At 38.3% G+C, this 125,346-nt stretch overlaps 2 protein-coding genes and 2 long non-coding RNA genes across 4 annotated transcripts in view; 2 read left to right on the top strand and 2 right to left on the bottom strand.

The window, feature by feature from the left end:
- Window positions 1-3,751: 3,751 nt before the first annotated feature.
- Window positions 3,752-18,611, bottom strand: LOC112957999. Its single transcript, XR_003251313.1, has 3 exons — window positions 18,497-18,611; window positions 5,846-5,919; window positions 3,752-4,152 (listed from the first exon to the last, which is right to left on the bottom strand). It is a non-coding gene; the product is annotated as an uncharacterized LOC112957999 (long non-coding RNA).
- Window positions 18,612-23,566: 4,955 nt separating this feature from the next.
- NUBPL (nucleotide binding protein like) lies at window positions 23,567-95,621 on the bottom strand. Its single transcript, XM_026051846.1, has 11 exons — window positions 95,535-95,621; window positions 94,907-95,054; window positions 92,664-92,698; window positions 83,375-83,465; window positions 74,078-74,117; window positions 73,895-73,985; window positions 56,184-56,277; window positions 44,617-44,702; window positions 40,955-41,075; window positions 38,067-38,149; window positions 23,567-26,443 (listed from the first exon to the last, which is right to left on the bottom strand). The coding sequence occupies exons 1-11, from the start codon at window positions 95,619-95,621 to the stop codon at window positions 26,381-26,383; spliced, it is 939 nt and encodes a 312-aa protein (XP_025907631.1). The 3' UTR covers window positions 23,567-26,380.
- Window positions 95,622-113,375: 17,754 nt separating this feature from the next.
- On the top strand, window positions 113,376-120,670 carry DTD2 (D-tyrosyl-tRNA deacylase 2 (putative)). The gene is made up of 3 exons (XM_026051887.1): window positions 113,376-113,483; window positions 118,333-118,402; window positions 120,336-120,670. The coding sequence occupies exons 1-3, from the start codon at window positions 113,376-113,378 to the stop codon at window positions 120,659-120,661; spliced, it is 504 nt and encodes a 167-aa protein (XP_025907672.1). The 3' UTR covers window positions 120,662-120,670.
- A 4,220-nt stretch (window positions 120,671-124,890) lies between these two features.
- The window catches only part of LOC112957936, a 1,793-nt gene continuing 1,337 nt past the window's right edge, over window positions 124,891-125,346 (top strand). Inside the window, exon 1 of the long non-coding RNA XR_003251301.1 lies at window positions 124,891-124,970. This is a non-coding gene — a long non-coding RNA (uncharacterized LOC112957936). The remainder of the gene's footprint in view (window positions 124,971-125,346) is intronic.

Genomic DNA, 125,346 nt, shown 5'->3' with positions numbered 1-125,346 from the left:
GAAAAAGAAAAAGAAAAAGAAAAAGAAAAAGAAAATCTGCTTGTAAATTCCTTAGAAGGCAATTAAGAGTAGATAGGTTAAGTAAATCAAAGCAAACTGCCTGAAGAGTTGAGAGATATGAAGGAAATAATAAGAACGTGCGTTTACAATTGGACAGCTGTGGACCTAACTGTCATGAGGCCTCCCAGAGCTGAGGATCCCACAGAGGTTCCTACGGTGCCCAGGTGCCCTAAGGTGCCTTTAAAGTGCCCAGGATGATTTAGCAGAAGGGCAGCATTCCTGATCAGAGGAATGAAATCAGGTAGTCATCTCTGTAAGAATCAGAGCTAGTAAAATCAACTACTGACAATAACACATGATATGATCAAAAACGCGCTGATATAAGTGAGCAAGAAAATCTCAGAATCCCCTCCTGGCCCCCAGTCACTGGTTGCCACTTGGCACATGCACACAGACAGGTACCRAAGCAAATACTGAAGAATGCTTTAAAGCAGAGTTGGGCTTTGAACTCCTTAACGTATTATTCCCCACTCTAAGTCCAATCTGGTGCTTTCTTTGTAGAGTGAACTCTTCACTATCATTCCTAGTTGTAACTTGCCTGGTACATAAAGAGTGCTGCCATAAGTAAACACAGAAAAGCAATTTTAATCCCCATTCTTATTGCTGAAGTCTTTGTTTATGCAAATTTTTACTGAATTTAATGGGGCTTTTCCCTGGATAAGAGATTGCAAATCCACTTAATACCACGTTATCATTCCTCTGTTATTTTACTGATGCCTATTCACCTCTAGAATTTGGATGGAAAAATGTGCGTGAAAGCCCAAAGACGTGCTCTCCTGTGAAACTCACACCTTCAGCACCCCAACTSTCAGCTGGAACAGCCCAGGAACAAAAGTTGAGGAACTACTGCAAAACTAGAGATTATATCCTCTACCATGTTGTATTATCAGCTCAACTGCTATAGCTGCAGCTGCACAAAAAGATGCCCAGACTTCACTCCCATGAGTATTCCCTGACTCAAAGGTAAAGGCTTTTGAGGTTTGCAGCTGATCATATCCACCCTCTCTGCAAAGAGGAAACCAAGGGCCCTTGCTCTGCAGAACTGCTGCATTCTTGAGGTGAATAGATGCTCCCTGTGGTGCTTCAGCACAACCACTAGCCAGGGTGTTAGCAGTGTCGCTCCACCAACAGCTGGTTATCAGAAGGGGAAATGGAGGAAGATTGAGCCTGGCTCCATCTACAAACTGCAGTAAAGCCTTAGCACAGCGAAGGCCAGGAACAACCTGCCAGGAACAAGACTGGGCACAGGGAGGAGGCTCTGGTCTTGAAGAGCATTCGTTCAGCTGTGTGCCCTGCACAAGGTGCAGGCTCAGTGTGTGCTGCACAGAGGGAAAAACCTCCAGTGGGGAGCACTGCCTGGTGCCTCAAGATGTAGCGTGGATAATACCTGCTGCGTGTGGAGTTCTCCATTGCTCATGCAGCTTTAAAACATTGAACATAGGCAGAGGAAGTCCCAGGGTATTGGCAAATTGTTACATCCACACTTCTTTTAAATCATCCTGTGTATTTTTAGAGATATAAAGAAATGAAACCGTCAAACAGCAGGAAGTGTGAAAAGAACTTTCTATGCAATATGATGCCATTCTACGCCATTGATTTTGGCAAAGCAGATATATGCAAAGAAATAAATAGATAGGTAGGACAAATTGTCCATGTTTTTTTTTTCCAAGTTTCTCCACGTGTACTATTATCTAACTCAGCCATAGGAAATTCTTCTATCTATATTATTCTTTTCTACAATGCCTTTTCAATATTTCCTGATCTATTGATTTAGAACCAGGGACAAAAAAAACACACACATTTGTTTGTTTTCTAGAATTCCATAATCTTTCCATTCTGATACCCAACCTTACAGGCTTTCATATCAAGTAGACAGAAAAGGAGATACAGGATACACTGTGAACAGTGAACGTCTCAAAAGATAATTGATATCACTGGGAATTAAACAAGCACAGGTGCCCAAGGGAGATACAGTATATTTGGGAAGGCTGGACCCTCACAGAGATTTTTTGAGTAGCATTAATGTAATGTAAACATAATGTAATACTATCTGCGAACTAAGTCAGGTATATGAATGTTTTCATTCTTTTTTAACCTGATCAAAGATGCCTGGAATCTCAACAGGCATTTTTAAACCATCATCAATATCCTAAATAACTAGAATTATAGCTGCAAACCTCACTGTGTGCAACAGCTGGGTGTTGCTGTTGAGAGAGGATGCTTACACAGCACATCACTGGCTAAGGCTAGAGCATGCAAAATTTGGCCGATCACAGGCTTTTATATGTAACTTAGCACTGGGTAAGGATTTAAATGATAAGATCTCAGTCTGCTTTTATATTGGGTAGCATTCACTTTTACAGTTATGCCGTTATAGTAGCATTTTTTGGTAGATTAAAAAACATTCTTCAATTTTGAAAAAATTGACTATAGCTGATAGAAGTGACAGAATATTAATGCTGACATCTGATGAATACAAAGCGCAGGGGGAACTGCTTGTTGCTGAAATACATTAGATCACAGCAGCAAAATGTAACAGTGAGACGCCACCATCATCATTTCAACGTCTGTTCCATATAATTGCAGAGTGACTGCAAGCTCACAGGGAAAGCTATCTGTCTTCGGGATTCTTGTAATGAGATCCTATTTAAAATAAAGCATCGAGACTACCAGCGACATTTAGAGGCTTTTCAGCATCTTTTGAAATGTGTACAGTCTTCATGGAACATCATAAATGCAGTTCTCAAGAGGAAGTAAATAGTTGTCTGAAGACACATTCCTACCGCTGCCATTAACACAACTCATCAGCTAACAAGAACATACTCATCTGTCTAGACACAGATTATATTAGAAAAGTAATCACCACAGATCACATCCATGTTCCAGTCCTGAAGGAGCTTTATGTGATTTGATCCTGTACCTGACCCTCAGTGCTGAATTCAGCAGTCCTCATTGCAGGCAGCATGGGTTATCCTAGCTCTGCGTAGTCCTGCTGCCYGCACCGCATGAAGTATTGGTCCGATGCAGATAAACACGGAGCTCATTGCAGGACAAGAGCCTTAAAATGACAAGAAAATTTCTCTCTCTCTCTCTCTTTTTATTCCCCTTTCCTCTTAAGTACTACAGAGAATGTTTAGAAGATCAGTTTGGATTAAACCCTTAGGATTTTGGCAAGTTAAAGAAAAAAGGACATGATGTCACCCAAAGTGATGGTCTAAACAAAGTCACTGGTCTAAACATAGAAGCACAAAGATTTGACAGTATTTATAAGGACTGAATGTCCTATCTTTTATAAGCATTATAGTAACTTTGTCCCACAGTAAGACTGCACTTTTGGGAAAAAAGAGCATTTCTTCTGACGATTCTTTAACTTACGACTATTTTCCTCCCTGTCTCCACTGTTATTCTCATGCAAATGTAATTTGTATTTAATGATATCTGGCCAGGTTTGTTATACATGGGATACCATCAATACAGAACATATTTGTCTAGCTTTGCCATTTAATGTAGCAGTCACAGGTGGCAACAGACCAAGTTTTCACTTGAACTTCAAGTTCTATCTTGTCAGTAGGAAACTATCTTAGTTTTCATTAAATACATGTTAGTGAAACAACAAATGACTAAAAATTCTATTCAAATTTATTGAGTTAAATAATGTAGCTATATAAGTAAACATAACAAAATCCAATAATGCTTTTGTAATAAGGCTGGAGAAAACAGCAAAAGTAGATAATGATTTGACATCCACACTTTTAACATCTGCAGGATGAACATTTCTAATGAAAGTTACCAGAGAGAATGACAGACAGCGACAAGGGTAACAGAAGTTCTTAACTAATTTCTGCTTCTTTATTTCAAGTCTGGTAGAATAACCCTATAGTTTAAACAGGCTATAGTCAGACTGGGTCATTTTGTATCTACTGAGTCACCACAAAACAAAGGAAAACAAGAGAATATTTTTGGAAAAAATAAAACAGACTAGCTCCTCAGCAAAGTTCTCCACACACAGCTGTTGCCAGATATCCATGGTCTGCTCACAACTGAGATTCAGAGATATAGGTGGAAGAGATGTATTTTCTTAAGTGTCCACATCTTAAAAAAGAAAGGAAAGAGATTAATATTTATAATAAATAAATCCAAAAGAAATTACACTTGACAGTAACAAAGCCTGCCCCCCAAACCGATCACATTAGCAAGCTAACAAATCTTCACTGAGGTCTGGTTCAACATCCTCCCAAACTGCACAACACATCTGATAAGATACTTAGAGAGGAAACCATAACAAGCAATGCCATATTTACATTCTCATCAGACATCAGATTTCAGTATCACAGATAAAGCTGTTCAATTACATTTTACTTAGTTCACAGTAGAAATCAGAACTGAAATATATGTAAGAGTAAAGAAAGTCCCTCATCCTTTTTGCAATAGTCCCACCAAACCTGTCCCACTTGTACATATAAATTTCTAAATGTTTCCTAGATATTTATTCATCTATGTATTAAGTATTTAGAATACTTAACTACAAAGGACTGTTCATTTCCCCAAATCTGTCCGTATAAGAGAGCATAAGTGCTTCATTGCTCTCAAATACAAGGAGGAAGCATAAAGAATGTAGAAATTAAATCAGAAAAAAATAATATAAAAGCAGGGACAAAATCAGAAAAGCATGGAAAGAGTTATGAAAACATCTATRCAACAAAAAGGCATATTTCTTTAAATAGGTTATAGAAAAACAAACAAAAAAATGACCAAAGAATTGTCTCGTTATCCATAGAAGTAAATCGCCAGAGGAAGATCCTAAAAACATCAAAACAACTAACTCCTTTAACTGTAGTCAGTTAATTAACACTATTGGTGTCAACAGCACAGGGGTTAATATCTCTCCTGAGAAGAGGGATAAAGGCATTAGTTGGCTGTTTTGTATGCACTTGGTCAATGTGATTTCTTTGTGAGATACTTGAAGAAATAAATGAAATGATATTAGCTCCTGATATTATCGCTCAGAGCTCCCAGATGGCAAGTTAGGAGGTCCAGGAAAAGAAAAACAAGAGCAATACCATGCTTTTGTTTAAAGGAGGCAAATGGAGGAACTAGGAAATTTCAGACCAGTCAGCAAAATTTCAACTTACTGAGAAATATCATAGGAGGAGGAGAATCTTGTAGCTATTATAGTATAGTGTTATAAGGAAGTATTAGTAGGAAAAGCTGATGCATTAACTAACTGTAAAAAAAAATCAGAGCAAGTTTCAGCAGCAAAAAAAAAAAACTTTATAGAAGTTAGACAAATATTTGGAAAATAAACAAATAACTACTTAGAGAAAAAAATTAGACAAGTAGAAGTCAGTATGAATTTGTCAAGAGCAAGTCATGTCAAATTATTGTAATTTCCTTCTTTGATGAAGAAACAGACATGGTAGGTAGAAAGGAGTAAGTGCATGTCATATATTCCAACTTATTAAGGCTCTTCATGCTSTCTTGCATGACATTTTCACAAGCAGTCTAGGGAAATACAGGCTAGATGAAATTATTAAAAGATGGGTGCAGAATTGGCTGGAAAAAATATATACTTAAACCCTCAATACCTCACTGTCAAAGTGGAAGGAGATAAGAGACTGGGTAGTGAGGTCTGTAGGGGTCTGCGTCTACTGAATATTTTCATTAACAACCTGAATGATGGGATATAAAATATATTTATTACACCTGCAGATGACAGGAAGCTATCAAGCTACAGGCAATGTGGAATACTGAAGAACTGAAAGCACCCAAACCACAACCAACCTACCTTGCCCACAAAAGTCATGCACCACTCTAAAAATACTGGTATCTTCAGCAGCATCCCTTGGACTTTGCATATCACTGTGGCAGAGAGGGAGAAGAGAAATTTTTTAGAGTRGAGTTACAGATTTTAAGTTAATTGAGATTCAGAGGTACCTGTRTTTGGAGCACTGTTGGAGACAGGGAAACAATAAACATTGTGCCGCTGCACATTGGAAGACAGATGTGAACCAGGTGAGTGTCTGAGTTTGGCTGGATTGGGCCCAGACCATGACACTGAGCAGGGCAGAGCATAAGACTGGGTGGTCACCAGGCCAGATCCAGCTACAGSTAGTAAGTCCCCATGTCCATAGTTAATCGCACCATCCCATAGAGTTGCCTAGGAATGTACCAGTGTGGCTACAGCAGGAGATGAGCAGGACATATGAATCATGTGCCTCAGGCTCAGACCAACTTAGAACCTTCACCTCCTCTCCTTAATATTTTAAATAATCCTAAGAAAATGTTCCTGTTTTCTGATTGACCAAAGTACCTGTCTTTAYAGTCACCAGTGAGGGAGACCGGTGGGGTGGAGAGCTATTGCAAAAAGCCACTGAGAAGCTACATGTTGACATCCTAACAACCTGCATTAGCTTCTGAAAACACATATTCCGCACAGTAAAAATTATCAGTGCAGAAATTATTACCATAGTTGAAAGGCAATYCCCCCAAAACACTATTAATTTTAATGGTAGACTACTGGGCAAATCTCAAAGCAGGACCATGAATTGCTGTAGTTCACACCACTCGTGTATAAAGTGACACATTTATAACCCACAGGATGAGAAATTGCGTATCCTACACAGATCAAGTCCTGTTAGGTATAATTTGGCTTTGACTCACCTCTTGGCCAAGGAAAAATAGCTTGTGGCTCTATTCTGACAACAAAAACCACTGGAAAGGGAAATGGTAAATGAAAAAATAAACAAGCAGAAGAATCAAATATCTATATATTTATAGTGATCACTTTTAATGTCCTGCCACATTGCACGGTGGAGCACTTTGTTAGAATCTGAACAGCAAAGACTATACCACAAAACAAACACAGCTCATGTGCCCTTATATATGCAAAAACAGAAAGAAACAGAGAAAATATTTGTACACTTTAAAATATTTATTCATCCACTGCAAGTGCAAGTTATAATCCAACCTCTGTTAACACCCAAGATGGCTTTGCTCACCAATATTTCAGCTGAATTTAAAAGAGCAACAATACACAAGAAGAGTTAACCTCTGTTAAACTCCTTCCCTGGATGGAGAAGCTTAAGCTGTACATCATTTTGATTACTGAACTTGTGCATTCTTCAGCACTTACTGCCCAGAATTCTCCTGCTCACCACAAATGAGCCGTGAACATCAGTAACATGGACGTGTGCATTTCACACYAGATTTGGAGCAACGGAGCAAATGAATGAAGCTAATTAAGCTGCCTGTCTTATGATTGTTTTTACAGCTCACATCCAGCTGAGTTTACAGTGCAACAGCAAGTACAGGCTATAACAACACATTTCACAAAGCCAATTTAAAAATGTAATCCTTGTTGATGCCAACAGGGGCACAAGTTTATAGGGCAATTGGTAACAGGGCACATATATTGCTTGTATGGAAACCACTGTCCATTTAACTTCATGGAAATTAGTACGTAGTGGCAGGATAACAACACATTGAGTACCATATCATTACAAGATTACAGCCTGCTGAACCACAAGGCAAGAATACAGGTTATATGCTAATGAGTTTTGGATCTGCTAAAGGTAATTACACAGTAATCTCTACATAGTTACATGGTGTTTAATAGGAAACCCTATTAACTAATCATATAATTAAAGAATAATTGCATGATACTCCTGCCCTGGGATGTCTGTGGTTGCCAGTTAAACTAAAACTGCCGGAATTTGGGAGCACAGACTGCTCCCCTCACCAGACGCTGGGGTGGTATCAAGCCTCACAAGATGGCAAAATAGACAGACAAAAGTACCAAAAGTCACAGTGCTTAGCACTTTCTCAACACACCCCCTGAAATACATCATGCCATACTGAGAACTGCTGCTCAGTTGCGATAAAACTATTAAGAAAGGTGTCTCAGCTACATTGCTTRGCTTTGTCCTCACTTGGTATTTCTTTCCATTTTCTTTCATGCTTTTCTCTAAAATTTTGGGTTCTATAGCCTCTTGACCATCTTGTCCTCTTTTTTTCCCAGCATACTTTAGCCAACACTGAGTCACCTGTACCTCCCTTCTCCATCTTTACTTGTTCAGAATTTATTTTTCTTTTTCTCACCTCAAAATTCTCAGTAATTTCAAACTTTTTTTTGGTTGTTGTTGTAAAACCTTTATAGATTTTTTTTTCTTTATTTTCTCTTTTCCCCTTTCCTGCTGTTTCTAATGGCTCTCTTACTGCCTGTCCTTTCTGCAGAGGCCACTGCCACACAAGTGATAAATAATAAGATCTCTTATTATTTGAGGGAAACTCTCCCCTCAAACTTTCCAAAGCCAGGCCCAAAGCCAGGGCTTTTCATTAGCCAGGCATCCTCTCTTCAGCAGAAGCCTCTMGCTGCTGCCACACTTGCCTCCATGCTGAGATACTTAGTCAACATTTCTAATGATTCATAACAGGTAACACTGCTACTGACTACAGCCAAAGTTGCAGAGCCCAASCAGTTGAAAAGAAGCAGCCAAGAAAGGCAGGGCAGGGCAGGACACAATGCTGGTCAGAATTCAAAATGTTAACATCTCTATTGCAAAAAAATGCTTCATTCCCAAATGGAAGAAAAAAAAAAAGAGACTTTCTCACTAAACAGCTTTAAAATCCATTGAATCAAAATGTTTTTCTTGTTTTCCAGTTTGATTGTTTGTTTTGTTCTTCATTCTATTTTATACCAGCTCAGATTAGGGTTGTAATAGCCTATAGCAAAAAGTCCACCCCTCTCCACCTCAAAATTGATGTCTCCCACACAACTTAGCCTCAGGAAATTATGATTTATCAAAAGAAGAAGGTCTCCCCAAGTTTCAAGCTGTATTCAGCTTTGAGTCACATGCCAGCTTCTAGGGCTTGCCTAGCCTGCTGACTACGCAGACATCTCCATGCAAAAATGCAAKAGCAAATGAAATATCAGACTAATAAATTGCTAAGAGAACAATCTGCCATCATCCATGACACCATGAACCACGAAACAAATGTGCATTCTGCCTGGTTTTAAAGTCCTATTTGTTGCCCTACTGAGGCCCAGGTCCCCCAGGACAGACAGAAATTGGGCACTACTCCATCCTTGGCAAGTGAAAACTAAATGAAGAGATGGAGAGCGCTGAAAGGAAGGCTGAAGATCCTGCAGGCTTCACTGCAGTAGAATCTACACCAAAAAAAAAAAAAAAAAAAAAAAAAAAAAAACCCCACACCCTAGGCCATTGTAACACTATAGGAAGATATAGATGTGGGTATATTTAGCTTATAATATCATCCATAAAAATGTGCCAGACAAAAGACAGTAAAGGTGATGAACAACAGGATGATTCAATACGACTAATGATAATATCATGCCCCATTCTCACCTCTTGCATTGTTATTTCATAGCTGCTCATAYTCTGCTGCTTATAGAGATACAGGGCTGGATTTGTTCAGCAATAACCAAGGCCCTTCATGTGCCCACTATAGTTTTAAGCGGGAGCTGCTGGGAGCCCAGCTGAGGGCCTGGAAAATGTATTAATTTGGTGCTTCTAGTCTGCTGGATTCCCCTGGTGAAAGATACAGCTGCTTCTGCCCTGCCACCTGAGGAAGTTCAAGGAAGCACGACAGGCTGGATCCATCCCACTGTGACAGCCAGCTAGGAGATAACACTCCTTTCAGAAAAGTCGGCCTGTGTCTTGTAATTGTGCAGCACGAGAGTGCTATACCTGCAAAGTTTAAAAGTAGAGGTGGAGTCTTTTGCCAGACCTATTGGTGCAGATGGAAAGGTTGGACAAGTTTTTGGGTTTTTTCARTTCTACAACAACATTGTAACGCTGGTACATTGAAGGTCCATTTTGAAGCTTCTGTTTCCAACCTACAGGCAAGTTCATGGGCTTGAGAGTTTGAGGAGGGGAAGGAAGTGATGTCTTTTGTTTTTTCCTCCAGTACCACTGGTTGATCTCATGAAAGATGTTCTCTCCACCTGTAAACCTCATCATGGTTACAGTAYTAGACCATCACCTGCCACAAGACACTACCGGTAGCACAAAGAGCCTCAAAACATTTCATCCTAAATCTTGATACAGCATCTGCAGTCTGGTACCTGCCAGGGCTGAAGCTCCTTGGCCCACCCCACTGGGGGTTCTGGGAGCAGGGCATCTGCACATTAGGGCATCCCTGTCACAGGATCATACTGTTAGCACCCCAGAAGGCACCATACTACCCCCTAACAAAAGAATTGAGGGGGATGGGTCTTCATTTCTATTTTTAACTTACTTTATGTGCATCTCACTGCCACAGCTCCCACTATAACCCTCTGCAATGCAAGTTCAGAGGCCATGGTGAAGCTAAAGGGAAGGTGGAAAGTGACAATTAATTGCTTTCATGGCCCTTTGCACCTCAGAAGGGGAAGGCAAGGGAGGCTGTGTGTAAGCCATGCAAAGGAACTCCCAATCTTGGGTTGCGGGTTGCACTTCCTGGATCTCCGAGCACCTGATGATGGTTGGGAGCGAAGGAGACAAAGCGAGTTCCCTGTCTGGAGAACTCCCTGAAAGGGGATGTGACACTGAACAATTGCGTCTGATTGTGAAGCGCTTTGGCACCGAAACAAGTCTGCTGGGCCAGCACATTCACACTCCCGAGCAGCTCGCACGTGTTCAGAATTAAACGGGCAGCTTGCTAACTAATAGTCCCCCTAAGAGCAGGGGAGCATATTTGCATATGGACTTGGCATGCAGGTTAGTCATTGCTGACTCAAATGGCTGGAGAATTAAGTAAAACTAAGCAGCAAGCACAAGTAGTTTGCAATATGACTTCATTTTAGAGATAATAATAAAGACTTATTAATTATCACCAGAAATTATTGCAGTAAAAGAGGTTATGAACTTCTCTTTCCTTTAAATGCTAAAAATCTGTGATACTGAGAGTTTTCAGGAATTCAGTTTCACTTATTAGCATACAGAAATACACTTGCAAAGAACATTCTTGGACCAGAGTAACCCATTCCCTGAATGCCCAGAACAGCTCTTCAGTATTCCACAAAGTTCATCTGTCTGCTTGTCTGCCTGCCAATCCCAAAAGGAAGAGTACCAATAAAGTTCTCAGAAGCCAGAAAAACCCAGTCAAAGGGAAGAAGATGAAGGAGATGATTCTCTCCATCATTTCTTTTCTCTCCACGACTAGAGCTTCACCACCCACTGCCATGACACCTGTGACTGCCCCGGAGCAGTTGCAGCAGGACCTCTTTTCTCCTCAGTAGTTGCAGCTCCAGGTCACTACTTAGGTGGAGCTCTTTGAAAAAGCCTTGGGCCAATTACCTGCACGGAGATGTGTAAGTGAGCTGAGGAGGAAGCACTGCTCCTCACAGATACGGAGCCAGCGGTTCCCCTAGCTCCCAAAACAACTTTTACTCACTGATCTGATAGTATCTCAAACACCCATTATCTCACATGTTATTAAAGGATTTCAAAATCCCCAGAAACCCTGGGGGTACTGCAACTAAGGAATAATGGGGGATTACTGCTATGGAACCAGTATGGTCACAACTAAACACACCAAAGCCCAATGAAAATGGAAACAACTGGTCGTTTCAAAGAAGAACTTGAAATCCAATTGTGCGAACAGTCAGTGACCCTGGGAATTAAAGGCAGAAGAGCTTTATAACTATGTGAATAGTATAAGAATCTAAAGGTAAACCTTAAGAACTGTCATTTACCACCAGGAGTTTTTTGGGTCAGATCACTAAATTTATATAGCAAACATGCTGACCAGTCTAGGCAGCTGTGATCAGCTCACCTGACTTGGCCAAGAACACCAACCTTTAAGTGTCGAGTAGGCACTAGATACRGATGCTCATGCTGTGAATACGCTTCCTTGTGTGTCCTGCTTTTCATCTCTGTCTCCATCCTCAATGGTGCATCTCACCTCTCTGCCCTTCACCACAAAGGCTGCTGTTGCTGAGGAGCCCTTTGTGCTAGCCCTCTTTACCAGAGCAAGGAACAAGAAAGTGAGCAGAAGTATATATAGCAAAGCACTCTGTGTGCAGAAGAACCCTGGAAATTCATAAGAAGCACATTCATATAAATCACTCACCCCTTCACCTCTTGAGATGCTTATGCACATCTGAGAGTGTCTGAATCTGGGTATAAGAGCATTGTCAAGATGAATGATTCTAAAAGAAAGTATAAAGATCAGCAGAAATGCTTAATTTTTTTGTTATGTTTTGTTTTACTTTAAAAAAAAATGTATAAATCCAGCAGAAGCAGGACCCAGGGCTAGGGAAACAAAGGCAGAGGGCCAGTGGATAGAGGGGATCTAGTCTAGCAGGAAGCAGGATTTTCAGTACAAGGCACTGCAGGCATGGGAAGAATGCAACAGTGGGGATTCAATGAGCAAAGAGGGAATAGGAGGTAGGATTAGCCCTATTTACAATCTCATTCAGCCACTGGCTGCAGCAGTTGTCCTAAAATAGGGCTATAAAAGGCTTATCCTTTACATCAGTACCTAAGCAATAAATTAACAGCAGCGGATTTTAACACTATATCTCTGCTATCCAAAACTTTGCCAACTTTCACAATTTCATTAGCATACTCATTTTTATCCTTGTACTGATGGTTCAGGAGTTTAACACACTGTATTTTACTAAAACAAAATAGCACAGTTCTGTTCTCCACAGTCGCAGACATAAGCTTGTGACTATACACAAAAACACGAGGAAAATAAAATCTTTTTTTTTTTCCATTTTCCTTCTCCCTTAACAGGTCATGAGTTTTGTGCAGGTCAATGGTTTGCAAATTCAGGTTTGGCAATACCRCACTTGGAATCACTCAGCGTCAATATTAGTTCTTGGCTTTCTGTTCCCACCTCCGCTTTTGTTTCCCTGGAACTGGACGTCTTATTATGAAATATAAAGCAAGTGTTTTAAAATATTAACCTTTATGGAAACCCGCGTTCACTTTATTTTAGCAATTCTGACCCCTTTTTAGAATTTTTTTTTCCTATTAAAAAAAGCCACGAAAGGCCAGCAGTGAATGAATTCTAACTACGATATCAGCTGGTGCCAGTTGATGTCTGTGGTGGTTATTTGCAAGCTGTGACAGCAGGGGAACTTTTTGGTTCCCAAAGCCGTCTGTACGGTTTCAAGTTGGATAAAAGTCTTTTGCACTTTCCCGTAATTTCTCATTTCTCTCTTAGCTTCAGCTGCTCCGGCTCGCGCAGCAACCCCAAGCACCCGCACAGCCCGGTCCTTTGTCAGCCTCTCACATCCCCAGTTTGAGAGCGGCCTCTCTACAATGCCAGTTAAAAGAGTACATCTGAGAAGAGACTTCAGGATTTTAAATTCTCCATTAACTCACATTGTGTGGAAAAATTAACACTCCACAAATGTCCAGAGGCCCTGACAGGCCACATACAGATTGTACCAGCCTGGTAATTATTATAATTTCTCTAGGAGAAATGCCAGTATATCACACATTGAAGAAAAGAGGTTTTAACTACTTCATCAAAGCTCTAAGCCACAAGGGAGCCACCCTGAAACAGAAATCCAAATACCAAAAAAGTAACCTCTAATTAACCACATTTTAGTACAAAAGAGATTCAAAAACGTTCACCAGAAAAAATCTCGAGTATGGGACAGTTGCAGAGTAAGGCCATCTTCATTCTCATGTGAAATCATGAAGTAAAATTGGGTACTATTTTTGCTTCTTTAAAATATTCACAGTCTTTTTGGCCTCCCATGCATGAGTTCCCTGTTCAGTGGGATTCGCTGTCTCTCTGTATTGAAAGTATATTTATCTTTGGAAAGTTTCTCCTTTTGTGTGATACCTGATACCTTGATAGGTAATATAGATGTCTACTGCTGATACAAAGGGGGAGGGCGGGGGGGAAGCAACACCAAAAATTATTTTCTCACTTCTCAAAAGTGAAAAACTCTTCTCTCACAAACATAAATTCTTAATACTTTCTTCAAAAAAGATAATAATTTATTAAGCAGAGTGTGCTTATTAATAAATTACCATGCAAACAGATGTAAAGTCACTTTCAATGTGTTGTTGAAGTTGTTTATGCTAACGAGCAAGAACAGAAGCCTGTTTGCATGGGGAAAATACCAGACTACTACAGGTGTCCCAAGCATCTTTGAAACAGAGGTGATGGATAGCTACTAGTGCTCTTAAAGAGTATCTAACAGTATTTGTCTATGTACCCGGAAGATGACTTTCCTCTTCAGAAGCTATTTCCACACTTTCTCTTCCAAACTAGTTGCTTATGAGCTCCCTGGTCTACAACACAACCAGCATTTTCATAAAAGCCACTTCTAGGCAGTTTAATCAGATATTAAAAAAAAAAGTATTAAAACAGAAACAGTATTTGAATTGATGTGTGAAAAAACAATTTGCAAATTTAATTTTAAATCACAAACATTTTTATTGTGATCATTTCAAGAGCCTTAACTATCTCTAGTGTAACAGAAAGAGTAAATGAGCATCAGACAAGAAGTTGCCATCATAACAGCAATGCCAAGAAGAGAAGAGCCAAGTGCCACAGGAGCACTCAGAGATGCCAAGCACTCCTACCTGCAGGACAGGGAAATCTCGATCTTCAAAAATGCTGAGCAAGGGCCTTCATTTAGTTATTTTAGCATAACGGCCACAGGAGATAACACTTATCTTACCACTCTGGAAATGCATTTTGTTCCACAAAACAAACCTAGGTTTACCTAAGAAGATTGTGAGGTACTCGCACTTACCTCAGAGAAGTGTGAGCAGGAACTTCTACCGCAAGCAGGTGAAGGCAGTGGCTTGAGCAGGATTTAATTGCTGGCAGTCTAAATGAATATTTAGAGTSAGGTGTATACGCAAGGTAAATGCAAAACTATCCAGGTTTTAGGTGGAATATTACTAGGCACAGGAGAAAAATAAATGTAGCAAGTGATGCCTCCTCATACAGAAGTAACTACATAAACCCCTTATTGTCTTACGCTGACAATATTGCTTTATTCCTATGATATAGCCCCATACGAACCTACAGGGTAAAAGCTTCCAAGTATTTTTGATATCAGGTTTTACATTTCTTCATAACGRAAGGTTTACCTCTCTTCCTAGGCACCCAGTTAGTTCAGACGTTTTTGCTCCTCAAGCAGGCTTTCTTTCCTATGCCAGGTTTGAGTAGGTGACTATTTTCTGTAGAAATATTGTACCTCCAAGGTACGCAGACATCAAGTATTTGGAATACGAATTAAAATGATATATTTGTACAAACTGTAGCTTAGCGTAGTTGTGTTGGAGGCTGAAATCATTCTGTTGCTTCTGTATGTTTTTGTTACAGCACAAAATTGGGCTAAAGCCCACTTTTTTTTTTTTTCCAGCTGGTGACAGTTACCTAATTCCAAGCAGYGATCTATGCCATATCCTTGTTTTTTATTTTAGCAATATAACATAGACTGCATTTCTCATATGACATGTCTCCCAAGGCATAGAGGGATGTTTCATTGTCTCTTCTGTGAACAGTTAGGATAATTATTTGTTCTAAAGTTTTCATGGGAAGACTCCAGGGAAGCCTCCTGATCAATCTATCCCCCAACAGGACGAAAGAACAGACGTTGCACAGCAGGTTTCTTATTCAGTACATATTGTGTTACTTTATCTCACCACTCTAAGTGTGCTATAAAAAGGAGGAGGAGGAATGTTCCTTTTCTTTTTAAAAAACAAATATTCTATAATATTCAAATATAATAAAATAATAGAATAACATTGATAGAAATTTTAAACTGCAGCAGATCTTTAAATTTAAATTATATGCTTTTAAAAGGAATCATTGAAAAAATAGTCACAATTATGCTTTCTTTTAGAAGTAATTATATCTGGCATACAACCTATTATTTTATATTTAACAATATCTAAAGCAATTGGAAACATAKTTGTTTTTATTCATAGCATTTCAAATTCCCAGATATACTAAMATTTAGCATGGGAATCAGTATGAAATGGAGTTGTAATTAACTCCATTTTGAATTAAAGCCTTAATATTAGTGATTCTGCTAGGTAAGGTAAATAAAGACATGTATACCTTTCAGAAGAATAAATAAATGCCTTTAAAATAAAAGCTTCTCGCATATTCTATGGGCAGTCTTAAATATGAAATCAACAAGAAACATATGTTTCTTCATATGTGTCAAAGACATAGCCAAGAAATATGTATGCTTTCTTAAAGAAATAAATAATGCCATCTACCTCAAATTAATACATTGCTTCAGTCAGTGCATTCTGCAAGTCGTTGCCCAAACGCTGCTTCCAGCTTGAGAACCTCCTGCTCTCTGAAATGGGGAGGTAAGAACTTCCTCCAAATGTTCTCCTTTGGGTAATGACTCATTTAAAGGAAGAGGAAGAAGAATCAGGTTTTATTTTTAAAATGATAAAAGAAAATGCAATGAAAAGAAAGTTATTGACTTCTGCAGGGTGCTTTTGTGCAAAAGAGGCAAATAAAAATAGTGTTTATTTTTCTCATATCTGCTTCTTTGCAGATATGCTGTATATGCTTTGTGTGATAAATTGCAAAGAAATGGTTCAGCAGATTTCTAACAAATACAACGTGAGCCCTTAATCCTATTAATTCAAAGATAACTAGATAATCACGAGATAAAACTGCTATATGTTGTTTCATTCTTCTATAAGCATTTAAAGAAACAATCTTGCTGACAAACCACAAGGATTATGGAAATGATGGAATAAGAAAAAATTGTGCAGAGCTGCTGAAGAGTTAGCTCTGAGACTTCACTGAGACATCCAAAAAGGTGAATCTACATGACACAATAGCTAAAAAATGTGTGATCTGTAATGCAGAATGAACCACAGGAGGGAAAACTGTCCTCAAGCCACCTGTTCTCTTTTAGACTAATGAAGGCTGCTATTTCACACTTCTGCAGGATATTCTTCTTGAAACAAAACCTGCAATTAGTCTGTAAACACACAGACTCACACACCTACCTGTAACTCCCTGTAATCTCACACGGACCCAGTACTTGGCTCAGCTTTGTATGATGGACTTTATCTATTGCTGAAAAACTGTCACCTGCTTCCCTTTCCTTGGTGGCAATAGTTCAGTTGGCTGTGGTCTAATACCCCCTTTCCTAAATAATCCCAAGGGACAAGCTGCTAGTGCAGGACAGGATGTAAAGAGGTTCAGCAACAGTCCGTCCTGATTTAGGAGACCGCAATGGAGTAAACAGTGAAATTTAGGAGCAAGGGAGAAGATTGGACCAAGATTTATATCATGAACACCAGCATTTGCAAAATGTTTTGCAGTTCATAGGAGTATCCCTTTAGCAGGGCAGCTGTCAGAGTTATTTGTCAGACTACAATAAGCCAGCAAGTCGTTGGGCCCAAAGCAGAACAGCACTATGCCACACTCATTTTGCACAAGGCTGAAGTCACAGGCAGCCTGGCTACCACAACCAACAGCATCATGCCAAAATCTGGGTCCTTTTCCAGCATGGGCATTCCCAGAAAGGGGACGACTGGCAGCTAACAGGGTGCCCAAAGTACCTCTGAACTGCYGACAGCAGCACCACTTACTGCTGTTCTCAGATCACTTGACATTGCTTACACCAAAACAGCAGCTGAAAAAAATAACCACAAACACGGGTAGCTAACAATTAACACAAGCTCCAGGATGGAGGAGCTTTGACAGTATTCCTGTTCTTATTGGAATCACTGCTCTACGAGAGCCTCTTCTCCTATTAGGGCGCTCAAAGAGCACAAATACCGAAACTTCTTCATGGGAAGCTGGGCTGGAAGGGAACTTGGCAGAGATTTCTGGGGAACAGAGGTGAATCTGTGCAATTGTGAGGCAGGCTTTCCCTACACATAAGCAAAGCTGTGTACCTGACCAGACAGTAGGTTTATCAATAATTCCACACCACCCACCCAGTCAGTCGTCTCAAGGAACAAAACCCCTGGAGTCAATATTCTCCCCCCCAAGAAAAAGCTTTTTAGGGACTTTCAAAGATTGGATCAATTTGCTTATGTACAGTAATAACAAACTGATCTTGATCAAAACATGACAGTTTTACTGAACATAGAGACATGTGCTGCTAGCAAAATTAAGGGCTGCCCGTCTTGTCAAGAAGTAACTGGCCATCCACAAAGATAATCACCTGCRTCTCCACAACACATCACAGGAGTGAAATGACTCATTTACAGCCAGGGAAGCAGGAGTCATGAAATCTTTAATTTGTTCYGAGATCATTACAGCTTAGCTGTGAGAAGCAGTTATCACCTCGCTGCCACAATGCAAACAGTAAAATCACCCTCTTCACACGCTATATTGCCACTTCTCCTCCTCCTCTCCACCCAGTTATTCATGTACCCAGCACTGACGTTTCACATTTCAGTGGCATTAGTGGGGTGAAAAGTTATGCATAGAGAGCATAGGAGTTAGAGAAAAYGTACGCTTCACATACCTCATCAGAAAGTTTGTCACCAATGTTCCGATTTTTCTTTCTTATTTGAACTTCCAAAATATTGCCACTTYTTTGAAAGAACAATTTAAACATTATGGATAACACACCACCTTTCACAGGAATCTGGAAAACAGTAAAAGCATGTTGCTCAGAAATGTCTTCATGTTTTATTATGGCATTGCTTTACTAGGACATTCTAGAAGTAAAGCTTATTTAAAAAAACAATTAGCTAAAATTAAAACAATCACATATTCCATCCCAAATTTTTGATGCAGAGCCCCACAGAAGGCAGGAGACACTTTATTCATGAAAGCACAGTGACATCTTTTCTTCTTATATACGCAGGGAAACAATTATCTAACCTAGAAAGTSTGGTAGTTAGTAATAACTAGTATCATCAATGACTAGTGTGCAGTAGGCAAATAGGATGGTAAAATTAAACATTAAAGATATAATAATGAATTCAGGATAAGGAAATAATATAAGAACATAAATGGGGGGAAAAGGAAAAACTTCTCCTTTCATAGCTGCAATACTACAAATAACAACCATAGGGTTTAAAGCTATGTGTCTTGAAACTAATTTCCAGTGCTGGAGGACGGGGGGAAAAAAAAAGTCTTCCTTTTGAAAAGGATACAAAAAGGAAAAAAGAAGGAAGGTTCCAGATTTCCTTCAGGTTTCATTTCTTACTAGTTCCGTATTCAAAYATGACATGGAAGATGCCTCCTTATCACATTGCCATCTCAAACATGTCAGTGTCCCAACAGGTCCCAATAACATGGACAGGGAACGGTTCCCAACTCCACTTTTGCTCCCAGTGCCCACACAGCGCTCTTCCCAAAAGATAAAATTTTATTGCTAATAAGTCATTCCCAGTTCAGTACTTTTCTGTAGTTCTTGTAAATGGTAACAGAAAATATGGGGCCACCCACTGCCTCCAAATCACACATTACTCAAAGGGCACTTAAAGTAAACATCACAGGACTATGATAATGGATATATGATAATACAGTCAGGTGAAATTTAAGTCCGTGATACCCAAGTATTACACATAGGTACTGTCCCTTTACAAAACAAAATACCAGCTACTAATAAATATTGTCCAGTACCAATCCCAATCAGATACTGCAGTMTGATAAGAAGCACTGATAACTTATACAGTAAACAGATTATTATTTTCTTGGTGACATTGGACCACAATGTGAAGAATAAACACTTCAGTGAGTCACTTCCTGTGTTGTGAGCATACAGTGTATGTGAGCATACAATTTAAAGGCTTAAGGCTCTATTTTAGGGTGTGACTTTTGTCAATCTCAAACCACAGTATTCATTTCGAATTCACCTTGGAGATGACAGCTCTCTAGCAATACTTCAATGCTGCTGGCTCTTCTAATACCTGTACATGCACATGCTGCATTGAGAATCTGCATTCAACAGTATTCCTGCTATACATAACTGCAATAATTAATTCACGTGCTCTCAAGTGTCCTTCAAGTTTTATCTTGCTACAGTTTGTTATTCCTCCTGTACCTATCCTATGAAGATAAGGTTAATGAAGACTTTCATACAGGAAAAATGGAATGTCACATGGGTTGTGCATTCACAAGATATGTCTAGTTATTGCTTAGGAGAGTTCCATCAAACTACCTGAAATGATAGCCAAATRATATTTTATGTTATAGTGACTGTAATTCCTGAACACAAAACAGCAAATAAATAAGATCTCTATTGTTCCTGGTTTTGTTTTGAAGATGATAATATAATCTCACTTCAAAGCATGAAATCCCCTCCAGGAGCTCCCACACATAAATGTATTTAAATCTTTATTTGATGATCCAAATGCAGTATTAAAGTGCTGAAAAAGGAAATGTGAAACATTTTATATAATGCTGACTGCAAAAACTGACTGGAATAAGATGAAACTTCACCTTAATTGAAGATGTGGTACAATAATTCAGTCAGTTATTCAAAACACCTCCCTGATTCTTGCTGTTACCCAAGTGCAAGTAAAGGCACTTTGCGCTGATTATGCATCTCCCTCTTGTATGAGGTTCAATTCCTAAAGTAAAGGCAACTAAAATACTTCGATAAACTGCCCTGTAGTGACATGTGGTGCAACAGAACGCAGACTGGCTTAAATAAGAGAGCGAAGTCAGTCCAGTTTCTCAAAAAAACATCTTATGATAAATATTTTCAACTATTTCCTTGTAAATAGATGTTTCTATAGCTTCCTAACAAAAAAAAAAAAAAAAAAAAAAAAAAAAAGATTGTGTCATAAATTAGGAGTTCTGAAGATGTGCAGTGATCTAATTATTCTGTCCCAATGTATTTCTGACAGTGCCACAATCAATACCTCCCTGGGCTGCCAGGCACTCCAGGTCACGTATTCTCTATTTGTGCCTTTCTATCAGAAGTTGGAGAGACACCTCCCCAGTTGTATTTGTGACAGCATAAGTATTTTATTTCCTTTAATATGTCAGTCACATTTGCAGACTAGTAAGATCCCTTCCTGCTTTGCCCTGGCCCATCTGCCTCTACTTAAAATAGAATTCTACCTGCATTTTGCTTTTCCAAATAAATCACCACTGCTTCCTGGCATGAGGTCATTCCAGACAAATATGAATACAGCTTCTCCTTCCTTGTCACCTCTCAGACTGCCACAGCAGATTCACATCGGACTCTCTACACAGATATTGATGTTGAGYACTACTTAACTTCTGTGAGTCATATTCGCAGATGTTTTCAGCCAGTGGAAAACAGTCCATTTCAACAGCAAAAGAGTTTTTCCGAGTGTCTTTAGGCAATATCACACTTCTTGAAAACTGTGCTTAAAAATCATAAAAGACAGGAATATTTTAAATGAATTACTCTGAATATATGTACTGTTTTCAATGCTCACGAAATACACACTCTTGATGATTAAAAGGCATTTTATCAGCAGTTCCATTTCAAATCAGTGAAGTTACATTTCCCATCAGGACAACAAAATGAAAAAAAAAAGACCATTCAGAGAGACAGTGATTACAATTTCCTATATTAACCCAACAGGGAACCTGACATTCAGCATCAAACAATGCTATTGCTTCTTTCTCCAGAGGAATAACTTTCTAGATGTGTCAACAATAGTCAAGGAAAACCACTTCAGAGAAAGAGCTCTATTTACAGCACAGAGAAAGTAAGCCAAAAGTGAAGTAGCAGCATCTATGTTAATAAGAAATGCATTTGTAAAACATGCATTTATAAAATGTGCAAACAAGCAACAAATTCACAGGCTTTCTAAAAGCTTAGGATATTAAGGTATTACAAAAGAGATGTCAGTAGTGCTGGCACTCACAAATAAAAGTGGGCTTTATTAAATGGAGTAGTCAAAGCCTAGATGCTTATGAGGCACATTTTCCCAGCCTTTTAACACTGGTTTTAAAAAGTAACTCACCAAAACAGCTATTGGGTCCTATTATTCAGCAACAGGATGTGGTTAGAGTGAACCTGAATTCTCTCTGATTCAGTGTAAAGTGTAATTAATTAGAGGCCTCAAGGTATCAGAGACAAAAGCCTGTTTATATGGAAATCCCTCTTCTGGAAAAAGCCATGTAGAAACTTCCTGAATCAGCAGATAGAGCAACATGTAAAATCATCCTGGCCTGTCTGACCCTCCTACAAACAAATCTYACACCGTCCTCCAAAATCTTACTGGTGAACAGGGAAATGTTCAGGCTCCTGAACTTTTATTCATTTTAATAGTTTTACTTAATGAAATGTAAAAATATTTATAACATTCACACACCAGAGGAGTGCTCCAAAATTAAATTTACTAGAACTAGCATACGGGCTTGACTTTAAAAACAGCTTCTCACATTTTTAGTTCTCCTGAATATGGAGGCAAGGCATTAAAATTAAAACATAGCTTTTCTTCAAAATTAGTTTTGAAAAAAAAAAGATCCCAGAAAGGAAAAACAATAGAAATGTATTCTGATACCATAAAAAAGTTTTTATATCAAAATTGTTTATTTATAAGGTGACCAAAGTTTGTTTTCTTAAAGCAGACTTTGCTTAGCGAGAAAAAGCATACAAGACCGAGGCAAGAGTATGAGGGAGTTTCTTTTCTCTTGTTTATAGGCAAGACAAAACAATCTCTGGACAACGGGAAGTAACACAATTTTTAGAAAATCCCAGTGGCAGGAATGAAAACACTTCAAATAAATCTTCAAATAAAATCTAAAACCCTCAAAATGATGTTGAAGGACAACAGATGTTCTCTGAACTAGTCTGTTCAAAGACTCATGTACTCCCTAGGAGAAATTATTTATTTGCATTGATTAAAGTGAATATTCAAATCCAGACTCTTACAAACAGAAATCGAGAATAGTTGCATAAGGAAAGACAAGCTGTGTCTGTCCCTCTGCCTTCTGAAAAGAAGCTGAAATCCTCACTGAATATATGAAAATAATGGAAATATACAGACTACTGGATTTACATTTTTTGCCAGTCTAATATCTTTACTGTGTAAAAMAGAACACAAAAAGCTCAGTCCGAAATCTAGGCTGCAAGTTATTTCCTGAATGAATCTTTTATCTTWTATACTTTTGTGATATGTGCTCGACACACTGGAACCTTGGCTGATATGCTGCCAAAATATATTWAAAAAGTCATTATAAGAAATAACTTCTGTCATTTTAAGTTAATTCTGAAATTAAATCAACAATAAGATGAATCTGCATTGYTATGAGTCCCCAAGCAGGAATCCATCCAGCCATCCAGCTCCATTAGGTAGCTTTCCTATTAAGGAGGTTAACGCTGGCCCAGATATGGCCAGATAAGTCTCAAGTGACACACAGATAACAACATCCAAAAGCAGAAGCCTCAAAACCTTTTCCTACCTCTGTAAACAGCTCAGATGCCAGACCTTATCCAAAGAACCAATTAATGATTTTAATCACAGACTCCTTAAGGAAAGTTCATCAATAATGCTGCAATCAAGGACCAGAATACAAGTGACCAATTAAAAAAAAATCTGTAATTAGGACTATACTCGTTATAACTTGCATAAGCAATGCAACTTCCTCAGCAGTGACAACACTCCCTGGTACTCCTTAGCAAGGTCTAGGCCTTAGCAAGGTCTAGGCCAGGTCCTCCAGTTAAGGAGGAGGTGAGTTAGGAGTTAAGGATTTGAATCTTTTCAAGTGAAGTGAAACACAGAACAAGTCTCTTGAAACCCGTGCAAGCACTGCAGTCTTTGTGGAAAAGCCAGCACGGAGATGCTTCCCACATCAATGATAAATGGAAGTGCCCACAGTAATGATGCCACACTCCCTTTGTTAAAGGAAAAACTTAGGTATGGGACTATAGAGTTTATATGTCAATCTCAARGTTGCATATCCTATTATCTGCACTGCCAGAGCACCTAAAACCCCTTACCTTGGAACACAGTGCCCTAGGTGCCTTACCTTTTGCAATGCTAAAGCTATTTGCAACTGCGTAGCCCACCTTTCACTTGCAGCTCTCTTATCTTTCACCTAAACTGCCCTGTATTTTTCCTTATTACTGTTCATCTGCTGTTACTCTACAGGCCTACCACCCACAAGCCAAATATCGTTGTTACAGCAAGGTCTTCTAGGAGGCAAGGTCTTCTCTCACAGTCATGAGCATCATCCCTTCTGCCCTCGCTGTCTTTACATTGGGAGGCTCAGCAGTACAGGTGAGCAAGGCCTCCCAAGTATGCAGCGCCTGCCCAAGATCAAAGCCTGCTCCTATCAGGGCTAACAGTATCATAAGCAGGCACAGGCCCTGATGAAAACACATAGTTATTATGGGAAAGGAAGGAAGAGGAATCTACCTGGAGCACTGGAGAGGCCACACCATGCAGAAGGGTTCATCTGGAGACCCTCGTTGCTTCTCTCCCCTGCCAGCTGCTGGGGAGATTTCCCTTTTCTCTTTCTGTCCACAAATAGTAACTTGACCATTCAGAACTCAGGTGTGTCAGCAGATACAGATCTTGCTAAAAATATTAATGTATTTGAACATGTCAACATTCCTCATGTGACCATCTCTATGGGCATTTTTTTAAATCCCACTGAAAGTCAGCTTTTCCACTGTTTTCAGTGGAAGCTTTAAGGGACCACATGGCAGCTCTGTGCAAATGGAATGAACAGTTGGGGTACCAAAACTTGTGTGGAAAAAAACCAAAAACCCTCCAAAAACACCGAAATAAATGCAGGTGATACCAATCAATAGCTGCTAATTCATCTTTAAATATATTGCAGACTGGGAAAAACAAATAGATATTTGTTAAAATATTTCTACAAAGCTTTCTTTCCTGCAAGGATCATATACAACATTAATAAACTAACTCCCCCTCTAAAGTACACTCTAAAGTGTATCTGTTTTAGGCATTTAACCATTTAATACAGGCAGCTTCCTCTGACACTATCAGAAAAAGGAACTCAGTTTCTCTGTACACTTGATAGAGAACAAATTCAGTGGTTTGCCTCCAATCTCCTTCTAAAAATGCTCACTATGCTCAGTAAAAGAGATAATTTGAGTATATTGAAGCAAAATAAATTTCATCCCAACTTTCAAATATTTAAAACATTCATGTTGGCACCATACTCAGTAGGTAACATTTAAAACAGAGATGTTAGCAGAAATCTAAAGTTTCCCAGCAGTAATTAGCATAGAGAAAGCTAGAACCAGTATGTTCTGCCAAATGAGTCTATCTAATTTGAAGAGAAGTTCACACTTAAGGGTTTTTTTTGGTTAATACACCAAAGATGAGCTACTTCTCCTGTTTCCCCACCACCACACACACCCCTRTTCACTGATGTACCAGAGAAACTAACATGGCTAAGGATTTAAGCCTAAATGGAATTAGAAGGAATTACTAGAGAAAATCTGATTTGTAAAGTATTTTTCTTTAACAATTTCAAGCAACAACTTAACCTTTTGTTATTACGATGAGAAATTTAAGGCCTAAAGAAATCCACAAACCAGAGTATTAGTGGCTAAAAAAAATCACTTTTGATGGGTGTGGCAKTTCAAGTACATGCATAGATACTGACCAAAAGTAAAAGAGCAATTTTGGACTAATTTACATTTTACATGTCTGCCTTTCCAATGCAAACTCCATTTGTGCATGATTTAAATGTTCCTAATAGAATATTAACTTTTTATGTTCCAGAACTCCAATAGGAAAAACAACTAATTCAGAATTTACACATTCTTATTTGTAGTGCAGGAAAAAATGTTGATCTCACTGTGGTCAATAACAAAACTCCCAGATTTCAGTATGGATAAGATCTTATGGTTAGTATGTTTATACTTTATAAACGAGTGAGCCTAAATGTCAACTGAAACATTTAATTGCACATGGAAAGTCATTCTCTGAAGGTATTTTCTTTACTTCCACATTCTAGTACAAAGATCACAGAATACCAGACAATAAAACAAAAAAACACCCMAAACCCAAAAAACAGAAGGTCATGCAGTCTGAAGATCAAATCTTTCTTTCTTTCYGTGTTGTAGCTCTATACTCAATGTTGAAGTTGCTGCATTGTACTAAAAATATGCAATTATAAATAATTTATCATGATCATTTGCATCTGCTGGCAAAGTGATCTCAGGTGCAACATCTGGCTTTCAGTGATGACTTTGTGTAGAAGACATCCAAAATCCGTACTTTATTCCTTCTTGTTCATAGATCTTTTCAACCAGCATTTGGACACGGCCATGTTTTTCATAACTTGAAAAACAGTAAACACCACAATCGTATTTTAAACTCTGGGAAACGAGTTTTTGAAAAGTTTTTATAAATCAAATATGAAGTCCATATAATTAAGTATCASGTCTCTTCTTCCACTGCTTTATTGGTAAGTTTTAGTGGTAAACACTTCAAGCAGGAGGCACTGGCAGTCGTTTTACTATTTCCATAGCTATCCTGAGATAGGCTTTRGCCTGTAAAAACAGAAATATATATTTAGCACTTTTCATTTTCTACATGAAGGTACAAATGTTCTTGTTAGGTATAGTCTTTCACACACTTTCAAATAAAATGAAAAATGTTACAATAAATGGGCTGTACTTTACTGTTTTTGTGTTAATAAAAATATTAAATACATAAAATAACTGCAAGCATTAATTAAAACATTGAAGGGAAAAGTGAAATCTAACTTCACTTATTTTTAAAACTCTGGTGTCTACTCGACTGGACTAGTTGGTTTAAATAGCAAATAATCAATACTCTTCTAGAAAAGGAAGCTGCAGGTACCGCTGCACTACTATTAATTACAAACTTCTCCCACCCTACAGCTTGAGATGTGCCGTGCACGGGATTCAGACAGAATCAGAGGAAACAACTACATTCCCCCAAATTCAAGTCMATTAATTCATTATAGACAAGACCGCACTACAGAAATTCCAACACAGGCATTAAAAACATAAGGGTTTGGAAAAACAAACATCCTCCCAGGAGTGTGAAGGTGGTATGAAAAGAACAAATTTCACCATATGAGGATCCATGTGGGACAAGTCCCCTGCCACAACCACCTGTGACATTTGGTACTAGGCTGAAGGTGGATGGGGTAAGCCCACAGAACCCTAAGGCTGCCAGGAGCGGCCTGATCCGTCTACCATCCAGAATTCATAGATTTAACATCAAGAGACACGTATRAAAACACTGCCTAAGCTCCAGCACAGTACAAACCATAAAACGAAGCCTGGTAATTTCTGTATCGAGCTCAACAAATTGTAGTTGATATTGAACAGACCTTTTAGAAAGGTTGCCAATCTTTATATCAAGATTTTCAAGTAACAGTRTATCTGCTATCTCTCTTCTATGTTGTTTCAGGGATCGATTAGTTCTATTATTAAAAACATACACTTTATCTCCAATTCCAATTTGTCGCACTTCAATTTCCAGCCTGTGCATCATGTTCTGCGTTTGCCTAGTACAATAAAACGCTCTTCTGCCATTCAGCTTTCTTCTGCTCTGTTACAGAGCTACCACGGTATTTCTTGTCTTCTCAAATGAGCCTGCATTTGGAGCCCACACTGATAATCCCCTCTACTTTACTGGAAGAAGTCACAAAAATACCCCACTGCACTTACCTCCCCCTGCCTCCTCAAGCATCCCTAGGTGGGTGTAACTGTGCAGGAAAACTTATAACTCTGATGAGTCTTTAATGTAATAAGCTGACAAACATCCGAGGACGGAGCTAAGAGGCAGGAAGCAGGGAGGGAGGCCAGTGCATCACTCAGGCTATTAGCATTAGTTGTCATTAGCAGAAAACATTCAGGTCTGAACCAGGTGTCAGCCTTTTACAGGGCCAGCACATGTTTTCTATTGCTTGCTCCTCACACTCGGGTTTACTTTTTCTTTCTTTTTTCCCCCCCACCCCCTCAGCATTTGTTATAAGCTTAGATAATTATTTCTTTTTCATTTTAAGTGCAAAAGGAATGGAGACACAATCTCTTCACAAATAATTGAACACAGCAAATGTATTATGACCACAGCTGACTCACCAYGGGGCTTAATCCTAAAATGATCTGCACATGCAAGCTACTCCTGCAAGCAGTTGCTTCAAAATCAATTGAATGATCCATTTAAATTACCACAATTAAGTCTGTGGTCAACTTCAAATCTTGTACCTGTATACCGACAAAGCGAAGACTTGTTTAAAAAACAAATTATAACATATTCTGGCACATTACATTACAGTCAAAAAACAGTATTTCCTATTCTGCAGTTCAAGTTGAGGGCATTTTTTTTTTTTTTTTTTTGTCCACTAAAGAGGACCAAAATACAGTTCTGCTAGCAGGGTAATCATGGTTAAAATTCCTTCAGAAGACTGACATCATTTAATGTGTATTTTCGCCATATGATTGTTCAATGACCTATTATCCAGGACGTACAGAAACTATATGTTAGAGGCTTCTTTAAAACCATTAATGCCTGTATCAACTTGTACATTTATTCGGCAGTGCCAAATCAAAGCAACAAATAAGTAACCGAAGACTCTTTATAAGGGCCTTTGAAGCATGAAATCCTGCTCAGCATTTCATACCACAGATAAGCTGACTTTTGTTCAAAAGTCACTTTTCCATTCTTTGGTATATAAATTGACAAAGTACAGGCCAGTAAAATATTGTTTTCCTGTTTATTCCATTATTCAACTCTTAAATGATGGCAGCAATTAAGAAAAAAGTAGACAGCGTTTCTCCATTTGCTCTGGGAACCTTACAAATGCTTACTGCAATAAGCAATATTATCACTGAGCATTAAAAGAAAAAAAGTCAACACAACCTACACCCCCTCATGCCTATATATAGATCAGATGGATTCATCACAGAAGAAGAAAAGGAAGCGTAATTATTCCCAAGGGAGGTGGGCTCCTCGGAGCTGCAGGACCTCCTAAAGATCACAAGTGTGTTGCGAGTGACCCAGGAAGGCAGATCAGAGCACCAAAGAGGTCAAACGCTAAAAACAGCAGGAACAAAAGCAGACAGGCTGGACATAGCTTTGAGGCATTCCCATTTCACCTTAGAAACTCGATATTCGGGCTCAGAATAGAATACAGGCGAGGTGTTACTCAGGGAGGGATAGGTATTATACCGTGAAGAAATCACTGCGGCTAAAACTAACGTGGGTGAAAAGCTTTGATCATTTTCAAATTACTTGCTATTTAAGTCTGCTACATTCTCTGAATTACTCTTTTCTTCATTTTCTGTGGTAATTAAGTCATTTTGGCAGGTCTATCCCAAGCTATTGCTTGCGATATTATTTTACTCTATTATAGTGCCATGCTCTTTAACAAAGGATTGCTTGGGATTATTATTTTATTATTAAATTATCCTAAATCAATTACCATAATTCAAATGTCTGACTCCTAAAACAAAGCATGGAAACGCTGGATACCACAAATGTAGCRTCTTATTTTGTATTTTACAAGATGAGATCCCATAAGAACCAAACAGAATCAGCCAAAGATGCATAACACGTTGTTATCCAGTGGTTACTGAGTCTAATTTTGAAATTTATTATCAAGCACAATAAAAACTCTTAAATAATAAACACTTCATTTTCCCTCATTTACTCAGGGAGAGAGTTAACCCTGTAACTTCTCACATATTCCTGTATTTCAAAGCCTCTTTGTAGTCTTACTGCAATAGAMTATTAACTGCAGGATGTAGGACGTTAGTAACAGAGTTTAGTTCCGCAGCTGTACTGCGGTACCCAATTCACTCCCCTTCTCTTTTTTAATAAATGTTCACCAAATCCTAGGCAAGAAGTAGCAGTATCATATCCCTAAATGACAATAAATGACTATTTTTTTCCCTTCTTATCTCTATACTAAGTCCACACACATAAAACTCATAAAAAGACTAGTTTTTTTTTTTTTTTTTTTCCCCCCACCCCATGCTGGAAAGTAATTAGTAAATGTGTCCTCTTAAAAGACTTGTGTAAAATTTTTGAGTTTGGTCAAATAAATCAATTTTAAAAAGAAATCTGTGACCAACCACTAATGTTTCACTCACTACTTTTTCAAAGAACCAACATATTTGTAAGAGACTCTTCTTCCTTCACAAGAAAAGCAGGATCATAACAATAACTTGACACGACAATACAAATTTCTGACAGGAGAGCACAACAGATTTTTCACGTACCTGCAATATATCTGCAAGTACAATCTTCCCTCTACACAATTGTATCAGCCCTCACTCTCGTAATCAAATACATAACAATGGAGTTTTACCTTATGAAAAACAGAATCAAAAGCTTTGATTCCGCAACACGGGACAACTTTGGGGAAAAAGAAATCAGCTTTCCCTTGTTCAGTGCTAAATGGAAAACAAAAAAATAAATAAGAGCAATTTATGAACACATGGAAGGTGACAAGAAAAAGGGATGACAAATAACAACTGATACATACTGATTTTTCTGGGCAGAAAGTGAATATGACAGCCAAATCAAATGTCAGATTTGAGAACATTAAAAGGAAATTTTAATGTTAAGAATAAACAGATACTTCCAACTTTGCAGACATTAGGTCAGGTGTAATGATTCAGACCAAAGGTCCAGGACCTAACAGTCTTTCCTCAACTGTGTCTAATGACAGAAGCTTAGTAAAGACTGTAAAACTAGGACAGATGACATTTCCCCAGAATACTTCAGAAGCTTCCAGTAATTTSTGACTGCATGGAAGTCCTGAACAGGTATGTTTGTGTTTAACAGGGATTAAATGGGCTTTAATTCTATGAATTTCTCTTAACATGCATTGACCGTTGGCACTACTAAGCACTAAGCCGACCTTTTTACAGAACTACCTATTTAAATTTCGAGAGGTTTTTCCTGCTAATTAGGAGGTCACCATTGCCTGTGTAAAAACTAGAACTGTATTATCCCACATGCGTCACTCCACGGCAAAAGCTATAGAACTTGTTACGAGAATGTACTTCAAACTTGTCCTGGAATCAGGTACCAGGGCTGGGCTTGTGTGAAACGCTCAGTACATTTAGTTATTAATTACCTGTGTGGTCTAGGAACTATTGTCTGCATAGGTGAGATAATGGACCAGTGTGAGACAACAGATCAACCTCAACTAAGACAACTGAGTGAAGTCCTAGTCACCTTCACAGTTTAGTATTTGACTAAGTGGTGCAGGAGCTATCCTGAWGGGAATTTCAGACCTTCCAAGAGTCTCCTGGGCACCTCTCTCTCTGCATACACCAATTTGTGTGTTTTAGTGAGTTAATTAACATTCTACATGGAGAATCTCGCCTTTCTAGAGATTCCCCAGGTGGTTCCTGCTCTACAATTGACCAAATTATAGACAGATAATTGTAAATAATCAGTAGAAAAAAAATTCTGCAGAATGGTAATACAGGGTAGTTTTTGTATACAGTTAGGAGCTGTCTTGTACATAATTTAAGATAAGCAGTAGCAATCGACATGCATAAGCTGCAGTGGTCATGAAGGACTACAAACCAGCTACATTTTAAGAACTGTGCAGAAGAACAGAGAATTTAGTCTCATTTGACCCAGCTGCCGACACCATTAGTAAAGGTCCTTGCAGCAGAGGYTGCCATTGCCATCCAGGCCACAAASAGCTACTCCGAGACATCTGAATCCCCATGGAAATGCTACTCCAAGTCAACATCCCAAATAAATTAGACTTTGTTTTTAATAAACACTTATATAAGATGTGTTGAATCTTCCCCATTAAGTTATATTTAACAGTGTGCTCATCAAGGTAAGGAAGAAAAAGATTATACAAGATCTAAAGATAGACTTAATTAGCAGAATCATGTAAACTGTACTCAGGTCTCCCAGACCAGAAGTTTGCAGACACCTGAAACCTATTCATGTTTGCATTATTATAAAGCTTGGAGCACTGAGAGCATTAAGAAAGACTGGAAGACTGCTAAGATTGGGCTAATATGAACAAAAATAAAAAAAAATAAAAAAAAAGAAAAGCAGGAGGACTTAAGTAACTGATTCCAAAAATGGAAAATAGCTTGAAGCTGCCAGAGGATTTATTTATTAGATAATTAAAATACAAGAGAGTAAAACTCCAAACAGCACATACTTGCCAACTTTTCCTTAGCAAATTGGAAATAAAAGTAAAATCCCTACTGCTGATAGTTGCAGATGACAAAAAGCGGCACACTTCAAATAGCAGTATAAAAAAGGTAATAAAAGGAGCAATTAGTATTGCCAGTTAAGCTTTCCCTAGATTTTAATACAGATTGGCCCTCAAAAGGACTATAACAGAATGAAGTTATTTTAAGAAGCAGTCAAGTGCATTAGTGGACAAGTAGCTCAACACATGATCCAATAAGGCTGCACTTCAAAGCACCCTTGGTTCAAAAGGCAGGGGACAGTATGGAGGTGAAGGAAGTGAATTGTACTTATTGTACTAATGAATGAAATAGAGAAATAACTTTTTTAAAAAAAAGGGAAGGCTAACACTGTTGTAAGCCATACTCTAGCTGCATTGCACTCTGAAATCAGCATCCAGTTCTGACGTTTATACTTTAAATGCATGTCAAAAACCTGAAGAGAAAAAAAAAAAGTACAAGTGAAAGCTAAAGAAAATGTCCGACAGTAATAAGCTTAAACAAATTTAAGTCGTTTAGCTTCTTAAAAAGAAGATTAAAAGGTGACTTGATTATAGTTCATTAGTACCTTCACAGGAAGAAAATACTAGCAATGCAGACCTCTTAYCTGGTGGGAGAGACACAACAGGAACCTATGGCTGAAAGCTGAASTTGGAAAAATTCAGAATCAGAAGGAGACACAATTATGAGACAGATATTCATCTCCCAAAAGGAAGCATCTCTTCATGTCCTCAACGTGAGGCTTTTCTTTCCTTTTTTTTTTTTTTTAAAACACGAAATAGAAATTACATTATTTAGACAAATTAATTCCGAATAGGATTGGTAAACCGACATAATGCTTTCATAAGAGGCCAGATTTGCAATTGCACAGTTTCTTTGGCAATACAGGATTTGACAAGACAATGTTATTCCTCATCCTTTCTCACTCCCAGATAGGAAAATTATGGCAGATATTTATTACCAAATCTTTTATACTATTTTCAGTMTTTTCCACCTTCTGTTATCAATAGAGGCAGCTCTAGCACAAACTAAACTCTAAAAGCAAATACTTCATAAAATTATTCAAAGACTGTTTTAGCAATACTCTGTTTTACTATATGAGGCAGATAAAAAATATATATTACATGCTTTGATTGACCCCAGTTTCCTATAGAGTGATTACAATTTTCTGAGAAATCTGATCTTTCATCCAAATTTAGTAAAACACAGCTAATATACATCAACATACACAAATGRTCTAAATGAGACCTCAGAAACTACCACTATTATCTTGTACATAATTCCTACTGCACATATATTGAACTTTTTCTCCCACTCATGAGTTTTTTTCATGTGCCATCTGTAGACTCTGAATACAGCTGGGTTCAGCTGTTTATTTTATCATTACTAAGTCGCAGAAGAGGGACTGCAATCAAAAAGGGAGAGGGTTTTTATTACCCTTTTGGGTGGAAAGCCAGAGTAGGAGTAAAGGATTTTTAGTTCTTACTCACACACAACCATTTTCATATTAACATGAGACCAGTGAGTATTAGAGATTGCAGCTTTTTCCTTTGTGGTTTGGAAGCTCTAACAGCCATAGTTTATAKACTGGTTCTGAAAGCAAGCATTTTCTTTTGTGAAGGGACAGCTTTGTATTTAGCAGCAACATGTCAGCTACTTGAAAGCCAAACCTCCTCCCCACTTTGTTTCGATGAGACAGAAGAAACGTACAGAAAGACACAGATCATCCCAACAACTGATGAGATCTGCTCACTACTAATGCTGCACAGTTGGGGTTGGAGATTAGCACTGGGGAAGGCAGAGCTTAACGATGAAAGGTGATGTTAAGAGAATATGAAAAAGATGGGAAATGGCTACACGAGACCACTCAGCTCTCAGACTGCTTTAAACACTGCCAAAACAAAAACAATAGGCTAAAACAAAGCTGATTCTTGGAGCATTCTTTCCATTACAAACTTCCTTAGGATTCACATGATTAATGACAGCATAGAACTAATGAGGGCATAAAGCCTGGGGTAAGAGATGGACAGGACTCATTTGGAAAAGGACTGACAAGTCTCACACGGTCTAAGCAGAACAGCCTGAATCATTATTGTGTTTCATGGCATAATAGACATAGAGTGCACTTAAAAACTGCAAGCCTGTCGTTCCATCAACTCCCATGGCATACTGGGAGAAACATGAGCTTTTCAAAGCAGTTAGGGCATTGAGTTCACCCTAGAAGTTTTACCCACAAGGTATGTGTTCACAGAATCATAACTGTTGGAAAAGACCATCAAGATCATCAAGCTAAGTTGTAGACCATCAAGATCATCAAGCCCGGTCATAAACTCATCACCCCCATGCCTACTAAACCATGTCCCTAAGTGCCTCATCTACACGTTTCTTTAACGCTGCCAGGGATAGCGACTCCACCACTCCTTGGGCAGCCTATTCCAATGCTTGACTCTCTATTTTTTGTGTARATTTTTTTTCCYGGTGTCTAAACTGAATCTCCCCAAAATAACYTGAGGCCATTTCCTCTTGTTCTGTTGGTAGGTATTTTGGAGAAGAGCTTGACCTTCTCCTCCCTACAACGTCCTTTCAGATAGTTGTAGTGAGTGATAAGGTCTCCCCAAAGTCTCCTCTTCTCCAGACTAAGGAGTCCCAGCTCCCTGAAGTGCTCCTCACAAACTCTGTGCTCCAGGCCCTTCACCAGCTCCCTTCCCTTCTCCAGACACGCTCCAGCACCTCAATGTCTTTCATGTACTGAGGGACCCAAAACTGAACAGGGTATCTGAGGTGCAGCCTCACCAGTGCCAAGTACAGGGGCAAATGACTACRTCTTTTGTAGACAACCTTACAGGCGATATCTGACTGCCCCTTTCCCATGGCGTAGCTTGAYTATGGATTGCTAGTTTGCCTCACAGTCTATTTTTGTTAAAGGACAGATCTTGAGCTGCAAACCACTCACTATGGAGTTTCTACCATCTGTAATATCCACAGAACATAATTCAGCCTTCAACAAATGCAAAACAGACAGGAGCTAGCATCACATTCACCTTTCTTGGGAACCATTTCTTATCTCTTTTCCAGTGTGGATGGAGAGTTCACGGGGTATTTAAACAATTCACTTGGAAATTTCACTGGAATTCATCATATCTTTTTTCGTATCATACCTACAAGTTTCAGGCTATTTCCAATCCCTGCTCCTTCTGATGATATCTAAGTGCTGTCAGTTCCACCAGGTTTCAGTAACTCCTCCTTTTCTTTCCCCAGTTCCACTTTTGCACTTCTGTAGAGTGATCCTGATGTTGTTGTTTTAGACTTTGCTGCCTAGAAGCCTAGAAACACTTCCCCCCACACCCTCTCCAGAGCTTCAAGAAGGGAGTGCTGCCTACTCCAAGCTCCTCAAACTTTCAGTTCTCTCCAGGAAGGTCTTGTGAGTCCCCACAGTTCATTAAACTCAATGATTAGCTTATCACAGAGGATCTTAAATCTTTCCCAGTTCCTGCTGCCTCTGACTCGCCCATACCATTTAGACTAATACGCACACACAACAGTTTTCCATTTCTACAGCACTGGCCTACGTTTATAAAGATGTGTCAATCAGGAGCATAGAAATAAAATAAATAAAGCAACTCAATTGAAAGAAACACTAACGTAGACAACGTTCTACCAAGAGTAAAATCATATTCTAGTACTCCTTGGGTACTGCCTTAAACTTTACTAAAACATTCTCCAACCATTACACCTTCACCTCCTCTAGCCATAGAGGCAACACTTTCCAAAAGCAGCTGAGTGCCTGCACACACATTCAGTGCTGCTACTCACTCTTCCTGGATCAACTTCTTGAACTGACAGATGCGTAACCTCCACAAGTAATTTTCTTTCTTACTGGAAGGGTTGTTTTGCTTGTTAGTAATTTCCTCATCACTKGTGAAAACGTAGCTTCCTTATTCCACCAACTACATCTAAGCCAATTAAACTAAGCATATGTCTAGACAAAGATAAACTGTGCTTTAAAATAAAGGATTTAGATGATATACKTTTGCTTGCACATTTTAAAATTCTAGTGTAGACAGACAACTACACTTTTTACATATCAGCAAGGAAAGGTGAACCTAGTGGCAGGTATGTAAGCAAAAAAATATAATACTAGGTAACTTATTTTAAAAACATGTTTTAGTCTAGCCTTCACAGAGCTTAAAAGGTGAGACAACATGCTGGGATTCCGAGAAGTCAATCACCATGCTTATTCTCCAGTCTCCAAATCAGCTAGGAATTATTTCAGTTCTGTGATTCTGTATTTCATCTGTTAAGTGTGTTCTAACAGAGACAGCACCCATTTGCGTATATGTAAAAAAAAAAAAAAAAAAAGAATTTACAGGACAAGAGTAGAGATAATTTCAGAAGCTCAGTGCACATGATTCTCTACTTGAAAAACTATGATTGTTCGTGCATCAATAGCCACAATTYTAGTTTATTTTAGCAACTTGGTGACAGGTGTCATGCATTAAAGATTAGAATCTGGCCCTACATGACCTCTCCTACTATCAGTTGTGATAAGTATTTCATTTCTTTCTTTTAAAATATGAGAGAACAACAATCACTGTCTGTAAAATCAGAAGCAAACCATAAGGGATAAGGGAAAATACTTTTTCGCTTTAAGATTAGTGACTTCTACCAAAATCATTTTCYAATTCATTGATCAATGTCACAAGGAGAATGATAATGTCACAAACATGAGAGAAAAGAATATTAAAGGTTTCCCCAGAGTCACGCATACGTTAAAATCTTGATTTCTCTTCATATKTAACTTAATTGCCATAAATGGTGCTAATAACCCCTTCTTTTATTATCGAGAACATAGTTCAAGAAGAAACAGATGGCAACACCACAGACTCTGTTAATTTTCAGAACATTATCCTACATGTTTATTAAATTGGTAGCCCTGCAGGCTACAGACTCTTGATTAATACAGATTTCAGATACTGCGAGGGGAGAGCGCCTTTCATCTTGCTTTGCCCAGCTGTTTTGCCTCAGCTTTGACCCGAGCTACATATCTATTCAAACCTTAGCACTTTAATTGGACTTCCCAGACATGATGATCTAGACTCAACATCACGGCATTGCACAGAGGCTAAGCACAGGCCTTGTCTAAGACCAGCAAATATAACGTGTTCAAACAGGATGCCTTACCTGTTGCTGCTTCTCTCTCAAAAACTGATTCTATCATCTATTATCATAATTAATCACTTGTTTTTAATGATAACCAGTCAAGATTGAGGCTCCACCACACTACTTTACAAATGCAACATGACAGACAATTCTGTGTCCTACGGAGTGTGGCAGAAATATTCCAGGAGTGGGAGCAGGTTAGTAACAACAAAAATTTGGTTAGGAAAGTCTTGTTCTGTCAGTAGTAATGACAATATTTTGTATATACAACTGTTTTTCTCTAAAGACACGTATATTTAACTCCTACTACCTCAACAACTCATTTTTGTTTGGCAATAAAATGTTATGGTAAATGCACAGAAGAAAAACATTTCCTGCGCTTCCTGCTGAAAACAATCCAGGTATTGACAATACGCAGGTTTGTGTTCCAAACATCTTCTGATAGGACCCTTTGACAGTTTCCAGGCTCAATAATCAAAGGCTCAACTGACAGCTTGAGAGGACCCACATTAGCTGCAAGGTCTCAAGTGGTTTGACATTGACCTTCCTCTTCTTGGCAAGCCAGGATCTGGTAAGTCCTTGCTACGCTGAATATGATTCAGATCAATTAAACAAAAATACATGCACATAAGGACAGTGGAGGACCGGTATTTCAAAACTAAGTGCCACAGTTACTCAGTGAAACTACCCTCTTTTACAGAACCTTATTTCCCTGAGCTACATTCAGATAGACCTTTCTGTTCAAACTACATCGATGAGAAGTACCATCCACTCTATTTAAAGTGCACTGCACCAAACTTACTGCATCACTTTGAGGCTGTGAGATCACAACAGGTTGTCCTGAATCACATGTCTCCCGTATATTAACATGCAATGGAATGTCTCCTGTAATAAAGGAAAAAAAAAAAATTACTTCTGTAAAGATCTGATATTTCTTAAAGGTATTTGATTAAGCTAGCTCAGAAGCAACTTGAAATATAGCTCAGAAGATTCTCTGAATCTCTTAACCTCAATAAACAGCATTCAAAATGAAATTTGACTGCAGTTAACTTCGTGTGTTTTCCTAATCATTCATGCTAATATTGTATTTTATGACAAGCAGTTTGCTTTAGTGCTTGTTAAATACAGAGAAAACCACAAGCCGTAATACACACTATTTTAAGTATATACAAAAAAAATCCGCTCTTGTGTTAGGCAAATACTCATCATGCAACTTACTGTAACAAGCAGAGAGGAATGTTCCAAAGAAAAATCCATCAGCAACCGATGAAATTTTGGGTTTTTCAGCGCTCAAGAAAACTTTTGGTTCCCAACATTAGTTCATTGCAACTTAGGTGATTATGAGATGAATTAACAATAACCTACCTTCTTTTAATGGAAGATACAACTGTATTCTAAAGCATGGACAGATATAGACAAAAGAGGCTACATTCAGTTCAGTCTTGACTGATCTTGCAAGTTGCATCAGTTTAATTCATACATTATGACCATGTTTATTTAATCTAAATCAAGCCCAGCATAGACTGCAGAGGTTCAATATGGTCAGAAGGAAAATCAACAAAAAAGCCTAAAAATTGACATAATTTAGAAATAATAAAGGAAGTTAAAAACAGAAAATCTATAATCAAAAGCAAGCAGAAAAACAGATTAGAAGACAAGCAAATAGGCACTTTATTTCAGTTGAACAAGAATTTACAAAAAGAATGGTCTTCTGCAAAATGACAACTACTCTTTTATCTTCCTCAAAYCTACGAAGATGTGCTGACTACAGGACCATGCTAGAATTCAGAGATAGCAGGGGAAAAAAAAAGTAGGGGGCAAAAAGGAAAAAAGATAGGTGAKATAGGTGTTTCAAACACAGAAATAATCAGCAACATTAAAAAAACATGAAACTTWGCATTCTTAGGGAAGATACATGTAAAAATACAGTAGCATTATGACATGACAGACTACACTCGGAAAGTGTACCAGAAACTCCTTCAGTCATAAACCATCTTCTGTCATAAACAAAAATAAAGGAAGAGCTCAGTGATATTAGAAGTGGYAAATTGTGAGCAAGTAAAGGAAAATCACTACTCTACCTGCATACTGTTAGCCTGCAGAACCTGACAGATGATCTCATGGTAGCTAAGACCTTGTCAGGATTCGTAACAGGACTAGGTGCTTAGCTGGACAAACAGAACAGCCACATGATGGCAAAACATAAGCAAAATAATTCTTCTTTTTTTGTTTTAATATCTAATAAACTCTCAAGGCTTTTGGATACAATTCAACCACATTAGGATAAAACTTCCATYCAGACTAGATTAACATATCATCTGTAAGCAGTAATGTTTCCCCATATGGTAGCGCTGTGTAATAGTCACCCCTGGAAGGAGGCGCATACTAATCTGATCAAGCACTGTAATTCTAAATTTAACCCTTGGGGCATTAGTCTTAATCTTCAGGCTGTCAGAGAAAGGCTAGATTAGAGAAAGCTTCACTACCCTAAACATGCAGATGTCTTAGCCCGCCCCTCATTAGACACTGTCACAATCAGATCAGTCCTCTTAAGAAGGACATTTCATTTGGGCCTGTTTCTCAAGACAGGTTTGATTCAACTGTTGTGGAAGATTTGCCTCCCTGCACATAACCCATGGCTGCAGAAGCTCCCTTGGGCTCTGATCACATTTCATTATATATCCAGAAGTCTAAAGGATAGCTGAGATGCATGCCTTTAATTATGTGCTGCCTTGCTGGGTTAAGTTTGTGTCAGACCTTGGTATTTTTAAGTTGATYTTTCTAGGTGAGCTTCCTGGTTCTTTTTAATAAATTAACTGCAGAAAATCATTGAGATAATTATAGTAATACATGGAAACACATCATTAGCACATGCAATTATCCTATTTACCAACTTGATTACACTGTGTTACGTTTTGTAACTTTTTTAAACAGATAGCACAAGTTGAAATATGACTTCTAAAAGTAGCATGGGACTATTTTTAGTCCCTTATATTTTAGCTTATATGCATGCTAGATTATTTAATCAYGGACAACTTTTTAAAATCATGGATAAATTTTCTTTTAAAACAAAATATTTTGCAAAAAAGAAGAATGCAATTCAGTATACTCTTTTCATCTTGCGAGTTAGGTATAACCATTACAAGACTAGTAAGAACTAAATCTGAGTAACCTACAGCTAATGGAAAGTAGTTAAAATAACTTCCCTGAACTACTTGCTTCCACAGAATGGATATTTCTTAGTATGGGTATAATAACAATTCCTATAGACAAATTATTCTGTTACTTCACATAGACAACTAGCCATTTCTTTTAAACCGAGTCAATTTCCACTGGTGTAAGAACTTCCATTGATATGAAGAAGGCTTAGGTATTTGTAAATATTACTAAATGATAAGCAAGAAAATCAATTTCAAATAACATGGTACACTAATACCAAATTCTTTCAARTCCCAGGTTACTTATACTTCACAAGGCATTCGAGATGTAACTCAAGAATTTTCATACTCCATGAACAAGCATGCAACAATAACCAAGTTCAACAACTTTGGATATTAGTTCTATTATATTTTAGTACTGTCTCAACATAGAGTARTTTATGTTTGTGCAGTCTCACCCTTCAATTAAAGCTCTCCTCATGCATAACATTTCTTTCTTCCCCAAAAAGTAAAGCCAGTTCTATATCCTTACCTAATATATCCAGTTCAAGGCTTTTTGCAAGATCTCTTACACCATCAGCTCCAAAAATATGCGTCTCGTGTTTACATTTGGGGCACTGGAAAACACTCATATTTTGAACAAGTCCTAAAACCTGGTAAATTAAAAGGAAGAACATGTTCAAGTCTAYGACTCGAGCATCATTATTTCCATTATTCATGTCTGACAACGAAGAAGAGATTACAAACAGAGAATCTTAAAGAGCACTCGTTTAATACGAGTAACAGTCTCAGATTGTCTCATTATGATGTCTAACTTTCTGAATATCAGACTATCTCATTATCAATTATTATTAGTCTCAGTTTCCACATCATTTACACACTATTTCAAGTACTTCAAGCTTCAAAGATTAACAAAGTTATTTATAACAAGTACCACCTCTTAAACAGATCTATCCTCCCAACAACTCTCTCTCCCAGCCCAGGGAAATGTATTTCATCTTAAGACTCTGAGCACTGAYGAAGTTGTGTGTCATGTTTTCCAGCTTTGTAGTTTGGAGTTTTAGGAATTGCACAATAAAAATCTGCCATCACAAGAAACAATACCATGAGGCACATTTTAAGATGCTTTGTAAAGTTACCCTGTTGGGAAGTCTTCGCAAAGAAACAGATTTACTATTCTTTTGGAAGACCAGAGAGACATGTTAAGGATCAAACAGAAATAAATGTGAAACAAAGTGACGAAAGTCATGGGATAAAAGTCTAAAGTATGAGAGTATTAGGCGCCTTTTTGTTGATGCCAGATGTTCAACATCATCCTTACAAAAAACCTTGAAAAATTGCCAAATTGTGCACACAAATCTCTTCTTTCATAAAGTACAATAATGCTAATATTAAAATTAATCCCATTATATTCACTTAGTAAACAAAACTGCTCATTGAAGCAGAACAGAATTTCTCAAAAATGTTGGAAATAGCAGGCAAATATTATAGACTGACAACTTCTCCTGATTTACTAATCAACAGAAGACTTCCTTTAGGAAGTTGGGATGCACAATTTAAGATAGGTATATAGRCATAGTCACATACATTATAGCCAAGTTTTAAGAATATGAGTATACATTTTAAAGTATAAAGAGCTATTATGCACCTGGTGTCTTCTGTGGTTTTTAAAACATCTCTGAGCATTCTAGTGGTGTATTTGATCAAGCTGGCCCAGTTAATAGGGGAGTCATGTACCCACCACGTTACACACCACTGGTGTTCTGGTGAAGTAAAATAATATGCCATAATACAAACATACTGCCTTTTTAGTTGAACAAGATAAACCAAGAAAAGGAAAGCCTACAGAAGGCGAAACTCTTCAGAAACCCACTAAAATAATCTCATGTACTCAAATAATAGATGGTTTTGAAGACTGAATCCAATCTGAGTGGAACTGAGATGATGGGGGGCATAGACCCAGAACCTGCCACTCACCTTGTGCACAGCTGCAGGTCCCCCGCTCAGTACTTCTGAGCCAGAAGTGGGTAACAGGACTTCTTTCTCCCTACCCTCTGTCCTATGACAAGCAAATTTTGRCTCTAATATGAAGTCATAATCTTGGCAGGGTACTGTAGATGTTGTGGTAACACTAACAAGTAAATAGCCAAGCAAACAATTTTAGTACAGCTTAGGAAGAAATATACAGCTGTGTTTATGTTAGTTGTTCTTTGAAACCTGTGAAAGCCACAACATATCCTACCAAATTAAGGAAACAACTAGAATAATTGCAAATTTAAAACAGAAACAAAATCCTATCTTTTTATCTCAGGGATAAGTTTGGCAACATAGCGCATATTCCACTGCACTCAGTATCAAGAGATTGAAATAGGTGATATTTTTCCTAAAAGTTCCAAGTTATTCCTCTCCTTGGCAGCTTTTCCATGCTTCCATCCGTCAATCATTCCACTTGAATTTCATTTCAGTGAAGGAGATAACATGTTACAGACTGTGGCTTTTATAATCCTGCCTACATCATATAAGGACCTGTTAACTAATGTCCGCAAGGAAACAGCAAAAGTGCTTTGTGTGTGTGTGTGTGTGTGTGTGTGTGTACGCGTGTGTGTACGTGTATGAGAGAGAGAGCCCAGTTCACTAGAACATAAGCTGCCCAAGGACCAAGAGTCAACAGCCTAGAGATCATCAACTACTTGCAAAGCATTTGCCAAGACTCCACTTTTCCAAAGATTATGTTTAGTCAGTTATATAGCACAGTTATAACACACACCTCTAATGTAGTCCTACAGATTCATCATTTTGAGCACCCATTTGATGTCAACCATTCTCAGGTTTGAAGCTGTTCACCACATATAATCTAATCAAACTTTCCTTGTAGCCTCAGATTTAGCTTATATTTTAAATTGCAACACACCAGCAGGAGCTGCCAAAATAAATGACACCTGTACTCATGCACACAAGGTGAGGAAAAAGGAAAGGAGCAGCAGCAGTCAAGATGTACGATCTGATGACTGGTTCAGATGCATTCCAATTCAGCATCTGACAAGGTTTCTTTGCTGTAAATTTTCATTTGATTAAGCTAAGAACTGAAAATTCTGATGAATCAAAATAGAAGACGTGTCGTATTGAAACATCTCATTTATCACTAGTCAAATTAATAGTAAAAAAACCTACTGCGGGATGCATGCTTTGGTTAGATGCCATTCTCTTCAGAGCATTGAACAAAAAAGTCATTAAAAAGATCTTGGCAATTTGTCACTACATTAAAAGAAAATTCAACAAAGTACTAATTTAAACACAATTTTACACAAAGAAAATAATTGTTTGAACTTAGTATATCTAAACATAAAATAAAACYCAAACACAAAGATTACACATACTATACTTCTCTCTCACATTCACACACCCATAAAATATACCTTTCCCTAGCAGCAAATGGCAGAAGTGCTATTTTACTTMCTTTGGTGCAAACATACTTAAGCAATAGTTAACAATAAAGAACTTATCAATCTATGTCCCCTTTCAAGCTATTCTGCAAACAAAGAAAAAAAAAAGCAGCAACTTGATTGCATTTTTAATTAAAAATACATTGGTTAAAGAATTTTCCTTTTTTTTTTTTTTTTTTTTTTTTTTTTTTTTTAAACCAGAGTAGGCATGATCTCCATACAGACAATTAAGAAAAGATCTTTTCTAACATATCAAAGTGTAGTGAATGCTCTTTTCTTAGGATTTTCTTAGGATTTTCAACAAGGAATTTCAGCTTGCATTTTCTCATCAAATATATATTTTAAATGAAAAAGGAATCTCTTCATGGACATATTGGGAGTACAATAYTTAGTTACTTAGCAACTTGTAGTAACTATCAAAACCTCAAACCAAATTAGTCATATTTTCCCTAAAATATTCATTTAATTAGCAACCTAGTTAATATTTTAAAATGAATATATTTTTCTTTAATATTTTTCTATTTCAAATCCTTTTATTCTTTAGTTTTAATCTAAAATGTTAATTCTAAGTTCAACGAAAAAGTGATACAAATATCAACAACCAGTTTTCAGAATATATAAAATATGAAGACCAAACGACCATCTTATTTAATATTTCCTCCTTTAGTCTTTAGAAAGACTAAAGTTTTTCACATTTTGGAAGAAATCAGCGAGTTTTTTTTTTTTTTTTTTTTTTAATAAAAAGGCTTACAGGCACATGGACTTTTCTAAACATTTCAGCTCCTTTACGTGCATCTAATAACGCGATGTCTTGTGGAGTGGAGATGATCACAGCTCCTGGGAAAACAAAACACGAAACGGCATTAAAATCAATATTGTCAATTACACTGCTGAGCATTGTGGCTGTTTAGACTGTGCTACATCATGTAACCATGAAAATCAAGTTTATACACCTTTTTTAATTAAAGAAAGAAAACGATGCTGATTTTTTATCATGTAATGATCAGAAGTGAGATGCAGTATGAGCAGATAGAACTTTTTCGGTTACTTTTATCCAGAGTTTTCCCATGCAGAAATCATTTTATTTTTCATCTAGATGATACAACAGAAGTAGGTGCCCACATGGCCATGGCCAGAAAAGGACATGGTCCAAATACCTCAAGATTTCAGGGAGAATCTCAATGCAGTAACTGTTCCACATCAGCTTAGGACTTAGGATATTTTGATCTAACATTGAACATTGTCCCAGGGTGGAGAGGAGGGGAGGGAACAGGCAGCACTAAATAGTCAAACTGCTGATTAGGGAATTGTCCACAATTTCTGCTACGAGCACTGGTCTGTACAATCCTGAAGGACATACACTAGACATGACAGCTAGCCCAACAGGACCGGGTGCGTAGGAGTTACACTACAAAACATGAGACCAATTCATTTAAACTCACACTAGGTTTGAAAAAGGAATGCCATTACCTACTGTTCAGGCATGGCTCCAAGACACCTGATAACTCTAAGAGGTTATTAAATAAATACATGAAATATAGCTATAGAGGGATTAGAATTGAAATAACTTCATAAAACTGCAGGTTACTACACTGTATTAGACCCCGACTAGCAGAGCCTGCAGAACCAGGATGGACATTATAATATTCCATATCATTTCAYGGAGAACAGTTTCTACACCTTTTTGCACATGGTTGGGGGTTCCAACATTATTTCTTAAAACTCTACATCAAGATTCCGCTCACGTTTACCCCTTCTAAAAAATATGCAATGTGAGAGACAGCATTACTGGGAAATAGATTAGCTTTGGTTTCACTGTGCTAAAGTCTCCGAAGCATTTGTTATAAAAGTGGTTTTGTAGAACTAAATTCACACACACACACACACACACACACACACACACACACGTCAAGCATTATACCAAAAGCCACCAGCACAGAGTTAGATGCTATCTACCTGGGACAGAGCTTCCTACTAGGCTTGCAGTTCCCAACCCTTGGTATTGAAGTCAAGGGAAGACAGGGGCAGCTTTTCCACGATGTGCAACATGGTTGGCAYGGGACTGAGTATTCGGAGTGCTGGAATCTCAAGGGCCCTCCGAGCTCTTCAGGCGCTGGGACGGGAAGCGCCTGCCCGTGCAATCTAGGGCTGGCTCATCCCCGGGAGAGGCTGCGCTTCCGAAGCGCCGCCTGCCAGCACATCTGAGTGTTTTGAGCCAGTGCTCTTAACCTCTAGTCTGTGAAAGAAAAATACAATCTGGCACCTCACTCCTGAAAAGCTGCCAGTTTCTGCCTTATGTAAGACTAGATACGAGTCCAAAAACTGAACAGCATATGCAACTCACCAAACAAATGTAGTTTCCCTATTGTTCTCTAAAACGCTATTACCCAAATGATCTGCTATTTTTCCTGGGTCRACTTTCTTCCAACATAACAAAGAGGAACGTGGAATCATTTCAGCTCCATTCAAGTCACCTTAGTTGGTCAACCTCACTAAAGCACAGATTTACATTTTAGAGCTGATATTGAAGAGCGGGGTTAACTCCACCAAATGGAATTTACCCTATCTTAAAGCACAGCCTGCAAAGAAGGTATTTAGACTTGATATATTCTGAGTTTTCCGTGCATTCAAAAACAGAAGTTTTTAATACTTAGCAAAACTACTTACTGCCTGCTTTTTAAAAGAAAATGAAAATCTAGTGCAACTGTCTTATGACTATACACTCATGTCAGCTGTTTCTCATAACAAGGTCTTTTTCCCCCACCTTCTGCTTGCACATTCCTCTCCCAAGACACTGACTCAGTCAGCATTCCCTGGATCTTCGCATAGGAGGAGCCACCAACATGCAACCGCCAACACTTCATTCTACATTTTCTGGCCCATCATTAATGCTTTTATGAATGCAATAACCAGCACGGAATGAAGGACAGAGGCCATGCCCATTAAAAACACTCCCTTTTATCAATGTTTATTTAAAGGATACTTTCAACTAACAACTTTTGTTTCTAAAGAACCTCACCCAAAGGGAAAAAGCTAAAAATCTGAGAAAATGCAATGGCATAATGCCAGGGTAGAGGTGAGGATGGGAGCCCTGAGCAGAAACACTGGCTCTCTGCATGAAAAGCTTTGGCTTCTGTAATACTTCAGTTGCTGCTAAACTGGGGGTCAATTTGCCTGGCTTTTTTTCACAGGATGAAAGGCAACATGTTCAAGAAGCTGGTGGGCAGAGTGTAACAGRTGTCTCTCCCCTATATTCCTTTGCACTCTGACTTGGATTACTGACTAAATCAAAGTAGTTATTTTCCTCCAGTAAAAGAGTTAACTTTTTTGTTCTGCTTTCCTTATGAGAATAAAGAAGACAAAATCTCCCCCTCCTGTTGGCACCCTTTCTGAGGGCACGGCACCCTGGAAGGGTACCCAGCAGGGAAACACGTGCTCCCTCCAGCCTGACATCCCGCATAGCGGCAGCTAAAAACCTCCCTTAGTATCAACGTGCAGTGCCTTTAAGAAGATGAGAGGATGAGAGTATTCACTATTCAGGCTAATTCTGTCACCTCAGCATTTGATGCTTTCATAATCTGTTTAGACAAGGCTACTTAAAATTATTGTAATTTCATTAGGATTTGTCCTCTGGTTCTAAATCAGTTCCCTGGGGCTCAAACCRCTTAAGAGCATCTTCACAAAGGGTTTCACTTGTAATTAACACGGAAGATATGGGACAGCTCCGAATTAAAATTTCTTGAAGCAAAATGTAAATTAAAGGTGGTCCCAAGCAAGTACTACTCATCAACTGTAACCAAAATAAATGTTTTATGGTAAGTTATTGATTTATTTATTTAGAAGAAAATCTGCTTCAATTATGTGTATGCTATTTTGGGAAAGAAACTTCAGGTCATCCGTATGTCCTAACTTAAGAGTCTGTGCTTATATATCTTATATAAGATTAAATTGTTGATGGAAGCTACAAACACCAATCTGTAAAGCATTCATCTCTGATGGCTACCAGGTATCTACTGACTTGCAGAATTCTACAACCCTTCTGAACGATTTATATTTCATTTTTACCTGTTCGGTGAGCAATAACTTTTACTCACCTGCCGAGCTGAGGCACAAAAACAGGACCTCAAACATCAGCAGTTCCAGTCCCCTCCAAATACAGATTCCCATATCCCTAGAAAACTTGTCTAAAACCCATTAAGCTTTGTAATAAGCTCTGTAATCTCTTACTCATACTGAAGAGAAGACCCAGAATCTTCTAGTCTTCTAATGGCCAGAAATCTGTTTTTGATTTGTAGACTGAAGTTACTCAGAGCCACTTCATACTCAACCTTAAAGGCACTGGCATGAGCAAGCGTGCCCTCTCTTCCTCTGSTGCAACTGCCAACCCAACAAACCTAACCTGAAGTTCAGGAAGCCAGAACACAAGTAGCACTAATTCCTGTAGAACATGGGAAACAAGGTTTTTCCACTCCCCTGAATAAATTTGCCTGTGTTTGATCCAGCATGTGATTCAAATGATGAACAACACAGCCACATTTTCTTTGCTATCTTGTTCCTACATGTTTGATAGCAATATGGAACAATAAAGAGATATTTAGATCAATACAGTAATGAAATACCACTGAGTTCCTGCACACAGCAGGACTCACAGCAGTTCAGGCAGTCTTTGYGCAAGCCTCTTTCCGAGCGAGACAAACCAAGGCTGACAAATTGAACAGAGAAGTTGCTGAAACCAGAAAGCCATCGCATTGCCCGCTGAGATTTACTGCACACCCTATGTCCACAGTTGTGTGCAGAGCAGGAACTTCTGTGCCTTGAGCACACCGAAAACATCCAAGCGAAGCATTTTGGATATTAAATAACGTACCTGTTCMTGCCTTTCATTTGTTTTAGTCATTTCTCTGTATTTCAACTGCCAAAACTCAATGCAGGTGACATTAATAAAAACTATGCTAACCATATTTTTAATACCTAACATGCAGAAAACAAAGAAGCTCTGATSTCTTCCTTTCTTTTTAACTTCAGTTAGTTGATCCCTAGTAAAAGACAAACCTTCCTATTCAGCCCTTTGTAATGGACCTTTCTGATGGACTAGGGTCTAGAAAATGAGAATCACTAAAAGATTTCTGCATACCAAAAATATCACCAATATTTACTGCATCATTAAGGCTTGTAGTGGAGGTTCTGAGTTACAAGACCTAGGGTAGACTCAGCCCCAAGCATTAGCTAYAGTCAACGTGCACCTGAACCAAACACTGAAATGCTCTTTCTAGCCTTCTAAAAATTCAGTTTTGAAGCCCACCTTAGGTTGCAAAGAATTTTACTTTTAAAAATAGCCTAAATTCCTCCAGTGTTGGCAAAGGCAGATTTCAAAAGGAGTCAATGTGAACCTTATTCAGGCAGATGATCAACAACTACTCCCACATACAAGTGTTAGTGCCCATCTTCTAGCACCTTGATTGCTATCAGCTCCATAAGTAATACCACCCAGGAGCCCTGGGAGCTAAGAGGAATTGAGGAAGAAGACTCACAGAGTTTTGAAGGATGAAGACATACAGAGAGGCATAGCATTCTCCTAATAACTCCCTCTGCTGATAGAGRGGCATTGAGTTTTCTTGGAAAGAACCACACGCTGAACTCAATGTCCATTCCACCTCCTTCTTTCAAGACCACTTGCCCCTCATCTGCAGATGATAACAAGCATTTGACCAGATAAAATCAAAGTCAAAATGCTCTTTTGACATAAGAATATGATTTCAAAATTCATATGACTTCTGAAAGGTTCCAATACAGAGAACTGTTGGGAAAGGGAATTTCTATTCCATAAAAAGGACAAACCATTTCATCACTTAAACCTTTTTCTTCCTTTTTTGAGGGTGGAGGTAAGAGGGTGTAAGAGGCACACTGATCATTTATTTTATCAGAAGAAATAGCCAGAGGGGAAAAAAATGCAATGTCATTATTCATATGGACTTTCATCATCTTTTGTAATTGACAGCTGAACACAATATTCATTTATTCCTCCTATTCAAAATAATGGGTCTAAAGCAACATTGCTGGTGAGACAGTCCTTAACATACATGTAGCTTCTGTTACCAAAGCTCGGAGAAACAGTTTTCAAAGCCTGAGTAGTACATAGCTGCTTCTCCGATACCTAGATACTATTTCTCAGGACTCATTAAATTTAAACAACTTTCACTGAACATACTATTGCTTCAGTTTGAATGGAAAATGTGTGTTAAATCAATCTCCATGAGCCAGGTGCTACGGCAATTTAAATATATATTGAAAAAGTTTGAGCCATTAATGTGTAAATTCGTACTGTATTTTGGTCTCCAGATTAAATTTACAGTGCCTATTGGGGACAGAAGCTTCACAATAATGTACCAGGAGCGCCCAAAACTGAGATAACCCTGGCAATAATTTGCATTTGTCAACTGCAATTTTTCTGACAACAGCAGAAAACAATTTAGCAGACAAATTAGTGTTGGATGAAGACAAAGAACAATTTTATAATCCTCTCTCATGTAATTGTTTTGTTTTTCTTTTAAATCTAGCCTAAACTTAGACTTTTCTTTCTTCTAGGTATTTTTAAAAAATAAATATCAAAATACAGCATAAAGAAGTATAAACAGTTTCCTAAAAAAAGTTGAAAAATACGATATTAAAAACATTTTCCATTCACAAATAGTTCAGGCAAAACTTACCAACAACAAAAAAAACTTGCAACTTCTGTAAAATATCTTTAAAAATTACTGAAGAAACTTAAAATGTTTCTCCCTTCACAAGAAAGAGAGGGAGAGCAGGAGAGGGAGACTGAGGAAAGGGGAAACAATGGAGGGAAGAAAGAAAGGAGGGAAGGAGAGAGGGAGAAGGGAGAGGGTATGAAGAGAACCAAAGAAGAACATTTTAAGTTACTGTTAAACTAAAAGGAGGAAAAAACAGAAGCCATACAACTGATTTTACATCCAAGTAAAACATACTGGAGCAGACAGACATGAAGAGGAATGACAGAATAGAGATAGCCCTTGTAATCCTTTAACTGTGTGCTCCCTGCAACTTGCTCTGCTGCATTGGTTTCTGATCATTTGTCTTCAGGAAAGGAGAGCTGTATCTCTGCAACTTGCATATCTATTTCATCTATTATCTCATAAATGACAATAGTAATTCATGCCTAATTTTCTAACAACTTCAACAATATTTTCTCTTTTAAAATCTAATCTGAAATTCTTCTTTCAAAGCTAATTTCTGTGCACACAGCCCACTGTTAACTGGAATTTCCTGCTTGTGCCAGACCATGCCCATGCAAGAGGAGGTGCTACTCAAGTCACACACACTTTACCCTGCACACACTATAAAGTTGTGTACAAGGCTACCCCCCTGCTCCGCGTGATAGCAGCATCAGCGTAAATAGTCTGACTCCCGAGTTTGCTCATAATATTTAATAAAACCATTTTCAGAAGTTAGAAGCGCCAAGTTTCTTAAACTCAGTGGGATCCCTCTATCACTTCCCTTTCAATGAACATATTTGATCATAAAAAAAATTCTAAGACTTTTAAAGCTTAATCAGTAAAGAGAGGATATGTTTTGTTTTTATTTAACCTATCTAAAGCCTRCTTAGAAAAAAGAACCCTACTAACTAGAATTCTTGAACATTTGCAACTGAATTAACTTTCRTTAATTGGCACCTTTGGTAAAAATGCCAGCCCTTATCTGCAAAMGGCATTCAGGAGATAATGATGTTCTGCATGCTAGTGGAAATACAGAATAAGTAAAATAACAGGAGTTATAAGACATGTCAATGAAAAGAGGGTAAAACTTTTGCATCCTGTCAACTTCAAATATGAAAAGCAACCTAAGTCATTCTCTGTATGACTTTTTCTTTCCATTTTTTGGCTTTTATAAAAACTTAGGGAAACATATGAAAAGCATTCACGTTGTTTATCTTGATTAATTCTASTTCTTGTTAATGGTTATTTAAATGCTGAGAGTGTTTGAACATACACTTGGAGTGAAAAAATAAATAAATTACAAAGATAGAAAAATTAACAGCACTGAACTAAACAAGCCATCCTCTCACCTTCAGGTATTTTGCATAAAAACAGCTCAGTCCAAAGCTCACATCTGTATGCTTAAAAGGCTGCTCAGTAAGATATGAAATTACTTGGCTGTCTCAATCCACCTCCCATTGGACAGGAGTGTTTTCCCAATGGTTTCCACTACCATGGCATCTTGACAACCATAGAAAAGAGTGATATGACAAAGTTTAGCAAGGGAAATGACAATTCCAGTTTTAACCTGGAGTAAATTCTGTCAATTAAGACAGAGTGTCAGTCTCTGGGGCTCTCAAGCTGTCACATTTCACTAATACAAACTTCACTTTAAAGTTAATAAAAAGCATGTGATAGGCAACCTACTACAGTTACCAATCAGCCTCCACAATTCAGATTTGCAAGAGGAGGAAGGCCTTGCACTAAGAGGTCCTGGGACTTCCTTTCTAATCAGCATTGACTTTCCATCCTCAGGTTTCATAATGYGGACAGTTTACACAGAACTGACCGACAAAGAATCGCAGAACGGTTGAGGTTGGAAGGGACCTCTAGAGATCATCTAGTCCAACCTCCCTGCTCCAGCAGGGATACCCGGGGCACAGGGCGGCATCCAGCGGGGTTTGGAAGATCTCCAGAAGAGACTTCTCAGCCTCCCTGGGCAGCCTGTGCCAGGGCTCTGTCAACATCACCTGAAAACCCAAAAGCTTTAAACAGTAAAAGCTAGCAAATAGGTATGTGAGCTTCCAACTTTTCCTGAGCCTTTATGTTCAGGACACGACTCCTGGACATCTTAGATGCAAAACGTGAAACAGAGGAACAGAAATAAAGCAGCAGAACTAAAGAGAAAATAAGTGACAATGGACAATAAACAAAGCATTTTCTCTCCAGACTAATCCTGGACTTCCATTTGGAAAGCAGATTGGCCATGGAAGATAGGAACTGTAGTGGAACCGAAAAGTGGAACAGTATTTTCAAGCTTTCATATTATTTCTCACCTACTAGTTTACTGAAGAAAGAGTACAAATATGAGAAAAGCTAGGGATGATTAAAAAGATCATGCAAAATAAGATGCGTTTCCCTGTGATGGGATTCAAAATAATAAAATAAAAGATATGTTTCTTTTTCAACTCATTTTAAAGAAAAAAGCACTCAAATTGCCATTCCAAATAGTTTTATATAAAGAATACTCTTTAATAACAAAAAGCATAATAAGAAATATTTTGCTGTTTTGTTTTGATGCATTAGGTATTGCTCTAACCTCTCTAACTTCAGGTAATTGTAAATCTTATCACTCCTTCTCTGCTGTGCTCATTTTCACCCAAACATGAACAACAACTTTCACTGTAAGAACTGGCCTACTGTAATGTATGTAATGAATAAACAGGCAAGACAAATATAAAAATCACATCATATTCATAATTTTATGAAGTTAAGACTGGTAAAATAACAGGCTAAATTAGGCAATGGTATTAAGCATTAAGAAACCCTTTCAGAAGTAGAATTACAATGCTATCCTCAGCTCAGCTCTGCAGTGACAAAAGCCAGTACCTATAAAAACAGAATGATAAAAAAGGAGTAATAAAGTTTAAAATGCGACATGGAAAGGAAATTTATCTCTTTTTATGCCATATGAAGGCAATCTGCACTGATTGTTTGGTTTACCTGTTTCCCTTTTCTTTTTCAAAATCAACATTTTGTCTACTTTGATTTGCTTCAAAACCTGATTTAACATAGGTGAGAACTACAGTTTTATTACATATCATACATACTATGAAAAAAGGACAAATTGTTAAAAAAGGATCTTCCATTTTATTTGACTTTACTGCTCTTATATTAGAATAGGAACATTCCTATCTTTAGCAAGAAAAAAAWTTTTCTTTCAGCTTTAGTTAACAATTATTACTTTCTAAGAAGTTTAAGCGTTAGGAAAAAAAACTCTAAATTAGGGATTTCGATTTTTTTTTTCCCCTATTTTTTCTGATGGAGCATTTCAGCTACAAAGGACTTGTGACAAACAGCCCTCAGTAAGTCTCCTACTGCAGGATTAAAGCACAGAATTCAGGTAGCTTCCCCCAACAGCTCTCTAAGAGTCCACCCGGCAGCAAAAACACGATCTCAGGCAGTGCCGCCTCCCTGGGGAACAGGCGCCGAGGCTCCGAACAGAGAACCTAATGACACCTCCTGTGTTCGGGGAGGACATTCGGGGCACTGTGCTGAACACCAATTACTGGCAGCTACCACGCATTAGAAGAACCTATAACCCACAAAAATAAAGTCACACCTCCTGATTTTCAGTCTTTATGCCCTTATGTAAAGCATTTAACGTGACAAGCAAATTTACCAGAAACTTCCATACCTCACTAATACCTCAGCAACTTGCTTAAAACATAGCACTAAAAGGCCCTCTAGTTTTGCCACTCACCTATGCCACATATTTCGGTATTGCAGTGAAAAAAATGGGTATAAATCATGGGGTTCTTTTCATCATACATTGCAGGTCACAGATAAGCTAAAGCACTAAAAGCCTCCTCTTCCTCTTCTCACAGGGSAAAAAAAGTCCTTAAATCCTTCATCACAGCCTTGTCAATCTGCTCCCTACCACCACCCAGTGCAGTCACGGGCAGCGGATGAAACAGAGCTGCAAGCAGCACTAACCCCAGCGGCTACAGGCAGCTTCAGGGCAACAGCCCTAGAGCTGAGGCCAGGTGACAGCGCGTCCCCTAACCCCCACGTTTGGTATATGTCAAAGGCTTAGGTTTTTCTAAACTTGACATCAGCGAAGATTATGAGACACCACCATCATACCTTGGCATTGAATTCAAGTATTTACCAGGTTTTTCCTCCTCTTGATATACAGATAAACGTAGCTATCATGCAAGTTTACAGCAGTTATAAGACTCTGGTCAGCTAAAGATACAGGATCTTGCCTGCTATTTAAATTGCTTCTTTTCTGTGGACTTTGTTATGCAGAAACAAAAGTGATGACTTTGCTGTGAAGGCAGGGCAWAGTGCCTCCATCTCTAGCACCTTCATGTGTGAACATCTCTAGTGTCCCACCAATCTTTCTACATATACCTGTAGCTAACTTTTATCCCAGCCTATGAACTTTTAGAGATATATATATGATATGATATTTATTAAATATGTCAGGCAACCTGTTAAAAGCCCTCCATGCAAGTGAAATAGCTTAAGTATATATATATACACACACACACATATAATAAAAAGAAATATACAGTTAATGTTTACTAYATTTATATATAAATATATTAGTAATATTTAATTATTAATATTTAATGCCTTCAGTGCATCAAAATACACAGACAAAAAGAAACAGCAAAGAAACATGGGGTTTGCCTGCAAGTCAATACTTTGCAATCCAGAATCCAAGAGAAAAAAAGCTACTACTTTTTTTTTTTTTTTAATATATTTACGTGATCTGACCAAAAAGCAGTGCAAACAGACCCAGATTATTTAAGACACAGTATCACACAGAATTACAGAATGGCTGAGGGGATCTTGGGAGATCACCTATTTCACAATCTCCCCTGCTCATGCAAGGTCACCTAAAGATTTTCCTCATATTCAGACAGCAGATATCAAATACAGAACATTYATTAGTGTTTCACATATGTAAAACCACTGCTGTTCATTAGACATTCAGTCTTGCGAGATGCCAAGTACCCTTTCAGAAGGGGCTTTCTTTAACCTCTGTTGAAATCAATGGGACTAGAGGACAGCCTACATATCTCAAGATTGAYTTGTAGTTTAAAACCTCTGTAAAAAGTCAAATTTGTAACACCAGAAAAGAAAAAAAGCATTAGTTTAATAAAGCACTATACAGTTCATCTGATTAAGTGTCATGCATTAACAGCATTGCCAGCTTTTAATTTAAAAAGTAATCATGAAAACTAACTAGTTTATTGTATTAATATTAACATGCAGTAGGTACAGACAGAAAAAACACTCTAGTATGAACCCTACCAGTTTTTGGCACAACTGCTTTTCTTTCCAGAATACTAATATACTGGACTTTTCAGTCTGAGACTTAGCTTAAAAGAAAATACAATTGTAATGCAAACATGCCAAAATCCAGTATTTTCATCATCACAATAATGACAGAATAATATAATTGCCACACTACACACTAAAAGAATTTGAGTGATATTTGAAAAAAAATATTTTTTCTAAAGGTACAAAACTTAATACTACAAATCCTTTAAACTTTAAACTTCAGATCCCCGAGGCAGTCACACAGCACGTGTACCTGCAATAGGAACGTTCTGCGAGACTGAGAGCTGCACGTCCCCGGTTCCAGGCGGCATGTCAATTACTAAATAGTCCAGTTGGCCCCAGTCAACCTAAAAAGCAACAATAAATATGTATGTTGGAGGTCTGGGTGGTTTCAAGGCATTTCATAGGACACAAGGACTGAAATTGAATCAACATGTGAGACAAGAAATTTCTAGTCATGCTTCTAGTAAGGGATTAAGACATTACCTTTCTCCATGATATGCCATCTGACCACTCAAAATTAGGAGCAAAACTTTATTAACATCAGGAGTGTAATCTTTATTGAACTTCCTCCCCACTAAAGCAGTCATAATTTAAGTAATTTTTTCTCACAGCTGTCAAATCAGAGGTTAGCAGCAAGTGTTAAATCAAATTCAAGTTCAAATATTGTCTGTTGTGTAACAAATACTGCTGAGGAAYTCTTTCCATCTATTTTAAGTCAATTTTATCACTACTTTGAAACTTGATACTATGCAGAAAATGGGTTTGTTATTGAAGTTATTCAGACACTGAATTTTTGTTAGAAAAAGGTGTTGCAAAAAAAAAAACCCTCTCTTAAATAAAAATCACCACCTATATTATTACGTAGGCTTAAAATAGCCATAAAACATCACACAATAAAATTGGTTGCTAGGCATCCAATGAGAGTGACCAATCACAGCTGCCAGGCTCAATCCTGGGTAGTGCTGGGATTATTTATATGCTGGATTTTCAGGAGGGCGAAATAAAGTCCCTGTACCATAATCCACACTCTCTTCAGCAGCTCGCAGCGGGGAGGCTGCCTAGTAGAGTAGCCTCTCCTACCCCATAGGAAGGAAACGATTCTTGGMCTTCTCCACACAGCATAAAGCTGATCTCCGCGGTCTCCACATTTTCCAAGRGTTTATCCAAGCCTCTGGAGATTCTTGAGTCAATGCTGACATGCTTCTGGCTAAAACCATTATATTCTTGCTAGCCATTCATTTTGATATTGGGTCTTTTATTTCCTTGGGATAAAAGCTTTAGAAATCACAGCCCCATTAAAAATAAGAATCCACTTCCCCTACTTTTCAGGTCACACAGACACAATGTGATTATATGGTGCATTTGTACAGCAGACATAAAAGACAACCATCTATGAGCAGCTCTAATACAGGACGATGACCAGCTAAGACTGGATTTTACTTACTTTCTTTACCACATTCCACCAGTATCATCCTAATAGCACAAACAACCGATGATTTTGCCTATCTCCACTTGCCAGACCATCAGGGGAACAGTCATTCATTTTCATTCTGCTCCTGCATGGATAATCATGTTCTGAGGAAGCACAAGTGCCTTTAAAACCACTAACACAATGCAGCCCTCCAGTGAGAAATAGCATCTTTCAGAGCTGATTGATGAAGATGGAAGATTTTAGAGCACATGTGGGAAAAGAGGGGTAAGGAAAGTTAGTCACAATTTCTAACTTTAGATGTCTAAATTAGGGACTCTGATTGCTTGGAAAAACCTTCCTTTCCTTACTTCCTATACAAAGGCTACAGGAGCTGTAAATGGCCTCACGTTAGCTGATGTTAGTTAGATGACCAACAAAGCCTAATCAGAAAACACGACTTAGGTTAACCATAGGAAACCAAGTACCTCACTTCAGGTTTTCATATTAAACATTTACCTAGATGACCAAAAATGTGATGATATGCCTTGCAGATTTCTTAAGCAACTAGCAATTACAATCATGACAAGAAAATACAGCCCCAAAGGAAAAAAAAAAATCATTCTAAAGGTGACAAACTGAAAGACAAATGGCCACAGTAAAGAGTAACAGTACTCGATGACATAAGGCCAAGTTCCTTACAGACTCCACAACTGAACATACACATATACACCTTACAAGTTAAAAAGCTCTTTCCCTCAAATGGTTCTTTTCCCTGCCCAGTGCACCTTTCTTGAAGCAGTCTTGACACCTTTTAAGTCCCAATTTGAGAGTTCAGCATCATACTCCTTAAAAACCCTCATAGTGAATCTAGAAGGTACTTGCTTCCCTGTCTTGTAGCAAGGTGCCATCCTGAAACAGGAGCATCATGGCACTACTATCATACTATCAAACTGATTGTTTCCATTTACTTTGTCTGTCAAAAAATACAGTTGTTGAAGAAACCTGGACATTCAGTTAAAAAAAAAAAAAAAAAAGACAATCATGATCCAACCCTCATCAAGGGTGACTGGAATGATAAATATATAGACTATTTTTCTAGTAGCTAAAAGCTGCCTATTTTCTCATACACTTGATGATCCTTATCTTATAGTCTCCTTTCTTTTGAGAAACCAGGTGACTTTCTAGGATCTGGACTATAGCTTTTCTGTGCACTTGGATCAGATGTCAGGTTCTACTCTTCCAACCTGCTCAGGCACTGCAGTCACCTTCACCAAACTCCATGCAATCCTTCCATCAGATGAGCACCACAGTTCCCTAAATAAAGCGCTGAGACACGTTCTGCCACTATGCAAAACGTGAAGGGAAGATACAAAAGCCAGTGCTCAGACTGTTTCCTAGACGTTTTGTTCAGTATGTAAGCACAAAGTGGTTGCTTTCTAAGCAGAGGAGGTTACCTTGGTCAAAATATCTCCACCTGGAAACTTTAAGTTAAAAGAACACCTATATAAATAGCTTACTACCAAATAAATGCATGCAACAATGACTTGGACAGTTAATCTGAAAGTTCATCCTAGTATAGCAGAATGTGGGAAGAGGKCATAGAGAAGTGACCACTAGAGCTTTCCTTGTCAAATTTCTTTGGAAAGTGACCCCAGAACAAGCAAAAGAACATTCAGTACAGATTTCTAGACTGTCCTACGAGTAAAGATTTGTATCAAAGTTACAAACATCTGAAAATAGAAGTTAATAATGCAATATGAAGCCCCTGGTAAACCTTATTGCTAGGCAACAGGAAGATACTGCCAACACAGTGCAATTAAATTATAACACTGTACTTAATTTACAGCACTAAAATCACCTTATTTCATATATTTATTTCATATACTTTATTCAAATTCATGGATTGAAGAAACAAACAGGATTTATCAAGTGAACTGTGCTCAGTTATCATTCTTACAAATCTGAATCAACAGGAAAATAGAGGAGATGYCCTGTCTGGGCAGGAACAGAGATCATGTTTGCTACTAGGCAGAGTAGGTGGAAGACATGTTCCTGTCACAGCACTTCAGAATATACAATAATGAAACCATCCAGCTGTGCAAGCGTTGAAAACCTATGCAAGAACTACTCTCCACACACCTCTGATTTATGTCAGTGCAATTACTCTAAGACAGATGGCAAGTTGGACCAGAGAAATATTGATAATCTTAAAAAAGAATCACATGAGCTTTTTTCTTTTGGGGTTTTCGATGTAGTAACACAATCGTGGACATTCACCATGAAACCTACAAAAATAAAGCTAGAAAAACAAATAGAAGTGGTCAAAAAGCAGTATATTATAAAGGAGAATCTATAAAGTAAATCATACCTCAGGGAATACCTTAAGACGCAAGCGTACATATAGGTAACTTTATTGTGTTCTTTCCCCCATCTAAATTTGGGTGAGAATGGATTTAACATCGATGAAGCCAGACGTACACTGACGGAGTCGCACTGGCAGAGCTGCGCTTGCTCAAGGTACCTGAGCTGGGGTTTTGCCCAGACTGAGCAGTGCCCCACAGGCACTCGCGCCTTCTCGGACCCCGCCTGGGCAACCCTGYGCCTCACTGCATTGCTCTGCATAGACCTCCTCTTACTCTCCTCCGCTGTGCAAGGAAAYGTTGGTCTCTGTGAAGGCTATTGGCTCTGCCACTCCCCACCAACAAGAATATACAAACAATATGACAGTTTTTATTAAAAAGTGTGCAATTTAGGAAGATATATCCATTTGCTTTAAAAGTATCTATTACATATCTAGGCAAAACATTCCAGATTTGTTMTTAAATTTAATCAAAACAGAAAGAAGACATGCAAAGCCATTTTTAATCCAACTTAAAACTGGAACATGAAATCAGATGAGTGGCTTTCTAAAAAATCTACTACTGTCATTCTTTACAAATTATTAAATGGGACACACAATCAAGCTGTGATATAAAAGTCATTTGAATGCAAATCCTGTTTATATACAACAATTTACCAAACCACACTAGTCCTTGTGTTCTCAGTCAGTTCCAAGAAGTGTGTCTGTATGTAAATATTGCTCCATACAAATAAATGAAGTCAGATGAACAGCACATTACACTGAAGCAGTCCCTGTGCAAGCAGTAAGGGAGAGCAGTTACACAAGCCTGCCTTGAAGCATCTGATATCTGTCAGCACCTTTGAACATATAGGAATGTTAGTACTTTTGCCTAATACATATAGCATGTAAAACATTTCAAACCATAGAAATAACTGCATTTTCCTCGACATCATCTTCKTTTAAAAACATTTAACTTATTAAGCCATGTAATTAAGTACTACACGCTTCTGTGTATTTTTGCTTGCTCAGAAACATCATGAATGCTTCTGTATAGATTACCTTAACCAATCACTGTTTATGTGACAATTCATAATCAAAATACCAGATATGCATTCTGGAGCAAGGGCTGCAAACAGCAAGCTTGGGGTGAGGTGGAGCATACAGGCAGAYGTGCAGTTCCCCTGGAGAATGAGGCCTCCCTGCTCTCCGTGCATGAGGCAGCAATGACAGAGTATTAGCATAGGAGAGGCATTGCTGCTTGTGGCGATGAAGTAATCCTAGTGTTTGGTAAATAGCAGAAGATATTATTTATTTGTTCTTATTAAGAGGAATCCATGCCGAGTTTCAATCAAGCAGCACTGCAGGTGCAGATCAGGCAGCAGSCAGCCCAGCTCCCCACACCACAGTGAGACAAGCCCTAAGAGCTCCGTTGCTGACAGCCTCATGTGCAAGCCCAGCTGCACCCCCCACGAGCTCCTATATACACATGTGTGTGCACACATACATATTATTTAATACTGCTAATTAGGTGAACAAAGAAGTACTAGAAAACCTGCTAACATAATATGCATATACACAACTGTTTGCATATATTTACATATGTTAGTACAAGATGAAATGTATTAAAAAAAGGATTTCCTTGAAAAACTACCTAGGATTCTGTTTAAACATAAATGGGCAATGGGGCAAATAAATTATTTTACAAWCTAACTGATCTTTTAGGAACAGTTAAATAAAACATAAAATATTTTAATGGAGACAACTTGATTTTTTTTTTTTTAATGTATTTTCACAAGTGTCTGACAAACTTCAGAACAGACATTCCCCAGGCACAGAAGATGATTTGCTCTCAGTCCACACAGAAACTCATTGTTTGGTGCTAAAATAACTCAACATCCCATAGGAGGAGATATTCCATARCACGTAATACAACTGGACAGTTTCTGAACAAAGAGCACTGCCCCTTTCAACTAACTTGTCTCAGATGCTGTAACAACCCTAAAGACTTGTGATCTGACACCAAAACCAGGCGCAGGGCAATAATTCCAACTCTTACCAAGGTATTTCTGAACAGCCCATTTGCCAAAATTTTGAGAGATATTGCAGTGAAACATAAAATGTTATTTGCTCCAGAGACTTCCATAAACAGAAGGAAATTCTCCTTTCTGATGCAGAAACTTACGGAAGGCAGTGACTAGGAAGGAAGTTGGTCTCTTGGTTCAGTTCAACCACACGAAGCATCTTTATAAAATGTCAAGGCAAAAAAAGCATGAAGTGCAGCATTCGTGTTCAATCAGCAACATTAAACCATCCCCAAAAGACAACAGAAGTGCTTATTCTCCGTCGGGAAGAGTAGAAGCCGTCCCTTTTGGAAACACAGATATGCCAAGAGATCTAGTGTAGGCCTGTAACATGCCAGCATCTCCTCCTCAGGAAGCTTAGTCAGCGCCCTACCAACCTAAATAGAACAGGCCTACAGATGTGGGGGCAGCTGGAAATATTTTTTTTGAGGCTAATCACTAGGGACTATTAAAAAGGAAAGGTTCTCTGCATACCCAGTGTAACTAATGATGATATCAGCATTATCAGACATCAGAAAAAAAGAAAAAAAGAAAAAGAAAACATCTTCCACTAGAGACTATTTGTTAAGAGCCTCCATGAGCTGAGATCCCAATTCCCCAGGCACCCAAAGTTCTGTTCTCTAAAAAGAGGCCAGTTTGAGAATTTCATTATGCAGGATGGGTCCGTCTTGAGAATGATCTGCTGCAGTCTACGTTGACCCACAAACAACCTGCACTTCATTATTTACTGCAGCTTTTCTTCAGAAATACACTGTGCTCTTATTCACATTCTATCACAGATTTTTCTGAGTTTCACTTTCTTCAGCATCTGAATTTTGATGTCTAGAAAAAAAACACACTGCTAGGCAAATTTCTCATGTCCTTTAAGAGTAAAATGAAGCAGAAAGAATAAAGTAACATAGATCTGAACAGATTGGAAGAAAGCGGGCTAGCATCAAATCATCCAATTAATCTAATCATCGGGCTGATATAACTGTTGCACCCATACCACCTAAACCATAAATTCACTTTGAATTCTCCCTTTTAATAATGCAAAAGCATTGGCACTGTTTAGCTATCAAACCCAACATCATCAGAACATTTTTAAGGCAGTAATACAACATCTCTACTCAAGTCCATAAAATTTATATACSGTTTATGGTATGTGCAGATTGGCAGTGTAACAACAGATGGAAACACTGCAAATATCAAAAGGAAGAAAGATGTTAAGCTCACCCTCTGCATAAGTGTTTGTCAATATTTTTGTAATGATGTAGAAGGTTTATGTACAGTTCAAGGCACAAGGCTTAATCTAGGCAATGCAAAGCARAGCTCCTAACTGTGCGCAAGTCACGTCTCAAAGCATCACCTCACACATAGCCAGCTACAAAGAAATCCATAACTTCCTGGTAGGTACTGACMGACTCTGCTTGGTGCCTATAACTGAGGTATTGATTTTTAATTAGTACTTAATTAAAAAAAAATTAAAAGGCCCAAAAAATCCACTTTTTAAGTATAATGAGTAATTCTGTGCAGAAGATGGAACTTGTTTAAAGGCCGGTCTAAAGCTGTCATGAACTCCACGGAAAAAGGATAGCACAGAGAATAGAATGATAGATTTTTACACGCTTGAAGAAATTCCTCTGATATTACCATAAATAGTGCAGTGTAAAAACTGGAATAGAATCAATTAGATGTAGACCACTAAGCTGAGGTCAAAGAGAAGTAAATCTCCACGCAGCACTTGTTTTTCATCAAGCGAGATATTATCAGATTGCAGAGAAAGTGGTCTTGAGGTGAAACATTCATTTCCAATAATATAGTCTCTCTCYTTTTTTTTTCTACTAAGAAAAGCCTGTTTCTCACAAATATGGAGAACTACATCTTAAACACTTCCCGTGATTAAAATTCCTAAACACGTCCTCCACAGTCACTGCTTTCCAATTAGCCTACCCCTGCTAACAAACTAGACAAGAGCCTGCTTGCACTACCTAGAATACAACAATCAGTACATCAAAGAGAAGCAATAAGTCACAACCAAGCTATACAAAATAAAGATTGTTTCAGYTCAAGAGGATGATTCAAGGAGATGAGGCAGCCTGAAAAAAACCTGCAAGTGTGAGCATGTGTGAGTGAGCAGAACTGGATACAGGGGCTCTTGTTAAATGAGCTGGCCTTAAGGCAAAGGGCAACCTCAACTACATGGAGATTATCCTTAGAATGAGTGGAACAGAAAATGAGCAAGAAACGCACTTTTTTTTTTTTTAAGAGTATTAATTAAATTTTAAAGCTCAGACACATTATGCAATTGCACACCTAAGTCCTACAATTGGAAGGGCTACTGTTTTACCACTAGAGTAGTAAATGCATTTACTGTGAATTACAGACCAGATTATCAATGAAAGCACCACATACAGATTGCCAAACTGCTGTAACTGCTGTACTTGCATAACCATGTATTTACATTTAGCAGGACCCTTGGTTATTGACATAATAAATTCAAATAATAAATTCAAATTTTACTTGTATTCTAAACTTAACTAATATTGCTTGCAGAAGATGCTAACAGCAGGGATTTGAGGGACATTTAGAGGTTACAGCCAAGTAAGGGAGGCTGTACCACCAATTCTCCACATTTTCACTTGCTTCCTAAATCTTGATCCAGTTCCAATTTTTTACTTCAGGACTTTTGTACAGAAGAGCTGTTCATATCTAACAGAAAAAGTACTTAAAATGGGCACAGTTTTAATTGCATAATAGAAGACATGCATTCCGAAGGCTCCATTCTGCTGGCCTGACATTCTTCCTTTAAAAGATTCTGTTGCAGGAGAATCAAAAACACTGTCAAAGGAGAACCATCACTACAACCTGATAAGTGGTAGAGAAAAGTGGGGGATTTGTCTTTGACAGAAAAAAAAAAAAAAGGCATTAATCTCTGGTATCTTTAGTGCAATTACTTTACATTTATGTCAATCATTTGGTATGTGAGAAATAATCATTTTCTCCAAAGAATATTGGTACAAAAAGTGCTATTATTCTTGGTACCTGCAGTTGTCTTGTGGAGGCAAGAGAGATGCGTCACCACACCAGAGAATGGTTGGGGGGGACCACTCAGCTTCTTTACTTGTAACAGCCAGGGAACAAGTTTGCTCATTAAAAAAACAAAATAATCTATGCAGGCACCTTAATTTACAGAAAATAAACAGAACACACACAATACGTGTAGTTTTACTCATTGTCTGCTACCCTAGTATTCTCTATGCCTGCCACCAAGACATGGGGAACATAATTCTGAGGAACCTATTTCCACTTTTGATATGACCAAAACTATGTAGGAAAGCTGAAAGATGGGAAACACCACGTCTAAGAAATCAGTTTTCATGACCTCCCTTTTTTATTCAGACAAAACTCTAAAAATACTTCTGAAGATCTAATCCCCTCCCCAAAAGGGATTGCAGCTCTGGCTCAAAGATACACAGCAGTAGACAAATTCCTCCCTCTCACATCCACAAACACCTTGTGCTTTCAGCATTAGGTGTCAGAATGCTATTTATTCGACTCTTCACAACAAAGTCTAAGCTGCCAAGYCAGCTTGCCAATATTCAAAAACATGTTGGCTGTCACCAGTAAGCAATTGTTATTGCTGTCCTCAAGCAAAGTGATGATCACTGGTAAAACTATCAGTATCCTCAAAATTTTAGCCCTAACAGGACCTGCTTCATTAGAAAAACAAAACTAAAAGGCACGTTAAATTCTGATTTTTGATTCATTTCTGGCAACTAAGAAAATTTTCTCTGTAGTTTAAAATTTCTCTACCTTTACCATTACTTTCCCAATAGCCAATACAACCCAGCAGCATTCACAGGCCAAGAGGATTTAAAAAAAAATTAAAAATAAAAAAATAAAAAACCTACTATCTGCTCTCTAATTATTTAAATTTCAGCACAATTTTGCCTATGTACAGGCTACATTCCTAACATAAGGATAACATACTGAACCTAAACTTTGAAGAAGATGCACTCAAAAATTTAATCATCTAAGATGAAGGTATGTTTCTATTACGCAGAGTAAAACCACCTGGACACCCAAGACGTACACCCAAAGATAAATATTGCTCTTTTACCACAAATGCTAGAAGCTCCGTTAAGCGCCAAGTTTCAAACAGATGTCCACCTGAGATTAACGAGACACTCCCTTGTGGAAAAACGGCACCTACCCAGGTAAATGGCCCTGTACTGCAAAGAAAGTGGCATCTGCAAAGGCAGCAAGTGTCATAGAAGCAAGAATGACTCTGTAAAGGCCGCAGCTGAGGTATTCACCCAGCAGGCTCAAGTCTGAGGTTGGCCCTGGATTTCCTGGGTAGCACTCGCCAGGCTCCTCACACATCCAGTTCTGCCCTGAAGAACCTTGCATCCTTGAATGCAGAGCGAGCAGGGCAGTGGTAGGTCTCCAGACTACCCCAACTAGTGACTTGGTGTTTTCAGGGCATCCTCCTGAACCAGAGAGCAAACTGAAAGATACAGGCTTAAATGCTAAACTGAGAAAATAATTCATCTCACGACTCCCATATCCTGGCTGAGCAGTTTCCTTCCCAGGCTATTACTCTAACCCAAGACTAAGCCCATTAAGTTAGACGAAGACTTGGCACCTACCACAAGAAATTCATTTTGGCTCTAAACCTCAGCTCCACACAGCTGTCTAATCACGGCTGCAGTTAGTTGCTGAGACACAACCCATGGGCTTTCTCTAACAGTCCTCCTGCTTAACATATTCGGTATTATTATTTCCCAGCCTATAAACCTACCAATTTTGACTTACACTGTTAATTTCTACTTATACTGCTACACCAGTCTCTGAACCTCAGCGGTCTAAGAAGGCACTGTGCCTGTCAAAGCCATGACAAAGAGCCTGAAGGTACCTCCAGATGGGGAAGGCATCTCCAGATAGAACACATAGTTAAGAACTAACAGCACTACTAATAATTTCAGCATACTAAAATATTTATATATACACACACATATGTATACACTTAAGTATTATAAYATAAAAATACATTAAAATAATAATAATAGTTAATAGAAATTAGTGAAGTAGCAACTAAGATAATACTACTGGAACAGCAAGTGATTTACTCCCACCATTCCAGGTATGCTGTGGCTCTATCATACGCTTCATATTGATTTTCAAATTCCAGACTGGAAGGCAGGGTATCTTTTAGACACTGCCTGTTCAGCACAACATTGCCTACATCCCGTTCTGAATCTGACCTATAGCAGCTGGAAAGGAAGAACGGACTCCTTAGTGATAAAGAAYAGAGAAACTAGAACAGGGGCGTTATGTGTCTGCAATACCCCTCATTTTGTATTTCTTTATACAAATAAAGAAAACTTCATTAGGGCAGAAAAACAGTGCCTTCTGCTTTCCCCTCTCTCTCACCAGAATTCCTGTTTAACAAATGCTTCAAAATATGCTTATATCTCCACTTTTTTTCCTCAGAAAAGGAAGTCGAATGGCACTTAGTCCCAAAGTTCTGAACTTCACTTAAGAGAAACAGACAATTTACATCTTTAAACTTCAGAATATTTCCCTTGAAAGTTCAAGGTAAGGGGACAAAAGGAGGCAGGGAAGGGAGGGAGGGAGGAAAGAACATCTCTATCCCTAAGGCAGCCATTCTGAAAGCATGAGCTCTCTGCCATTTATTCCTACTTAGTGAATAAACCCGGAAAAAAAACACAGTTGCATGCTTTGCATTTGTTTTATTTTATGCAAAAGATGCCAGACACACATACCTGTGTAATCTGTGCTGGAGATGAGACTGCTGGAAGGAGAGCAAAGGAAACACTCTCACAGTCTGTTCCCACAGCAGTAGCTCCACAATCATAACCATGACAGCTGAGGAAACGGGCCAAGAAATGTTTGCTGCAAATATATTCACTCAGTTGTTGGCTTTTTTCTTTCTTTTTTTTTTTTTTTTTAAATCCTCAAAGATACTTAAAATACATTTACTGCAAATCCTTCCAGTTCAGTAGTATGATGCTGGCTAATATTTTTGTTTTCTTCTGGCTTTCCCAGCCCTTCTTACGGTTGTCAATTCCTTTCAGAGACTATAATCCCTTTTCATATCAGCTGCTAATGCAAGCCAATAAAGCAACAGGGATCTGTATAGATCCTACTACAGTCATTAAAGTAAGAAAGGCAATAAAACAGGTTTTGCAGTTTCAACTGGAACAAAAAAAAAAAAAGAATCAAGCTTACATTTGTTCAACCATACCTGCCTGAAAACCTACAGGAACACTTAAATCAAAGGATATACTGCCCATGGGGAAAGCAGGAATATTCCAGCTCTGCCAGGACCCGAGGGGTAAGACAAACAGACACGAAATTTCAGATTTCCGCCTTTTCCCACATTTCAGGCTACAGAACTTCTCTGAATCTCTCTTTAGCTTCTAATCTCTACGAAGTTAGAGCACAATTAGGAGACATTTAGGCAGTTCTGTCTGGACACGAACTTTCATGGGGATTATTAGCATTTGAGGAAATTAATGATGATAATATAAAGACCTTATGTAACAGGCTGTTCTGAACAGCACCACCACAAGGAAAAGCTCAGTAAAAATCCAGTGTCAACGTTTCCACTGGTTTCAGGGGACTTAGCCTGGAATGAAATTTGCCTGAAAATTGAAAAATTGCAAAATGAATACAAAACAAAGAATACAACACAGTGGATACTTTTCAAAATAAATTCCTTTAAAGGATGAGTGCATCATCCGTTTATTTTGGCCCTGAAGTAGGTTTCTTAAGTTGAATGACACAGTGAAGCTCTACATTTGACCTTCCCTGCTTTCACATAAAGATTTTATTAAAGATTCAAGGAAAAAAATAATCTCAAGTGCTCAGAGCTGCTGTTGCCAACTGTACATACACACCAACCAAGTGCAGTCTCATCACCTTATCAAAGCACAACTTAGAGCTGTAAAGCTCTGTCACTATTATCAGTGAGTGTCGTACCCCTTTTTTGGGCATCTCACTGGCAGATTTGGACTTTTCTAAATAAACCATATCATATTCATAGATATCTGTGATCTTATGTGCAGTGGTGTAATGTTTCAATCTTTTTATTTTTATACTTTAGATTATGAAAGCAAGAAGAGCATCTTGGCTCTGTAGAGATTCAAAGGCTCTGAAGAACACTGATGGCTCAGTACTTTGGGTTTTTTTTGTTTTTTTTTGTTTTTTTTTTAATATGTAAAATAACACACTTCTGCCTGGACTGACAATTCCCATATGCTGTTCAGGCTAAGGTAACAGAAAAAAAAGGAAAAAACAAACCACAAGAAGTATTTTTAGCAAGTGATGAAATTCTATAAATTAATAATTGCAATGGCACTTAGTAAGACTACTGAATTTTGGAATTATGCACTGAGAAGTACAAACACATCTTTGTAGTTTAAACACAGCATTGTTTACCTCTGTGAAATGTAAGCTGTAAATATCCTGCCTCAATATTTCAGTTACCTGCAGACTAGGTAACAAGCACATGAACATTATGAAACACAAATCAATTTCGAAATCAGCAGCATTTCTCAAGTGGAGTATGTTGCAGAAATGCAAGTTATTACAGAAACAGGAAAACACAATAACTCACATTTAACATATGTATTTTGGGCACATTTAGCTCTGTTGATAGAAAAAAGATAGCAGTATTCAGACTCTTCAATGGGTATTAAAAAGACAAAAATATGATAGCAGTTTAAATATGTACATATTAATTTCTAACCATCTTTCTGGCCACCTTTGTTATAATTTTCCATTACAGTATCTCACCCTTTGCCTGTTCCATAAAACTAACGTCATAATGCAAGTTAAATGACTTTAAGCAATCTCATGGTAGAGTACTCTTCCTCAACCAAAAAGCATTTAAAATCCACACTCAAAGAAATTATTTTTGCATTTTGCTTTACTGCAGTGCTTTTTCTTCACATGCTCTTTACATTTGCAGTAAGAATAATTTTCATCATTGACTCACTCATACTATTCTGGGGATCCTTTCAATTCATACAAAATATAGCTGGAAAAATGCAGAGCTATCAACTTGTTATTGTCATTTTCCTTCCTATCCACTCCATGTCATTCACTGCTGAATCCTGGTTCACTGCTCCCTCTCCACCAGTGCACTCTCTCATTAATTTTAAACTGAGGAGACATGGGTTTTACCCTCTACACTACTGATAATTCTCTCAGGCCCCAATGACATTTACTAAGTAAGTGATAAAATATAGCAAAACTGGAACTTTAAGCTGGCAAAAAAAAGTCCATCTGTGGTTATCCACACACTGTTGAAAAGAGATGAGTGCTTTAGATTGGATTTCACATCAGTCTGCATCCTGGGTTCTAAGTTACCTAAATTAATCAGCCAAAATTTTTCCAAATGGCTCAGGCCATGACATTGTTGCCCAAACCCTAAAGGCCTCAAAACTGGAATTCAATATCTTTGATATTCTCCTAGATCAAGGTTTTCTTTACCAAAAGAGATTGTACGGGGGGAGAAAAAATCTGTGGTCTTGCTGCTATGCCTGCAGCAGCTACAGAAATGACAGCTAGATGCAGCACCTCCTCCTCCTCACCAGCCTTTTGGCAAAACGGTTGTCAGAACTGCCCAGGCCACCAGGCAGTCGACCCTGCTGCTCACGGGGCAGGTGAGGATGGCACCTGCACCCCTGTGTCACTGCTCCTCCTCCCCTAAACTGATGTCTGCTGACAGGAACGCCCCTGCACTAACACCCCTGCACTAACTCAGCACATAAGGGACAGATGTAAGGACCCATGTAAAATTCATGGTTCTAAAAGCCATTTAGCCCAAAGAACAAGCTTTGTTTAGCATTTTTGCCTTTTTATAGCTAATCCCCAAGTTTCCAAAGCTCTTTATGTTGAACAACTGTCTACCTGATCCTTACTTCAACAGACCTTCTCAGAGACATTACCATTCAAGTACAGACTTTGGGTGACTCCTGATAAAGTCAGAATCTTGGCTGTACTTGGTCTGAAGATTGACCAGAACTCCCTGCCAGGTCAAGTGCTGCAGACCTGTGCCAGGTCACACACTGTCAAGGAGCAAGTGCTCGGTGGAAAGTAGGTGGCAGCTTCCTAAGCACAAGTTAAGTGGGAAATGAAGAGATGACAATGAAGAACCATCAAAATGCAAGCTGCTTTACCTGGACTTGAACAACATCTTCACAAAAAGCAACATTTCAGAACCATCTTTTGAAAAGCTTCTTTCTAGGTTTAACTTGGTTCCAAGAAAAAAATACTCTGCTGTTTCAGAGAACTATCCTTGCTCAGGATATGAGGATTAYCAAAAAAGCAGAGAGTTCTAATATTGGCATTCATTATTACTACCTGCTACCTACCAGTACGATGCCAGATACAGGTAGCACAACAAGAAGTAGTGTGCAGAGTCCTTGGCTTGAATAGGAAGTCCTAGGTGAAGAATTTTTGTAATAAAGCACATTATATATATATATTTATATATACGCATACACACCCCTATATATAACATTTATTTTCCAAAAAAAGAACTTTAGAGATTTAATGAGCAGCAAAAGTTAAAAAAAAACATTTAAATACTCTTTAGAGTCCAGCTCCACCAAAATAAGAAATTAATTAGTTAATGAGTTATGAGTAACAAATCTCCACTAACAAGTTTGAAAACTAGGCCCATCAGCGCTTTACTGGAATATCTAAACCACAATAAACTGTAGAACAGCTTACTTTGTGCAGGAGGCTTAAAAAAAAAAAAAACTGAACTACAACTAATGTTCAAAGGCCAAATACATACTCTTGACACTCTGGAGAAAAATAACAATATACACCATTACGCAACACTATGAATGCTTTTAATCTGAAAGCCTGGGAATCTACATCTAACAATAAATTACATGAGATGTTTTTATCTGACAATAGTTTATCAGTCTGTCTGAACTCAAGTTACGTTATATTATAAATTTAGATTGGGGGCTAATTTAGTTTATATATATGTAGCAAGAGAAAGAAAAGGAACTACTTTCCAGGAACATTTTTAAAACAGCTGCTATGAAAAACAGCAACAAAAAAAATATATTTTACTTTTGCCAGCAACTTTAGCTATTACATTCCTTCAACAGATTAAGACCAATCAGCAACAGATTGAAATAAAAAGATCAATTTCAGAGTCCTCAAAAGATCAAAAAAGCATTTACAATATACAACATAATGCTGCCATCTTTAAAAACATTGTCACGTGCTGTGGTGCTCTCATTTAGGTGACTCAGGCTACAGTTCTATTAGCTAAAGTTAATCCACTCTGGAGACCACCTAGTAACTATGCTAGAAGGGAGATTAAAATCTTTAGAACCAAAATAGTATGTGTTAATTTATTACTCATTTTTTTAAAAAAAACATTTGTACGTTAGAACTTGTTGGTGCTTCCTACAAGAAGTCAGGCAAATCACTAATGCTGCCAGCACCGAGGGACCCGTCTCGCTCCAACAGCCAGGGCGGCTCCCGCCGAGGCGCAAGCAGCTCTTTGGGCGGCGGGATGGGCACCGCGCGCAGGGCCGCTGGCACAGGCCTCCACACGGGCACGGTCACAGGAATAGCCCACGGCGCCGGCAGCAAGCCCTTCATCTCCCAGGCCCTGGCATGCGAGCGGGGCAGGTGCTGCCTTCCGCTCTGCGTTTCAGGTTTTAAATTCTGCAGCCTTCTCAACGCTGCACATGGGCAGCACATGGCGGGCCTGGAGCAGCCTTCCACAGTGACCGCGCCCCACGGTCTCAAATGTCAAGTCTTGACAGAGGCTCTTCCTTTCTGATGGACGTGGGCCTACGTAGGGTAGCACTTGCCTCTATTCTAAAGTCTCGGGAAAAAACAGCACTCTGCCATTAAGAGCACATATGATTTGGAGGGATATACACAAGGCAAATAGAACTTGAGTGATCTCCAAGCTGTATATATTAAGTCCCTGGAAGAGATGCCAGCCATGAACAATTTGGGCCACTACAAAGTCTAAACATGCGACACATGCGACCTTAATGCATTTCTTTCAGCTGTTTGTCTCATTAGCACTTCACAGATCTACCCATAATAACAGGAAAATAAATTCTGTCAAGAAATAAAGAAGCCACCCTGCTTCCATATGCCAGGAAATTTATTAACTAACGATCTATCTGCACTACGCAGAGATAGTATCTAATAATTTTCATGTAGCTGTCTCATGTCAAATGCCATCAAAGCATCCCTAGCCCCAGTGAATAAACAAGCACTTAAGGCAGTACAGCTCTGAATATGCAAAGCTACATTCCAACACCTATGTGATTTCCAAATAACACAACTTTTACAATTGCATTAAAAAAATGCCATAGAAAGAAAAGAAATGCAGTCTGAGGTGGTTCAGTTACCTAATGCATAGAAGAACTAGAAGAGCTGTGAAGGGCCTACTCAGGTATAAACTCTCCCTCACCTGAAGATCAGATCTGCTTATCAGAATGGATTAAGTGAAAGTCATATTTATAAATCATAATAAATACTTACAATACACAGGCAATGAAGTGAAAAGAATAACCCAGAACATTTTAATTTGCCTTTCAACCACCAGTTCCAATGGCCAAGGAAGTCGCACTCCAAGGCCATGAAACCCGGTAGGTCAAAGGAACTGTTACTGACTAGGGACCACTGAAAACACTGTATCAGTACCAAAACATTGACCTAAGTTCACTTGAGACAGCATCCAGGATCTCTCTTTCAAAGAATATCCCTCATGGTTTGCCCAAATTATTAAAGTCTCATAAGCAAGGAAGCATGCAAACAGCATTTATGTTCATGAGTTCTATCAGGCTTCCATATATAGATTTGTGCCATTTGGCCCTCCAGTGAAAACCCTCTTATTGACTAACAACCTGGAGAAAATAAATCCTTGRTGCACTGGCACATCCAAAAGTCTATCAATACAAGCCCATAAGATCCAACAACAAAATGCTCCTCACCACTGTATGAAACAGTATGTGAACACTTACATATCAGCCAAATACATTTCAAATATCTGTTCAATCTGAAATACAACTGCAAATATCAGTTATTTGTTTATTATGCAAACAACATCTCGAGTCACTCCTTACCTGCCTCAGCAATTTCTCAATGGCAGACATTACCATGAGCCCCCTCCACACAACCGGAGCAGTCTCTTCTATCAGAAAACCCATAGACATACTGAAACAGTAAATAAAAAACTTAGCTTTCCAACATGATACCAAGTATATGTATCTAAAGAAGTTAAGATTTATATTAAAAAATATGCTTACCAAGCAATGCCATAGTTCTTAAGAGGTCTCATTAGATTTTCTGAAACAAAAGCAAAGAAAGTCCCTGAAATTTATGAAAAAATAAGCTTACACAAAATTTTAGAGCATCTTCCCCTTCTGCCAAGATGTACAACTATTGTGAGATCTGGAGTCTTGCAACATTTTCTGGTACTTTTCAATTCTTGCCAGCATAACAGTGTATTTGCTCGTAACTCAATGTCACTTTGTGCTGCCAAAACCCAGACTTGAGCTGTTTATAAGAATTCCTCATGCTGTGAGGCATAAACCACTTATTGGCAGCTTCTATTGCTGCAATATTTTTGTAAATGCTGAGTCATTTACATGAGAACAAAGTCACAAATTCTCGCAGTGCTATGTCATTTTTTTTTAAACTATGTTAGTCAATACTCTTGTGCATCAGAAGTTCCTTTTCACAAGGGTTTTGGGGAATGCTTCGCTCTCCATAAAGTCTGCTTTGGAACCCCACAAGAGGGAGAGCAAATAAAGGCCCCGCTAAGCACCACACTGGGGCAGCTCAGGGTTAGAAGTCTCCAATTCTCCAGAGGGCACAAAGTCTGCAGGACTGGTGAAATTTCCACAAGAACAAAAGCAGCTTTTTTCAGACATTGCAAAGGTAATGCTGTTGCCATGCTCCATACTTACTGCTACATTTCTCTGTGCCAGGAAGAAAGGAGGGAAATAGTGTAACTGTTCTGCTGGGGGACAGCAAACAGGAAGCAAAAAAAGCAAAAAAGCCCTAGAGCAATGCATTGGAAAACAGCCCCGACCTCTCTCTTGTGGTAGCATTTTCAAAGTTCAATTCTCCTCAGAATGGCTCACACACACAAAACGAGTTTTATTTCAATCTCACTCACTGTAAGATCATACACCAGCAAAATACAGAATAGATACTTCTGTCAATAAACAAAATCACAACACACATTTTAACAAATGGTTAATGGTGTATGTGCATTTGTACATATATATACATGTGCACAAATACACACACAAAGTAGTGTGAACTTAACAGTACAAGTTGAACTCCAAATTTACATGAAATAACACCTGAGCACCCAAATTAAAACAGCTCAAAATACAGGCGAAATCTTTCAAGTAATCAATAAATCAGCATTCAAGCCATTTTATTTCATAGAAATATGTCTGAAAATAAATCAGATGCAGATTTTCTGCTCACAAGGTTCTGGTTTACAAATTAAAAATGACAAAATAATAACAAAACAAATCACTTGCTTGTTTTCTTATCTTTAGGAGAGACTATGAAACTTACTGGAAGAGAGATGGGCTTGGACTGATATACTGAACTAGGCCAAGACAACATTTCATAATTCTTTCCAGCTTTTAGTCACKGCTTGGTTTTGGTAGAATTATTTCATGAAAATAAAATTAATCTGCTATTATCTAATCACATCTCCGGGAAGCAGTCTCACTTATTCTCTACTCAGTAAGATGCTTTTGTGATGAGAAGCCTGAAGACGTTTGAACTTCAGCAGCCTGGGGCCATCTCTAGAAGCTGGTGCTGCTGCATCCCTCTAAGCAACATGCCCATCAGCACAACCCCCAATGTTTGCAGCATTAAGAAAAATGACTGCACATTGTGAGAGCGTTTACAAATATATCTAAAACTSCAACAACATATATCATTGCAACATTAAGGACTGCTTCATCTTCATCATGAAACAGGAACAATTATAAGCAAAAACAGACAGAAAAAAAGCACAGGCCAATGCTAACTGATCAGTAGAGGACCAGAAAGTAGAAAAGAAGAATGGAAAAGACACAGAAAGTCTGAGAAAGTTCACCRAAACGTATTGCAGCTTCTCAATTCATCTCAAGTGAGGCAGTCGAGTAACCAGTATCCATCATGGRAATATCCACTACCTGCTGGGAGAGCTGCTTCTCCATAGGGCACAGACAGATGTAGTGCCTTCACAGAAGACACGTTCCCTGCACAGGTTTCCAGCTCATGCACCCCTAAGAGGACTATTGCTCCCAGCACCTGATCACTGACCTACAAGGCAGCTAAACAGGCGTAGACTCTCTTTTTAAAGAGTGTCTAGTGTTTCTCAGCAGCACAAAAACTCTTCATGAAAACTGGATTTTACTTACTTTGTTTTACAAGAAGAGGCATAAACTGTCAGAGCAGCAAGCTTTAATCAGATTTATGGAAGTGCACAAGGGCAATTCACAACCTGCTATATATACTGGCCGAAATGTTCTGCATATTTTCAAAGTAATACAAAATACAGCAAAGCTCCCTACTGTTTGCCTACTGCCGAAGGGCTTGCTTAAGACTACCTCACACCTACAGCGCTCAAGTGGGGTCTGGTTATCAACCTGGCATCATCAAAAGAAACAGGCATTCATCCTGGGTCTGGTGAAGATTTTCTAGGGCATAACTTGCAAAGATTTAGCTTTATGAGATCTCAGTAATGTCTCTCTTTAACACTTCCCTCGCTGTTATTCGAATGCCTACCATATAGATTCAGAACCAACTCTGAGAACACACAATAAAAATAGATTTCTAAAAGTAGAATCTGAATATGGGATTCAGATGGGAAGAGAATCTACAAGCCCATTTTTTCCTCATTGATAAAKATTTCCCTTACTCAGATATTTCCAGAACCTGCAGCTATCTTGAAAGGCATCCGCCTCCCTAGAAGGATATCTTATTAGTTTTACTTAAGATGCACCTGCAAAACTTTTGATATACAAAGTTGCTTGTCTGTCCATCCAGCTTCCAAAATTAAGTCATGTCTCTTCTTAAACTGATCAGGAAAACTCTAAGCGATCTGTGGATATATCTAAGAAAACGGTACAACTGATCAAGAACTTTGCTCAGCCTGAGTTAACCAGCTCTCAAAAGCTTAACATAGGCAATGTAATCCTACAGAATCTTTAGATTCTTAAAGCACATTCATTGCTTCTCTGATTTTAATTAATCTTTAAGCCTTTGTTTTAGTTTTGCTATCATGGTGAATCCAGAAGGGCAGAAACAGATTTTTTTTTTTTTAAGCAACAGAAACCTATTTCTGAAACACTATACTTCTAAACACATATAAGGTCCTTTGTGCAAGTACTTGGAAGGAAGAAAAAAAAAAAAACAAACAAAAAAAACCCCACACAACTGTATAGCACCTTCCTCCTTCAGAGGATGGGAGGAAAGCACTAAACTAGCTGTGTCGTAGAAATAAAATTCTACCTTATTCCACTGCAGAAGAGAGAAAAAAAAAATAAAAAAGGAGAAATACAAATCTATTAAGATTGTGTCCTATGTAGTCTTTTGGAGCTTATCTTGTCCAAATAAATTACGCAGGGAGGTAGAGGAGGTTGAAGGGCAGCATTCAAGATGTAATACCCTATGTTCCTTAGCTACATCAGCATGTAGTAATCATAAGAAACTTATAGAGAAAGAGTTAAAACCTGTCTGCTACAATGACCTTAGTAGAGTCGGGTCTGCATTTACACTTTTCAGAAATACAGCTGGAAAGCAGCTAAACTGGTCACTTTAACAGAGCAATGAAGTCCAAGCATCCTTTCCTTCTCCTACATTACAAGGTCATTTAGCTGAACTTCATAATGCTTTTCCAGGCAATGAATGTTGTCCCACAAATAGGACATTTCATACACCAGAAGTCACACAATCTGCATCACTCAGAGTGGTGTGAGAAGTTCTCAGTGATGTACCTATGCAAGGGGACAGCAGGTCCCTATGAATCCACCGGCTCCACTGATAGCAACATGAAGCAGAAAKGGCATACAAAGTGTAAGACAGCAATATAGGGAACTAAAAAAAAGAAATAAAACTGTAAAATATGAAGGTTAGGAGCTGAATGTAATATAGTTTGGTGAACATCAAATATACACCACCTGTGTAGGTTTGAAGACATTTAAACACTTTTTAAAGAATACTGTTGACACTGAACATGGGAGTCTAGTTAAAATAGAGCAGTGAAAGTTTTTTTTTAATACTGAATTATCTACTATTCGCTTCAAGGATAGTCATGTTTCTGTTACTGCTTCAGCTCCTAGCACAAAATTGAACCCATTTGTTCTCACCTAAGTGGACTTGGAGCAGATAGTGCTCTCAAGACCTTTTTAAGATGTGACAACAGTAAAGTCCACCAGAAGGTCAAAAGGAAGACTAATAGTATGATTCTACACTTAAAAAAACCCAACTGACCTTTGTATACCAATTTCCAAACAGTTCCAAACAAATTACAAAACCAAAGAAAGTGCCAGCACAGAAGCCCTTGCAACTTAAGGGCAATGTTCACAGTGCAGCTACCTCCGCTTTCTTCATTCTAATACTGACACAGGCCCCATTTCTGGGACACTCAATATAAGCARGTGCCCCAAACAAGTGTTGGCCTCACAGTATGCAATGGGGGCAAGGGAAGTGTTACGCACTCAGCAGGTGGGCGAATCCCAAAGACAGCGGAATTCACTGCAGCTCTTTCCAGCACCCTGCAGCCTGGAGGCCTGTGCCGAGTTCCTCCAAGGACGGGCGCTCTAACACGGCCGTGGCTCCACTTAGAACATCTCCAGTGCTAGAAAGATCRTCTCTGCCCTGCTGACAAGTATCTAGGAGGCCTACATGCTTCCAGGGCACTGCTGAATTGGGTATTTTCAAATATTCGATGCTCTGAAATATATGTGAATTATAAAAAAAAAAAAAGAAAAAAGAAAAAAATAAGCTACGCAAAAATGATATGCACCGAAAGGCTGCAGAAGGTTGCACTATGTACTGCTTGTAACACATAAGTCTTTGAACAGCATTTTAGCATGACACATCTAAGCATTAAAATGGTGTTYGCGGATTTAAAAGAATACTTTTGAACAGCAAATAATTCTAAGTGTTCCTTTCTTCTGCAATATTTGATTTAAATAAAAGCCACACAGTAGCTTCTCTGCATATATTTATCAAAATTTTAACAGGTTGGTTAACACAGAAGCTAAAGGTCCTGCTCCTCTTTAGACAGCTCACAATTAGTGGAAGTTTTCATGACAAATTGCAAAGTTCCACCTCCTCCACRTCTCAGTGAGGTCTCACTGCTGATGCACCCAGGACATACAGCACAACAAAACCCAAAGCTGCCGTGCCGGTCAGGAATGACACAGGGCAGAACACCCTCTTGATCCCAGTACATCCCAGCGGCCTCTTTTCAGTGGTGGGCAGGGACAGGACTAGAGGAAATGGCTTCAAACTGAAGCATCGGAAGTTCCACAGGAACTTAAGGAAGCATTTCTTCACTGTCAGGGTGACAAAGCACTGGAACAGGCTGCCCAGAGAGGTTGTGGAGTCTCCTTCTTTGGAGATCTTTAAAACCCGCTTGGATGCAGCCCTGTGCCAYGTGCTCTAGGTGACCCTGCGTGAGCAGGGGGGTTGGACTAGATGACCTCTGAGGTCCCTTCCAACCTTGGGCATTCTATGATTCTATGATTCTACATTAAACAAGATTATCTACAGAGCTCAATTAACGTGCTATACATCTAGTCCAACCTATAACGTTCCCAGCCTGGTCACTTGAGAAATCTCATATTTCTGTATCAACTGGCCTTAAGCTGTGCACAGTTTCATGCTGCAGTGACTGCAGCAGATTCTCTCCATCTCAATTAGGATTCCAATTTACACAGCCCCTTCTGTTAATCACAGTAAGCAGTTATATTGAAGAGACCGAGGAAATTTACTCGCTGGCTATTTTAGTCACAAAAGCCACCATTCCACAGCAGGACAATTCAYGTTCCAGTCCAAGATACAAAGGCTTCAGTCTACACAGGACTAAACAAAAGATTTCCAACAATCACAACGAAAAATAATAAACAAAATTTGTAGACTGCTTCAGCAGCTATACAGAAAACATATATCCTTAAACTGTGGAAAAAGAGAACATAAGACAGGAAGGGGAAAGTAGTAACACAGAGAGTGGGTTTCACGTGCCTGAACACAGATGTCTCACGCCACTCTGGATGCACTAGGAGAAGGATCTGTACAGGGCTAGCAGATCTAACAGAGGATATATGGAAGGGCCATACTTTCCAAGAGGTGTCTGGAAGCCAGACACTATACCCTATAGTGTTTTAAACAGTACTAGTTTGCGATGCAAAAGCAACTAAATTCCACACACAATGACTTATAAGAAATGGTAGTAGGAGGAAAAAAGGAAAAAGCTACTAGCATGGAGGGCTGCAGCAGGGCTGCAGGGCATGCCAGAATGAAACACTGACACCAGCTATGTCAGAGGGCAAGGAATGCTGTCACTTAAACATTAATCAGAGTGTTACAAATTTTTAAAATCCAGTAATCATTCTAACTGCTTATGCCAGAAGGCCAGAATATTCTATGGCAAGTGACAGACTAATTGAGACTTCAAGTTTGATTTCACACTCTGCTATAAATTTATTTACAGGATTGCCCCTAAGGTACAGTAATTCGTAAGCTCAAACAGCTCCACACAAGGAAGGTTGAGAGTTCCCATTACATCCCACTCTAGCAGTGTTAATCTAACCATGAAGCCATCACAAACACCTAAACGTGCTGCCAATAAGAATCAAACATTACTCAATTCTCACAATGCAATTCATTTTAACAAAAGATTGCATTAAAAAAAGATTTTTTTCCAGCAAATTTGCTTTTTGCATCCTGTCAGCCACACAACACCTTTTCTAGAGTTAAGTTTTCATCATTTTTTCCTCCTGATAGCCTGCAGAGGCAATATGCTGTGCAAAATTCTTCATTAACTAAACTGTACTGAACTGTTTTGCAGATATTGTATCATCAGTCCTATCTAATAGCAAAAGATCTAACTGTCTGGTGGAATATTATACTTCAAAGGCAAGCCCGGCACAGGTAAACACAGCAATTTAGTTGCATCCCTGTCATATTAGTAAACAATGCTGTTAGATTAGGAAGAACACACAGAACTAGTTTTTAAACACCACATATTTCCTCCTTCTAATCTTGAAAATAGCCTCCATTTTTAGAAGTCTCCAGATCCTCACAGAGCCAAAAAAGGTCATCTATAGTGGATCAGAAGCTTTATTAGGTCAATTTGGGTGGATACTTGTAATTCATTATAGCTAGGGGGATGAAACAGCACAACGTTGGATTCCCAGCTCCTATCCTGACATACAAAACCTTTGCAGAGATTCATGTTATCTAAAGGACCGACTTGTCTCCGGGAAAGGAGGACCACCCAAGACATAGAACAACATGACAATAAATCAGGAAAACCAGGTAGACAAGAAATGGAGATAAAAAAGCAGCTCACTAAGCCAGAAAACAGCATTTACATAAATCATCTGGGGAAAGAGTAGAAGAAATGCTTTTGTTCTCTGTGTGACACCTCTCTATATATTTTAGGTGGTATTAATATTTATTCCATAATTAGGTAATGATCCWATATCTAATTAAATTCCATTATGAATCTTTAACTAATATTTTCAGGACCATTCACTCTATTTTGACTGATGCTCTACTAAACGYTGTCAGACTTTCACTAAAATTTGAAAAATCAAATTAATAACCTATTCCCATTTACACAGATTTCTCCTCCCTAAGAACTACCAATTCATTTAGAATGCTTAAATTACAACGCAACTATAACATTCTCTATTGAAATGTGATAATTGCTGCACAGATTTATCTTGTGTGGTACCAAGCATCCCTAATCCCTTTTTTTCACGTAAGGAAAGAAATAGAAATCTGTGTATGCAAGAACACTCAAGTAYCTCTTAGGATTATTTTAAGGATTCACAAAGAAGGATGTTCTTCATCTTCCCGAGGCCTCATACTGAAGATAGCAACAGACGTTAAACAGGGTTTTGGACTGCCATGCTATTTTAAAAAATAATTTTCAATTCAACCTAGAAATTGCTATACATGCATTGATAATCCACAGCATTACTATATATATATATGTTCAATTACTGTTTAAAACTTTTTTCATATATATTTTTACATTTTATTCTTGAAAAATTAGTATGAAATTTGTAGAGTATGGCTAATGCCAGATTTTACCAAAATTAAATGTTCATATATCTATATATAAGCACACAATGTTACTCAAAGAAGCTAACCTGTCATTTTCCTCATTTCCTTGCAAACTTACCCAATTAAAGTAAGAGCCCTCAAAACTCACAAATYCCTGTTTTCATAACCATATCATCTCCATATCAGCCAAAATCTGAGTTGATCGAATATATGTCAAAGTTGATGAGATTTTTTTCCAGAACTACCTAATCAATTTGCCAGGCAGTGAGGSGGAAAAATCTCGAAGTACAAATTTTCACAAGATCTTATTTGTGAAAGAAGTGAACAAGGATCTGTAAATGATATATCTCACCTCTCCATCAGGTGAGAAGGAAAAGAAAAAGACAAATATGGAAGACACTGTAATACAGCTGCTCTGATATCTGTAATACAAAACTCATTTCAAAGATAAATCTCATAGCAACAAAACCTGTCACAAAAAAAATACACACTCTCCATGACATACTCTCAACAGGGCTCAGAGGGCAAGAGAATGTAAGGATACTTTAATGTGTATCGGTAAATCAAATTCTGTTGATGATACACAAGAGGGTTCAATTATTTTTACATGGAAAGTTTAACACAGAAATTTGACAGCTGTCTGTACAAGCATAATTCTTTTTGTGCACACGGAGTGCCACTGTAAGTAAAAATACACTACTTTATGCAGTGTAAGCATTAGTAGCATGAGGAAGACAGGATATTTCATGTAACCCTCAAAAGAGACTTTCTCAAAAGAAAAACCCTCTTATTTGCCATGTTTTATATTAAATAAGAATATACAGAATAACAGCCACTACAACACTAAACAKTAACAAATAATCTCTAGTTACCAATGGATATTTTCAAACAATATCAATGAAGCTACACAAATTGGCAGGAAAAAGTGCAAGGAATACACCATTTCCCTTTTACTGAGCCATAGTATCCCAAGAAAAAAAAATTAATGGTGCTGTCCTTTTGTTGCTGCAGCCCATTTTTGTACTGTTGGAATCAACACATGTTCTCACTCCCTCTTTTCGTTTTCCCTCATTCCTTTCCTGGTTACCTTTTCCAGAATTATTAGTAATAAATCCTCCTCCAGAAAATCAGCTTTGAAAAGATCTCATTAATATAATAAAGGCAGTTACATTAAGTCTTCATCTTCTGTTTGTCTCTCTCCTGTGTCCCTCCACAGAAGCCTCAATGAGTGGTCAATGCTCATCCCGGTACAAGGAAAACACAACAAAAAATCACTTCCCACTTACTTGGTGTTAATTCTGGGTTTCCTTTCAAGTTCATCATCTTCGGAATTGAAGGCCCATATATGTCTGCATCAAGCAAGCCAACTTCTTTTGTCTGTGTAGGGCAAAAAAGATGCTTATAAAAATATCTTTTTTACTTCCAGAATTATCAGTAAAGCAAACTTTCAGAGATACTCTTTTCTTGCGTATTTTGATCTTTATGTAGTTTACCACATAAGTGCCAGAGTCAACCTCTGCTAAATATCTTGATATTTATATACCTAAGACATTCATTTATATGTGTTTACATAAAAGAATGCTAAAAATATGGGAATATTCAACCACATACTGTACATTAGACAGACCTCTAACACAAGTTCTTTCAACTATGTACTCTAGACTTAGAAAATTCATTTCCACATGCTTTTTTTAAAAAAATGTATATACACATACATATTTCACCAAAACCAAGTATTTTTTCCTACACACATAATAAGATACTCCACCAGTTCTGCAAACTAAGAGTTGAAAAGCCAGCTCTTTAAAAAGCTGACCATCTACCTTGTCCAGTATTAAAAGCTGACTGGATTCAATATTTGCAAAATTTGCAAGGGGATTTCTTTCAAAACCTACTAAGGAAATGGGAGCTTTTCCAGCAATGAGGTTCACTGCTTACATTCCAAAAGTTATATTTTGTATTTAGTCATGTGATATGACATTAAGGCATTTAACATCACAGTTTTTTATAGGGAAGATGAAGACAAAGATAAAGGCTCAATGATAATTATCCAATTTGTGGCTGGAGCGTAAAAAGCCATTTCCTGCAGGTCTGCAGTGTCTCTATCCTCAAATAGCATTTTTAAATATCAATATACTTAATTGCATCACAATAAGGTCCAAGAAACTTCTCAAGCTTTTTTCTTTTTTTTTTTTTTTTTTTTTTTTTTAAAGCAGAAATGTACCTGCATTTTAAAACCCCAGATACTCAGGCTACTAATTAAGAAAACATTTTTAACATAATTGTTAAGCAATTTAACATAACAAATTTACATCACACAACCCAACCACATCTGAAGTTTTATAGCTGAAAAACTAAAAAATAGAGAAAATGTAAAACATAATATATACGTTTAAAAAATCTAATTTGGTTACCAAATTCAACCAACTATGGCTTTAGTGATTCAATATACTTTCTTCTTTTTCAATGAAGAAAAATATATATAACCACATGGACGATTTGATGTAGTTTTCAATACCTGTTTATAACATTTTCTAATATGCACAAAAAAAAGTTCAGAAGTTACACTGACAAATCACTCTACTGCTTGCCTAATGTACGAAAGCTGCAATTTAAGCGATTGTAAAGCCCCATTTTTATGTTAAATTTGAAAGGCATCAACAGCATTAGAGCTTCTTTGTTCTTTGACAAAACGCATATTTTAACAGATTATAAAGATTCATGACTCAGTCTTTTTATCTGTCAGCCGCTAATCGAACCCATCAAAACATCATCTAAGGGCTCTGCTACCTAATTACCTCCAAAATGAAGCAAATATTTGCAGAAAAAAMTACCAACTGTTTTCAACCTGACTGACATTTTCTCCACCACAAGTTTGGAGGGTTTATCCATGTCCCCCCCACCCCAACACACACAAGCATCATAAATATCTACTGACTACAACGACCCTACAGCCCTCTCAATTCTCTCTTTAGCCTGAAAGGACTGAGGATTTAGGAGGGTCTAAATCAATTAGATCGGGTTCGTGATCTTTTGGATACTGCATGATCTTCAGCACTACAGGCTACATATTCCTGGGATTTGGCAGGAGTGCCAATATCGGAGAGAAGGGAGAAGAAAAAGTATCTTTCAGTTACCTAGGAGGCTTTTGAAAATTTAGACATTGTTTCAAATAGTTGAGCCAATCTTTCTTTCAGGCTAACAATAAACCTCACATTTTTAAAGAAAAATCTACATACATCCTCAAGAACAAGTGTATAACTTAGGTTTTAAGACACATTGCTTTCTGTTCATGGTAAATGAGAGTTTGCAAACAGGGGGAAAAAAAAAAATCGTGGATTTCTCCAGTCTCTAAAACTTAAACTAGTGAAAGCACAAGCATTCCCTTGTGCCTGGTGCTGTGCACACCTACACAGGAACAGAGTCTTTYGGAAACTCATCTTTAAATCTCTAGCTTTAAATCTCTAGGGTAAAGACAGCCTAAGAAAGGTTTTTCTTCATCAAGCTATTCAAAACATTATGTAAAAATAGTTCATTTCCTCCCCACCAAAAGCAACCTCTTATACAGAAAGCACCAGCCCCACAAGCAGAGGTCTGGGACACTGTTTTTGCCCACTCTCCCTTTGTCTGCAGTACATAAGTACTTCTGGAAGTAGCAGTACATAAGTACTTCTGGAAGACCAGCAGTAACTCTTTATTTGAGTTTAATTACTGTAGCATCATTATGGCACCACCAATCCAGGATATTTCTCATAGTGACTGCAATTGCAAGGTACTGGAGACATAACTTTTAATTCTCAAAGATATTTTAAAACCCATTTTATTGACTAGCGTGTTTTCATTCATATAACTGAAACATTATCTAGCTCAGATGACTACCTTTCAAAGTACTGTTGCATGAAAATAAACTCAAAGGAAGAGGGGGAAAAAATCAAGCAAGGAAAAAGGAAAACCAAAACAAAAACACACCTACTTGGGCAGAAAGATTACAGGAGAATACRAAATTACAGACAAGGCCAAGAAACCAACACAAAAAAAAAATCTGTAGGACACATGTCCCCTGTCATTCTATGCACATGCATCACGTGCCAAAGCTGAATCGGATTTCTCTTCAGCAAGTAATACAAAGGTTAAGCACACAGAAGTGCAGCGCTCAGGAGCACACCCAAGCATGTCAAAGTCCTTCTGCTCCTACGCTTTTTTCCAGGGCACAGTAAGCAACTCCACCACAGTTACTTAGCAAATAGATTCAGCTAGATGGAACTCGCCTTTTTTCTTCTTGTAGCTACACTTCCTCCGTGTAAAAATAATGTTGTCTATTAATAAATGACATTCAGTCTGTCCAGCTGCCCCCAGAATAATCAAGCGGAGCCCAGCTGTTCTCCYGTCCCCATTTGTGCATTTCCTTCCACCTGCCCAGTTCTGCAAGAAAGCYCAAATCAATCTTTCAGTTTACTACACTTGAAAATACCTTCTAGAAACCTGTATGTTTTGGTGGTTAACTGCAAGTTCTGAACAGCTTGAACTCTTGAGGATTTTGATAACTGATGAATACATTCCCATACAATCTAATAGGGTACTTCTAAATCACTGGACATATGGCAAGCTCCTTAATATTCTTTTTCCTAAAAAGACCCAGAATTACAGAGCCCTATTTTTACAGTAGTAGTCTTATGCTGAAGTCTAACACAGACAACTCCTGTATGTACAGATGTTAATGATGAAAAAAAGACAAAAAAGACACACACTTTTAGGTAGTACTGTGAAATCAGCTTTGTTTTTCATTTGTTAAATAAATGCAATCCATGGACCACAGAGACAACACACACACTTCTCCCCACCTACTTCTGTGTTGTGGGTGGAAAATTTGCTCCTCTTTTCTGGCACATTTTCTCCTCTATTTGATAAAGTACAGCTACTCATATTAGACTTCATTTGATGGCATTCCCAGTTCACCTGAGTTACAGACCATTTCAAAGCTCAAACTTGCAGCTTTCTGAAGGTGTCAGTTCTTCAAAGCTGCTGTTAATCCACAACCAGTGACTCTCAATTTACTCTTCTAATGTTACAGAATTAGAGTTAATCCCAAATTGYAAGCAGCTACATATAGGACAAAAGGCAAGTTAAAAATCAGGTTAGGCCCTGGATTCCTCTTTTGACACACTAACACATGAATAACCCCCGTTTAATCCCTCATTCTCCAACTGTCAGCTATGCACTATTTAAGAGGCTATTTGCTAATTGGATTAAAGCTAAATAAGTGTAATTGCAATTTTGCCRCCATCTGCCCCAGAACAGCACCCTTGTTTTATATATACTCACTCCTCGGACAATGTGAAAATATTTTTCCTTCATATGAAGATCTTTTAACTTCCTGCCAACTACAGAATTTCTCTGGCACTTTTTTTTCCCCCTATAACACATGGCACTAATTTCTAGTCAATTTTCTAAACAATCAGACACTGGTAATTCATCTTTGTCTGCCTTGCACATTACAGTCAAGCTTTCAAAAACATTCAATAAAATACTGCTTTTAAACTACATGACCAAAAAAACCAAAATCCCAAACACAACCACGTTCTTACAGTTGCCTCACTGATAAACCCTTTATGATCATCCCAAATTCATGTTCCACTTTCCATACCACTCTCCAGCTTTGCCAGAGAATTTTCATTAATGGAGGCTCGTAACTAATTCTGCATGTAATGCTTCTAAAAACAGCAAAGACTTATTTTCCCCAAGTAAGTATAAGGTAAAATGGTCTCTGTGTAATATACGWTTTWTTWTTATTATTATTATTTGTTTCACTTGAAAAACAATTAGACTCTCAAAACTTCATTCCCTCATTTGCTAATCTGGTGTACAAGCTGAGTTATCATTATCAAATAACCCTGATCAACTTTAACCAACATCTCCAGCCTTGTTTACATCTGACAGCATGAAGAAACCAGCATGAAAAAGCATTCATGCTATCCACTAACTATAGTGGTTAAAAGTTTTCTAATCAACTCAGGGTTTTGTTTTCTCAAGCCTTTCATTGGTATGAAACATTTCAACGCTTTCACATTTCTTAACACAAGATGCATTTGCAAAAAAATCATGAATGAATGGAAACTTTTAAAACTTTTACAGTTCTAACTGCATATACTCAAAACTCATCGTACATAAAACACACAAACAAAAATCCAACAGCAAATGCTACAGAGCACATTTATCTTCCCGTTAAAAGAGAGCTCCAATTTTCTTGATAGAAATAAGACAAAAAAAAAAACACAAAATTGATAAGCTCCAGGACATTTTGATATAGTACACAAAAGACCAGCAACATGCAGAAAAGCATCAGCTTTCTTTTCAAGGCACTTTTCCTGAAGCACTTCCTATATTCAATCTATTTTTACTTTGTAATATAGGAATGAGGCAGTTGGGTACTCTCAATAAAGAGGAAACACATTTCATCTCCAATTTAGGACTACACATGAGCTCATGTACCCCCCAAAAAACACAGGCACACGGCCTAATATAGCCAAGGAAGTAGGAAATCAAAAGGTAAAGATAAGTAAATTAAGTTACTTTCGTGGCAGTTTCAAAGGTCTGTATGGTTACAGACAGAATTATTTCTTTAGATCTACTGTAATCAACGTATTTAATTCCATTATTCAACAACATGTAGATTATCCAATAGCTTCTCCCCATCAACATATTTCCTACTCTATAGAACAGACAAATGTATATAAACCATAAAATCACCTCATAGTGCAGTATTCAAATAGTAAGTTTGGATGCAAATAGCTTGACTGCATGAGCCAAATATTTGGGGAAAAAAGAAGGTTGGAAAGCAATGAAAATCAGAGAATTTTATGTAATATTAACAATAATTAATGTATGCTGTTTACCACTTTTCAAATAATAAACAATAACTTTATCGCAACAGTGAATTCACATGAAGACTCAGCTGCATAATTCTCATACTRTAACCTATTATGTACTTGCAAGAAACTTCTTAAGAACATGTGTGCACACATGTAAATGTTTATATATACGCATATGAATAAATAAATACTAAACATTTGCAGATATCCACGGAGGGCACTTCTTCCCCTCTGTTTTGTTTGACTGCACCCTGTGACATTCAGATGGGGCTGCTGTTGGAGCTGGTGCACTTCCGCTGGCTGATGATTAACTCTCTCCCATTTCACTCGCCCTGCAGAGGGCCGGCTCGCTCTCTCCCCCACAGGCCGCGTTTTGCTCTTTCCCCATCCTGCGCCGCTCCACAAGCAGCGGACTTGGCTTGGGAAAACAAAGGGCACTCCCTCAAGATCAAAATCACTCCTGATGTAGCTCAGATGTTGGCCCCAAGCCTGCTTGACCCAAGCCCCTTGCACAGAATTAGGCCAGAGCGCTCAAACCTGATTCTTGCCTTTTATCACGGGCTGCCCTACTCCAGGCAGAAGGCATTTGCTTATGCTTACATACTGATTTGTTCCATATGGTTTTGKTTTTTTGCTCCTCTGTCCTTCACACCACAAAAATCATTTCATCCTACAGTGAAAAGAAGTAAATCTTCTTGGGAAGAAATGGCGAGTCAAAAGAAAGCTGACTAGGAGCCTGCCTCGCCGTGACAGCATAAGCGTGCAATCTCCAACTGGATTGGTGCCATCCTTAGTCAGGCACAGCTGGTGTTTGCTCACTAAAATACTCTGTTCATAAACATGCAATCTCGCTCCTATTATTGCTGGCGTCTATTAATTCAACTTGTTTCTACTATAATAAATTGTCTCTGGCCAGGCAGCTTTCATAAATAGTCATTCCAGGCTGACTAGGAATCGGCCTGGCATGAAACCCAAAAACTCTTCCCAAGCATTCCTGGGGGAGTGCATCTGACTGCTGGTACATCAAAAGATCTAGAAGAACTGGTTGTCAAACTAAGTAAGCAATTAAAAATAGGACACAAGGGTAGAATCTTACACTATTTCTTAACACAAAGAGAAAACTGTATGGATTTATAGATCTTGGTACAMACACAAGAGTTAACACAATTCTTAACACTACCTAATCCATTTAAAACAGACAACACAGGGAACTGATTGTTTTGTGTTTGAGAAAGGGATAAGAAGCTGTCCTGCTAGTCCCTCCAGCCTTGCATTAAAGAGGAAAAAAAAAAGAAATAATAAAAGCTTTATCCTAGACATCATATCCATGGTTCCTAAATATCTAAAGGAAATACTGCCTAAATTATTTACCATGTAACCACAAGGGTGAAAATATGCCAAGTAGTCTGATCACTAACATGCAAGACAAGCCCTTGAATCTTAATCCGAGCTTTGCCAACAATATCCTGTGTCAATGACCATGTCTCAGGCTCTATTGATGCTTTAGTACTTCTGACCATGACTAATACCTAAAAAAGCTTCCGTTTTATAAAAACAAAAAAGCAAACAAAACCAGTCAACGCTGGATCACATTCTTTTCATTTCATCGTAGCAAAACATTATTATGATCCCCTACAGTTTGGGGGTAAACAGTTCCAGTCCAGATGAAGAGGAGCAAAAGATACTCATTCTATAATCTTGACTCACAAAACTAGTCAATAGGAACCAATAGTAGTACACAAACGAGAACAACAAAGTCAAGTCCCAAGGTTAAACATGAACATGATGCTCAGAATCATTTTATTTACAACAGATATTCTTGCATTAAAATAAAGAGACCAAGTTAAGACTACGCAATTCACCCATTTTATAAATTTGTCATTATATCATCGCACAATTTCCCTGTCTCAGAAACCTGTGCACTGATTGACATCAAGCAGTCTGGCCTTCAGTTTTACACCGCCATGTAAACTTCCCGACAGAAATGACTAGCATATTGCACATTTACTCAGCTTTGCTCAATTTGATTTAATGTATTTCTCAAGCCCTCACTTTCCAAATGACTCCAGGAACAAAAACTGCAATCATTCATCTCTTCCATTTTTGTTCTTTAGTAGTCAAGTGTCTCAATGGGCTACTCAAGTGGTATATCACATTATCACACTTAAAGCCATGTTCAATTGGCTTATGTTATACCTATATATCAAGCTCTACTCTTAAAAAAAGGCACAGTCCCACAACTGCACATACATGCACAAAACAGGCAACACAAAACTGTTTGCATGAAAAATGAGATGCAAACAAAAGAAATTCAACTGGTAATAAAAGTTCTCTGCAATCAGTTCACATGGTTTCCACAGAGCTACTCAATGACCATGCCACAACACAGAACTGTCAGCAGGATCGCACCTCACTCCATAGAAGAATTATGGCACACGCTGTATTTTAAAGTTAATTAGAAGGAACCGTTCAAGCAGTTTTGCTTCTCAAGGTGACAGATTTTTCTCTGAAATTACTCCAGCAGACTCTTCATAACATAGAATTAAATCAGATGCTGTTACAAACAGTGCATATAAAAAACTTCAATAAAAAACTTTTTATCAAGTATGATTGATTTTAGGGAAACATAGTTTATCTTTTACGAAATTCCTACAGGAAGTGTGCAGCAAAATGCATGACTTAGCACTATTTCCCTTACTGTTTATTTTAACTTGTCACAGAGATGCTACATTTATCATTTATTTACTTGGACACCTTGTTTGCAACCAACTTGTAAGCACTGCTTTTCATGTTCAATTACAACACTAATTAAGAAATATTTTCCAAGTTAGTCAAATAATTTGCCATCAATGTCACCTACATGATCAAATGCCTAAACTGTGCTTAAAATGCATTCCTAGATTATTTAATTTCTAAAGTAGTGCCTCATTGCAAAGATTTGTTTTCACTTGTATTTCCTCCAGTCCCTATAGACAGATCTCAATAAATTTGAGCTTTTACCATATTTCAGAAGACCAGCACAACATCCTTATAGGATACTCTTCTAAAGGCTAAGCTATTCTATTTTGTATTTGGGTTTTTTTCCCCCCCTTCTTTTTCAATTAATCTTTTATGGGTGCAAAACCCATATTACATATCCTTACACTGAAGGAGATAAGGTTTGCTTCCGAGTTGACCTTTACGACAATGTATGGACTCAGTGGACCTACTTCTAATTTATAGGAACAGATGGACATCAAGACCCCTCATTTTTAGCATTTGAATGGTTCCTGCTGCCTGTTTGCTCTCTAAACTGCAGCACCAACCTGGGCAATGATGTAGTTAGGCACTCATTAAAACAACAAAAACAAACAAACAAAATGGAAAACAAACAAACAAAAAAGAAAATCTAATAGTATCCAACCTCGACAAGCATCTTCTGGTATGTCTACACATCAAGGCAAATTGCATTTGAAATCAGAGATACACAAGGGAAAGAGCACAGCCAAGCCCAGAAGAAGAAAGAGAGCTATTGAATCATTCATGATACTGACACACTATAAACAAATTAATCCAAACTCAAAAGTCCATGAAAAATAAATAAAGAAATTAACTAATGGCATAAATACTTTGATTTAATACATAGGACTGCTGCCAGCAGTAACCATTTTATTTATGACTCACACACTTGTTTTAAATTAAGGCTGATAATTAGATGTTCACCTACCGAATCATTTGCTGCTAGTGCGAGGGCTATATTTACTGCAAGAAAAAGGAAGAAAAAAAAAGATTAAATGCAATAGAACTGAAGTCCTATATGTTTAGATACTACAGTTTCTTATAGAAAATACTATAAATTCTGTGCATCGTATTTTTAACAACTCATCTCTTTGTGCACAGCTCTGTGCACCTCTGTAGTATTATTAGTTTCAGTAGCAGCTGCACTCACTTCTCCATCAGGGCTTCCTAACAGGCAACCAAACTGATGCTAATCAGTAAAAATGTCAGCTCTAAGTTTTCAAGGGACATTGCAAAATAAAAACACAGTATTTTGCTCAAGAAAAAATAAATAGGCATCTTGAAGACTTTCCTTAATATCTTCTAAAAAATACAGACAGCATAACATGAAAATAAAGCAGCCCTACTGTAATTATCCTTACCACTCTCCAGTCAACTTTAAAACTAGAGATTAATTACTGCACTAAACTGTTAAAGCACACTGACAAGAAACAGGCACACATCTTTTGATTTCTTGTGATATGCTATAAAACATATTTTCTGGAAGAAAGCATAMATGTATGCATTTTGCTTGTTTTTTATATTATAGAAGTCTCATCTACCTTGATAGAATCTCCAGTAATTATTAAAAAAAAAAAGGGAAATGCACTTAAGACAGTTGTCAGTTTAAAACTTCTGCTTATCTGCCAATACTTACTTTACTGTAGGGAAAAAAATGCTATCTTTTAATGGTTTACCAGCTTCAGCTATGTCAGAAAGCCTCCTAGGAACTTCAGCACAACCAAACCATGGATGTTATCTTCTCAACCATAATGTCAAGAAGAAAAAAAGACTGACTGAGTAAACCTTACACCTTCTTTACACATAGCTGTATCTCAGTATTGAGGGCCTTATAAAAAACATAAGCAGCAGCCAACCTTGATCTACCAGAAAACAGCACAAAGGTACTGAAGAGCTGGGTCCCAGGTGAGATTAATAAGGCAAATAGGGGTCACACAGCCCTCCCTTAAAATAAATAAATAAATAAATAAATAAAAACCCACAGGCTGCTCACTCCTAAGCTAATAAAATGCACAGATTTTATTTTTTGTTTCCAGTCTAAACAGACGCCTCGCTCTCTTAACCCAAAGAGGGGAGACTTCCTTGATCCTCTGAAGCTCTGAGATAAAGTTACAATCACAGATAAGCAAGAAAATGAGCAAACTAGGAATAAGTAGCAGTCATACTAATAACAAAACTACAGTCTATCTTTATAAGGGCAGAAGAGGCAAGTTATTCCATGTATTGTCTTAAAGCTACTTTATATGCCTTTTCACTACATAATTGTTTGTGAAAATTATAGTATGATCCATAGTACTTCCTGCAATAAATGTGGCTGGATATTTAGCTTTGTATCTAGCTGGACATCCAATATTACCATCTCATTCTTGCACTTAGTTATTTTTGTATTACAGGCAGCTTAGAGGTCCAGCACAGGATCTAAGCTAATCATGAATATTCATGTTGGCCCTAACGTGCAAGATCCCATGTAAACTGGAGCACAGGAGAGGCAACTTCTGGATATATTCCAGAAGTTGCAATAAGCTCAACTCAAGCAGATTTAGAAGCAGAACAACCCATTTAGAAACAGAACAACCCATTTCTGATTGCCTCTCAGAATATCTTCACCTATGAAGAATGCAAAAAAGACATGATGTTGGCTGTGAAAGAGAACCATGAAATAATTTTATTGTCACAAAAGCCCAGACTTGCAGACAGGCTAGTCTGGTAAATAGATGGATTTTGGCCAATGCTTTAAAAAGGTGAGTTTCAACAACTGTATAGCCCTGCCTCTAATACAAGTAAGTGATGAGCAAAAATAGAAAACAAATAATAATAATAAAAACCATAGTTAACATGGCTGTCATACACTTGGCCATGTATTGACTTCATCTTCTTCAGCCTGTGGGATTAACAAAATGCAGGTAAGAACATCAGCTACTGAGTTTATACCAATTCCACTGAGAGGAATAAAATAAAAAGCACACCTATCCAAGTGGGCTGTGAAATAAAGCTTTAAACCTTTTAAGTTTACACACTACAGCATAACAGAACTCACGGAATCATCTGATAGGTTTCATTGCTTCCAGCTGAATGAAATTCAAAAAAAAAAAAAAACAAATGAGCACAAAAATACTCAGATATGTATTAAAAACCAACAGAAGTACAAGGGGCTGCATGAAAAAGTCCTACCTGCTGTTGTTGATTTTCCAACTCCACCTTTCCCAGAAGCCAAAACCAATATCTGCTTAACTCCTTCTATTGGTTTTTGCTTTGGAAGGCCACGGGACTGGATTTGGGCACGTTTGTCTCTTAGAATTTCATCTCTGGAGCCTGAGGACTAATAATAATTGGAAAAAAAAAAAAAAAGAGAGAGAGAGAAAGAGAAAAATAAGTGCATACGCACCAAACTGCATTTCAACAGCAATACAAAACTGCAGTTCTCACAAAGGAAACTGACCGTCATGAAGCACCCCATGCTCTGAAGGATGGGCATTACTGCTCCCAAACCCCTCCSGTATCCAGGATGTCCTTACAAGCACAATGGGAACCAGGTTCCCTATCATGTTCAAGCAAGCTTGAAAGAAGGAGGCCTGCTTCAAGTTACCCTAGGGACATTTTCATTAGCAGCAAAACAGTTATATATGGCATATCTTAATCCTTTACAAAGAAAGAGTTTKCATTCAAATACAGGAAATAAATGGAGATTCTTAAGAGCAGGCTTTGGATTATTTGATTTTTCAGGACTCTCATTGCAATCGTTACTCTTGGAAACTTCCCCCCACTGCTTCTCCCCAGAGGGGGCCAGACCGCCCCGCACCAGCCGCTCCGCCGAGCGCTGCTGCAGCGCCCCGAGCTCCCATCGCCCGTGCGTGCCCGGGCACGCGGCGCTGGCAACACAGACCATCAAGCCCAGAGCCGCTAGTACCTGACCCGATGACTAAAAAGGCCATAAAGAGGCACCGAGGAGCTTTTCACGTTAGAGTTAGCCCAAGCCAAACGCCGCAGGGAGCTAGCAGCACGAAAGCCGAGGGCMAAGCCGGGCAGCGCCCCGCGCTCCCCGCAGCAGCGCCGGCTTCGGGAGCGGCGGCTCGCGGGGCAGCTCTGCCTCGGGGGGCTCCCATGGACTAGAGCAGCAGAGCTGCCCCTCTGCGACACGACTCGCAGCCTAAGCGGGCAGCGGCCGCGTCTGCRCGGGCAGCGTCCCCTCCCGTCCCGCTCGCTGCTCCGGCACAAGCGGCGCGGGCGCGGGCTGAACCGCCGGGGACGCAGCCCCCTCGCGGGCCGCTTGCACAGCGCGCTCTGCCGCCCAGCGCCCGCCCGACGCGCGCCGCGACCCGGCGCTGCTGCCGCGGTCCCGGCTCGCTCCGCTCCGCAGCGCCCCGCGCTGACTCACCGAGGCGGCGGAGGCGGCGGGACGGCGGCCGGCGCGCAGCGCCCAGCGCCACGCGAGCGCCCGCATGGCCGCGCTCAGATGGCGCGCTCGGATGGCGCCGCGGCGCCTCGTCCCGCCCCCTGCGCCGCCGCCGCGCGGGCCTGGCGCTCGCAGCGGCCGCGGGGCCTGCGCGGGAGCCCGAACGGAGCCCGAGCGCCGCGGGGCGGCGGCGGGGCCGGGCGGCCTGCCCGGGGGTGCAGCTTGCGGCTGGGCCCGGGAGCCTCCCCGGCAGCGCTGCGCTACCCCGTCACTGCGTGGAGCAGGGCCAGGCTCCTGGGTTTGTTCTGTTCTTAATATCAGTACTAAAGCACTGAGGATTGCTCTGCTTCTCCCTGTAGAGGCTTTATCAAAAGCACCCTTCTGTTCCCTATGTCTTGTGCTGAAAGAAACACGTTCAAGATACACATCACCCACCCTGCTGCSACACTTGCAGCCCGTCGCGGGAGGAAATGGGCTCCGTTGACATGATCTGCGCTTGACAGGTCCATGGATAGTCCRCAGTTGTCTTGGAAGCAGCGCAGAGGCAGTTCAGGCGTCCGCGGTCTCAGGCCACTGGTTTGCAAAGATCCAGTACAGTGTGCGTAGTGTCCTGGTGTTGATAGCAGCTGTGATACATAACAAACCAGGGGATTCTACATCAGCTTAAAATGTTATTATAATAAACATTACCTCTTGTTCTCACTTGGCAGTTTTCACCACTACTTTAAATGTCATTTTTGTCTTGTATTATTAGAAGAGCTCAATTAATCATTTTGTTAAAAAAGAGGATTGTGAAGGGCCTGTTCCAGGGCTCAGCTGTCACAGAGAAATTACAAAGATTAAAACCACATTTTTTTTTGCTATGCTTTAACTGGTTCTCACTCAAGCTGTCATTTTTGCCCTGACCATTGAAGCCTGTTTTGCGTTCCCAGCATGGACACAATGAAGAGGTCAAACACTTTCCCAGGAATTCACCCTTCTGCCAAACCGCGGTACAAAAGAATACTGAAAACTAATGAGCCACTTAGTATTGAACTCCAGTATGGATGTGCCTCAAGGGTCTTTTTCCACTACCCCAAGAAACTGTGTTACCTTTTTCATGCCAGAAATTTGCATAATTGGTTTTCCTACCTGGAGTAGTTGGAGACAGTGCTAAGTGAAAATAGTATTCATATCACAGAAATTTAACAGGTAACGCACTGCTAGGCATACCGTTTTGCTATCCGTCACTATAAAGTCTATGCGAGGAAAAAAGTGGGCCAAAGAGTTTCCCTGTGCATGTTCTGGGAGAAGCTCCAACGGTGACCGGAATGAACCTCCCAACCTTCAGCTCATCTAGTTTTTTTTTAAGTTGATCTAACACAAAATAGAACAATTTTTTAGACAGGTAAGCTGAGGGAGTTTTCCAAAGGTCATGTGACCTACACCGCCACTGAAGAAAGAACAATATTCCATATTTTCACTTTAATTATTTATTTTAGCACTGTTTTGGACATAAGAGGTATGGGAGATGATACGGCAGCAGGATGCAGTGAATATGGCAAAGACTTCAAAGTCAAGAAAACAAATTCCTGAATTTGCAACTAATGTGATGTATTTGTGCATTTTTAGCATGTGCACAAATACTGCAGTCTTTATAAGGTGTACTTAGCTTTGAAATCTTTCTATGTAAAGTTTGCCAACTACATATATATTAAAAGCAGAGGAAATAAGTAAAATCTCCAGGAGGCAAATGTCAAATCCTCACAGTTTTTAGCCTTCTTCTATGCAGTACCAAACACAAACACTGTGCATATTATAAAAAACAGATGCCATCACAGCTATTGCTGGCACTTCCTTTCTTCCTTTTGTTCTAATTTTTTCCCTTTGTTCACAACTATGTTAATAGTCTTTTAAATGACTGCGTCACTCGAGGAATGCTGGAACAGATTTTTTTTCCTTGCCCAATGAGTAATTGAGTATGTTCATTAGGCTAAACTTTTCTAATATGGAACTAGGCACAAAGAGCCAGGCCTTTCATTTCTGAATGGCCTGGGAGCCAAAAGGATCCTTCTGCAAAAATTGTTTGCTACCCATGAGAAATTCATAAATTGAACTTCAATCAGGTACAGATATTGAAAACAAATGGGCCAGAGAGGTAGTGTGTATAAACCTTTTTATTTCTATTCCTTGTCATTTGACCTTTCTTTAAGTGCTTACTTTGATATTTTGTGTTTGTTTTAGCTCAAAAGCATTGTGAATTTCTTTGGGAAGCCCACAGCAAAATGTGGGTAGATCAGTGTCAAAGCTCTTGCTAATTTAGGTCCCATCGAAAGGTCTATTATTATCTCAGAAGTGTGAGATGTATTTTTGAAATGAGGTATATATCATTAAAGTAATACTAAATATGAAATGAGAAGTGTAAATGCGATATGAAAACAAAGGTAAAAGTCACATAGTTCTGTAAAGAAAACCCAAATTATAACAAACAGGAAATAGACAGCCAGATTTCAACTCCCATAGCCACATAAATTGGAACCTTTTTTTCCTGAGAATTCCCTTGAAGTCAGTAAGATTTGTTTTTAAAAGGAGGAACTTTAGTCTCTTAGAATTAAAATTTAGTCATTGGAAAGTGATTACATCTGCTCTGCAATAAAGCGATCACTTTCAAAATACCTTCACTATTAGTACAGGAATATTTTGATGACAGTTTGAGAGAACAGTATTCTGACACCTCTAGTAGCTGTAAATACACTTCTGTGGATTATACGCTTTCTTTAATCACTTTTAGCTTCATTATTTAAATACCCATATTTAAAATAAAGGTTTAAATTGTTTGCTCCAGATGTAATTATAGTTTACATACAGTGATAGATTAAGAATCCAGAAAAATTAACCCCAAAATTAATTGGAATATTACTAGCAGAGCACAGTCCTTATTGAAACTAATAATTTCTCTATCTTTCAGAACAATCCCCTCTAGACTTTTCAACAATCACTTTTCAACTAATTCAACAAAATGGAAAACACAATATTTAATTTTTATGCAAATTCCTAACGTTTTCAGTATAAGGGAACATTTTGAAGACTTTAAATTTTTAGTCAGTCTTGACACTAACATGATAGAAATATAATTGATTTTTGTCTGAAATTAGATTGTCTTCTGTGTAAATGTATTCTCCCTCTGCCCAAAATCAATTAATGGCATCCTGCTATATCTAAAAGTGATTTGCTGCCAAATCACTACAAAATCTAAAAATGAATTAGCATTTGAAAAATGATTTAGTAGATAATCAAGTTGATTTGTGTAGTGTAGGAAATAAGCAGCTAAAAAAAGAGTATATAATCAAGACTGTAAAAGTTTTCAAGGCTGACAGACTCTATGTTTCCATYGTAATTTCTGGATGTCTAAATAGTGCTATACTAATGCTATAATCAGTTAAGGACAGGGCTAATATCGCAAATTCTTATTCATGTAGGCCATCCATTTATGCCATAATTTTAACTACCAATCATATTAAAGAAATACTAAGGCATCAGTTGTAAATATAAACTGTAAAATAACCTCCAAAATGAAGGGCTCACTTCAGCTTCATGGGCCTGTAATCTGTGGCCACAGAGGTCACCTCCCAGAACATGAAGATGTGACATGGAGATGGTTGGTTCAAGTTCTTTACCTAATTAGTCAGCCCAGCTGTGGCACATCTAGGTTAAAAAGGAGTAAAATTTTGCCTTTTTGCCTTTTCTTTTTTTTTTTTTTTTGCATATAGGCATGATTATTTTATTCATAAAGAAAGTAAGTCTTAGATATGTTTTAGGCCAGTTAGCAGAGTTCCAGTGGTAGAAATTAAGACTGATGGTGTGCAATAAAGAAAATAAAGATGAATACATTGAAGTGTCAGATAATGAAAAATATTGCAATTTATTACTGTAAGATACAATAGCCTAAAAAAAAAAAAAAAAAAGCCATCTCTATGATTCTATTATAAACCTCACAAACTCTGCCTTCCCTTCAGCTTCAGACTGCTGGAGAGCAAGGAGGACACCGGAGGTTCCTGCATTCCCAATTTCCCATGCTATCTTAAGCCAGAACAGTTATTCCCAAGCCTTAGTTTGTAGCTAAGCCTAATGTACAAACAAACTGTTAAACCCCTGTGCTCTCTGTGTTGTTATGGAAGAAGGCCTTGCTGCTGTGTCCYCATTTCTAAGCCTCGGGCTTATTGCTGTCATCTCCCAGCTCAGCCCTCTCCCCTCTGAGCGTGGCTGCTGCCTCCCTGATCCGCAGCTCTCTGACCGAGCGACGGCAGCTCCGGAGCCCCTCTCAAGCTCTCTCACATTCCCCTGTGGGGCTAAGAATGAGAGACAAACCAGATCTTGCTATTAAAAGAAAAAAAAAAAAAAAGAAAGAAAGAAAGAACAAGCCAAAACACCTACTGCTAAATGTTTTTTGCTTTTATTTTTGCTATACTCCACATGTAAGCCAAAGCAACTTTAAGATTCATCTACTTAACATTGAGACACTTATTGCAGCCCTGTGCAGGGCGAAGGCTTGGCAAAGCTTGTGCACATGGGCTCTGTGTCACACCCCAGGGAAAGAGCCGTATCACTCAGGCATATCTCAAAATCATTCAAGTAGGGAATTTTAAGCATAAGAGGAAAGAACTGCAGATACGTATGAGGACAGTCCTTATATCTTATAATATTGGCTCTGTTTTACTCATCAGAGTTTATCACTGTTTTTTCCCACAATCACCTACATAAYTGATGGCAAGGCACTTATAACCACTCATTCCAAAGCAAATTCAAATTCCAAAGCCCAAGGGATTTTAACAGATTCTGATTTCAAATACCCATCAAAACGAAGTCAAGTTTAGCTGTGGTTTCATAAGGAATGTTACTTTAAGAAGAAGAATCTTGTCCTTTGTATACCTCAGAATTTGAAATTGTAACATATCAACAAGCACACAAAAAGAAACATTAATAATATATCTGGCTATTATCAAAATTTTCAGTAAACGTAAGAACGCAAGAATAACTTCTGCCTCTGGAACGACTAGAAAGCATTGCCAAACCTTAAACTGAGAAGGAAATTATGTTCTTTTAATCATATTTTGCTAAATGAGGAGGAAAGTTTTGTAGAATTGAGCCTAATTTTGTATATTTGCTTTTATGTGGGCATTCTAATCAATATAGTCTTTCACAGTCAAGAGATAGAAAACCATATTTAAATTATAGGTAGATTCTTCTAAAGTCAGTCCTAGTCCTTCTAGTTAATATTGCTTACTACAGTAACAGTCACATCATGGTGAAGATGCAGCTGATATTACAGCAATTTTTTCAGCCTTCAGCAAGTGGTGCAGAAAATGAAGAGATTTATTTTGTTGAATATGCCCTTCAGTAACAGCACCACATAATTTTTCCTTGGATATTTGACATATAAATATTCCTTGCATGAATGGAACCAACTCTAATTAACCTTATTTCTCTAGTTAGAAGAAAAGAATGAAGCTTTGAATAAAATAAAAAAGTTTTCCTATTCCTTTCCAGATGTTTTACAAACATTGAAGGAAAATTGGAATTTTCTTGTATATTTCTTTTATTGCAGTAATGGAGATCAATTGTCATGATAAAGAATCCTAAGAAATATAGAACAAAAAGATGGTCTCTGCCCTAAAAGCTTCAGTAAACCATTTGACTGTTCTGAGTCATAATGGCATTCAGTCACAATTGCATTTTCTAAAATAATTGTAATTCTGCTGTTCATTTATTTTTCTCAGTAATGAATATGTGTTTTACAGAAAGGATTTTTATTGACATTAGAATCTTGAACCTAAATAAGTTTGTACAACAAATTAATCTTATTTGAACAATGGGGCTGACTGGAACATTACCCTAACTTTGAAGGTTTATTTTTATATATTTGGAATTTATTTTAAACAATATGATTCATGTTCCTAACCAGATCAGTTTTGCTTTTTGATCATTAAATACTTCTAATACTTTAGCAGTGTGAGGTATCTCAAAAAGGCACTGGCACAGTGATGCCAGCAATCATCTGTCCCAGGTTGTTTCAGCGGGCATCGTTTCAGGACCAATCTCAGCTGAAAATAAGCATGACCCAAGAATAGTTTTTGTGTGCACGCACCCTGTTTGAAGCTCAGTTGTGTAACAATACGAGGCACTCTGTGGAGACAGGGCAGCCAGTTCTTGAAATGCTGCCTGACCCTAACTAAGCCACAGCCMTGATAGAAAGTAACACTTCTGCAAGGTTTTGCATTGAGCTCAGGTGCTATTATGCTTAAGTACAAAATATAGACACACTGTTTCTCATTTTTAATTATGCTCACATCCTTTAAAGTAAAAAGTTAGGTTTCTTTAGGCAGTATAGAGCCAACCTACATTTCTAGCATAGCAAGTAAAATCAGGCATGTTTTTAATATCAGGCATGCCTCTTTTCTCTTCTATAAGAACCTTAGACCAAGGAAAGTATAGCGTAAGCTACAGCACCTTTGGAATTCTTTTAACTTATGAAAGAAACTGAGCAAGTTCCTGTTGGTTCACAAAATAAATCGTTGTTTCCTTTCCCATCTCAGTTCCTTGAATATAAAGAGGGATATGAACTTGATGCCTTCCTGCAAYAAAGAGAAGTTAGGTTTCTCATTGCAATCTACACAGTCATAACTGTCTTGCTAGTGAACCTTTCGTAAAAGCTCTTGCACTTCAGGTCTTGATACTAGGTCCAAGAAAAAAAACATTCTATCACAGAAATAAATGGAATTTACATTCTTCTAAATATTACCACTAAAGAATTGTACTTTACCTTTTAAAATACCAATTTAATTGAACTCTGAAATTAAGAAATATATATAACAGGAAATACTGCATATTATATATATGCACTATATGTACAAAAAATATATATGCACAGGAAATAGTGGCACTATTGACAAAAAATACAAGTTGTTCTGGCCCTGGGTAATTGTTGAATCCAGACCTTGGCCTATTAGCTCACACTTAGGACTTATGAAAGCCAGTAGAGAAAGGAGGTTTTCACTGACTTCAGTCTTCCTAGCCAATCTCTGTCTTGCTCTTCCACTTACTCAATTTAAATAGATAACAGTCACAGATAACTAGTATTTAAAAAATTGCAGCATCAGTTATTTTATTTCCTTCATTTAGTTACATTAGATACATTCACATTCACTCTACGTGATAGTTTCTTAGTGTTAATCATCAGAAATTGTACTAGATATTAAATCAAGCATTTTACTTTTTAATTTTCTTCTCTAATATCTATATCCAGATTCAATGCTAGAACACAGATAGTACCAAAACAGCCCTCTTTTATTACGGAGGATATCACTGTTCGTAGCATTCTGTCTATAACAATACTTATATCTCCTTCTTCTGAGTTGCCTTCCAGATGTAGCAAGCAATATCCTCTGATATTATCTTTTGAATTACGTTATGCAATCTGACCTTTCAGTGTGGAGCATATTTCTTCCTTTCTTTTCTAATAATGTTGCAGAAATAGTATTTCCCCTAGAGACTGGCTTCCACTTATTCAGTTGATCTGTACATGGTGAGACACCACCTGAACATACTTCAGATCTACAATCACGACACGTGAATTAGACCAATACTAGACTAGTAAAAAGAAAGGCTACGACAATCACGGAAATTAAAACATATATATTATATATGTTTTAATTATATAAGATTGTATTATTATATATATAACATTATATTATTAATATAATATAATTATATAACYATAATATAATTATATAATTATATATTATATTAATATYATATATAATATTAATATATTTMATTATATAACATTATATGTTTATGTAAATAATATATYCATGTAAATATATGAGGGCTCAGACCATATAGTTTGGAGAGAGCGAATGAAGGACAGAGATAGAGAACCAGGTATTAAAGCGTGTAGTCTGGGCATTACTCATTTTGACCACTCAGAGCAATGCTGCCTGGAACATTCACCACCATTAGGTGGTGAGGAAAGCAACCTAACTAGTGCCAAGTGATGCTCTTACGAACAGAACTAGGTGAACTGATTGCYGACAACAGCAGGATAAAGATGATTTTGCAGTAGCTTCTGTGGCGCCTCGCTCACCTTGCGGTGACTGAACTGAGACATTCTCATCATGAGGACGCGCAGCCGTCCCTGTGCAGCCTGAACCGTGTGGGAACCCCCGGCCTGTGRAGCATCTCATGCTGAACTCTCAGCTTTTCTTCAGATTTTTATGCCTTAAACACTTTTCGCTGTTCTCCCCCTAGTGGAAGAGATCCAGACAGAAAAGGGAGAGATGAAGCAAAGCAACATCGTGCCACTGCACTCCAGAGCAGCCCCTTTTCCTCGTAATATGAGGAGAGGAAATGATGAGACCYCCATGTGGTCTACTTCGCCATCATATAGAGTCACGTTGCACTCGAAAGAGAGAAAATGAAGGTCCTGGCCATGTGTGATAAGTAACGATCCTACAGTCTTTTTTGCATAAGCAAAACAAGCAAGAGTATTATCCTGGAGAATTGGTTAGAGTGAAAAAATCTGTCTGCCTAAACTCTGCCTGTGGTCCCTRTTGGAATTTCTTTTCATTTCACTTCTCAACTCCTATGATGTTGCTATGTACATAGTGTACTATGTACACTCCCCATTTGGCTGAAGGGAGCAACACTTTTTTGACAGTCTGATATATGTTACCCAAACTTTGCTATTACTGCCAAAACGCACAGCATTTTTTTCCTATGGTGCAAGGCCTTTCCAGAAAACTAGAAGACTTGCTTGTGATATATATAGATTACATGGATTATATGGATATCCTGATTTAATTGTAAAAAATAATGTCACATATCCCTCACTGTCTTTTGTGACATTCAGACATCACTTCCTCCCAAAATGACAACCATCAGTGTCTCGAACTTGCCTCCTTGGCACCAGCAGTACTACACAGAAAAGGCAAGTTACATGGGAATGTATTGCCTAATGATCCCGAGGGACAGAACTACTTAAAAACTGATAGAACTGATAGTTCCTGGCTCAGCAACTTCTACCAGTTACTTCTGTGCCCTTTCACATTCCCTGGGGATTCCTTTTTGGCACTGGCACTGCATGGCACAGGAGAGCCCATGTCGAATTATTAAAACTCTCTCCCTGTCCAAAGCAGGGTGTTACMGTGCAACCTGCCTCCTGAGAATGGCCCACATGAACACCTGAACCAGGACCAAAAATTGTTCATTAAGTATGAGTTAGCCCCAGCCTAAAGCATGCCAGCAACTGTTCAAAGCAAGGATGAGTGAGGTACAGTGTCCAAGAATATTTCCTGCCCTCGCACACATGTAGCGTAGACGCTGACTTGAAGGTCAGCTGAGTCATTCTCCAGCCTCCAGCAAGTATTTCTGTTTTCTATAATGTGAACTTAGACACTGTCATATGTGTTGGACTTGTAAATACCAAAATGTGGTCATACTAGTCTGGACACAAATCCCACTGAGATTGTCACAGGACAATTATATTTTGMCATATGTCAACAAGAAAAGCAGGGATAGATTAAAAATCTTTAATTCATGTCAAAGCATCCCAAGTTGCAAAGTAATTATTTTACCCAGTTATTTGTAAATATGGAAATCTCCAGCATTTATAAAACGTTATCTATGAAATAAAAAGGCTTTTTAAGAAATTGTGATAACAAATATCCCTTTTCCATTTTTAAGAACATAAAATATTGAAGATAAAGTATATTCTTACACTGCGTAGCAGCTACTTAGCATCAATTGTAAAAGAAAGAAAATGTGACCCATTGGTAGCTTTAAAGATCAAAGATTATGTGGAAATTGTCCTTTTCATCATTTCCGTGCTTCTAAGGTATCAAATGGTAAAGAAATCACCTCATCACAAATGAGCTGAAAAACATGCACTGAAAAATCTATGCTTTTAGGAAGTGTGAAAATTAAATATTAAAAAACAATTCTTGACACTGAAGGCTCTTTGAAATGTGTTAAGCCACACTGGAAGTCTTAGCAGGAAGCCACATTATTTGTTGACATGCGGCCTATTATCTTATTTGACTCAATGAATATTCATTAGAATTTACAGTTTTCTATTATTTAGCTCACTGCATTAAATGTCTGCTTTTTTTTTCACAAATCCTGGGGGGAAACAAAATCACCTGCTACTTTTGTTGGTTAAAACATGAAAGAATTATGTGTAATATTTTATTAGCTAAGACAAACTATCAAAAACTAAAGGCTGACTGTAAATAAAATTCCTCCAGTTGCTACAGCAACTGATTTGTTCCTTTCCAATGAGCTCCCAAAATATAATTGTAATTGTAAGACAAGACTATAGACCAACATTATCGTACCTTTATATGATGCTGTGTTATGGCAAAATGAGATACTTGTTTATATTATAATGCCATGATTTCTACATCAAAATGTCATGAGGGAAATAAATTTCAAAAGTTGTCAACCCTGCTTGGCTCACAGAAATTTGGCAAGCTTGTTGAACTGTGCAGCAAAAAAAGGTTGCTGTATTCTGGGAACAGCATTTCCAGCAGCTGATAAATGACAGACCAGCCACATAATTAGGGCCTCTTCAGACTTTACTCAGTTTTATCATGATGCACGGCACTTGGGATGACTTCAGAGGTTTGCTATTCAGAGAATTTCCTAATGACCTATCATTCGTGTGCATCCTTTCCTGACTAGCTAAATATGAGTATGCCTAAGGGGGGAAAAAAATGATAGGAACCGTGGCTCAAGGTGAAAGCTTTTGGCCTTAAGCTGTGGTAACAGTTTTATTTTGAAAGTCATCTATATAAAAGCAAAAAAAAGGTGACATGTAGCCTGATTATGCCTGCACACTCAACAGTGACTGCAGGCGGAGTCCTTCAGATACATAAAGAATAATAAATGACCCTTCAGAGTGTTTGTCAAAAGACTGAAAAGAGCCACATCTCAATTCTTGTATATTTTTTAATAATAATGTGAGGCTTTATACCAATACTCTGAAAATTTTACATATGGCAACTATTRAAAACATGGAGAATTCAGTTCCTATGAGACAGTCACACATTTGTCTAAAGCAATGGCACCACATTATCACCAAAATTTCTCATTAAAACAACTGAAACAAACATGGTTAACTTACGAGAGCACACCTGCSTAGGACCAATCACTATTGCAAAGATGTCTATGAGGGGAAGAGAGATGGAATGTAGCAACACYCAGGGAGAAAACAAAATATGATTCCTTTATATAGCAGAGAGAAGACAGAAGAGATAGAAGACAGCACCTTTGACTACCCAGGGCTGTGGAGCCTGCACAGCTTCAACGTGTGATGGAGCCATTTGGGTCTCCACTGAAGCAGCCTTCAAGTAGGTTGCATGAAGAGGTGTTACTGCGCTCCCTGCATGAAGAAGTGTTACTGTCTGCTCCAGGACTCCTCTAAATACCTCCCTGTTGGGAGGGATTCACTTTATAATCCTCATCTGGGTCAGTGAAGCACAGGCCTGGTTCAGTGGCTTGCAGCAGAGCAGAAGTGCTGCTGACCAGGTTGCCACAACTGGGCCAGCAGTTCTGTGCAGCTGCAGGATCAGCAGCTCTGCATGCGGACACAGGAGGCTGAAGCTGAMCGTTACTGGTGAAGTCTGACTTGAGAGGGCACCCCAAGCTTGGCTGGTGGTAATTGTCCCATTATCTGATTGTTAACTGCTCATATTCCTCCCCATTTGCTCAGGGCCCTGGTTTTGGTAAAGCTAGCCTTTTGTGTCCAGGTGGATGCTTATCCCTTCGGTACTGGAGRAGTCTTTGGCACCATACTCCTCACTGCTTCAAGTCCATGGTGTCACGATGTGGTGCTCTCCTACATCCAAGTGGTTTCCATGACCTGTACAGCCAGATTCCAGGCTCTGAAAAGACACTGAATGCACTTGCAGGAATCAGTCTGATCTGGCAATGTCATTTCTATATCACAGCAAAAATCCTGCAGACCTCTGAATGCCTCCATTAGGAGTCACTTTGGATGGTTCTGTATGACATATAATACATATTCCAGACCCGCAGAATTGAGTTTTGTTGAAACTTAAGGGCTGGGTCTGCACAGGACAAATTGAGGTCTATAACTTATTTATCAGCTTGGGTGTGTGAAAAAAATATATTTTACTGCTTCTGACTAGGGCAAGTGTTATGATTAGCCCTTTGGCACATGCTTTAAGAAGGCTACTCCACTGGTCTGTGTCCCACTCCGATGGAATCAACATAAGTACTTTTAACATTAGTGGCAGTTACACAAATGTTTGGTACAGCTGACACCCAAGCAGCGAAAAGCACAATAGYTTAATGTCACAGTCAAATGAACATGTTTGACACCTGTAGCTAAAGAAACTGGATTAATGGTGTTCTTATTTCCTTTCAGCAACTGCGGTAAGAAAGCAGATTGAGTGTCTTTATCTAGCTACCATTTTCTCCAATAGAGGCAAATTTCTGCTTCTCACTTAGGAAAGCTCTAATTGTACCTGACACAGCCTTCACACTGAATACATTATTTGGTTTAGAAATTTAATTAAAATTTGATTACTCTAATTTAACCCATATCAGTATCTATTTTGTAACTGTATGAAAGACTAAACAGAACTCTAATCTATTTTTAATGGAGTAATGTATTTAGTTTTTGCTGTATATTAGAAGTATGCATAAAAATCAACTATTTGCATCATAGGATTGCTGTGATACAAAAGGTATAGCGGTCTGCACTGGAAACAGAATCCTGCCATACATGGGGCCAGGAAATGGGCACTGCAGGGAGAGCTGAAGAGGTACCAACCCTGTGACCCCAAAAGCAAGCCTAAAGAAGTCAGGAGTGCTTAGAGATACACAGCAAACAGGAAAGATAAAATGCCACATCGGCCCTGCTTCCCTGTCATTGCCCCCCAGTTGGCAATGTCTGCTTCTCTGGTAKGTTTACGCTGGCACTGTGCAATACTTGGTGTCTTCAAGTGAAAGGTTTGCTGCTCCATCTGGCTTCTGTTGAATGACTCATGGTAGGGAAATTCTTCATGCCYTCATCTCACTCTCCTTTTCTAAATACCTCTGGAAGAAGGAGGAGGMTGAGTGGGAGACAGACACATTTCTGACCTTAATGTTCTGAGAGTACTTTGAATAACTAAATACTAAATACAGTTATTAGAACGTGCCTATTATTTAGGCAATAAAATTATTGTAATAACAACACCTAATCCCTTCTACACACACATTTCTGTTCAGCAATTATTTTTTTCTCTTTCAGCTAATCAGCATCAATTCAGTACTAATCTAGTGATTCTGAGGCTGTAGAAAGAAGAAAAAAGCCTAATCAGTCCCGAACTAAACTGACAAACAGGCTGCAATAAATTGTCAAATATAGGAAGCCAGATTCCTCAGCACTATAGGTAAACGGGCAAGGAGTTCAAAACCAGGGAGCAAAAGGAGCATGGAAAAGACTAGCAATCAACAGAAAGCAAAGGGTTTGACTCAACTCAGGATATAAGGTGGCAAACACCTGTTCAAAAAAATGTCATTCTGAGCTGTCTGATGGCCGCTTCACCATCTCAGGCTAAAGGCATGTAGTATCTTTTCTTTTTCAAGGAGATTCGTATGTTGTATCACCATGGTCAAATAAATGTGTCATTCAAACTATAATCCCAGTTTACAGTGTTGATTTTTTAAAAAACACTTGTGATGGTGATGGGCAATTTTATTGCTGCACGTTCCCTTTTCCAGGTCATCTTTGACAATGAARAAGTCTTCTAAGAGCAGCCTGTACTGGCTAGCACTGCAGAGCCCCTCATTTCTGTCTCAGCTTTCTTAGCAATACCTGTRTCCTCCTGTGATTCTTCACTAAATGTTCCCAAGTGATTTAACAAAGTCCTTTCTCTTCCCCTATGTGTGTCCAGCGACACATCYTATCTCATTTTCTCTCTTAAAAGTGGGGCAAGACCAGAGTCCAGAGTTCCACACTGGACAATGGCAAAAATAATGTACATCTAATTTTACATCTACATTTACATCTAATTCTTGACACTGCACCCTTTCAGCTTCATCTGTCCCACAAGAAGTAATTTCACTAGGAAATAGTATAGTCTTACCTACTACCTGCTTTGTCTCTTTGCTGTCTAAGTGCTAGGCCGCAGTGTTGTGTATTGTTCCTTTTCAACAAAGATGAGGCTACCTAGGGGCACTCTCTTGATGGGATCACTGCTTGAAAAGCCTTTGATCAGGATTTCAGACACCAAAGACAAAGGAAGAACTTCTAAGATGAATCTTGCCTCTTGAGTTCCAGTCAGCCCCTCTCTCTGCCAAATGTCACCTAACACCAAACTTCAGTACTAACAACAGTAAAAAAAAATCCCTAGGGAAGGACTCAAGACCATTTGAGATTGTTTTGGTCCTAACAGAGCCCTRGCATTTCATCCTTTGATAAGCAGTAGAAACCGGAGTACCAGCAGAGACAGAGCTCCCAGCAGCCACCCCCCTCCTTCCTTAAGGAGACATTCCATTAAAAGTGCATAAAAAATGCATGACCATTCACACAAAGGAGCAGGAAGAGCACGGCCACTGACATGGGTAAGAAATGGTTCATACTGCCATCTGCCCCTCTTAAAGAGAAGTGATTTGAAAATAACCAGAGCTATCTTCTGGACACCAGTCACAAAATACCTTGTCTCTGCCACAAGGACAACAAGGAGAGGGATACAGGAAATAAATATTGTGGGACTGCTATTATGTCCAAATAAACATCAAAAGACCTGTAATATAATAACTGAAATGTATATTACAGATGCATATRGTATTATTTATCTGTCAGAAGGTTCTTTTCTGTATAAAGATCTAAAAAACAAATCAAAACTCCAGGCTAAGGTTTAARCAACAAATCTACCACCATTCCTGGCTTACAAAAGGGATCCTCTTCTTTCTATGTCCCAGCAAGGTTTAAGAAATGCAGATATGTAGAACTAGTTACYACTCAAATACTTAGGTAAATTTAAGGACAAAGATGCTTTCACAGGATTATATAGGAACAAATTGTTACGAGCCCTTAACGCTATGCTAAATTATTAGAATAAAATAAATTTGGTTTTCCAAGGAAAGTATGACATAACTACCTTGAGCATCCATAAATGAGCAGTGATGTCATACCAAATTCGGTGTATGCTGCTTAAAGGATTATCTGTTGAAACTTGCTTATGACTGAAGCTACTGCACCAAATTCCGGCGTAAATATTGGCACTGCCCCAAAAGAATTAATGAGCCCATACTTTATATTCTCCTTATACAATCTGCTCACAGACACTAGAATAATCAATTTTCCTTAAAAATAAATTTATAATCACCAATATATATGGGAAGAAAAGCCATTTTAAATGGATTTCTACCTCATTAAGCTCTTCCTAATGAGTCTAGGGATACAGTTTTAGAGTAAATGAACAGAAGGTATTTTATTTAAACTCAGTTAATTTTATTTAAAAACAGCTCATACTTAACAATACCCTACAGCTCACTAAAATGATTASTTCAGTCTCTCAGTTCACATACTAACCACCTACTGTGATTTCCTCTTCTTCCACAAAGGTTTGCTTTAGAGAGAGCAACTTCACAAAACACCCATGCAAAAAGGAATGATATTTTAAAACCACACCGGACAGGAGCTGTAGGACACTGTAGAAATGGCTAGTATTGAAAGCATATTGTTTCTTGCTCTTCTAGAAATAACTTCTATACTGAGGACGGGTAATATAATTTGGCTTCTGTCTAGTGCTGGAAAGTTTTCATCTCCTTATTWTTTTTTTTTTAACCTGGCTTTAAAAATAAAAGCTTCAATCTTCAAATTAATTTAGCAAGGCTGAATTCTGTATCAATCCATCCTTGCTTTGCTGAAGCCAATGTTATTTAAAACTTATATCTGTCAAAACTCTACAGACGGGAAGAAGGCACGTCTCCTAATTTAGGAACTGTTCAATGAATATCAGCATATGTAGCCAGAAATATGAAAGATGATAGAAGGAGCAGTTACAGTGCTTTAACTCTTCTTAATATCTGTGGAAGAGCATTTCAGAACTAGGCCCATTTTTTTTTTTTTTTTCAGATCTTAATTAAGAGGCTTGGCTATACAGATCTCTTTTCTTTACTACTTTCTTTTTTGTTCTCTCTGCAYGCTCTGAAGCAGTAGTATTGTTAAGAAGAAATTCTCCAGTATGATCAGTTCATCTTAGTAAAATCAAAAACAAGCATTAGATACACATACTTAAAAAAAAACAACTATTATTTTGTTTGCTAACTGCTTTTGTTTTCACACAGAAGCTGAACAGCATGTTTTACTTAGACCAAGCATGTAATATTTTGCCCACGGTAATAATTAATAAACAATATTTTATTTCTCTATTTCTCATCAAAAGAAGACACAAGCTCCTACAGCGGTAAGGCACTGTTAAGTTGTTCATGTACTCCAAAGGTGTATCCCTTGTATCTTTGCCTACCTGTCCCTCCTTAGAGGATAGCACTGACAGATCACAAACCCCAGCTTTCTTTTGCAAAGGCTACAGTATTGCTGATCTCCTCTTAKGCTAGCAGCAAGGACCCTCCTGCTTTCTTTACCCCTTATGTATCATACACGCTACTTTTAGGTATTTGCAAAGGAAACTCCTCAATTTCTGCAAATCCSATCTTTTCAAGTTCTTCCCTGAAGTTAAACAGCTGGTTTGTTGTGACCATGTTTTTCATGCAGACTTGTAATTGAGGTGTCTTCCCTTTGTGTCCCTCCATTTTGGTCACCCTGTAATCTGCAAGCTCCTTGAGTCAGACACTCCCTGTGCTGTAGGTCTACCAAGTAYCCGGCCTCTCCTAAACCTCACTGGGCACCTGCTGTTATTTAAATACATTAATAACCCGCAATAAGATGGRCACATGAGATCGCTTAGGAAATAAGCACATGGCATTGGTGCTTGTGGGCTTGGATCGCCTGCCTTCGGAAGTGAAAACAGACCCACTTTGACACCTAATCAATCCAGTGGGCGCAACCCTGTGTGTGCAGCGGTGCTCAGGGCCAGAGGAGATATATATGTATAATACACGTATGTGTGTGTATGTCTGTATGCACCCGTGGGTGTGGGCGGTCTCGCGCACCGCCTGAGGCGCGGGCGCGCAGGCAAGGGCGGCGCATCCCGCTGCCCCGGAAGGGCTGCGCGYGCGGCGGGCCGGGCGGCCATGGCGGCGGCGCGGCCCGTGCTGGCGCGGGCGCTGCTGCAGCAGTGCGTGTCCGCCCGGCTCCAGGTGACGCCGCCCGGGCCGCGCGGCGACGCCGAGTGGGTGGAGGTAACGTGCGGGGCCCGGGGCTGTCCCTGCGCCGCTTCTTGCCTGAGCTCCTCTCGGCGTCCCGGCGTGTAGGCGCCCCCGGCAGCGGGAGGGCTGCGCGGGGCATCCCCCGGGCTGCTGCCCTGCCTCTGAGCAGCGCGCTGCGATCGGAAGGAAAAAATGCTTCGGGCGAAGAAAAAGGCTTAGTTTTAACARGAGCGTAATGGAAGATTGCTTGGGCTGTGCTGAGTTCTTCCTGAGACTTGGGTTTATTTTGAGCCGATTTAGTTTAGGAAAGAATGCCGTGGCTTCTAGTATGAACATCAGCATAATGCTGGTGGCAAATAGCTGGTTTTGAAACAAAAGGATCATCGTTAATTGCTGCTTCAGGAAGAGCTCTGCAGTGTGCTTGAGGAAGGAAGGCTGGGTGCAGCCGTGGAAGCAGTGGGTCTGAACTTGGGAGGGTGGCTTGTTTACAGACTGCCTATGATCTGAAAGCCGGGCTTTAGGATGTAGACCATCACAGAGCTTAGGGACCGTAAATCATAAAAATCGTAATTTCTCTCCTCCTATAGCCATATGGTGGAGCAGGTAGTGAGGCCTCCAGACTATTAGAACTGTGTGTACTGCCTCAGGCTACTTACCAAAGCGTGAAGGCCGCCTTTGGGATGCGCTGTGCTGCCATGGTTAGCACTGTTTATGAATTATCTACTGTAGGATAATCGGTCTATGTAGGCCTGAAACATTTAGCTTTTGTGGGTTTTGTTTTTTGTCTTCTGTTTTTATAACAATCAGAAGACAGCAGATGGAGCTACATTAGTAGTTCACAAAAGTATTAAAAGGTAAAAATTCTAATATGCTTGTGAGATTGCTCAACAGATATAAAGTTTTTTAAAAAATAAAGTATACTTGCCCATGTCTTCCCGTTTTCATTGTTTGACTGTCTCATTGCTCTTAAAATGCCTCCTCGTTACTCAGAAGAGGCAGGTGGAGGCASCAGATCTAGTTTCTGCAGTGTGGTCTGGGAAAACAGATCATTTTCTTACAGAAAGCGTGTGCCATAGCACTGATGCTCGTTAGGCTGAAATGTATCCGTGCATTGCATTAAGGTAATGAGCTCTCAAAGTAGGAACCATGGTGAAAGTTGCTCGGCACTACATTATTTTTCTTTGGAAGTATCCTGTTTCCAGCTCATAATCTTGAGTGGTCCTCTAGCAGGTAAAAGCAGAAAARTCTTTGTGCCTGCTGTCCTTTAAACTATTAGAGAAGAGGCATATGGTTTTGCTTGTACATATTACAGCTAAATATATTAAAATGAGGCTATGCTRTTAAAAACTCTTATTTGAAGCTTCAAATCTCTTAACCAAAATCACTGGAAAAGCAATAGCAGTAAGGAATCTGTAGGATATTTGGCCAAAATAAGCAGCAGGTATTTCCCACATACAGAACTTCATATTTTGTCTTACAAGGCTTTCCAGGATACCTTGACTTTTTAAAATAAGTCTTGYATAGCAAGAGCAAGTTACCCTGCAGCAAAAAGGCTCTGAAAAGTTCATGGTCTCTTTGGCATGACTGCTTTGGAGRTAACTGAAATGAATCTTTGCTTGGGATGTTCCCTGCTAGGATAATACTGCTCTTTGTATATACTCTGTATTTATTTAAAGAAATACAAGCCTCATAAACTGGTACTTACCTAAGCTAATGTATGCCTGGTATTTCAGAACAACCTTGAAGTAGGTCCTCACTGTGAGGATTTCTAATGTACTATATATAGCACATAATGTAGGTGGCCTGGAATAGCTTCTGGGATTGAAAGGATTTATGCAGGTACTTCAGGAATTTTGGAGTGGATGTTCTTTATCTGGAAAAGACGTTAGGACTGTTGTGACTAATATTATGCACTTGTGATAAATCCTCTTCTGACCTATATAGGATTGCAACAATGTTTTGTTTATGAAGAAACATCAATTAGAGGGCATCCATCAAATATTTGTATGTACAGCAAACTTTTTTTGGTGTGGGGTTGGGGGAGAGGGAGCCGAGAAGGGAATTCTTTTATATATTAGAGCTGAAATAAGAGATTTAGTATATTGCACAGCTTTGGAATAAAAAAAAAAAAAAAAAAAAAAAGATGATTATTCTGCTAAAAATAAAACCAGACTAAATAGACTGAAAAAACTCTCCCTTATCTTATTTCCCCAGGTGGTGGTTCTACTTAAGATAGGAAAAAGAGATGTGAAGTACCAGGTTCAGGCTTATTCTGTGACCTATAGTAGATTGCCATCTCCTTGCCACAACTGAATCTATGAAATATGAATAAATCTTCTCTAGAGGTAGTGAATCTRAATTTGAAATGGAAATGCCAAAGAATAATTTATACAAGTTAGTTTTACAAACTGACACTGTAAGCTGTGGTCCTAAGTGTCTCAGTTTTCCTTATCAATTGCATTACTTTTTTTTCTTCTGAAATAGAAGAGTTTGTTTTACAGAATAAATTTGTTTTGCTAATAAATCCTGAAATATTTAGGGGAGTGCAGTTGGGGAAGTAGTTGTTTCTTTTTTTCTGTTAAAAAGCTAAAAAGGAGCATTTGGAGGCAGCATTGTTAAGGCTGACTGGTCTTTTGGGGGACTGAGTATTGAACGGTTGATATTGCAGGTTGCCTGATGTGATAGTAAAGTGTTTGTGGTGCAAAGTAATGTGCTTTGCTGGTTTATTTATGAAAGCATCTTCCTGATAACAGAATGATTTCCCAGACCAACTACRTGCCTATCATAAAGCTCCTTACAGTGGTTGTCCTTTAATTTAAAAATGTTGCTTTGTGTTATCTTGTAGGCTTTGATTGCTTACAGAGGACTTTGACAAATGCCTTTGTTGGAAGGTTCAAAGTTCCTGGGACTGAAAAAGAATACATATTCATACTTAATCTTTACCTATCCATCTTTAAAACTTGTAGATGATATGTGGTTTTCCTTGATTTTCTTAACTGRGTTCCTGCCAAAGATATTTTTACATATGTCTCTTATCAGTTTCAAAAATATTGAATACCAGAAGTCTCAAATTAGACTGAGCGTCTGTGTGTTCCATRGGGTAGTCCCTTCTAATGTAGTGGTCAGATGTATGTGTCATGAAATTATTTGGCCTATTTTGTCATAAATTATAAATAGTTATATATATGCATTTGAGCTCTTTTACTTATATCCTAGTGCTGGCCTGTTTCTGGTACTGGCCTAGCATGTATGGATAGCTAATTTTGACAGCTTATATCGCTCTCACATTTGAACAGATAGTTTGAAACTTCATTTGAGGGTCAGGTCATATAACTTCTTTAACTGTTTATGGAATATGGGAATATTCTGCAGTGGTCAAAATGAGCTTTTAAAAAGGAGCCCTTTGCAGCCTTCAAAACAATCTCAGCATGYGATGTTTTTCTACATCTCTCATTCTGAGTGCTCAGAAGAGCATTCTTGTTTCAGAAGTTAGTCACCAGAAAAAAATAGTTGAGAAGGCACATTTTTTTCAGTCAGTGCCTTGGGCATTCTGCTCAATCCTTGCAGTAACAAAGGGAGAACTTATATGCCTCTTACATTTAGTTAAGCRCTATTTCTATCTGAGCAACTTTTCTTTTTAACAAAAGGGAGTGTGGGGGAGAATGTGAAAAAGRTATCTTTAAGAAACCATTCACGTTCTGTATCCTTTTGCAGTGACAACATCATGCTCCTTGCCCCAATATAGCTAGCGTCTTTGAAGTTGTATTTTACAGTTACTATAAGCTGATACTTTTTTCTCGTGAGMATATAAGCATACTTATTCCTGACAAAGCAGGTGGCGGTTTGCCAAAGCCTGTGTATTGTATGCCTGGGGGCATACAAGTATCCTTGCTGTTTGCTTCGATCATAATCTTAATTTCTGCAAAGACTTTTTCTTGACAACTGAAGAAGTCAAACCCTCTAAGCGTACTTGTGGATGACACAGCCACTGTTGGTTGCAGATCCTATCAGTTTCTCCTAATTTACCAGTTGTTACATATGTATTCGTTGTGAACTATACAAAAGTAGAAGAGCTACAAAAGAATTGCCCTGTGCATTCCTCTCTATACTGACCTGATTTCTTTCTTGGTTCTTACAAATAGTCTCTGAATGAAGGCTAAAGAAATAGTATAACCTTGAGTCTATGGAAGTTGGGGAAAGGCCATACTTTAAATGTTTCATCCCAAGTGTTAATACTCCTAATACATTATAAATGTTAAGATTCTTAATACATTATAATATTCTGTACACCTCGAAGCTGTTATTGATCACCCTATTTAAATCTGTAATTAAGTGTTTTTCTCATATGATCCTTTACTGTGTGTATATTTTTAACATGTAAATATAATTCATTTTACTGACAAGTCCTTTGCTAGTTTTCATATTATGTAATTGGAATAAAATTCATGATGCACACTTAAATATTTTACCYATAAGTTTGATAATCAACAATAGAAAATCATGTAAGCTTTTTTTCTTAAGTAATCTAACTCATCTTGTTTCTGCTTTTGATTATATTAACCTATGTAAATCTGTATTTACAATGCTTTGTATAATACTATTCATTGTAAATTCTAACTAAATTTGTCTTCACATTAAGGTAATTAATTGGTTTAATTGTATATAGAAGCACTGTGCAGATAATCAGTATATACCTCAATAGTCTGCACTGTAGGACCTATAGATGTATGTCTGAAGCTATGGTAAAACTGGAGTATGGTACAGGTGCTCTGGGGAACTTTATTTTCCTGTTAATTTGTCTTTTTTTAATGACAGTTTTGATGCTAAGTGCGTGGTGGACATGGGGGAAAATGTTAATACACTTCTGTGAAATCTTTTGTAGATCCAGAGAGGGCTTGTTATCTACATATGCTTCTTCAAAGGTGCTGATGAAGATCTTATTCCAAAAATTGGTATGATATATTCTTCCTTACAAAACCTTGTATTGCTTAAAGGAGAATTAAGAAAAGTGATTGAAGAGGAAAAGTCAGCAACCACTTGGATTAAAGGAAGTCAAAAACCTCCCTACAGCATTATTCCAAGTCAAACAACTGTCTGAAAGTTTCTCTTTTATTGCTGTTTTCATCTCTGTCCATTTGCTAATGATTGATGTGCTACGAAGTCGGTTAGCACTGAATGTTCTTGGTAACATCCCAGGAAATACAGAAAATGATGCGCCAATTCGCCAATTCTCTGGCATGTTATATATATATGTGTGTGTGTATGTGTATATATATATATATATATATATATATATAAAATCAGGCAATAGCTACAGTCCAAGACTGAGCTCAATTTAAGGAAAACTATTTGCAAGTGGTTTATGGCTTGATTTAAGGAATACTTTAATTCTGATCTTGCCGTATGTGCAGTATTTTGAGAACCAGAGCCAGCAGAGGGAGTTGGCTGGTAATTAGTGTCTTCCTCCTCTTGTTTCAGACATACTATCTATACTGTTAGTCATTCAAGTGTAATTTTTCACATTAGAAGTAATGAGGAGCRTCTGCAGTTCTTGTCTTCTTCCCAGCACCCATTTTAATATTGACATCAAAATGGAGAAGATACTGTGAATAAGGCCAAATGGTTATGATTTTTTCTCAGCCTTCATCCCATGTGGTTTTGTTTTTGTTTTTAGCTTTTATTTTATTTCTTTCCATCTGTCAGCAGTGCTGGATCACATGGAGARAATCAGTAATCCCACATATTCAGCACAAAAGCATAACCTTGCTTTTTTAGGGGAGTTTGGTTATTTTATAACTATTGCTAGGTGMAGCAGAAAGACCTGGGAGTGCATAAGCACAGGTGCTACTGCAAGTGCTGAGAGCAGCTCCCATAGGGTTCCATCTCAGTCTTGGAGGTCACAGTTGTTATGATGTTAAACTACCTTGAAATCTTTGGGTGTGTTTAAAATAACCTGATATGAAAGTTCATGTTGTGCTTGCAAGAGTTTCATGAGAATATTACTTACGAGTAAAAGCCTTTCAGTTGCAARACAGCTGAAGTAGGGCAGAAATGAAAGCTCTGTCTCCTAGTAGGAGATTCATCCACTACCACCAACTGTCTTAAGGGATATTTTTCCTAAATATATTTTGAATATTGAATTTTTTGTTGCTTCTGAATTGTAACTTTTTGCTTCAAACAAAATTCTTCTGTTAAACTTATTGAATTTAGGAGGATCTGAGATCTGACATTTATCTTTCCCTCTTCTCTCAGAAGAAAAGCTGAGACCTCCACATTGCAAAGTGTAATTCTGCAGGGCACTCTAGCTCAGGCTGAGCTGCTGAACCTGCRTCACTGTCCATACTGTCCACGTTGCTTCAGCAGAATCATGTGGGGTTTTGACATTGCTACAGTTATAAATAGAATTAAAAGCAATCCAAGATAGAAACTTACCCAAAGTGTATTAAAGATTTCCCTACCTTCTACCTTGTATAATCTGCTTGATGCTCACACAAGCAACATCTGTACCACAAGTAATCAGGGCTTGGCTCTTAGGTTTCTGTGGGGAGCTTCTGCTGGAATCAAGTTGAGAATTTTAGCTGGCCAACCTCTTCCCCCAAAAAAACTTTTCGACATACTATATTAATATAATCTCTCATTCTTCACAATATTCAGAAATCTTAGTCTGATGATAATATTGACTGCCTGTGTTTTTTCATTAAAATTGGCCCCTTAAAATATTTTAGCTATACTCAGTAATTTGATTATTAGAGTTCAGATAAAGAACTAACAAAATACTTAAAATATTTTATTAAATAGTTTGTCACATAGCTCTCAATTCCTGCTTTGTTATAGTGTTATGTTTAATTTTTGTTACACTAATTCTTGTTTTATTTTTCTTTGCAGTCAATATGCTGCTGAATGTTCAGTTAAGTGAAAATGAAAGTGGCAAGTACGTTTCTGTTCTTGATTTGCCAGGCAATGTGCTAATCATACCACAAGCTACGCTAGGTGGTAAGCCCAAAGGAAAAAGGATGCAGTACCACACCAACATTGAAAAAGAAAAAGGGTTTGAGCTTTATTCTCAGTTTGTGTCTTTGTGTGAGAAAGAAGTGGCTGCCAATGCCAAGTGTGTGGAAGCAGGTGTTTTGGTTAAGCATGGCWCATATGGAAACAGACAGGTGTTAAACCTGGATACAAATGGACCTTTCACTCATCTGATTGAATTTTGAAAAAAAAAATAAATATTATTTTGGATACAGTGTTGGCTCTCAATTATATTGCTTTTTATTTTTAAGCATTAAATTATTTTTAAGCATTAATCTTTAAACTAGAAATACTTTCTACCTCACAAAAATATTGGAAGTAAAAATTCACTGAATTCTTAACCTCTCAGTGCTACTTAATGCAGGCTGTCCCCACTGCATTGGGAATTTGCAGAGGTGGGCTGCTTTTGGGTGGTACTCGGATTGAACACAGCACATACCTCCATTCCTGGGGCCTTGAGGAGGAAATAGGGAGGCATGTTAGAGACTGAAGTTACTGAACTGCCTTATTGGCTTTACACTGTCTCTCCTGCTGTGTACTGCTGGCTGCCTGCTCTGACTTAGTCCATGTTCTGTTTTCCTTGTCTTGTTGAATATTCATTTGTTTCATAACATAGCCTCAGGAAAAGTACTAAAACACAAAAACAAAAATAAAAATGGTATGATATAGGCTGTCATTTCACTTTTCTCTCTGCCTGAATTCCTTTCCTCCACCTATCTACTGAGTCTGTAAAGCAGAGACTGGTTTATATCCCTTATATGTCATGACAAGACCAGGGCAGAGACAATTTCACATGTTTCTATCTTCTGATAGAAGATGCTGCTGGAAAACAAAATAGCTGGGTCGTGTATCCTACAGATTGCAGTAAGTCTTAAGTTATTATGTGAAGTAATGAACTGTTTTATGTTTCATTATATAAGCTTAAATTGTGAATCAGTATTTCACAGACACACAGTATTTATGAATATCTTGCCACTATTTTTAATCAAGTTGGATGTTTAATCTGTAGACTCAAAATCTGTAGACTCAAAGTACATAATGAGTCACACTTTGAACAGATAAAAAGTAATTAGTTTTGCTACAAGAAAGTAATACTTTTTTTGTATTGCCATAATGTGTAGTTAGTAATTATGAAATACCTAAGAATGCTGAATTCCTGGCAATTGTGTTCTTATAGCTGAAAGAAAAACTATTCACATAAATGGTCTGAAAATAGTATTTAGGTCTCAAATTACATATTCATTAATAATKAACAGTTTTGACATGCTATATGAATCATGTGCCAAGTTTTTAATAGAGATGTGTGAATAAGATTGTAAAGTTCATCCTGATTTTTGTTTTCTGCTTGGGAGGCAGGAAGGGAACCTTTATGTTGTGGATCAAATCCTGAAATATCCTGAGTAACAGCACTTCTCACTGACCTTACGGGAATCAGTAGATCTCAAGCACTGATCCTCTGAGGCCTAACAGAAAATCTGTAGGGCACTTTTTTTTCTCTCTCTCTCTCCTCGCTCCAGAAAAATCTTCAGAAACCTGACAGTTCTCTTGTATTTCAAAGGTTCTACAGATTCGAGGAAAGATGATGTTGAAGTTAGTGTAAAATAGACTTTAAACTGAATTCTACCTTGATGTCACTTACCAAAAAAAAAAAAAAAAGTTCTTATGTAAAAGATGTGCCTTGTCCTAAGAACTACTGAAATATGACTCAATTTTCTGTRAATGCAGGATGATATTTTTGGATGTTTACTTATCTGCCCGTGTTAGATACCTTTATCTATCTTGAGATAGAGATTTCTGCAGTCTTTTGCTACAGCCAAAATTGACTGCTCATTGAGTGGTGTCCTTTATTCTGTGTTATTTACATTTATTATTGATTTATGATCCATTTACTGAAAGAAGCCATCATAACAGGGTGGACCATATTGATGAAAAATTGATTAAAATAATTTTTCAAGGCCACATGCTCATATCTTTCTGACATGAATATATGCCTTAAGCAGTGACATGGCACTGCTTTAGAAAGTTTTTATTCTGTAGCTAAACTAAAGCTCCAATAATTCTCCTATTCTACACTTAGAGATTATCTGTTAGATGACGTGGTATTCTGACTTCCTTGAAATAAGTCTTTATGTCAGTCTAGTCTGAGATCTGGGAGGAGGGCTCAAATATCATACAGTAATTCTTAGTCCAGGTCTTCTCTAACTCATTTGCAGTGTGTGCACACCCAGTGAACATGCGTGGACTATGGACTGTGCTCATAAAACTAACGAGTTCAGGTGCAATTGCTTATGGTCTGGTCTGTTGTGCTCCTGCTTCCTTTGCGTGCCCTTCATGACCATCTTTATCTCTGTTACCTATAGTGTGCAACCTGCAAATATTAATATAAAATTGCAGGGTAATAAACATCTCTTCTTACGCTTTCTCCCTCTGAAAAATCTATGACRTAGTGACTTTGTCTTCACCAAAGTRCAACTTAAAAATRCTTTTCATTTATCTAATCTTTTACTTTTGCTGTCCATGGCAAAGCTCTCAAAATATGTAGCACTTTATTTGAATATGATGGGTAGGTGTCTGCTAATTTGTTTTCTTGCATAATTGACCTACTTTGCTCATTTAAATGGAATGGGTATGCAGATGTTCATCCAAACGTGAAAACAGGTTTTGTGATCTTCAGATGTGGCACATGGGCATTGCATTATCAATTTTTTTTAGCAATTTTCCTGTGGCTCTATGACCCTGTGTAGCCTTGTAGTCCATTAATATCCTATTGCTAGTAACAGGCAACTACTGTTGTCCTGAGTTTGCAAGGCTCACAACCGAGGCCTATCAGACTTGATTTTTCTGAACTTTCCTTGGCCTTCCTGGAGCCTTGATTTTACCTGTTTTAGTTGTAATATTTTTTTAAGGATGGAAATCTATGGCTAATATGTTTCTGTTTTGCTTTGTGTGGTATAACCACAGTTTTTATAAAGTAACAAGTATCATGTGAAATGTGATACTAATCATGTGACACTAATCATGTGAAATGTGATACTAATCCTTTGTTAATAAACTAGGTATTCTTTGTTAATAAACTAGGTACTTCTCTACTATAGTGTAGAGAAGTAACAGATCTGTTTGATGCCTTGAAAAGAGAAGGCACAAGATAAAGTGTAGAGGAGGACTGAATTGAGCTAAGAGATGAGGCTCAGGCTGGAGACCCCAAGGTTAGAAACAAATCGCTAGTGGTCAAGTAAAGAAATGCAGACCTGGTGCTAGATAAAAGCAGGTATTTTTCTTTTTGCCCATGATAACATTTTGAATGTAATCACTGCAGACTGTTGCTTACTGATCTTGATGRCATATACTTGGTAGCCTATTGGATATTGGCCTGTTTCTGCAGTGTCTTTGACAGGGTGTTTCAGTGTAACTGTGATGCCTGGTCTTGTTTAGTACAGAAGCTAAACAAGAGTTCCTTTTTCTGCTCTAACTCTGTGCAACCTCTTTAGTCACTTCCTGAGAARTGAGTTCCATTCAGTCTGAGGCACTTGGTTTCGAGTAGTGCAGACCATATGAACCTCACCTGTCATATAAAAATAGCTTCTTTGGAGACAGGAGTTCAAATCTCTTAATTTTCCRTTATTTTCTGGTTTAGTTCCTAACATTCTCCATTTCTCCCTAGGGGCTTCTGTGAATAAGTTGTGTATCTGTTCTGAAGCTAGAGTGGAATATTACTGAGTGCTAGAGCAGCACTGCTCGTTGCCTGAGGTCTGTTCTTGTGTTTCTTGTAAAATACTGTTTCTTGTAGCAGTACTGCTGGGTTGCCTGAGTCTGTCGCCAAGCTCCTGTGTGACTGGCTTGATTTCTTCATTTCTCAGTTATCCGCTAATGTAGGTACCCGTAGTATATCATGTAGGCATATTGAGGAAAACCAAAGACTCGCTGTGTTAGTGCATTGCCTAGGACTGAGACCTGTCTGCAGATCCACAAACTGCTTTGCCTTAGAAATTGGGCTCAAAGTAAAGACAGAGAACTTGAGCTGCTGCTCTCAAGCTCTGTCTTGGGTAAAGATTGCTCAAAATCTCAGACTTATCAGTTTAGGTAATCAGGAGAGAAAAACAAAAACAAACAAAACCTTAGCAGTTAAAACAGCCTGAGTAGTATGAAAGTATTGCAAATTTCCTATTTTAACCAGCACTGCCTACTAGTCTAATTATTGCCTGCATGTGGCTTCAGGCAAAGCAATTTTTCTGCTCCACTTTTTCCAACTATAAGATGAAACTAGAATGAAAAGCAAGAAAAGGGGTTTTAAAATCACTGCTTTTTTATTAAAGGCAGAAAGTCACCTTTATTCTTCTTGCTTTGGAAAGCAGGGGCTGGAGCTGCATGAGTTTGACTTTGTCTTTTCTACCTCAGCTTCTGCCTCACAAATGTACCTTCRGCTGATGTCCAGAGACAGCTTGGAGTACCTCAAATGGACAGTGTTGTATCACTACAACTATTGCTATTTCTATAGTAAGTGATATACACAGTAGGGAAAAATAAGTAAATCATATTTCTGTCACTCTTCTGGTTGTGCATTGCTTTACTGTAATTTTAAAATTAATTGTATCTGCCTGTGTGTCACAATGTGCTCTGTTAGGTCAATACATAAAATGTGCAAGATTTTAAGCTGTTTAGATATGCCACATTAGGAAAGAGATTGCAAAAAGTTTTTCCAAAACCGTGTTTACTGTGAGGATGACTGAGCACTGCAACAGGTTGCCCAGAGCTATTGTGGAATGTCCTTCCRAGGAGATATTGAAAACTCAACTGGACAGGGCCTTGGGCAATGTGCTGTACATGACCTTGCTTGGGCAGGGAGGGCTTGAAATAGAGGTTCTTCAGAGGT

This window comes from Nothoprocta perdicaria, unplaced genomic scaffold (genome assembly GCF_003342845.1).
Source record: "Nothoprocta perdicaria isolate Ctin4 unplaced genomic scaffold, notPer1 scaffold_8, whole genome shotgun sequence".
Classification (NCBI taxonomy): domain Eukaryota; kingdom Metazoa; phylum Chordata; class Aves; order Tinamiformes; family Tinamidae; genus Nothoprocta; species Nothoprocta perdicaria.
This window is presented reverse-complemented; position numbering and strand designations above follow the sequence as displayed.